Here is a 136,656-nt window from a genome sequence, read left to right on the forward strand (position 1 = left end):
TTCATAGTGTTTCTATATTTTTAATCAGCTAGAGCTTGTGTCGTTTTTGCACATCAGTTATTGTCTCCCCCTTTTCCCCAAGCACTGTATTGTCCTTTGGCCTCCTAAGTGCAATAACAAATAATCATTAAACTGTTCACCCTTAAATTTTTGTACTTTTTGCTTTTAGTACTTCCTCCCTCCTGCTAATCCTTATTGCATGAGCATCCATACTTTAGCATGTGTCACGCAACACTGCACCCATGTACAAGCCACCTGTTCATTCCACCTATATGTTGCACTTATCGATAATATTCCAGTGTCTTCACTGTCTAGGCTAGTATGATGATCCACATCAATGATAAAATCTGCAAAATGCCTATCCATTTTGGAGTTGGCTTCAACTTCATTGTATGCCTTTTTAAGTTAATTCAGGAGTGTGCGTTTGTCGAATACTTTTAGTCCTTTTCTCATATCATCCATCAACTTTACCATTCTTTTTCTGTGCCTGCCCTCCTCTCTTCCTATTTCTCCCATCTTTCCTATCACTTCTTATTGCTTTTCTTTCCCTTACAGGTGGCTTTACATCGAGTGACAAGCCAAATGGTTTCATGTAAGCCAAGAAACCATTTTCAACGCTGGGTGGTAACCATATAACCAGATCATACGTGCTCCCTACATGTCAACAAGTGGGTTGGTGGAGGGTTAGTGCTCCTCCCCGTAAAACAAATAACTCAAAGTCAAATGACCACCCCTTACGGGATTATGGCGTCTGGCAATAGATAGATAGATAGACAATTTTCTACACACCCTAGCTTCCCTTGCCTCTGGTGCTTATTAATCCTATGCTTTAAAAATTTCTTGCTCTCTGTACTCAGTATTTCAGATTCGGTGTCCTTTCCTGGAGGCTTGACCAATGGCCATGAAAGAAACTACTCCAAACTATTCTCCTCATATAGCCTATCCCTCAATCACTCGTTTTCACCACTACTGTATATGGCTCCATACACTCCTCTTCAGTACCTTATGGTCTTCCTCTTCCAATACAGGGCACTACATTAAAATCCACTCCCCCAGACTCTTTGGTACCCTATCGGTATGCATTCTTTTAATGTCCATACCATCTTACTGTACTTTCGTTTATGTCTGCTTCTATTGTCATTTCTTTCAATCCAGAGTAAAATATTGTACTTCAATTTTTTTTTTATTTAATGCTGTCCATCATTCTTAATGCTTAAAATGTTTTGTAACACACACACACACATACTGTATATACAGTAAATACTGTCAGGAGACGACCTGTAGCCGCTCTGAAGGTGTCTTCCTCGAGACGGCCTGTAGCCGCTCTGAGGGCAATCAGGAGACAGCCTGTAGCCGCTCCGAAGGTGTTCTTCTCGAGACGGCCTGTAGCCGCTCCGAAGGTGTTCTTCTCGAGACGGCCTGTAGCCGCTCAACCCTCCTGAAGGAGACGGCCTGTAGCCACTCAACCCTCCTGAAGGAGACGGCCTGTAGCCGCTCAACCCTCCTGAAGGAGACGGCCTGTAGCCACTCAACCCTCCTGAAGGAGACGGCCTGTAGCCGCTCAACCCTCCTGAAGGAGACGGCCTGTAGCCACTCAACCCTCCTGAAGGAGACGGCCTGTAGCCGCTCAACCCTCCTGAAGGAGACGACCTGTAGCCGCTCAACCCTCCTGAAGGAGACGGCCTGTAGCCGCTCAACCCTCCTGAAGGAGATGGCCTGAAGCCGCTCTGAGGGGATTCAGGAGACAGCCTGAAGCCGCTCTGAAGGGATTCAGGAGACAGCCTGTAGCCGCTCCCGCCTTCGTCAGGATGTATCAGCTGGCAGGAATTCCTCAATTAGTCACTAATATATCAGCTTGGAATCCCACAGCTGATCACCAATTTATATACATCAGCTGAGTCGCGACCTTGCAGTTCCAAGCAAAATTATAGTTGCGCCTGGTCGAAGTCACTTCCGGCTGACATACTCCACCAAAGTCTTCTCACACACTGGAGATGGTGGGAAACCAGTGTAGAATCCTGTTGAAGGAATGTAGAGGTAGCGCGTGCAGGTGAACAGAAACTGAGCAGATTAAATCTGCTCTTTATTGGCCACAGAAAGATACAACTGCGACACAGAGAGCTCAGAGTGTATGAGACAGCCCTTGCACCCCATTCGATCCCTCTATTTCGTAAATCTTTCTTCCGCCTCCCTACCATTCTCCGCAATCAAAACCAAGGCACCAGTACGCAATATATATGAGAGTCCATTAATTCACAAGGGAGCATCAAGCACCATGGTAAACAATAAGGGGCCCAAGACTGACCCCTGATGCACACCAACAAAAACTTACCACTCAAACCTCCGTTCACTTTCACTTAGGCAAGAACACCCTCGTACATTGCCATAACTATAATACTCCAACCAGCCATTCCTGGCTTCCAAACTTTCTTATTGCCCACTTCACCACCTCCCAAGGACCTCTAGCAATGGTCTTCTCCAAATGTACAAAAAAGTACAGCTCCACCTTCTTTCCCATGTATTTTCTTAGCTGTCAGACAATGAATATTGCATCCGTGGTCACTTTGCCAGACAAACCCGAACTCCTAAATCAACACTGTACCCACTTTCCCTTATTATACCTTTCAGGACTCTCTCCATTACCCTCACCTGGTACAGGTTTTATGCCTATATAATCTCCATTTTCCAGGACATGACCCTTCCCCTCATACACAATTACAACCACTCCAGGTGGTGACTGATGGTAAGATGGTGTTGACCATCATCCATTCACTTGATGTAGTGCTGTCTACTTCTTCCTCCACCTTTATCATTCTTTTTCTGTGCCTGCCTTCCTCTCTTCTTTTTTCTCCTATTTTTTCCTGTCACTTATTGCTCTTCTTTCCTTTTCAGGTGGCATTACATTGAGTGACAAGCCTAATAGTTTCCTGTAAGCCATGAAACCATTTACAGTGCTGGGTAGCAACCATATATCCAACCCATACATGCTCCCTGTGTGAACAAGTAGGTTGGTGGAGGGTTAGTGGCCTTCCCCACAAAACAACTAACTCAAAGTTACATGGCAACCCCTTACAGGATTATGGTATCTGGCTATAGATAAGTAGATAGACTTCAGCCAGTCATCTGAAAACAAATGATCAATTTATCAAATCAGTAACTAAATCCACTCCTGTGTTTCCTGGGGTCTACAAAATTTACCACTTTCACAACTGTCAACCAGCATAAATTTTTCTCTTCATGAAGAGATTGATCTTGCTTGTGAGTCTCTCAAGTGTGTGGAAGAGTTTTGTTATTAGGGAGGCATGTTATGTGCTGGAGGTGGGGCTGGAGCTAGCTCTGTGACTAGAGTGAGGAGTGGTTTGAGGAAGTTCAGGTAACTGCTGCCTCTGCCGACATTGAAAGGGCTCTCCCTCCATGCTAGGGGATCTTTGTATGTGGTATGTGTTAGTGCAATGCTGTATGGTAGTGAGACCTGGGTAGTAAAGGAACAGGATATTCGCAGGCTCTACAGAAATAATGATTGGGTGGATGTGCAGTGCGTCCTTAAATGCAAGGCCTGGGGGAGCTATGTTTATGATGGAAGAGTTAAGAGGTGGGATGGGATTGAAGTGTACTGGTGTTGTGATGAGGAGAGGTAGACTGAGCTGATGTGGGCATGATGAGAGGATGGGGGATGGCACTTGGGTACAGAAAATTAGAAGTGTTAACATTAGGGGTAGGGTTGCAAGAAGTAGACCAAAAAAGACCTGTGATGAGGGACAAGGTCATAATGTGTGACCTCAGGGATAAGGGACTGAATAGGGAGGCTGCCAGAGATCGAGCAGCATGGAAAGCCACCATTAGGTGACCAAGGCAGACACATGCAAGCACATTGCAGTCTTTATAAATGAAACACTATTTTTTTCTTGACAATGCTGCCCCAGCTACAGCTTAAAGCATAAAAACGCATGATCATGGAATGTAAGAGACCATTCCAACTGGTTGTTATTGCTCCAACCCATCTGTCTAGATGGGTAGATCCATCAAAAACAGGTAAGCAGCTGCTGCTGTTAGGATGTCCTACATGTACAGTACAGTACGTACACTGTAGGGATCTGGCGTTTCGATGTGGCAGATGGCACCTCACCAGGATAATTTCCATAACAAAGAGCAGGTTAACACTTAAAGGTTCAACTCCAAGGTGGATGCCATAGTCCTAAAGTGCACAGTACCACAACATGTAGGCTCCTCATCAGTGCCCTAACTATGGTACTGGAAAGAATTTGATAATGCTGACAATACAACAGATCTGCATTCACTGCATGTGAAAACAATGGATGAAAATATGCTTCTCATGTCACTGGCACTTTGATGTAAAATAATTCTAACTAGGCAACCAATCCATGCTGGGTGCCATCACACATTATTAACTATGTTAAATGTAGTGGAAATAATACTATCATATCATATTTGATCTTTTTAATAAATATGAAAATCCTTAAAACAATATGTAATCTAATTTTCTTAAACTATGGTCAAATCAAATAATCAAATAAAAAATCTATTGAAAAGTGGCAGTGGTCATGTTTGGAGGAAGAGCATTAAGCCATGGTCTCCTCATGGGTGATTTCTTCAGTTTTCTTTTTCAACTCATCAGCAGCCATTTTCTTCAGTTCTTCTGTGTATGGTACCTTTAGTGGGGCCTCCTGCACAAATAAAAAATACATTGTGCATCTAACAAAAATCATCTTTATCTGACTTCCCATGGACAATGGGTGGATATAATTCACAGATTAAGAAAAAAGTAGCTATCATGAGAGTACCAAACGAAATAAGTGTTGTATCCAGCCCATGTTTATTTCTAGAGACAAAAAATTATAAGTTTCTCATCATCATCATCTGGACCTCCTTTCCTACCCTAGGGCAGAGTGAGAAGTAGCAGCGTCCAGACAGCCCAAGCCTGCACAATCCAATGGGGCACTCTTCCATTCGCTCATCAATCAAGCCCCTGGAATCTTGGCTCTATTTGATGCTCCAAAAAACTTTCACCACATTCTGAAGCTTCACATAAACCTATCCGATAGAGTCAATCCGGATGATGCCTCGTTAAAAAGGGGTGCCAAATCCCTGATCATGCACTTCTCCTCACAACATTCATCCGACCAGCTCGATCTCTTGTCACCAACTTCCAAAGCCCCTCATACATTCATCCAAAATATCTCTCCACCTGCTCCTTGACCTAACTCGCCTCCTCCCTCCTTCAAATTCACTCAGTTATACCTTTTTCTCCACTCTATTGTTATCCATCCTCTCCACATGACCATACCATCTCAGTGCACTCTCTTTGATTCTGATGTCCACCGACTTCCTCACTCCACACCTGTCACGAATCGCATTATTTTGTTATCCAATCCACTCCCTGTACTCCACATACATTCCTCAGGAGTTCCATCGCCACTGCTCTTACTCTTGACTTTTCATTTTCATGCCACACCATGGTCTCACATCCATCTGTTAAAGTTGGCACTAACGCTCCTTCATGTAAGTCTCGTGCAGCTGCAACACTCAAGCCTCTGCTTCTTATCAAGGCCATCATTGCACCAGCTACTTTTCTTCGTTATGTCACTCTACTTTCCATTTCTTTTGTACCTTTTCCTCTCTTTTCTATCACTGTACCCAGGTATTTCAATTCTCTCACCAATTCCAATCTCTCTCCATTCACTGCAACATTGCATTGGGAATCACCTTCTCTCTCAATAACCATCACTTTACTCTTATCTACATTTGCTCTCAAGGCACGATGCTCACAGACACTGCTCTAAATTTTAAAACTATTGTACACTCATGATGCAACTTACCATACATAAAATTACATGGCAGAACAGTACTGGATCATTATCCTTTAAAAACTGTTAATGTTAGTTTATACAGTACAATAACAATTATCTCTTAAGTAATGAGCCCATCTGCTTCACAACATTAAACAAATCTGTTTGAGAACAACAGGAAAATCAGAAGGCCCATCTACTTCTCACCACAATGTCAAATTTACCCAATCTCTCTTATATCTTGAGTTATAACAACATACTGTACACATTATAACAATGTACTGTACATAAACTAAGACTAAAGCACACCACAAAACACACACACATGTCAATAACACCCAGCTGGAATGAGATGCTTGGTTCAAACCATATACAGGCAAGTCCCGGTTAACAAGCAATTGTTTAACGAGAATTCGCTAATACAAGGTCTTGAAATTTGCACCACTGCCTGTTTAACGAGCAGGTAATATCCTCCCAAATCCCAACTTACGAGAATCGAGACAAGGGTCGCGCCGCAGCTGTCCATTTTCTAATGCTGTTTTTTTTATTTCATGTGCATTAACCCCTTATTCTTGCTTAAAATTGTCTGTCACAGGTGTTGGTGGTCGGTGGAGATTACTTGGGTGATTGTTCAACCCCATCCCTATTTTACCTATAATTTGTGTTATTCTGCTATACACTATTAATGCTGTTTTTATATTTCAGGTAAATTACCCTCTTGTATTAACCCCTCATTCCAGCTTGAAACAATCAGCAAGTCAGTTTTGGTGGTTTGGCGGGAGGTAGCTCGGAGGCCTTGCTCCCTAATCCTATTTTTCCCATAAGCTCTTCACTTCATTTATCAAGAATTTGGCTAATGAGCAAAATCCTTGCTCCCAATTAGCTCATAAGATCGGGACCCGCCTGTAGCAGCTGTTCCTGTCTACTTCTCAGGTGAAAACACACAGCTGCATGCACGGCCTCCTGATATCCACCCTTCTGAATCCTATCTCCCTCGTAAGGACAGGGTCCACCTGGCCAGGCTGAGATGTGGACATCATCAAGCCCTCTTAACTTACCAGAAGAGACTGGATGACTCCATTGCACATGCCTGTCCAGGACGTAACACAGCACTCCTTACGATTAAGCACATTATGGAAGACTGCATTGCACACAATCACCTACGCCAATAACACAACATACATTCCTTGAGAGCTCTGTGGGAAATCCCGGTCTCGGCCACAGCCTTCCTTAGGGACTCGGGGTCGTTTAGCCAGACTGCCTAGGGAACTACTACTACTCCTCCTCAGGTGAAAGGGCTGCATTTCTACCTACTGTACAATACAGAAAGCAACAAATTAAGGCATTACTCAAGGTATCAATGTAAACAGTACTCCTACCTCCTGTTTGTCCATGCTCTCCGATTTGCCATTAACACTCTTCGTCTCCCTTGATGATGGTACTGCTTTGCCATTTTCTCCTTTTACTTTCTTTGGGTCTTCCTTTGTATCTTCCTCTGCCTTTCTCTGCTTAAGGGAGGATATCTGGCATTGAATGAGCTTGTACATTACATAAAAATATATATTCTGGTAATAGTGGGATTAAATAGTACTGCACCTCCATTCGTTATCTTTCATTACTACTAACACCATTTCTCAGTAATACATGTGGTGGTTAACAAAATCCAATAACTCGCCAATCAAGTCTTATATTCAATGATCTACCCAACACAAAAAGTAATCCACATTACAAGTTTAACTTGTATTAAACTATTACTTCAGTACTTAATCTTGCTGCAGGGCAGCTTGAGTGTGCGAAGTTGTTTTGTTATACGGAGGATATGATATATGCTGGAGCTAACTCAGTAGCAAGGGTAATGAGTGGTTGGAAATTCAGCTAGTTGTTTCCTCTCCGGACAGAGATGACTCTCCTTCTGTGCTAATGAGACTTCGTATGCAGCATGTGTTTGAAAGTGTAATGCCGTGTGGTGCTGAGACTGGGACAGTAAAGATGGACATCCACAGGCTCAAATGTAGAAATGAAACAATCATATTGATGTGTAGTAAGTCCTTGAACAACAAACCTGGAGGGTTACAATTACAAATGATGATTGACAGGAAGACTGGGACTTGAATGTATTAATGCCATGTGAAGGGGTGGACTGAAATGGTTTGGGCATGTGGAGAAGATGGAAGATAACAATTGGGTACAGAGGGGCAGAGGTGTGAATGTTGAAAGTAAACCTGCAAAAAGCAGATTGGGTGGGTGGGAGGACAGGGTAATACAGTGTGATTTCAGGGATAAGGGACTGAACAAAGAGGAAAGAAGCAGCACTGACATCTGCCATTAGGTGACCTAGGCCAATGCATTTAAGCATGTTGGAGCCTTAATAAACTAAGACAAAAATATTTTAGTTGGCAAAGACAGCGAATATCATACTGCATTTGACCATTACTTTTTCAAGATAAGGACTCTGGCAATGTTTACACATATATACGAGCATATAATGAAAAAATTTACACCCATATTCCTAAAATTAAAGACTACATAAAAAATACAATAAAACTGACTGCTTTTTAGGCATCACAGTAGCAGCACTGAATGTCATCATTCCTCCCATGTTTATTAGAGCCAAATGGCAACATCCACAAAGTATGACATTAAATAACAATACTAGGCTATTAACCCTATCAGATTTCTTGGCCGGGCACATTATGTCTGTGCTAGAGTCAGCCACTCTCACACTGACCCACATCTTCGCGGCGCAATATTTTTCTTTGATCCCCCTGTGTAAATACACTTTTCATGATAAAATGTAGGTTTTGGTGTCATTCTAAAGCTAAATAGCTGTCCTTCATCACAGTATGTTCAGGAAAGGAAAATAAAATGTCAAAATGATGAGTTGAAGTTAAGTGAAAATAAAAAATTTTATACCTTGCTGTAGAAAAATTTGAAAAAAAAAAAAAAAATAATAATAATAATAATAATAATAAAAAAATAATAAAGATATATAAATCTGGTTTAAACCATGCAAAACTACAATAAAATACCTTTACAACGATATACTGATTATGGTAATTTTTGCATTTTATTGTGCAGTACAACAAAAGGAAAGAGATGCAAAATTTTATTTTAGTCTTGGCCGCATATTTGCTTCACAATCTTTTTCTCTGATTGATCAGTGTAAATACACTTTTTATGATAGTATGCTGGTTGTTGTGTTATTTTGAAGCTGAACAGTTGTACTTTCTTGTAGTATGCTCAAAAAGGGAAAACAAAGAAGATAAAAGTCAAAGTGATGAGCTGAAATTAGGACAAATATAAATATATATATATATATATATATATAGATAGATATATACAGTACATATATACCTTGCTGTAGAAAAATATTCGCCAAGGATAAAGTGAAAAAGAAACAAAGCCATGAGTTAGACCAGCTGTCATGTACCTGCTACGCATAGAGCAACCATTCCGAGATGTTATGTTTGAGTCTCTTATGATGCGTAAATGTGATTTATTATGAATACTTTACAAAAGTTTCTTAAAATGACAATTAAAAGCGTCATCGGAATCTCTAAGGTTGGATTTGAAATGACGATCAAGACTGTCATTGGAATTTCAAAGATTAACAGCTTCATATTACCAATGTCTGAATGACCGGCACTTTACATAACAGACTCCTGAAGTACGTAACTACTAATATATATATATTTTTTTTTCATGAGGAAGAAGGAACCAAAGGCCATGAGCCTACAATAACTGTCTCCTTCAAGAGAAAAACAAAATACAAGAGAGAGCCACATTCAAGATCCGATCATTTCGAGATGCCTGGACACACTACGTTTGAAAGACCGCAGATCATATGAAGCAGGAAATACAGACAGAGGGAGACACTTCCAGAGTTGACCTGTTGCATAAATGAAGGACTGCGAGTAACGGTTAACTCTTGCATTAGAGAGCTGGACAGAAAAGGGATGAGAGTTTGCTGCTAGACAGGTGCTACGTGCCCATCATAGAGGCGGAGGAATACATGCAGACAGTTCCGAGGAGCAGTGACCATTGAAGTAGCGATAGGAAAAAGATAAAGATGCAACAGTGCGGCGAAGAGACAGAAATTGAAGGGAGTCAGTAAAAGGAGGAGAGTTAATGAGATGAAAAGCCTTTGACTCCACCCTATTGAGAAGAGCTGTATGTGGGGAACCTCCCCAAACATGAGATTGTACTCCACACAGGGGCGGATAAAACCAGTGTATAGAGTCAACAATTGCGCAGGGGTAAAGAAGGAATGGAGTCAGCTTAGCACACCTAATCTCTTAGGAGCAGATTTTACAAGAGATTTAATATGATCTTTCCCAGACAAGTCCTGAATAAATGAAAAACCAAGCATGTTCAATGACGATGCAGGATTAAGCTGAATATTAATAAAATTTCAATCATGATAACCTTATTCATACTGATTCCCTATATAAATAACTAATGACTATATTATGAAGGGAAACTCTCTTCTACCCTCCAATAAACCTTCAAAATGTTTCTTATCCAATCCACACAGCCATATAAAAATTCCATAAAAGCCCCATACCCAAAGATCTCATGATCCATGACATGGATTTATTCTGATTACTAAGGAGGGAAGGAACTCTTGAGACTAATTAGAGTCCAGTGCTTAGATGCAGTAAAGAAGAAAGGACCACTACTGATGGATGCAAACCACTACAGCTGCTTGTATGCAAATTTGATTAAAGTACAAAAAATATCTAATTAAGCAGCATGAGGACAAGAAAAGTAGCATCATTTGTAACTTGTGGCCAAATCTGGCCCCACTGCATTATTACACTAGAGCTCATGTTTAATGCTTAGCTTGCTACAAAGGATCAACTTGTATATTCTTATGATGTACCATTTTCTACAATTTCAGTTTTCATGTTGCTGAAAAAAATATTTTCAGTGTAATGACAAAGTACAGTAATCCCTTGATTATCCAACGTAACAGAGCCAACGGCATGTCCAGGTAATGGTTCTGTCCAGATAATAGACTTCTCCCCTCCCCCCCTTCGTACATACCCTAAATTTTGAAAGCCAGTGTAAAATGCCACTACAGTACATCACACACTTGTTCCTGTTGTTTCACACTACTCTATCTGGTCAAGCAGACCTATAAACCACAGCCAAGCAATCACCAATGGGTAAACTACCCAGTCAGACAGGGTGGCGCCACCGGGCTATTCCTGCCTGGCCATGTGGAATTGTTCGGGTGACCATAATTTGCAAGGATTTTGTCCAGATATTATGAAAAAAATGTATTAATAATGGTTTTTAACAGACAGATTACAGTGTCCAGGAATTGGCCTTTCAGATAACTGAAAGATTACTGTATTCCGACAATAGCTGCAGGTTTAACTTTGCATCCCTCCACCCCACCCCAGGATTAAGTACTTTCTTTGCAGGGAGAAGTGATTACACAGGATATCCCCTCAATTCAGTTGCAGGTAGGAAGGAGGGGGAATTCATTCCCCCTCGTCCTCTCCATATTCATGACTTCAGACTCAGACCATACTTCCAAGTTTCACACCCGTGTTAACGTAAGCATTAATACCATCATGAAATCCCCTTGCAAACTCTAATCTCAGTACTCTGTGATGCACTGAGGCTTTAACTGGTTACCTTGCCTTTTTTCTTCTTAAGCTACTTCACTTTCCACTTCCTTTACACAGTTCTCTTCTTACATTCATATAATGTGATACTTGTACATTCCCATTCACCAATACATCAGACACCACTCTCCAGCCAATGGCAATCACCTAACTCACACCTGCATTTACTTTCAAAACTAATGACTTACAGAACCCTGAATTGTCTGCAAACTCCATTCACTGTTAACTAGCTTCTAATCTGCCTACATCACAGCCAACAGCTCACATGCATGCATATGCAAACACTCCCCTCACTCCCACAGACTTAAGGTCTTAAAAGACATTACTACAGTATTTATCACACACTGCAGTAATGAATACTGAACTACTGATATATTTCCTGATATCTCTGACTTTAATCAGTTAATACAACTTTATTCACCTGTTCTAATCAGTTCAATTGCCTGAAAAGAAGCACCTCTTGATTAGAATTCCTTGCTTTCTCCTAGTAAGAATGTGCCACACCCCACTGCTATACGTCACCTTTCTTCAAAATTCAAACTTGAAAATTTTATAACTCGCATTACCTTTTTCCTCACAAGATGTGTAATAGGCTTGGCATCAGATGTGGAAGAGCTACAGCTGGCAGAGGGGGCATCAAAACCACTGCCTGAGGATTCTCCAAACGGACTGCTACCAGTTTTCCCAGCTATTGCTTGAGCTTTGAATGCTTCCTGGGGGAAGGGATGTGAATAATAAATAAAAACTTCAAAGATTTCCAGTCAGATATTGGAATGAAAAAGTTCCAAAGCTTGTTAATATCACAAATTATATTTCAAATTCATTCATTCATATGGCACCTCTATAAAATTTACAGCATTCTGGGTTGCATATCTTAAAAGATGAGTAGAGCCAAGGATAATTTAAAAAATAAGCTTACCATGTCGTCACACTGTCCATGGAGTTTCATGAAACAATGATACAGAATCTTTTACTAAAACAAGTTTATTGCAGCTATGATACTAATTAGGCCAGGAAAATTTACATGCTCAGACTGCCGCGGAAGTGTAAAGTTGTTTGCCTGGCGGACAAGCAACTGCATACGTATATAGTGTTGTGTGTCAAACTGCATATGTTAATTCAAGCACCTACTTTGTTGCAAACTATATATTAGCTCTTCTTTACCTTTCACAAACATTATAAGCAGCATTTTAGTAATACTTCTGCATTCCATCCTGGTTTGTTCACAGCCTCATGGGACAAACAATAACAAATATCTAAACTATCTATCTATTGCAAGACAGCTTAATCCCATATGGGGTGGCCACAAACAAACTGCCTCCATGGCGCCCTATCTCCCGTCATTTCACTGCCCTGCTCCCAGCTAATACCCCCCTCTCTCATATACCTCTCCACATCATCCCTCCATCTCATCATTGGCCTCCCCCTCCCTTTCCCCTCCTCCACCTAACTCATATACACTCTCCTCGTCAGTCTCTCACTCTCTATCCTCTCCACATGGCCAAACCACCTCAATGTATTTCTCCTAAAGCTTCCTATCACATCCACATCCACATCCACACCATAACACTTCATCACTTCCTCATTCGTCAGTCTGTCTCTCCATGTGGCTTGACATGCTCCTTTCAAATACCTCATTTCCACTGCTCTCACTCTTGACTTGTGTCCCTCCAACAATGGCCAAGCTTCACTTCCATACGTTCGAGTTGTTATCACAATATGGTCATGTAGTAATTTTTTCACTTCCATGCTCACTTCCCTGTTTATCACTGCTTTCAGGAACCAGCAACCTTTCTTCCTTGCTGTACCCTTTCAAGCACTTCACCCTCTAAACTTCCATCCTTACTCATCACATTATCCACGTACTTAACTCGCACTCACATTTTCCATTTCCTCCTCATCCAACCTCACTGTACATTCACTGACTTCACTTCTCTCGAAGATCATAACTATACTCTTCCCTACATTCACCTTCAGATTCCGTTTCTTACACACTCTTCCAAACTCATCCACCAAGCCTTGCAGCTCCCCTTCATAACAACACAGTATCATCTGCAAATAACAGTACATGGAGTTTCAAAAAAAAAAAAAAAGGCATAGACTCAAGTCAAACATTAACAAATCCTCATGCTATAGTAATTCAGGGATGGCATATTTCCACAGCATAAAGAAGGCAAATATAAAATATAACAGGGCAAGAACAATTCAGAGGTTCCTACCCCAAGCAAAAAGTGCCACCCAATTTTCCCAGTCAGAAAACCACTGCAATGTCAATCTTTAAATGAGCATTTCAAGAAATACTGTCTTCATTCATTACCATCAGAACAACTACAGTTAAAGTCCAATAATTCGGCAGCTGATTATATATTCAGCAGATCCGATATTTCGGCAGTTTTGAGAAATAGTCCCATTTATGGAAGTCTTTGATTGTTCAGCAGATGTTCCAAATCATCTCGGCAGTCCTAAGTGATATCTGTGGCTTGTAGGCCTACGTGTCATTACACTTGTATCTGTTCACTAGTTTCTATATTTTTCAGATTCAGGTATGGTACAGTACTGTAATGATAACAGCATTGTACAGTACAATACAGTAGTCACCCCCCTCCTCCCACAAAATTAGCAAGGGTTATATTCCTAGCCCCCTTGCTAGTTCTTGATGCCTTCCTGAAAATGACATTTACCTGTAATTGCGTAGCCTATGAACAACCGATACTGAAATGCATTACCCATAAATAAATGTTCCTTGCTAAATCTGTTTCCCCGTTGTTTTTAGCTGTTCAGCTGTGACAACATAATGGTGGAAGGGACTGTCCTAAGTGTTTAAACCTAATGTAACCAAGTTTAACTGTACCTAATAATCTAACCAAACCAAACCTAACCTAAAGTTGGAAAAATACAGAAAGTAAACTAGATGAATATGAATTAGTAAGGTCTTTCTGCTGAAAGTTAAACATACATTTAGCACTCATTCTTTTGTTATTTTTTGTGTGTATATGTGAAAAAGAGAGTTTTGATGCAAACAGTAATATATTCCATTAACCCCTTAATAACCCCCGGCGATGAACAACCTTTTACAGTACAATACCGATGTCAGTTACGTTGAGTTAGCGCCGGCTAACCGTGAACAATTATGGGAAGGGAACAAAGGTCATTGATATGTTTACACAACCCTAAGTTACCATCTCAAGCAGTCAGGCAGTTGCTTAATCTTAGATGTTTTCGCCCAAATGGCACGTGCACGTAACAATACAAATTTTTCCGTGAGACATAGTGAATCATAGCCTGGGTTTAGGAAGCTAAAAACACATTGTTAGGTGTGCCAGATGATTCTCTTAACATCTTTAAGAAAAATAAACTGATTCCAGAACTCAAAAAATTATTCTGGGGCCAGCCAGGGGTGCACACAAATTTCTGAACCTATGGCCACTGAGGGGTTAAGCCATTAAGCCACACATATGATTGTTTGTTTCCGGCACAATGGAAAAAATTTCATCCATCTCTGATTACATAGACAAGTTTCTTCCACTGTTCTGAAATCAATTTATTTTTCTTAAAGATGTGAAGATAATCGTCTGGCGCACCTAGCAATGTGTTTTTTGCTTCCCAAACCCAGTGTATGATTTGCTATGATTCACTGAAGAATTCATAAAGTTACAGTGCATGTGCCATCTGGGAGAAAACATCTGAGAGTAGGCAACCGCCTGACTGCTTGGGATGGTAGCGTAGGGTCATGTAAACATACTAGTGACTTTTGTTCCCTTCCCATAATTGTTCAGTTTTTATAGCTAGCGCTAACTCAATGTCACTGAGACCAGTACTGTAAAGGGTTGTTCATTGTCGGGGATTATTAAGGGGTTAATGGAATACATTACTGTTTGCATCAATACTCTCTCTTTCATATATACACACAAAAACAAACAAAACAATGAGCATTAAATGTACGTTTAACTTTCAGCAGAAAGACCTTACCAATTTAAATTCCTCCAGTTTATTTTCTGTGTTTTACTGAGTATTTTATTTTCTGTTTTGAGAGAGTACTGTATACAGTACTCTTTCCAAACACAGTTGTAATATATCAGTTGTGATGGCAGTGTTCACCAATACATATGATGTACTGAGTGGGTAGGTAATATTCCGTATCACTTCAGCCGTCTAGGAAGTGTTATCTGTGACTTGTACATCTACTGTTTCATTACCCTTGTATCCATCCATCATCCAATCCTACATTGCCCCATGAGAAGCACAGGAACCCAGGGCTAGGCAGTTGCTCCCCACATTTAATATGAGAGTGACCAGCCTCACTCATCTCTGAGTGGCATTACATAAGCAATCAACCCCAACCACCCCTTGGATATAAACATTCACCGGCGGAGGAGGAGGAGGCTGTAGCACGGGCCGAACAGGGTGGTACTCCCAAGGGGAATGGGAATGCTGGTGATAGAGAGGGCTGGAGCTCCTGTTTCACAAGCTATCTAACCATCCCCCTTTGCTGACCTTTTCAGTGTGACAGTAACATGGACAGTAGACCAGCATACTCTCCCAAACATTTCCTCTAACTATCTTATGCACTACACCACATGCTCTTTACATTTCACACAACGTATCCCACTACGTTACAGGGGTTGCCGCCAGCAAGGGCATGCGGCCAGAAAACTTTGCCACCAGCTACCTAGTGGCAGACTTCTGGGGGGAGGCGTGATGGGGGTTCCGCCGGCATAGATCATGGGTCCAGGGCGAGATGGGGCTCGAGCCTGTGCTAGAGGGTACAGGGCATTGCGGTTCCCAGGCTGCTGCTTCCACCCAATAGAGAGGGGCCCGAACGTGGGAGTAGCGCCCCAGGAGGCTACCCTATTAGTGGGTGTAAAATGGCAGTGCAGTGCCAAGGCGAGCTTGGAGGGTGTCCCTGCAGCTGTCCTGGCAGGGTGCCCTGAGGCCACTACTACAGCCACTGGTAAGCTGGTGGGCTAGGGGTCCCAGATCCATTGCCTGGACCTGGGACTGTAAAGTGAGTGGGGCCTGTGGTATGTCTGTCCCCCCTTTATTAATACTATCTATCTATCTATCTATAGCCCGACGCCCTAATCCCGCAAAGGGTGGCCGCAGACAAAACGCCTCCAAGTCACTCTGTCACCCACCATTTGACTACCCTCCCCCCAACTCACCCCCCCCCCTCCCTCATATACCTCTCAACTCCATCCCTCCACCTCATCCTCGGTCTACCTCTCCCTCTCCCTCCCTCCACCTTACCTACATACACCCTCTAGTCAGTCTTTCATTCTCCATTCTCTCCACATGTCCAAACCACCTCAGTGTATTTCTCCTAATCTTTTCAACCACATCCACATCCACCCCACAGCGTTCCTTCACTTCTTCATTCGTCAACCTGTCCCTCCACGTCACTCCACATGCTCCTCTCAAGTAACTCATTTCCACTCTCACTCTTGACTTGTTCCCCTCTTGCAAGGTCCATGCCTCGCTTCCATACGTCAGGGTAGGGATCACAATACTATCATGCAGTGACTTCTTAACTTCCATACTCACCTCCCTATTTCTTATCACTGCTTTCAGTGTACCAATGACCTTCCTTCCCTACTGTACCCTTTCACGCACTTCATCCCCCAAAGTTCCATCCTTACTCATCACACTACCCAAGTACTTGAATGCACTCACATTCTCCATATCCTCACCATCCAACCTCACTGCACACTCTGTGACTTCATTCCTCTCAAACACCATAACTTTACTTTTGTTTACATTAACTTTCAGATTCCTCCTCCTACTCACTGTCCCAAATTCATTCACCAAACCTTGCAACTCCCATTCATCTTCACTCAACAGTACTGTATCATCAGCAAACAGCAACACCGGAAGCTTCCAAATCTCACCCTCATTCATTAGAGCCACCCCCACATCCACTGCCCTACCCTTCACCTCCTTTACAACCCCATCCATGTATATATTAAACAGCCATGGAGACATCACACAACCCTGTTTCAGTCCCACACTGAGATCAAAGAACTCACTCAGCTCACCATCCACTCGCACCGTAACCCTAGCTCCCTCGTACATACTCTTCACAGCACTCAACAATTTCCCCTACATTCCATATATTCTTAATACCTTCCACATACCTTGCCTATCTATTCTGTCATAAGCTTTCTCCATGTCCATGAAGGCAGCATACACTTTCCTTCCCTTCTCTAGATACTTCCCCACTAAACACCTTAGAACAAATATCCTTTCCCCTTCTGCATTCCTTATACCATACGCACATCCCCCACGTATTCCTTCGTAACCTTGTACCGCTTCACCTACGTGACCATTTAAGCTCCCTCCCAAAACCACTACCTCATCATCCCGCATACCACCTACTACACATATTAAATCATGCCAAAATCTATTTTTCTCTGCTTCATCCAATCCTGCCTGTGGAGCATATGCCAATATAATTGCAGTTATCTTTCTACTGAACTGAATTTTCACTACCAATATCCTATTGCTTACTCTCATAACATTCATAAGATATTCCACCCATTTCCCTGCAACCATCACACCAACACCCCCATATCTGTCTGTCCCCCCCTGCCAAAACAACCTATAGAAACAGTCCTTCCCAATAATCTTTCAGGTTGATCCACTTCTGTACCAGACTTCCTGTAATGATGACAAAATACAAGAATAAGTTTCAAAGCAAGCCTGAGGACAGTAAATTGCCCAAGGGGATGAAGGTGGGTTCATGGAATGTGGGAAGTTTGAGGGGAAGAGCGGGGGAAGTCGTCGAGGCAATCAGTAGGAGGTGGGTGGATGTGGCATGTTTGCAGGAAGTCTGGTACAGAAGTGGATCAACCAGAAAGATTATTGGGAAGGACTGTTTCTATAGGTTGTTTTGGCAGGGGGGGGACAGACATATGGGGGTGTTGGTGTGATGGTTGCAGGGAAATGGGTGGAATATCTTATGAATGTTATGAGAGTAAGCAATAGGATATTGGTAGTGAAAATTCAGTTCAGTAGAAAGATAACTGCAATTATATCGGCATAAGCTCCACAGGCAGGATTGGATGACGCAGAAAAAGACAGATTTTGGCATGATTTAATACGTGTAGTAGGTGGTATGCGGGATGAAGAGGTAGTGGTTTTGGGAGGGAGCTTAAATGGTCACGTAGGTGAAGCGGTACAAGGTTACGAAGGAATACGTGGGGGATGTGCGTATGGTATAAGGAATGCAGAAGGGGAAAGGATACTCGAGTTTGGGGAGGCAACGGACATGACTGTGTGCAACACACGTTTTAGGAAGAGAGAGAGTAGGGTATGAGTCTGGGGGAAACAGAAGTCAGATAGATTATTTTCTGGTTAGGAGGGGTGATAGGAGGTTAGTGAGGGATGTTAAAGTTATAGGAAGTGAGGAGAGTGTGCAGCAGCACAAACTATTGATTTGTGATATGGTGCTTAAAGAACAAGTGATGAAAAAGAGGACTTACGTACCTAGGAGGAAAATATGGAAGCTGGAAAAACGAGTAGTAAGGGATGCCTTCTATTGTGAGATGAGGAGAGTGGTGGCTGAACAGGGAGCCGTAGACATAGGCATAAATGAATAGTACAGAGCCCTCAAGAACAATCTCTTGAGAGTTACTGACGCAATATGCGGTTGGACAAGAGGCCTACCAAGACATAAAGTAACTTGGTGGTGGGATGAGGGTGTAGAAGTTGCAGTTAAGGAGAAAAGAAGGCTTTTCCAGGAATGGAAGAAGGGTGGTAGCAAGGAGGAATACTTGGCTGCCAAGCGTAGGGCTAGAAGAGAGGTATACAGGGCGAAGTCTGAGTCACATAGACTTTACTTGATAAACTAAATCATGGGGAAAGGAAAAATATGATAGTTAAGGTGGCAAATCAGATGAAGAGGGATAATCGGGATATTATAGGTGTGCAGTGTGTGAAGAATGATGAAGGAAGGGTAGTGGTGAACAGTGAGGATATTAAAGATGCATGAAGAAACTATTATAGCCAGTTGTTGAATGAGGAGTTTGACTGGGACAGGGAAGGTTTGGAGCCACCAGATCCAGTGTTTGGCCCTTGGCCTTTGATTGATGCTGCTACTGTGAGTGAGGTAATAGGCAGGATGGAGGTGGGGAAGGCAGCAGGTGTGTCTGGGTTGACTGCCGAAATGTTGAAGGCCTCAGGAGATACAGGGGCGAGGTTAGTCACTCACCTGCTAAATATGATTATTTATGAGTGTGTTGCCCCAAATGATTGGCTGAAGAGTGTAATTGTAAATGTGTATAAAGGGAAGGGTGATGCTCTGGAAGGAGGAAATTACAGAGGTATAAAGTTTTTAGATCAGATAATGAAGGTAATGGAGAGTGTTTCAGAAAGTATGATTAGAGAAAGAGTGAATATTGATGAGATGCAGTTTGGGTTTATGCCAGGTAGGGGGACCACTGATGCCATATTCATTGTTCGACAGCTTCAGGAAAAATATATTGGTAAGAAAAGGGATCCGTATTTAGTTTTTGTTGATTTGGAAAAGGCCTTTAACAGAGTCCCTAGAGAGGTGGTGAAGTGGGCAATGAGAAAGCTTGGCTTGGAGGAGTGGCTGGTTAGGGTGGTTATGGCTATGTATGTGGGTGCTCGCACCAAGATAAGAGTGAATGGAGATTTGAGTGATGAGTTTTCCGTGAATGTTGGTGTGCATCAGGGGTCAGTTTTGAGTCCAATTTTGTTTATCATGGTAACTGAAGCCCTCTCATGTGACTTCAGAAATGGACTCCCATGGAAGATGTATGCTTATGATTTGGTGTTGATTGCAGAGAACGAAAGGGAGACGAAGGAAAGATTTAGGAAATGGAGAGATGGTAAGGGGCACAAGGACTTAAGGGTAAATGCAGATAAAACAAAAATGATGATATCTAGGGTTGGTGGCGGTACTATCAAAAACGAGGGAGAGTGGCCATGTGCAGTTTGCCACAAGGGCGTGGGAAGTAATTCCATCTTGTGTGGTGCTCGTGATAAATGGGTGCACAAGAGATGTAGTGGTATCAGAGGTAGACTGCGAGATAATGCTGATTTTATGTGTACAGCGTGTCAGAGACAGCAGGTGGAGATTGTCAGGCATGAAAGGATTGAACTTGGTGAATCTCTTGAGTGTGTGGAAGAGTTTTGTTACTTGGGAGACATGTTGTGTGCTGGAGCTAGCTCTGTGGCTAGGGTGAGGAGTGGTTGCCTCTCCTGACACTGAGAGGACTCTCCCTACGTGCTAAATGGTCTTTGTATGCAGCATGTGTTAGGAGTGTAATGCTGTATGGTAGTGGGACCTGGGCAGTAAAGGAGGAGGATAATCGCAGGCTCAGACGTACAGAAATGACAATGATTAGGTGGATGTGTAGTGCATCCCTACGTGCAAGGTCTGGGGGGGGCTGGGTTTAAGATGGAAGAGTTGAGAAGTAGGATGGGACTAGAGTGTATTGGTGTTGTCATGAGGAGAGGTAGATTGGGATGGTTTGGGCATGTGATGAGGATGGAGGATGATAATTGGGTGAGGAAGGTGAGAAGTGTTAACATTGGTGGTGAGGTTATGAGGGGTAGACCGAGAAAGACATGGGACGAGGTCATTAAGTGTGATCTCAGGGTTCAGGGACTGAACAGGGAGGCTGCAATAGATCGTGCAGCATGGAGAGCCGCCATTAGGTGACCAAGGCTGAAGCATGCAAGCATGTTGGAGACTTTAAAAACGAAAAAAACGAAACGGCTCAATCCAATTGGAGCGAAATAATTACCCACTAAACCACCAGGTGCCAAAATTTGGTTATATGGTTACCATCCAGTGTAGTAAATTGTTTCCTAGTGTACAGGAACCATTTGGCTTGTCACTCAGTGTAAAGTCACCCACAGACAGAAGGAAGAGGAAAAAATGAAGGAATGAAAGACAGAAGAGGGAGTGTAAAGTTACCCATAGGCAGGACAAGGAAAGAATGAAGGAAAGGAAGACAGAAGAGGATGGAAGGAAAGAAGGATGGAGGAGAGGAAAGGGCAGACACCCGACAGCAGCACTACATTGAGTGAGTGGATGGTTAGTGCCCCCACAAGGGTACTGTGGTACCCTTGTATATAATGTATTCACTAATTTATATAAATTTCTGATTCAGGTATAGTACTGTATTGATTACAGAATTGTACAGTATTATACAGTATACATTTCTTTCTCCAAACAAGTATGTAATATTGTAAGTGGTGATGCTACTGATCAAAAATACATATGAGGTACTGAGTGGGTAGGCTTTTTGATTATTCAGCAAATTCAATTTCTTGGCATCGGCCCAGTCCCACAGATGCCGAATAATTGGACTTTTACTGTATTAACAAATTATAAAGATTCTGTTTACAGGGAATACACAGAACTAGGATAGTATGGTACTGGTATATAAACAACATCTGCATTAGTATACAAAACCAAAAATAAAAGTTTAGCACCAGTAATCCGACTACACTCGTCAACAAATTGCATATAATAGTAATATGGTTCATTCTAACAAAGCTGCTCCATATACCTACCTTGGCAGCTCGTTGGAGTTTTTCCTTTGAATCTTTCTTCATCTGTTCCATGTCTGTTATCTTATCCTTAATTTCTGGCAAAAGTTCATTCAGCTCATCAATTTCCCCTTGCTCAGTGTAGAATGGGTCTGGCCTCTCTGCAGCTGTAAAAATATACAAGGTTATGTATAATCAATTACAATATTACAACCAGCAATTGATGAAATGCAGTTTGGGTTTATGCCAGTCAGGGGGACCACTGATGCCATATGCATTGTTTGACAGCTTCAGGAAAAAAATATTGGGATGAAAAGGGATCTGTATTTTGCTTCTGTTGATTTGGAAAAGGTCATTGACAGAGTCCCTAGAGAGGTGGTGAAGTGAGCAATGAGAAAGCTTGGGTTGGAGGAGTGGCTGGTTAGGGTGGTTATGGCCATGTATGTGGGTGCATGCACCCAGGTACAGCTACCGCAAATTGACTTAGGACCTACCCCCACAAAGTATTAAAAAACACAGAAATCATAGTATATCACAATGTTTGTTCATGAAATGGCATTCATTAATGTGAAATCATGTTTCCCTTGTTTTTCAGGACCAGTTAGATGCGTTTTGGCACAGAATTGCTTAGATCTCTAAAGTAATCTAAGGACATTTCTTTGCACCAAACATTTGTCAGTTCAGTCTTGAGGTTGTCTAGACTGGATGTCTTCTTCTCTGTCATGATTTTCTTCATCTTTGCCCAGCAGTTTTCTATTGGATTTAGATCCGGACTATTGCCAGAGCAGTCGAGGACCTCAATCCAATTATCCTGAAGCCATTTTGTCACCTTTCTTGACTTGTGACGGAGCTGAATTGTGCATGAAAAGTCGCACCCATGAATAGCACGTTTAACAAATGATCTTTCAGAATTTGAATGAACTGGCCACCATTCATCATCAAGTTCTTAGGAAGAAAGTAGAGGCCACCTCTTTCCATTTCAGCTGAGAAACACCCCCATACCATTACTAATTGTGGGTGCTTAACAGTCGACACCATGTAAGTAGGGTCATATCGACTACAGGAGGCAGGGCGACGAACCTTGGCAGAATGCACCGGGAACACTTGAAATGTGCTTTCATCAGAAAACATAACTTTTCTCTATCATCCGATGTCCAGTGCACATACTTCTTGGCAAACTGAATGCGCTGCTTCTTCATGCAGTCAGTGAGAAGCATTTTTTTGGCAGTGGCGCAGCTTGGCAAACCCAGCTCCTTCTGCAAGCAGTGTTGGATAGTTTGAATTGAGACGTCTTGTAACAGCTGGGGATGCATTCTCTTCAATTTTGCTGCTGTCAGTCGAGGATTCTTGATTACTCCCCTCTTCAGAAGCGTATCTGTACCTCTGGAAGTCGTCCTCTGCTTTCCACCGCCATGCTTGTGCATCAGGTGGCAGGCCGCGCGCTGCTGCAAGAATCTTCATGACAACTGACTTTGTGCGTCCAGTACATTCACAAATCGTGTTGATAGGGACATTATCCTGCCTCCACGCAATGATACGGACCCTTTCATCCCTTCAGCAGTACTTCCAGGCATGACAACTCGACTCTAGGAAAATTACAGGGCAAACAGTAATGCATATGAAAAAAGAGAGGTGCAAACTCAGAGCAACGGGAACATATACTGTACAGTACTCCAACTCTTGCTTCCGGGAAAGCATTGATGTGCTGAGTGTTTCACCACCTCCCGCCAACACCAGAGGAGTTGTCATTTACTTCTTGTCCAAAAAATTCACTTGGTAGAGGTGGAAACACAAAGCAAAGACAGACAACTCTCCCATAGCAATTCTGTGTGTAGGTCCTAAGTCAATTTGCGGTGGGTGTAAGAGTGAATGGAGATTTGAGTGATAAGTTTTCCATGAATGTTGGTGTGCATCAAGGGTCAGTTTTGAGTCTCATGTTGTTTATCATGGTGCTTGAAGCCCTCTCATGAGACTTCAGAAACGGATTCCCGTGGGAGATGATGTATGCTAATGATTTGGTGCCGATTGCAGAGAATGAAAGGGAGGCGGAGGAAAGATTTAGGAAGAGATGGTATGGGACACAAGGTCTTGAGGGTAAATGCAGATAAAACAAAAGTGATGATATCTAGGGTTGGTGGAGGTACAAAGAAGAGGGAGAGTGGCCATGTGCAGTTTGCCACAAGGGCATGGGAAGTAATTCCATCTTGTGCAGTGTTTGTGATAAATGGGTGCACTGGAGATGTAGTGGTATTAGAGGTAGACTGTGAGAAAATGCTGATGTTATGTGTCCAGCATGTAAGGGAGAGCAGGTGGAGATTGTCAGGCGTGAAAGGACTGAACTTGCTGGTGAGTCTCTTTAGTGTGTGGAAGAGTTTTTTTATTTGGGAGATATGTTATGTGTTGGAGGTGGGGCTGGACCTAGCTCTGTGGCTAGGATGAGAAGTGGTTGGAAGAAGTTCAGGGACCTGACAGTGCTGTTGCCTCTCCTGACATTGTGAGGGCTCTCCCTATGTGCTAAGGGGTCTTTGTGTGCATTATGTGTTAGAAGTGCGATGCTGTATGGTAGTGAGACCTGGGCAGTAAAGGAAGAGGATATTCACAGGCTCAAATGTACAGAAATGACAATGATAAGGTGGATGTGCAGTGCATCCCTGCGTGCAAGGCCTTGGGGGGCTAGGTTTACGATGGAAGAGTTGAGAGGTAGGATGGGACTGAAGTGTATTGGTGTTGTGATGAGGAGAGGTAGATTGAGATGGTCTGGGCATGTGGAGAGGATGGGGAATATCTGGGTGCAGAAGGTGAGATGTGTTAATACTGGGGGTGGGGATGCGAGGGGCAGACTGAGAAAGACGTGGGATGAGGTCATGAAGTGTGACCTCAGGGTTAAGGGAGTGAACAGGGAGGCTGCCATGGATCGTGCAGCATGGACAGCCGCCATTAGGTGACCAAGACCAACGTATGCAAGCATGTCGGAGCCTTCAAAAACGAAATGAAACAAAATGAACTCCAAAACCATGGTTGCATAGTGGGCACTGCATTCTGCTCCCACTCTGCAGTACTCGAGTATGGGTTTGAATCTATCTGTGATGGACACGAATTGGGTGCTGATATGTCCTTCATATGCTAGTATACTGTACACACACCCTGCTGGTTCTTTCCCATGACAGTATACCAACTGGCACTGACAAAAACATGCAACGCTACATGTACTTTCATATACATAACTCTCACTACAGACAAGCGAAAAGGCAAATTCTATCACCAGACCTCTGTGAGTAATGCCCAGTCCTGCAGTACGCCTTATTAAGGACGGATACAGTTACTAATCAAAAGACTGTACAGTATCAGCTTAAATTTCAGTACAGTAATACAAAATGAATCCACTAAACCTTATGTCTTAAGCTGGATGAGATTATGGTGGGAGGAAGAACAAAACAGCAAGTTGTAAGAGTTAAATGGACTTCATTTTGAAGTCTTTTGTGAAGTGAATAAAACTATCTGGTTGTTTCATTTTGTTCATAAAGGCTTCAACATGCTTGCATGCATTGGCTTTGGCTGTATTAGGAACAATATAGAAAAGCCATCAAAATCAAGGGGTTCTATTGTATATACTCAAACATTTCTTAGCATCCAATCTAAACTAACCATCTTTTGTCCTTTGATCTTCTGTCCATGACTCTTTCTCCTTCTTCCTCTCATTAAGATTCTTTATCCTCAGTTTAATGACCTTGATTGCTGCTCCAAAGCTTTCAATAGCATTGTCAAAGTCATCAGAAAAAGAATGTGCCACACCCAGCTGATAGTGAGTCTCTGCTATACATCTGTCATCTTCCTTCAAAATTTTCATCTGAAATATAAGACATTATTAGATAATCCACAGACAAAATTAGTTTCACTTTAATTTAGCCTAACACTTCCATGCCTCCATCCATCCATCATCCAATCCTATGTTGCCTCATGAGAAGCGTAGAAGCCCAGGGCTAGGCAAGTTGGTCCTGACATTTAAGATGAAAGTGACCAGCCTCACTCATCCCTGAGTGGCATTATGTGAACAATAAACCCCAACTACCCCTTGGATATAAACCTACATAGGCTCAATCTGACTGAAGCACCTTAATTACCCACTAAACCACCAGGTGCCATAATATGGTTATATGGTTACCACCCAGCATAGTAAATGGTTTCCTGGTGTACAGGAAATGATTTGGCTTTGTCACAGTGTAGTCACCCATGGGCTAAAGGAAGAGGAAAGAATGAAGGAAAAAAAAGACAGAAGAGAGAGTGTAAAGTCACTCACAGGCAGAAGGAAGAGGAAAGAATGAAGGAAAGAAAGACAGAGGAGGAAGGAAGGTAGAGAGGAAGGGCAGACACCCAAAACTGCACTACATCGAGTGAGTGGATGGAGGGCACCCCTACCTACCACTATCTTGAATGCAACGATTAACACTAATCATTGCAGATTAACACTAAATTATGGAGTCGTGAACCAAAGTTGTAAAAACCGATTAACACAAAATTATGGAGTCATGAAGTGCTATGGAAAGGATGTAGAAATGTACTGTTGCCTTTCTGCCATTATGCTGCACAAAATAGGTGTAAAAGAACAAAAGTCAGGGCCATGCTGCAGTGAATGACCTTTAATTTCAGTTGCAAGCAACTCTGACAATGTTCATGAAAATTTTCACCAGCTGTATCTTGCCAAATCTATCCACCACCAAAATCTTCCTTCCTCTCTCCCTATGCATCTATTCCTCCCTCCTTCCATACATCAATTTCTCTCCCTCCCTCCTCACATCAATTCTTCTCCCTCCCTCCCTCCACACACCTATTTTTCTCACTTTCTCCATATATCTATTTCTCTCACTCCCTCCATACATCTGTTTCTCTCTCCCCCTTCACTCATATATTTCTCCTACTCCCTCCATAATTCCCCTCCATCCATCTATTCCTCTCCCTCTCCTTCCCTCCCTCCCTTCCCCCCCCCTTCCCTCCCTCCCTCTCCCTCCATCCAACCATTTATATCACTCACTCTATCCTCTACTCATCCATCCCTTTCACGCGTTTGTAAAATACAGTGTTGAGTGTTGGGGGAGGGGGGGGGGGGATAAGAGTGTATATATGGAACATATGCATTCTGATAATGAAGTTGCATCAATTATCCTTCCTTACCTACTTTCTACTTATGCAAAGTACGATGCAAATTACAAGTAACTATCCTTCAGTCAATTGTGCCACTTAAGTGACAACAGATAAAGAATCAAGGTGCAAATATCAGCTTTTACCATATGACACTACTAATCACTTCACACTTCTAAAATGACCATACTTAAACTAATGAACCAAACCTGAATTGCAAGGCACTGTCTGAAGTCTTCAATTCCTTGAGCATAGTTCTCACTCTCCAAGCCCACCTCCCCAAGCTTGAGGTACACCTGGGCAACTTTCTTATTCATCTCAGGATTAGTTTCTGCCTGTCTAAAATAAACATAAATGAATCAATAAATATGCAGGTAATGGGTTTCTAGTACTATGTTAAAAATTTTTATTTCCCCAACCTTTCCAAATAAACCAATATTCCAAAATAACTGATTAATCACTGCATCAGGATCACAATAGTGAATGATCTTGATATAACACTTACTTTTGGAAGATAACTTTAGCCAGCTCCAACATCTCCCAAGACAGCTGTAAGTTTGATACCTCTTCCTCATCCTCTTCTGTTTTTTCTCCTGCATGAATAATTTCTCGCTTAACTTAGTGAGAAATCTAAGTATCTAAAACTACAAAAGCTCTACAATAAAATCAGTCAAAAAGTTGTTGTTGATCAACTCCAGTCTGTCTGGCCTAGCAGACCCATCACCTGCACGCAAGCAACCACCTCTGTGCAGTGAACCAATGTCCCTTTGTGACTGACAATGCCTCACCACAGCAAAGCAAAGGGAACAGTGTAGAGGTTTAGTTCCTGGAAGGATGCTGCACTTTTCCCTCCACCCAGTTAACAAGGGCACCGTAGCAGGCTCCACATCATCCAATAATTTGGTTATATTGTTACCACCAGCTTTGTATGTGGTTTCCTGGGTTACAGGAAACCATTAGGCTTATCACACAGTGTAGAGCTCTCTGAAGTGGAAAGACAACTAATAAATGTGACTGAAACAAAATGGAGAAGTAGACATAGGGGAGGACAGATACAGATAGATCGAGAAAGAAGGAAAAAGTAGGCACCCTACATCAAGTGAGTGGATGATGATGATCACCACCTACCACCAGCCAATTAGCAAATAACGAAAGGCCAAACACTCTCCTCCAATCTTTTAATGTGACATTCACCTAATGTAGACATTTTCTATCAGTGTCAACTGCTTTATTCATGACCAAATGTTTTACCTTACACACATTAGTTTAAACTAGTTTTCTGGCAATTACAGAGGGGAAGATTTCAGCAATATAGTGGGCTTCACTGCTCCAAGTGCCTGCAAGTGTACTAAAAGGACGTCAAATATCATCAGTTTTTCGGTGAAGCTAATGAGCATGCTGCTCCCAACTCTGCACCAACTCCTGCCACAACCACAGCCCTGGACACGGAATGAAGACCTGCACTGATACTAAATTTGGTGTCATCCACTGACTTAAGGCATTTGCAGATATGTGAACTACAAACCATGATTTGAAAACCATATTGGAACAAGTGGGGAGCTTAACCCGCCGCGTCCCGGAGACGTGAATTCACATCCTCACATGATGTGCACTCATATCCCGGAGACGTGAATTAACGCAGCAACATTGCAAGGTCCCTAATTTGCACAATTTTCAATTTTTGCGAGTGATTTCGCGAGTGATTTTTGGCACGTATACAAGGGACACCTTCCTCTATTCCTCTACAAGATGCCAAGCAGGGACAATGCCTTACACCGCATAACCTCTCCCTCCCCCCCTGCACGCCATTGTCTCGGCAATTCACCTGTTACCAGTGACCTGGCCAATAAAGACATTCAGGGCCAGAGTGATTCCCCAACTGATGACAATGTGGAGGACAAAGTTTACATAGCATTAGAGGAAGAAACAGTCAGAAATGATGATCAGGTAATGTGGGAAAAAAAGGTCATGAATGGTGATGAGTTAGTGAGTGAAACAATGCTTATAATGCCTATATTACTGTTTGAAAACCAATATACTCTTGTACTACATATAAATTCATACCAAGTAAATAAATAAATACTGTTTATGAGTGGATAAAATAGTTACCCTCCCATAGAACTCGTTTTCTTTGGTGCCAGCCTGTTAGAAAACCCAGTCAGGTAAGGAGGTACTCGTACCTAGATCGAGTATTTTAAACCTCAGGTGAGCGATTTCTCTATGAATTTTCGACGTTTCTCACCAAAAGCAAATGTTTGAGAAAAAAAAAAAATAAAAAAAAAAAAAAAAAAAAAAAAAAAAAAGGGGGGGGGGGGGGCAAACATGTCGGGACTGGGGCGTACCACTGCCCAGAAAACGTCGGGATGGGGTGGGTTAATGCACACCAACACCTCAACATTCATGGGGGGATATAATCCCTAAACCCTCAGGAATGTAGAATTTAAAGAACTTGTTTGCTCTCCACATCTTATTTTCATACTCATCAAACCCTAGACAGCAGTTGCAGAGTATGGGCCTTTCAATCTTATCCCCCCTTATGTGTACTGTTGAGAAATATGGATGGTGGGGTAAAGAAATAATGTCAAAATTTTGAGATGGGTTACCAGCAACAATCAGACACTTCACCAGATTGCTTCAGAAATGCGACACTAGGTTCACTTCCGTTGCCCAGTTCTGATGTGGGGTAGGCTATGAAAATGTAGCCAGTGCTTAAGTTCTTCAAATTACTCAGCTGGCATGATATTCTACAAAGAAATTACACTGTGGGAGCCTTTTGATCATACATAAGTGTCATTTTGTAAACTCAGCTTTTGTCAGTTTACTCATCTCTGTAAGCATAACAGAGACAAAACCTAGGCAATTTTACTAGAGCCATCCACAAAGCAAGATAACAGTGATTAAAATATTTTTCATTCATTAATATCTACACAAGAAAATAGATATGAAGCTGCAGATTTGGCAGCATCTTTCAATATGCTGCCCTGTCTGACGAATGACTGTTCAAAACAATACCTGGGCCTGTTGGACGTCTGGATGACCTTAGTGGCCTAATTTTAACATGACGGAATTTGTGTGAGCAGTTGCTGATTGCAAACTGGACTCTACAAAAAGCACCAAAAGCTACCCGTATATGGCTAATTTGAAGGGATGGGCAAGATTCCTTACTCCTCCTTGTACTCTGCAGTGGTTATGATGTCATAATGTGCTGCTGTTTGTTTTGATTAACATGAAGGACTCAATAACTAAGCAATCGTTAAGTACGTTATTTTCAGTGGAACAGCTTACTTCGTTAAAGCATGCTAAACCACACACATCAGAAGTCCTGAAGGTAATCTCTTTTTACTAACTGCACATGATTTATTCAAATATATGTAAACAGACAACACACTAATTCAGTCCCCAAGCTAAGATAGACTAAGATTCTCTGAAAGCCTGGTTATTCTTTTTTTACAGATACAGTATGTATAGGCATTTGACTGAATAAGAAAAAACAAAAATCTACAAAGAGCAACATTATTACTGTAACTTAATATTACATAATATTTCACAGGTCTTCAAAACCCCGCAAAAATATTTAATTGAGGCTGGGCAACGCCAGACTATCTGGTGGCATACCTCTGAAATAGGGTCTGGTGAAGTGACTAAGAACAGATGGAGTGGGTTTAAGTTGGATAAATGAAAATAATATAATGAAAGGAGATGCAATACTGTACATAGCAGATAAAACAAAATATACTGAGGTAGCAGGGATATAATGAGTGGAAAACTTTCTATGTGGGTAAATAATCATAGCATTCTTCACTTCCTAGCAAAAATGGTTAAGAACAAGAGTTATGTGCATGAACAGAGCTACTTAGAACTTCAGACACCCCTATGGAAAGCTTCCACAAGGGAAGATGGGAGTAAGTCTGAATTAACAGTCGCAGTATATAATTTACCTTCTCCTTCACCTGGACTCTCGCTTTCCTCATTATTTCCATCTTCATCCTGTGATTCACCTTCCTGGGAGTCTTCCTCGCCTTCATCACCTTCACCACCACCTTCACCTTCATCACCATCTTCATCTTCTGTACTACCCTCTTCTGCAATAAATCACATTCATTAGCCATATATCAGTACAGTACTAAACCAATGCTACTTATAATTCATCATACTGGAACTGGAGGTAAATAGATTTAATACAGCAGGTGTTGAAAAAGGTGCATTAGTGGGCTATCTAAACTTTAAACACCAATACCACATCAAAATGTAATCTACTTAATCCTCCAACTACAACAGGGTACAGGTATTTCCCACCACCATTACCACTACCACTCCTTAAAAAAAATCATCCGGACCTCCTTTCTCACTCCAGGGTGGGAAATAATAATAAATACTGTAATAATAATAATAATAATAATAATAATAATAATAATAATAATAATAAATACTGTAATAATAATAATAATAATAAATACTGTAATAATAATAATAATAAAAATAATAATAATAATAATACATGGGGAAGGAACTGATAAACATCTCAAATAAAATGTTGAAGGGCATCATTTCATTGAGATTTTAAAGACTCCAAAGATCTTACATGTGTCAGCCTTGGTCGCCTAGTGGCAGCCCTCCATGCTGCTCGACCTCTTACAACCTCCCTATTCAGTCTCGTATCCCTAAAGTTACACACAGTGACCTTGTCCCAGGTCTTTTTCAGTCTACCTCTCGCAACCTTACCCCTAATGTTAACACTTTTCACTTTCTCAACCCAAATATCATCCCCTATCCTCTCCACATGCCCAAACCATCTAAATTTACCTCTCACCATCACAACATAAATACATTCCAATCCAATCTTACCTCTTTCATCATAAACCTAGTCCCCTCAGGGACCACACTCATCGATGCACTGTACATAAACCTAATCAGTCACTTCTGTGCATTTCAGCCTGTAAATATCCTCTTCCTTTACTGCCTATACTCAGTTTTTTTTATCGAGGCGAAGATGCACTTGACAGATTGATGATTATTGGCTGAATGCAACATTACTTCATAATCTAGCATTATTAATTGACAACAAATATCTGAGGGGGAAATTTGGATTAGTAAATATTTTTTGGACATGTTGCATTCAGCCAATCATCATCAACTTGTCAAGCGCATCTTCGCCTCAATAAAAAAAACGGAGAATAGGTCTCGCTAACATACAGAATTACTCTCCTAACACACGTCACATACAAAGATCCTTTAACATGGAGGGAGAGCCCTCTCAATGTCAGGAGAAGCAACAACTCAGCTTCCTGAACTTCTTCCACCCACTTCTCATTCTAGCCATAAAGCTCTAGCTCCAGCCCCACCTCCAGCACATAACATCTCCCAAACAGCAAAACTTCCACACACTCAAGACTCACCGGCAAGATCAATCCTTTCACGTTTGACAATCTCCACATGCTCTCCCCAATACATGAAATCAGCATTATCCCATAGTCTTTCTCTAATACTACTACATCTCTTAAGCACTCACTTGTCACAAATACTGCACAAGATGGAATTACTTCCCACGCCCTTGCGGCAAACAGCTCATGGCCACTCTCCCTCTTCACTGACAATACCGCCATAAACTCTAGATACCATCATCTTTGTTTTATCTGCATTTACTCTTAAGCCCTTGTGCCCTATACAATCTCTCCACTTCCTAAATCTTGCCTCCACCTCCTTTTCATTCTCTGCAATCAACATCAAATCATCAGCATACAACTTCTCCCATGGAAGTCCATTTCTAAAGTCGTGTGAGAGGAGTTCAAGCACCATGATGAAAAACAAGGGGTTCAAGACTGACCCCAGATGAACACCAACATTCAAGGAAAACTCATCACTCAAATCTCCATCCACTCTCATCTGGGTGTGAGCACCCACATACAAAGCCACAACCACTCTAACCAGCCACCCCTTGATCCCAAGCTTTCTCACTGCCCACTTCACCACCTCCCTAGGGACCATAAAAGGACTTTCCAAATCAACAAAAACAAGGTGCAGGGACTGTAAAAGGCCTTTCCAAATCAAGAAAAACAAGGTACAGATCCCTTCTCTTTTATATATGAGCATATTCTTTCTGAAGCAGCTGAACAATGAATATGGCATCAGTGGTACCTCTGCCTGGCATAAACCCAAACTGCATCTCATCAATATTCACTCTTTCTCTAACTGTATCTTAAATAACTCTCACCATTACCATCATTATCTGGTCCAAAAGCTTTATGCCTCCATAATTCCTCTTTCTAGGACATCATCCTTCCCCTTGTACACATTCACAATCACACTCTTCACCCAATCATCTGGGACAACACACATACAATCATGCGTATCAAATCAGTAACCAACCCCCACTCCTATATCTCCTGAGGCCTTCAGCATTTCAGCAGTCAACCCAGACATACCTGCCACATTGCCCACCTGCATCCTGCCTATTGCCCTGCTCACAACAACAGCATCAATCAAAGGCCAAGGGCCAAACACTGGATCTGTTGACTCCAAACCTTCCCTGTTCCAGTCAAATTCCTCATTCAGTAACTGGTTATAATGCTCTCTCCAGGCATCTTTAATATCCCCAATGTTAACCAATACCATTCCTTCATCAGTTTTAGCACACTGCTCACCTATGATATCTCTGCTTTCCCTCTTCAACTGATTTACCACCATAAATATCATATTCTTTCTTCCCACACTATTTAGGTTATCCAGAAAAACTCTCAGACTGAGATTTTGTCCTGTACAGTTACCTCTTTTTTTCGTCCTACGTTTAGCAGCCAAGTATTCCTCTTTGTTCCTAAAAGGTCTTCTTTTCTCCTTAACTGCAGCTTCTACACTCTCATCCCACCACCAAGTTACTTTATGTCTTAGAGGGGAAGGGGGGCCTTGTCCATCCACACACTGAATAAATGACTCTCAGTATATTGTTCTTAAGGGTTCTGTACTGTTCATTAACACTTCTGTCAACAGCTCCCTGTTTAGCCACCACTCTATTCATCTCACTACAGAAAGCATCCCTTACAGCTCAGTTTTTCAACTGCTCCTTTTCATTACCTGCTCCTTAAGCACCATGCCACATACCAATAACTTGTGTTCCTGCATAAACTCCTCACTCCCTATAGCTACTATAGCTAACTTTATTATCACTCACCAACCTCCTATCAGCCCTCCTGACCAGGAAATAGTCTACCTGGCTACTACTCCCCCTATCTCCAACCTAGTCCTATCTATCTATCTATTGCCAGACGCCTTAATCTCGCAAGGGGGGACCACAAACAAATCGCCTCCATGTTGCCCTGTCTCCCTCCATTTCATTGCCCTACTCCCAGCTCACCCCCCCCTCTCTCATATACCTCTCCACTCCATCTCTCCATCTCATCCATGGCCTCACCCTCCCTCTCCCCCCCCCCAGCTCTACCTCACTCACATACACTCTTCACATTAGTCTCTCACTCTCCATCCACTCTACATGGCCAAACCACCTCAAAGTGTTTCTCCTAACGCTTCCTATCACATCCACATCCATACTGCAACACTCCTTCACTTCGTCATTTGTCAGTCTGTCTCTCCGTATGATTCCACAGGCTCCTCTTAAATAACTCATTTCCACTGCTCTCACTCTCGACCTCTGACCCTCCAACATGGTCCAAGTTTCACTTCCATACGTTGGTGTTGGTATCACAATACTGTCATGTAGTAACTTTTTCACTTCCCTGTTTCTTATCACTGTTTTCAAGGAACCAGCAACCTTTCTTCCTTATTGTACCCTTTCAAGCACTTCACCCTCTAAACTTCCATCCTTACTCATGACACTACCCAAGTACTTAAATGCACACACAATTTCCATTTCCTCCACATCCTACCTCACTGTACATTCACCGACTCCACTTCTCTTGAGGACCATAACTTTACTCTTCCCTACATTCACCTTTAGATTCTGTTTCTTACACACACTCTCAAACTCATCCACCAAAGCCTTGCATATAATATATATATATATATATACAGTATATCTATCTATCTATTGCCAGACGCCTCAATCCCATACAGGGTGGCCACAAACAAATCACCTCCACGTCGCCTTATCCCCCGCCATTTCACTGTCCTGCTCCCAACTCACACCCCCCCCTCTCATATACCTCTCCACCCCATCCCTCCATCTCATCCTCGGCCTCCCCCTCCCCCTCCACCTCACTCACACACACTCTCCTCAACAGTCTCTCACCCTCCATCCTCCCCACATGCCCAAACCACCTCAGTGTGTTCCTCCTAACGCTTCCTATCACATCCACATCCACACCACAACGCTTCTTTATATCCTCATTTGTCAGCCTGTCTCTCCATGTGACTCCACAGGCTCCTTTTAAATAACTCATTTCCACTGCTCTCACTTTTGACTCGTGCCCTTCCAACAACGACCAAGCTTCACTTCCATACGTTAGAGTTGGTTTCACAATACTGTCATGTAGTAACTTTTTCACTTCCATGCTCACTTCCCTGTTTCTTATCACTGCTTTCAAGCAACCAGCAACCTTTCTTCCTTGTTGTACCCAGTCAAGCACTTCACCCTCCAACTTCCATCCATACACATCACACTACCCAAGTACTTAAACGTACTCACATTTTCCAATTCCTCACCATCCAACCTCGCTGTGCATTCACTGACTTCACCTCTCTCAAAGACCAACACTTTACTCTTCCCTACATTCACCTTTAGATTCCATTTCTTAAACACTCTCCCAAAATCATCCACCAAGCCTTGCAGCTCCCCTTTGTCTTCACTCAACAACATAGTATCATCTGCAAACACAGTACAGGGAGTGTCCAAACACTACCCTCTCTCACCAGGGCAACTCCAACATCCACTGCCCTATCTTGTACCTCATTATCCCATCCATGTACAGATTGAACAACCATGGAGACATGACACATCCCTGTTTCAACCTAACCTTCAAAGAAAAAAAATTCACTCAGTTCACCATCCACACGCACTGCAGCCTTAGCACCATCATACATACTCTTCACAGCATTCAACAACTTCCCATCTACTCCATATATTCTTAATACTTTCCACAATCCTTGTCTATCCACCCTGTCATATGCTTTCTCCAAATCCATGAAAGCCGCATACAACTTCTTCCCCTTCTCTAGAAACTTTTCCACTAAAGATCTAAGAATGAATATCTGATCTACACAACCTCTTCCCTTCCCAAAGCCTCCCTGTTCTTCAACTAATTCCTCTGTCCTTCCCCTAACTCTGTCAATACGTATCCTACCATACACTTTTCCTTTTACACTAAGCTAACAAATGCCCCTGTGATTACCACACACTTCTTTTTCCCCTTTCCCTTTGTACATGGGAAAAATTATACCTGACTTCCAATCCTCTGGGACTCTACCTTCCTTCCAGGCCAATCTGCACATCTTCCACATCCATTCTACAACTATCTCTCCCCCATGCTTCAGCATTTCACCACACACTCCATCAATTCATGGGGCTTTCCTCAATTTGACTTTCTTCATTGCTTCCACAACTTCTATCCTACTGATTTCTTCCTGTCTTCTCACCTCCCTCCTTCTCCCAGCCACTTATACTCGCATTACTTCCATTATCTATGTTCAACAATTCCTTAAAGTGTTCTCTCCATCTGCTCACTTTTTCTCCCTTCTCCACTAGCAATCTACCATTTTTATCTTTCACTCCCCTGCTAACTTCACTGCCACCCTGTCTTACTCTCTTCACCTCTTTCCAGAACATTTTCTTACAGTCCCTCCAGTTTACACTCAAATTCCTTCCAAATTCCTCATCCACTCTCTTCTTACTCTCTCTAACTAATCTTTTCACCTCTTTCTTCCTTTTTACATATAACTCTCTCTTCCGCCTCTCAACTTCTTCCACGCCCCTATTTCTCATCCATTCATTGTATGCTTTCTTCCTTTGTGTCACAGCCTGTCTCACCTCTTCATTCCACCACACTGTTCCTTGCACCCCCCCCCTGTCTTCTCTTAACCCCACACACCACTTCACATGCTGCCCATATTTCTTCTGTGAATATCCTGCACACACCTTCCACGTTCCCCATCTGCTCCAATTCATATTTACCCAATCGTTCCTTCAGTTCTCTCTTATATTCTGCCCTTTTCTCATCCTCTTGTAACCTTTCCACTCTCCCTGCAACTACTCCTTCTCCCCGTCCTTCCCTTCTTCTATTTCTCTATCTTACTTGGATCTTGATTCTGGCCACCACCAAGTAGTGGTCAGAAAGTCCACTCCCCCAACCTCAATAAGCTCTTCATCCATTACACATCTTTGCATCCTTTCATCCACACACACATAATCAATCATTGCCTTCCTTTCATTCAGTTCACCACCCACCCTTCTCATCACTCGCCATGTATACCTGTGGATCATTTTGTGCCTGAAGAGGGCATTGGCACAAATGTCCACTAACGCACTGCCATTCTCATCTATCTCAGCAGGCACACCCCACTTACCAACTATTCCATCCATCTTCACATTCCCTACTTTACCATTCATATCACCGATCAAAAACACTCTCATTCCTTCCAAACTTTCCATGCACACTTCCACATTTGTCCAGAACTCTTCTCTCACTCTGCTTGCATATTCTTGCATTGGCACATACACGCACTACGATCACCCACATCTGTATTCCAACTTTCAATCTTGCCCACACAATCCTTGACCCAACTGATCCATACTCTCTGATGTTCTTCTTCCATCTTTTACTCACAACAATACACACTCCTTCTTTTGCCCTCTCATTCTCACCTACTCCTAGCACATATACCCCATCCATACTCCCATTCTCTCACTCTCTCTCCTCACCATTTAGTTTCAGTTACTCCACATACATCCACTTTCCCACCCTCAAGCACCTGGACAATCTCTCTCTCTTTCACCTCATCATTCGCACCCCTTACATTCCATGTTGCAATCTGTACCATGTCCATTGTCCGGTCCTTGGGCGTCATCTTTTGGTCAGTCCTTATCCGAGGCTTCCTGTTCGTCTGTTTTGTTAGCTGTTTTCCGGGGAGGGGCATTAACCCTCCGCCAACACTTTTAGTCACCTCGTACAACAAGCAGGGATACTGGGGAAGTATTCTTGAAAACCCCCCTACCCCCAGGGGGGTATATATATATCATATATATATAGATAGATAGATAAATAGATATAGATAATATAGAAATATACATATACGTATATATATTATATATATGTACAGTATATATATTCTATATGTACAGTATATATATATATATATATATATATATATATATATATATATATATATATATATATATATATATATATATATATATATATATATATATATATATATATATATATATATATATATATATATACATATATATATATATATATATATATATATATATATATATAACATATGTATATATATTTATATATGTATATATATATTACATATGTATATATATTACATATGTATATATATGTATATATATATATATATATATATATATATATATATATATATATATATATATATATATATATATATATATATACACACACACACTATATATAATCTGTCCCATATTACAAAACCAGTACTACTGCAGACTGTAGATGGAATGATAGTACTAAGGATCTATACAACTATACCAAAACCCACATGTGATATATGTAATCCCAATGCCACAATCAGTGTGGTCATCATCCTACAACATAGCCAAAATCTAACCTTACCCTTCGTTCCATTTCTTATTTCTCCCGCTTCATCTTCACTTTTAGCTCTCCCATTTTGTTCATTGGAGCTTTTCTCAACTTTTGCATCAGCACCCAGGCCTGAATCCTCTGCGGAATTTAGACTGATATCCGACATCATCACCGAAACCTCAGGAGCTTTGTTCACCATCTTATTTGTTACAGGTTTTGCAGTACCACTATCTTCAGCTAAACTTTTCTGTAGGTTCTCTCCCTCCTTGGATTCCTGACACTTTTCTACAGCAGCAGCTTTGTCCTTTACAGTTTCCATTTTCTCTTTCAAATAACAATAGTTTTCCTCTAATGCTTTCCCAACTTCAGTTGTAACAAACTCTTGGTCACTCTCTACAGTAAAGAGATCTCAGTAAGTAAAAATCCAAAGGATGACATTCATAATTCAAATGATTCTTCAGTTATTTTTTTGCAGTTCAGTATAAAACATACGAAAGATTTTACCTGTCATATCCTCAGGATCAGGAACTTGAGAATTAAAACTATCATCACCATCTGGCACTGAAAAATTTTGGAATTGAAGGGCAGTAACTTTATTTCCCTCACACATATTTAAAAAAAAAACTGCATTTTCTCTACAACAATGAAGTAGTCCCTACTCTCAATGGCAAAGGCACTTTAAAAAGCTGTTCCTTTCAGTAGGGTTTAATTTGGCTTAAATGAAAAGGTTATCATTTAAGACACTGAACTACTCAATTCATGCTACTCATTCCAATCAATTGTGATGGAGGTAATACACTCTGAGATTAAAGTACCATACACAGACAATGTTCATCAAATGTAGCAATCAAAGAGCTTCTGTTACGGGTATCAAGTACATATCCTTAAGTAAAACAAAATCATAAGCAGCTAAAGCCCCTATTTTTCTCACCTCCATCCAGAGCATTCCCCAAGACTCCATTCTCTACTCGTGCCAGTTCCAGCAGCGCTTGCCCATAATGGTAGTATGCATCCCCGCACTCAGGGGCTGTCTCCCCATACTCTTCTGCAAGGAACCGGCAAGCCTCCTGCAAGTATAACAGACAGGTTAAGAATTTCACTGAAACCAACAGTCTTTCCTGAAAGGCAGGGGTCAGCAACCTACGGCCCGCGGGCCTGACTCGGCCCATAGATCTAACCTGACTGGCCGCCAGTATGCTCCAAAATATTGCTAAAATATTCCAGTTTTTCATTTAGTAGTGGTAGGTGGGGACGCTCACCATTCACTCACTTGAGATAGTGCTGCTCAAGGGTGACTGCCCTTTCCTCACTCCCTTCCTTCCTCTTCCATCTTTCTTTCCTTCATTCTTTCCTTCTGTATACAGGTGACTCTACACTGAGTGACAAACCCACATGGTTTCCTGTACACCAGGAAACCATTTAGTATGCTGGGTGGTAACCATACAATCAAATTATGGCACCTAGTGGTTTAGTGGGTAATTATGGCATTCCAAGCAGACTGAGCCTAGGCTGGTTTACATCCAAGAGACGGTTGGGGTTTACTGCTCAGGTAATGCCATTCAGGGATGAGTGAGGCCGGTCACTCCCATCTTAAATGTCAGGACCAACTTGCCTAGACCCAGGCTCCAATGGTCCTCATGGGGCAACACAGGATTGGATGGTGAATGACTCACTTAATCAGTAAGTGAAACACCAGGAAGTTGTACTGGCTGTTAATCATAATGGCAAACACCAGTTAGAGATACAGTACTTTGATCGAAAAAGTGTGTATTCAAACAGATGGGCTCAGATTAGGAGGCTAAGACATGCTGCACCCAGTGCTCAGTGATTCAGCAATCCAAGATGTGCAAAAATTATTGCCCAATATGATAATTTGGCCTGTATAGTACGATAAACAATAACATTCATGCAGCACATTTAATCCCTCTGTGGTCAAGCCAGTGGAATTCACAGGGACCCACAGGCAGGCCCTGGCACCTTCGAAAATCGTATATCTTTTTTCTTGCCAAACTGAAGAAAAACGTCTGGTGCACCTACATGTTTAATTTTTAGCTTCTGAGCCCCATCCTGTGCTTCACAATGAAGCGAGAAAAATTTCACCAAATGACTGCTGGTAAATATTAACCCCTACACCGCGGGCTTGTTTACCAATGACTTGCGTGTGCCGCGGGGTTATTTGGGCTCCGACAGACTCTCAAAAAATATTTGCCAAAAATCAGTTATTAGGCCTAGAATAATAAAATTACTTATGCTTATGGCACATACCTTCAGCTTTCTCCTGGAATGATTGTTGAGCCTTCGTCGGTTACCGTAGGACTTGTGGAGACCTCTGAAGTAGGGTAACGAAGTCTCCACTTTACACTTCCCGACAACCCGTAATATGATTACCACAGCCAGATACAAACACTATAAACACTATTCTACAATTTTCAAGTAGTTTGGGATCCATACTCAAAAAAAAAAAAAAAAAAAAAAAAAAAAAATGTGAAAGCAATGGAAATTACGAGCGCGTCTGATCGTCACACTGGCACTAGTTCGCTCTTAGTGCTCTTCGTAGTCTGTCATTTATTATTCATAAAACCCCTCACACTTTATATTTCTATTACTATATAACACTTATATATATCTACAGTCTTTATCCATAAGTTTCCTTCAGTAGTATTAGTTTATTGTCACTGTAGGGATTCAATTTCTTTTAGTAAAATACGTAGCATTCACTTTCTCGTCCTGTATACTGGCATTGAGAGTGAATGTCACTTTCATCTTCACTCTCATAACTCATAGCATTCAGACATGCTAGAGTGAAACTTTCACTTTCATTACTCCTAGGGTATATACTCGTATTCTTATAATGCTACTCATTTACATTTCTATTTACGTTCTCTATTTTATTTACGTTATTTACATTTCAATTTTATTTACACTGTGTTGTGCACTGTCACTTGAAATAACTTATAAAACTATTTTCCATTGTTCACGTATATTTACATTCATTACTTTCACTTGCTGTTTACACATTATTTACAATTCCACTTGCACTGTTTTACTCAATAGAAAGATCGTAGTCACTCTTTTATCAATTGTCAGCCCTTTACCTCTTTCCACACGAGGTTTAGTAGGGGGTAAAGGTCACAGAGCCATTTGCATGGGGGTGAAAAAAGGCCTTGAAGTCAGCAAGAAGAAACATACGTCCCCTCACTTCGGAAGATGAGAGTAAACTGATAACGCAGGGCCAGCCAGCCTGGAGGCCTGTTTAGGGGTTATTCAGAGTTACCAATATTACTTCTTGAAACAGCTAAGTCTAGCACTGATATGATTGGCAGGAAATCTAGACAATACATTATAAATTTGGTAGTTCCAGGTGAATGTAAATATCACTTAGGCTTCTCCCTTCCCTCCTTACATGTATATTTATTACGAAAATAGATTAGAGGCCTACTTAGGAGATATATAATCAGAGCTACCAATGTTAAATCTTGAAACAGCTTTGTGTAGCACTGATATGATTGGCAGGAAATCTAGACAATACATTATAAATTAGGTAGTTCCAGGTGAATGTAAATATCACTTAGGCTTCTCCCTTCCCTCCTTACATGTATATTTATCACGAAAATAGATTATACGGCATATTTCAAGGGGAAAAAAACAGCGAAAATTAGCGAACGAGTGCACGTGAGGTGTTGTCAGGTGATAATTAGCCAATTCCAGGTGTATGGCACTCTCACTTACCTGATTTCTTTCTTGTATATATTATTTGGTATAAGAATACGACATAGGGCTTATTTCAATGGATGAAACCAGTGAAAAATTCCAGGGAAGATTTACTTAGCGTAGCATGGCCGGGCAGGCGAGAGGATAGGGTAATGGAGGGGGGGTAGGGAGGGGAGTCAAGAACGGGGAGAAATGGCTAAATTGTCAACAATGGATGGGAGTACAGATGAGATTAGGAGTGCTGACTAGTGTTGGCCATTGTCAGTACTGATAGATGATACAAGCCCCCACTTGGAAGCCCGGGTGAATTCAAAATAACACAGAATCACAAAAGCGACGCCCCGCGGTATGATCCCTTGCTCCCAAGCGTCACGAAAGTGACGCCCCGCGGTTAAGGGGTTAAGCAGAGGAATGAAAAACACCACACTAAGAAATATCCATATTTTCACCCCTCAAAAAATTTCAATGATGCTGAAGTGTTTGAAATGGCTATAGTCACGGCACACGAGTCTGAAGGTATCATTATCATACCTTGGCAACCTACCAGTCAACAGTGCATCTGATTTTGTATCATATTACATACACGAATCATACAATTATACACAAATATTATACATGAACATATTATACATGAACATATTATACACGAACCACACACATATCATATCATATACAGTACACAAAACTGGATGCACTGTTGAAGGATAGGTTGCCAAGGCACGATAATGACACCTTCAGACTCACGTGCCAGAACTATAGATATTTTTATTACGAACAAAATCAGTACATAATATTGGATGTTTCATTTATTTATTTATTTTTTTGTTTTTGTTTAGGCAAGTAACAAGTTATTTCTGTTGTCTGGGTGGTTTAGTTATATCCAAAGAGAGGTGGGAAATGACATTTTTAGACTCTAACCAGATAAGGGTCCTCCTTTGTGTGTATTAGCCAAACTGCAGCATCTTAAACTTGATACAACTCATGATTAGCACCTAGCACAAGGGAATTAGAAGAACTGTAGCATCTTAAACTTGATACAACTCATGATTAACACCTAGCACAAGGGAATTAGAGTGAAGGGAAGAGAAGGTTTTACACCCAAATATTCACCACGAGAACACTTAATACTGTATATTGTTGAAATGCTTGTAGCAAGAAAAAAAATATGTAAAATGAACATTTTCAGTAAATAATGTGTACCTATAAACAGAAGTATCTCTTCTCTATCTCTATAGCCCGACGCCCTAATCCTGGAAAGGGTGGCCACAGACAAAATGCCTCCAAGTCACTCTGTCACCCACCATTTGGCTACCCTCCCCCCAACTCACCCCCCCCTCCCTCATATACCTCTCAACTCCATCCCTCCACCTCATCCTTGGTCTACCCCTCCCTCCATCTCACCTACATAAACCCTCTCAGTCAGTCTTTCATTCTCCATTCTCTCCACATGTCCAAACCACCTCAGTGTATTTCTCCTAATCTTCTCAACCACATCCACATCCACCTCACAACGTTCCTTCACTTCCTCATTCGTCAACCTGTCCCTCCATGCTACTCCACATGCTCCTCTCAAGTAACTCATTTCCACTGCTCTCACTCTTGACTTGTTCCCCTCTTGCAAGGCCCACGCCTCGCTTCCAAACGTCAGGGTAGGGATCACAATACTATCATGCAGTGACTTCTTAACTTCCATACTCACCTCCCTATTTCTCATCACTGCTTTCAGTGAACCAACAACCTTCCTCCCCTGCTGTACCCTTTCACGCACTTCATCCTTCAAAGTTCCATCCTTACTCATCACACTATCCAAGTACTTGAATGCTCTCACATTTTCTATATCCTCACCATCCAACCTCACTGTACATTCTGTGACTTCATTCCTCTCAAATAATTATAAAAGTTTTCCTTCCTATCATAATTATAAAAGTTTTCCTTCTTTTTCATGTTTATATTGTTAATTCCTGTATGGATTTTTTTTTTCCCCCTATTGGTGGTCCAATTCTTGTGGAAAGAGAAGAGAGATGCTATTTACAGTCTGTTTCAAGATAATGGGTGCTTCCGTGTGTGTATAGGCTGAACTGGCTCGGGCATGATCCGATACTACTCGAGATTAGCATCTCAAACGAAGAAATTATTGTGAGGTGAAGGGATGGTTTTACATCCGTGTATTCACAACGAGGACACCTCATATGTAGCTGAAATTCTTACGCAAAACAATTTTTTTTTTTTTTATAACAGAACAGATGAAGGAAAAACAAATATATATACAGTACAGTATATACCATAAATATACATATATATGGCTATATATATTTGTTTAATTTTAGTTTAATTTTTAAAGACTCCAACATGCTTGCATGCGTTGGCCTTGGTCACCTAATGGCAGCTTTCCACGCTGCACGATCCATTGCAGGCTCCCTGTTGAGTCCCTTAACCCCGAGGTCACACTTAATGACCTCGTCCCATGTCTTTCTCGGTCTACTCCTCATAACTCCACCCCCAATATTAACACTTCTCACCTTCCTCACCCAATTATCATCCCCCATCCTCTCCACATGTCCAAACCATCTCAATCTACCTCTCCTCATCACAACACCAATACACTCCAGTCCCATCCTACCTCTCAACTTTTCCATCGTAAACCAAGCTCCCCCCGGACCTTGCAAGCAGGGATGCACTACACATCCACCTAATCATTGTCATTTCTATACGTCTGAGCCGGCGAATATCCTCCTCCTTTACTGCCCAGGTCTCACTACCATACAGCATTACACTCCTAACACATGCTGCATACAAAGACCCCTTAGCACATAGGAAGAGTCCTCTCAATGTCAGAAGAGGCAAGAGCTCCCTGAATTTCTTCCAACCACTTCTCACCCCAGCCACAGAGCTAGCTCCAGCCCCACCTCTGGCACACAGCATGTCTCCCAAATAACAAAACTCTTCCACACACTCAAGAGATTCACCAGCAAGTTCAATCCTTTCACGCCTGACAATCTCCACCTGCTCTCCCAGACACACCGTACACATAAAATCAGCATTATCTCGCAGTCTACCTCTGATACCACTACATCTCTTGTGCACCCATTTATCACAAACACTGCACAAGATAGAATTACTTCCCACGCCCTTGTGGCAAACTGCACATGGCCACTCTCCCTCGTCTTTGACAGTATCGCCACCAACCCTAGATATCATCACTTCTGTTTTATCTGCATTTACCCTTAAGCCCTTAGTGTCCCATACCATCTCTCCACTTCCTAAACCTTTCCTCCGCCTCCCTTTCGTTCTCTGCAATCAACACCAAATCATCAGCATACAAACATCTCCCACGGGAGTCCGTTTCTAAAGTCACGTGAGAGGGCTTCAAGTACCATGATAAACAACATGGGACTCAAAATTGACCCCTGATGCACACCAATGTTCACGGAAAACTCATCACTCAAATCTCCATTCACTCTTGCCTGGGTGCGAGCACCCACATACATAGCCATAACCACCCTAACCAGCCATTCCTCCAAGCCAAGCTTTCTCATTGCCCACTTCACCACCTCTCTAGGGACTCTGTCAAAGGCCTTTTCCAAATCAACAAAAACAAAATACAGATCCCTTCTCCTACCAATATATTTTTCCTGAAGCTGCCGAACAATGAATATGGCATCAGTGGTCCCCCTACCTGGCATAAACCCAAACTGCATCTCATCAATATTCACTCTCTCTAATCATATCTTCTAAAACTCTCTCCATTATCTGATCTAAAAGCTTTATACCCCTATAATCATCTCTTTCCAGGGCATCACCCTTCCCTTTATACACATATACAATTACACTCTTCAGCCAATCATCTGGGAAAACACACTCATAAATAATCATATTTATCAGGTCAGTGACTAACCTCACACCTATATCTCCTGAGGCCTTGAACATTTCAGCAGTCAACCCAGACACACCTGCTGCCTTCCCCACCTTCATCCTGCCTATTACCTCACTCACAGCAGCAGCATCAATCAAAGGCCAAGGGCCAAACACTGGATCTGCTGGCTCCAAACCTTCCCTGTCCCAGTCAAACTCCTCATTCAACAACTGGCTATAATAGTCTCTTCATGCATCTTTAATATCCTCACTGTTCACTACTACCCTTCCTTCATCATCATTCAACAACTGGCTATAATAGTCTCTTCATGCATCTTTAGTATCCTCACTGTTCACTACTACCCTTCCTTCATCATTCTTCACACACTGCACACCTATAATATCCCGATTATCCCTCTTCATCTGATTTGTCACCTTAACTATCATATTTTTCCTTTCCCCATGATTCAGGTTATCAAGTAAAAGTCTCTGTGACTCAGACTTCACCCTGTATACCTCTCTTCTAGCCCTACACTTGGCAGCCAAGTATTCCTCCTTGCTATATATATATATATATATATACACTGTATATATACATACATATATATATATATATATATATATATATATATATATACTGTATATATATATATATACTGTATATATATATATATATATATATATATATATATATATATATATATATATATATACTGTATATATATATAATCACACACACACACACACATTATATATATATATATATATATATATATATATATATATATATATATATATATATGAGGCCATTAGAGGGAAAACCAGGTAAGCCCCAAAAAAAGAAAACAGAAAAAAACGCTGTTAAAGTTTGTGTACTTTAAATATGACATAACTTTTCAACCAATGAAGATATTCCTATCTTGTTTTTTTTCCCATGTAGCCTAATTCATCTACTTTTCCGTAATGATACTCAGACGCTGATAATTAGTGGTATTTTAAATGAATAAATTCAATAACATCTTCTTTCTCCTCTTGTTAGACAACAATTGACGACAAAGTAGCAGTACTTTTACCCATAATATGTGTTATTGTAGGTCAGCTATAAGATACTGAGACTGATAATATGTCAGTAGGTAAGTAAGGACATGTGCCTTTATGGTGGTGTCATTAAAAAAAAGCTTGGTGGTATGCGTCAAGCCACGCAATTGGCGGGTCTTGCAGCCATCTCCTGCTGTGAGGCACTCGCCTGGTTTTCCCTCTCACTCTTAGCCTCACATACATGCGGCTTACAATAAGTGCGTGTTTTGACATGAATACTATGGTAAAATCGCCTTAACTCAAGTAGGAAAACCGGACATGATGTTGGTTTCCAAGGATGCAGTACTTGGGAGAAGAAAATACTAAGCCAAAATGGACCTAATGGTAATGTCATGGAGTGGTTGGCTATCAATAGCAGTATGGTTGTTCACAGCCCTTTAAAAATTGTAATTTTCAACCATCTTAGGGACATCTTTTTCACTTAAACTCTTGTTGTAGTGGTAGAAGAGGATTTGGGGAATAAAGTGGTATATGTAAATCCGTTTCTGGCTGGGGTGGTGCTTACCTGGTTTTCCCTCCAAGCACCTCATATATAATCCATACACCTGATTACTGGTGTCTCCATTCCTAAAAGATCTGTAACAATAGGACTTGAACAACTGTAGGCTGAAGATTAGGGGAAAACAACTTTGGGGAGGCGAGTTTCAAAGAGATGAAGTTCGGGGAATAAAAGATTTCTGATAGGCAGAAGTTCTGCAATATGGCAGTAACATTCCAGTCACGAGTGCTAACAGATGCCAGTGTAGCAGAGGGGAAGGCATGGAAAGCTGGCATAATGGATCCAACTTCATCTGAGCATCTTCCAAAAAAGCATCTGCTGATATGCGTGTGGCATGTCAGTGAGAGCAGGTGGAGACTGTCAGGTATGAAAGGACTGAACTTGCTGGCGAGTCTGAGTGTGTGGAAGTTTTGTTATTTGGGAGACATGTTATGTGCTGGAGGTGCAGCTGAAGCTAGTTCTGTGGCTAGGGTCAGAAGTGGTTGGAAGAAGTTCAAGGAGCTGCTGCCTCTCCTGACATTGCGAGGGCTCTCCCTATGTGCTGAGGGATCTTTGTATGCATGTTAGGAGTGTAATACTGTACAGTAGTGAGACCTGGGCAGTAAAGGAAGAGGATATTCGCAGGATCAAACATACAGAAATGACAATGATTAGGTGGATGTGCAGTGCATCCCTCTGTGGAAAGCCTGGGGGGGCTGGGTTTACGATGGAAGAGTTGAAAGGTAGGATGGGACAGGAGAATATTGGTGTTGTGATAAGGAGAGGTAGATTGAGGTGGTTTGGGCATGTAGAGAGGATGGGAGATGATAATTGGGTGCAGAAAGTGTGAAGCGTTAATGTTGGGGGTAGGGTTGCTCAGGGTAAACTCAGACGTGGGACGAGGTCATTAAGCGTGACCTCAGGGTTAAGGGACTGAACAGGGAGGCTGCTGCAGATTGAGCAGCTTGGAAAGCTGCCATTAGGTGACCATGCCCAAGGCATACCAGCATCTTGGAGCCTTCAAAACCAAACGAAACAAATATAATTCAAGGGAGGTATCATTCCTTCTTACCTGCAGAGGAGATAATTTATTTGTAATAGCAGGGTAAGGCATTGACCCCACCTGGCCTCGGGTAGAGGAAGGTGTCCCGCATATATGTACCAAAAATCACATGCGAAATTTGAAAAATGTGCAGTTGATGGACCTTGCAATTGCAGCGCATTTTTAAACATCAACGTGAGTCACAGCGACAAAACGTTTGGGCGCATATGTGCGTCAACAGGACGCGGTAGTGTCCTAGATGAGTTGTGAGTTAAGAGATATTACACTTTGTGTGAATGGGTGTTTAAGTGATGAACTGTGAGGTACTGAGTCATCTGCATATGAATGGATGGGATTATAGGTGACATAAGAAATCATTAATATGAATCAGGAATAGGGTTGGAGCCAGAACTGATCTTGTGGCATGGTGGCATTAAGTGAGTGGAAATTGGAATATACATCATCTACTTTTATCTTTCTGTCACTGAGATATGAGGAAATCAGAGGAACAAAAGACGTTAGTCCATAGCAAGGGAGTTTGGAGAGCAGGGAACAGTGCAATACTCTGTTAAAAGCTCTAGAAATATCAAGGGCTATGCATGAGTTTCTCCATGTTCGTCAACTGACTGATGGATGGTGTGAGTCAAGAGATTAAGTATATCGATGGTGGATCTTTTGCAGTGAAAACCATACTGTCCATCACTAATTAAGTTATTGGATTCAAGATGTTTAACTTTTTTTTTTTTTTTTTTTTTTTTTTTTTTTTTTTTTGTGCGTCCGACTCTGGGCATAGGCTTCACAGCCTGCTATCAAGGCCCAGCAGACCTCCTACATACCATGCACCTACATGTCACCACTTCGGCGCTAATACCCACCGTCCATATTGAATACATGCTAGGGCTGTCTCATACAGGACTGGTGTATTGGTATTAGCGGGGGTACTTTTACGACTTGTCAGCGGGGTTTCTGGTAGATCAGTAAAGCCTGATTTAATGTAATTCAAATCCTTAAACTGTCCCCTGCCCCAGCAGGGATTTGAACCTGGGTCCCTTGGGACTGTAGCCCACCTCTCTACCGATTGAGCCACCGCCTCCCCCTATGCATTTATACGTAATGATTTAAAATACTTAACCAAGAGAAGATGTAATAGCTACTGGTTTGTAATCAGAGGGGTCAGAGGAACTTCCTTTCTTCTGAATTGGGTGGATATTAGTTCTTTCCAAGAATTAGGAAATGAAGATGTATGCATAGTCTGAACAATCTGGCTAGAACAGAAGCGGGTTCTAGGAAGTATTTTTTCAAAACACTTGGAGGAATTCCATTTGGGCCTGGAGCTTTGTTGGTTGGTAAATTGTCTACGATGGATTTTACACATCGTCTGTATTTTAAGTGGAGCAATTTCTGGAGAGTCATGTTCTAGTACTGGGACGTTCTGGCTGACTTCCTCTAACTCAGAATTTCTATCACATCTACTGGCAAGGATAATCGCATTACCACATGGGCCATTTGTAATGTTACCACCTGAAGATTTTAGTGGGGGAATGGGTGATGACATGTTAAAGAACTGACAGCTGACCAGAATATTCTATTGTCATTAGGACTGTTTAGTAGTTTGGATGCTTGATTGTGAAGAAAGTTTGCCTTAGCGAGATTTATTGTTGCTTTTGCTTGGTTCCTAGCAATTTTAAACTGACTGAGTGATTCAGATCTTTTATATTTTAAGTATGAGTTATATGCTAATGACTTTTGGGCTGTTGCTCTAGTACAATTGCTATCAAACCATTTTGGGGAGTGTGAACTGTTGACTTGGCATGAACAATTTCATACCAGCGTGTATTAAGTCATTCATGTGGGACAGGGTAGAATTGATGTCACTAGAGAAGAAAGACTGCCATGGAATGTCAGCAAGTTAATTTCTGAATCCATCCCAGTCTGCCCTATAACAAAGTGCCATCAGGTCACCCTGACAGGTTCAGAACAGGGAGGTTTGAGAGAATTGACTAAAGAGGCTTTGATGAGATTGTGGTCGGAGGATCTGAGTGGTGACAGTACTTCTATCCTGTAAAAAATGAACAAATTCAGTACACAATATATGAGGCGTTCAGTCAAATAATGACAAACGTGCTAAATCAGTGTTTTGAGATAAATAGTGTTAAAAATTTGTTTAATTGTAACTTATGAGGCGTTTAGTCAAATAACGAAAAACGTGCCTAATTGGCGGTTTGAGATATTGTTAAAAATTTGTTTCGTTGTAACTTATTAATCAGTAGCCCAATTTCAATAAACGGTCTTAAAAAATAGAGCTGGTAAAATACTTCAAGATACATAAGAAAAATATACAAAATATTCATTCATTCATTGCCAGACGCCATTTATCCCAAACGGGGTGGCCAAGGGCTTAGAGTTAATTGTTTTACAGGGAGGGGCACTAATCCTCCACCAACCCCACTTGACACGTAGGGAGAACGTTATGCCAACAGCATCTGGTGTTCCCAGGCTGTCACCCATCCAAGTACTAACCAGACCCAACCTTGCTTTTACAGTATATATTAAGTTATAATGTTGTTCAGTTATTAACCCCATACCACAGCACCTCTAAAAAAGGGACAATCACCAACCCATGTACAGTAGTGCTGCATGTATTTAAGTGTTGTGGGTTGTGTGAGGATTAACAGTAGACTAGTACATCATTGGTCTAGTGCTTTCCGTTCATCACTAACTTCTTTCAGATCAGAACCAGTGCCTTGCTTGTCAGCTTCCACTGATCCAGTTACAGTCACCTTCTCAAGTACAGAACAAACTCTACGCTCACCTGAACTGTGAATGCTGAGGAATGATGATCGACAAACATCATAAGTCACCTTGCCATACTGAACACAATAACTAACCGTATGCAACTTGCACAATTTATGGCCTTTGACATATGGCCACTTCATAGCAACACTTTTCACATGACTTGCAATGCTGCCTAACTGTTCTGCCTGTTGTAAGCACGCACTGCCCAAAAAGCTGTAAATAGATCACTCAATTTATCACTGCCAAAGTTGTTGAAGCAATCACACTTACAAGGAGGACCAGGTTTCCTAGCTGGCACTTCCTTTTTTGTGCTATAACTCACGTATGCTTACCCAGCATTTCGTTTTTGCTTGGCAACTGCACGTTTCCATGAAGATGGATCACTTTTTCGCTTTCATGTATGTTCAGGGATCTCCTGGTCGTCATCACTATGTAAGTCACTCACGCTGCAATGTAAATCACTGTAAATCTGAGGTGAAAACAATGTAATAAACCAAAAGCACATCTGTGTGGCTTACAATGCAAACAGAACTGGGATGGGTAGGATCTGGCCACACCCACAAGCTGACACATCCACAAAACACGGCTGCTGACTGGCTGTAAGTATGATATCATGAGACCCACCTCTCATTGGCAGCCTGAAGGAGTGATAGCTGGCATGTTTGTCTTTCTTCCACTACAACTTTCCTCAGAGAGGCACAGGCCATGTGTACCACACTGCAGCGTGTTGGGACAAGAGTTTACCTTCTTATATAGGACTTTCGACCATGTCATAAAGATGAACATGCCATGAAAACACTTCCACTGGATAGAAAAATGGCGGACAAGTGTGTAGCGACCTAAAGCTCAGTTTTAGATATTTGGCACGTTCGTCACTGTACTTATAAAAATATTATAGTTATGAGTGTCTTCCCTCTTTTTCATGTCTACCTGTGCTGGGAGGGGTAGCACTCTCCTGTAACCCTAGCAGGGCTATATGATCTGAAGAGGTCTAGCTCTGGGATTATTTATTTATCTTTTTTTTTAATGTTTATAATGTCTATTCCTCCTCTCCCTTTCCAGGTCAAAAGCAAACACTGATAAGCAGTCACTGTCTGGGAAATGCACTACCTTTCTTTTCTTGACTTTCTTGCTCTCTTATTCTTACTTACACTAACACTTGAGGGGAGCAAAAAACTGACATCCACTCATGACTGATCCACAAGATGTACTGACTGTTTGAGTGGTTTAGAGGCTAGAGTAGTCTGTGTCAACATTCTCCAGACCTTTGTTCCCTTCCCAAAATTGTTCGCAGTTTTTTACAGGTTGTGCTGCATTGACGCCACCAGCCATACTCTGACAGAACGTTGTTTGACACTGGCAGCCATGGAGGGGTTAATAACTAATGATTATTTAAAAGAAATGCCTTTATTTAAGTTGGTGCAATAATTCTGCTCAAGAAATGATACATTAAAAATGCTGCCCCCTCCCCCCAACAAGACAATATTGACGCCCATCTATCAGTCCGTCAGCAAGCTTGGGTAAGCAAATGCTTCAATTTTTGCTATGTTGTCTTGTTTCCTATTTATTATTATTATTATTATTATTATTATTATTGGCATCATCATCATTATTAAAGGAGGGAGGTGTAGTCTTTAACAAGTTCAAAACATCTGGCCCATCAGCTGCGTAATAGAGCAGTTCCGGTCCCCAGTCCATCAAAGGTTGTCGACCCCTGCTTTAAGGAAACCCTAAATTGGGAAAGCCACAGTACAGGTGAAGGACTTCTAGGGGCATGAAGCTTAATTAACATCTGAACTATTTTTATTTTTAACTTTTTTAATTAAAAATAGGGAACCTAGGCTGAGAATCTGCAAAAATAAATGAATATATATATATTTTTTTCTTTTTATTCCCCCATTATATTACATGCAACTAACTACACTTTTCTCAATTTCTTCTGGTCATCAAAAAATGCCTCCTGCTCCTCCTCCTCTTCTTGCTCATTCATCAGTCACTGCTTTAGTAATAGAATTCATATTAAACTATCTCCTTTCATCCATCCTTCCATCATCCAACCCTACGTTGCCCCATGAGAAGCATAGGAGCCTGGGGCTAGGAAAGTTGGTCCTGACATATAAGATGAGAGTGACCAGCCTCACTCATCCCTGAGTGGCATTACATACGCAATAACCCCAACAACCCCTTGGATATAAACCTTCACCGGCTCAATCCGACCAGAGCGCCGTAATCACCCACTAAACCAACAGATGCCATAATTTGGTGTACAGGAAACCATTCGGCTTGTCACTCAGTGTTGAGTCACCCACAGGCAGAAGGAAGAGGAAAGAACGAAGAACAGAAAGACAAAAGAGGGAGAGTAGTCACCCGTAGGCCGAAGGACGTGGAAAGAACGAAGTAAAGAAAGACAGAAGAGGAAGGTAGGAATGGAGGGAGGAGAGGAAAGGGCAGACTCCTTTCACAATGATACAAAATACACTCACCTGTAAGGAGTTAACAGCAGAGGGAATGTCACCAACCACTAGATGTCTTTTACCTTGAGCAAAGTGATTGAGAGCTTCTGTTGCTGCATCTCTGAAAAGTTAACCGTTTTCAACAGTGTAATCTGCATATAAGAGTCCATAAAAGCACTGCTCAAATTTCACGCATTCAAGTATTGCACCACTAGGTATAAAAACAATGATGCTGTTGCACCCCGAGGCTTGTCTGAACGTGAACTCGGTGGACTGCAAGAAATCAGCCTCACCTGTTCATAGCATGATGGCTAGTGTGAACTGCCAGTTTAGATGGCTATCAGTTGAAAACATGAAAACAACTGATTTTGACACTAAAGGTACTATCACTATATACAGTGTTATTGTATAGTAATGTAATTAGCTCTCCATTTACATAATGTAAACTACTGAGAAGTGATGAATAGAGACAGACTACATGGTGATGGAGTACCACTACCTACAGCAGGTGCAACACGATAGTAGAAAAGTTGGTAAATGTGTAAAGGAAATGAAAAATAGGATGGCATTTTGGAAAAAACAAAGAGGAAGAAGTGGCTTGTGATATGAAGGCCTTCCTGTTGACATCTTAATGTGCGGGCTGCAAAAAGAAAGCACAGACCGGTGTGGCATGAGGATTTATATATGTATATGTGCGTGTGTGTGTATACACGTATACATATATATATATATATATATATATATATATATATATATATATATATATACAGTAATCCCTCCACTAGCCAACGTAATAGAGCCAAAGGTATGTCCAGAAAGTGGTCCTGTCCGGATAGTGGGCACCAGCCTCCTGGACTGGTACTTACGGACCCTAACCAGCCTAACTTTGAAAGCCACCTAAATAACTCCCTACCGGACATGCATAGCACCTATTTAAGACCCTATTCACACCAATAATGGACATAAAGCATGAAATAAATGAAAAGGAACCAAAGAATGAGGAATTAGAAGTGACTGTACCTCAGCCAGGGTACTTACATCACGTTTGTGGCTGCCTTTCTAAGGTTTTGGCAGTGGTGAAAACGCTCTTGAAGCACATACAGTAATCCAGTGTTGTGCTGCACTTAATTCTTTGCACTGTGAATTATAATTGTTTAACACTGCACATTGTTCTTAACTGAACCACTACAGTTCTAACCGCCAGTTTAAACTGCCAACTTGCACTCCACAGTTGATCCTTTGCACTCTAAGTTCAAATTTCTTAACACTGCACAACACTGTAAATTCCCAAGTGGTGTAGAGGCGAGGTATTGCTGTATATTCACTGTTTATTCACAAAAACCGAGCACGTTTGGTTTCCAGTGCGATAAGCATCTATTCATTATCGAAGTTAGGGAGTAACTGTTGATGTCAGAGAAACAGAGTTGCCAGATCGCAACAGCCACATTACCAATCTCCTCAACTTTCATTACCAAATTTAACTTTTCATCACCAAATTCGTAAAGCTAGCATTTATTCTTCACTAATTATATATACAAGTGGAAATACATGTAATCACTCTCCTTATAATTTACAGCATGTTGATTATTTTCACGCTATGTAGGGTAGCAGATTAATCAGAGAGAGCAAACAATCCACCATCTCCATCCTGTGTATCCTCATACATGTGAAAAATCCGTTTGGTAATGCATTACAGTATTCCGAGTCATTACCAAACGAATTTTTCATTACCAAATTGGCCCACATTTGGTAATGAAAAATAACAAACGGCAACCCTGACAGGGAAGGGGGGAGGGGGGAGGAAGGAAGGGGTGAAGGGACCATGGTGTAAGCAGCTGTTTGGCGCCGCGCGGCAATTTCAAATTATGGGTGGGAGAAAATTAGGATTTTGGGGGGATTTTTTTCTTTTTTTTGGCCATTTTTCGGTTCTGATGGTCCAGGCCCACAATGTCCAGTAAGTGGGGGATGTCCGGAAAGTACAGGGATTACTGTATACATGTACATATATACATATATATATACATATATGTATACACACATATATATATACATATGTATTATATACAGTATATATATACAGTAATCCCTCATTATACGATGGGGTTCCGTTCCTGAAAACCCCATCGTAAACCAATCCATCATATAGCAATCCCATTATAACATGGAGTCAATGGGGATATGTTCCCAGACGTGCCTAAACTCTCACATACACACACCTTAGCACTCACATACATGAAATATCCTTATGTTTAAACATTTAAAGTAACACATTAATAGTGAATAAAGAGAAAAAACATGAAAACTACAGTATACAGTAGTTCTTACCTTTACTGAAGCAAGCACGGGTTGTTTATGTGGTTCCTAGACAATTCGCCATGAAGTCGACAATTTGCTGTCATAATATGGACGTTCCCCGTCAGGACAATTCCCCATCATTCTATAAATATACTTATTACTGATTAACTGATACTTTAATAACTAATTTTCAGGGGGCTCTATCAAAGTCTATTTTCATTCAATAGCGTTGGCTTTGGATTTCATTTGTAAGTTGCACTTTTAGACAATATTTAACTTGTTTCTACCTTGCTGTAGTTGACTTTGAATTATGTTCTAGCATCACCCATAGCTGTTTTCATTAATTTCCATTGGTACAACAACATCCTGGGTATATTTTAAAACGACTTTGAAGAGGTACAAGTACAGTACTAAAAAACTAGTGTACTTCCTTAATAAACTGATATGAAAATAAACGACGGGGAATCATCCTGACGACGAAAAGTCCCGATGGCAAATTGTCTTGTTATTGTTGTGATGGCGAATTGTCCCGAAACATTTATATAGACGTAATATGATGATTATTCGTATAATTCCAAAGTATGTCGATCGTTCACTTAAGGTAATTAGGCATTTATATAGATGACAATGTCCCATATGTAGCATTATGATAAGATGAAGGAACGATCATAAATCAGCTGATTCAAGTTTCAATATATTATTATTTTTTCATTTAATGAACATGATTTGATGCCATATTTTACATTTGCTATATAAACAATAAACCACCTCATGTGAGGTCGGTGTGGAAGCAAATACCCGCGTTAGGCAAAGACAGACTGTGTGTGTGTGTGTGTGTGTGTACATATATACGGGGGGGAGGGGTCTGGGACAGCAAAGTGCCCCCTCCCCCACACTGCCATTAACCTCCAATGGCTGGGGCAGAACAGGTTTAATTTTCCTTCATTGTCCCAACATCCATTAGCTATTTCTGTCTGTTGTAAAACATTATATCCCCAAATTAAGGGTGGCCTTCTCTATGGTATTTCTCATTCAAATGTGTCTACGGTGATTTCAATATTCTGCAAGTAATTTCTCCACTCGTGACGTGCAACCTGCACCGCGTGATGACTGGTAAATTAGGAACTCAGATGGTGCTGCCATCTGATGATCTTCCTAGTACTGCTGGTCCCAATACTATCTGTGTGATACCTTGGGTAGTGCAGAACAAACCCTGTTTGGTGAATGCATGCAATGAGCTAAACAGGTCACACTGCATATGTTAATTACTGTACCTCCCTCTCTACAACAATCAGGGAAGTCATGAAAGCTTTAAATCTAAGGAGTCAGGAGACCTCACAGAATCATTCTAAGGGCGAAACTGAAGCAGAGCTCCCATGTATAAAGTTTACAATAGAATATTTTTCTCAAACTATAATGTAATTATCATTGACAGCTTTTAAAAGTTGCAAAAATGCATCATTTTGAAGATGTCAACTACAAAACCACCAGTTTTACATGTAAACCAAGGCAAAAAGACACCTGCCATGTCAGACTACCAGGCTGATTGGGCTCCAAGGTCAATCCATCACTAACTGTTTGCACCTACTAACTTCATTCAACCAAACCTAGCAATTAACCCTAACCTAACCTACCTAAACGATTTGGGAATGACTTGAGATTCGGGTTCAAATAGAATCATTGCCCCCTGTAGATGCCACCATCTATGTAAATAAAACCTAACTTCACATACCCAAGTACAGTAACATGTTACTAACACACAATTTGGGTTTCATGAATCAATTATACAATCTTTTGTAAGATATTTCCATAGAATCTGAATACCATATATTAATTTTCAATTCTGAAAGATCTATCTATCTATTTATTGCCAGACGCCTCAATCCCGTTTGGGGTGGCCACAAACAAATCGCCTCCAAGTCGCCCTGTCCCCCGCCATTTCACTGCCCTGCTCCCAACTCACACCCCCCTCTCTCATATACCTCTCCACCCCATCCTTCCATCTCATCCTCAGTCTCCCCCTCCCTCTTCCACCCTCCACCTCACTCACATACACTCTCTTCGTCAGTCTTTCACCCTCCATCCTCTCCACATGGCCAAACCACCTCAGTGTGTTCCTCACAACGCTCCCTATCACATCCACATCCACACCACAATAAAATTTTCATCATTTGTTAGTGGAAGCTCTTCTGCAATATGTCAGTTATGAGCAATTTATTTCCCAAACAAACTTCAATCCTGGTTCCTGTTAACAGAACCAAAGCTGTTATAGATCAAGCACTTTACTTACCTATTTGAAGTTAATAAAAAATAATACAAATCTTTTACAAGTCACAATGACCATAATTATTTGTACAAGCCACAATGACCATAATTATCTGCACAAGCCACTATGACCATAATTATTTGTACAAGCCACAATGACCATAATTACAAGCCACAATGACCATAATCATTTCTACAAGCCACAATAACCATAATTATTTCTACAAGCCATAATGATCATAATTATTTCTACGAACCGCAATGACCATAATTATTTAACAATCTCTACGTAATCCTGTATACACAAAACATGTCAACACTACACAATGCCAAACAACTAAAGTTTATGTAACAACTACAGACATTAAAGATCTGCAAAGTGAGTGTCCTCAATGGCCTGGAAGTTTTAAATAAATCTTAAAATTTAATAAACAGCAATAATAACAACTAAAATTTAAACTCTCCAACTTGTCACAAAATGACCTGTAAACAAAAGGCAAGCAAACACTACTTACATTTCCTTTTTTGTGGGCGAGGTCTTGGGGCTGGTCGTATCTGGAGGGCATTTTTTTGGAGTCTCGGTCATTGCGATAAGCTGGAAGAAGATTGTAAGTGTGTTAAATTACTGGCAGTCAGCTTACAAATCACCGGATCTCACACACCACCTCCTCTTGACAGTTTTTCCCGCGTCTTCCGCCATTACCCCTTCACGTCATTATATCCACATCAGGTTAGTGCCCTGAGTATCTCATTGGTAAATAAGAATAATAACAACAATTATTAATACTTAGAAATATATGATAGGAAAAACTAGGCCATCAAGAAACTAATAGGGGATTATTAAGTTAATCAAAGAAAACTATTGAAACTTAGGCTTAAATATTCTAGTAATTCATGCTTTAAGACTGCCATTTTTTTTCTCTCTCTCTTACTAATGAAACTAATGGCTGCTTCACTGCATTTTGAAGTTCCTAATGTCTTAGAATTTCAAGCATGTGTTCAGACCAGTTGTATTATATAATCAGAGTTCAGTGGTCTTGCCACATACTTATATCTGAGTGAATTTGAAGGAGGGAGGCGAGGTAGGCCAAGGAGAAGGTGGAGGGATATGGTGGAAGAGTGTGTGAGGAAGAGAGGTCTGGAAGTGGAAGTGGGTGACTCGGTGTCGGTGAGGCGGGGGAGGCTGACAAGAGATCGAAGTAGCCGGATGATGTTGTGAGAAGTGGATGATCATGGATTTGGCACCCCTTTTTAACGTGACAACGTCCGGATTGCCTATCGGATACGTTCGTATGAAGTTACAGAATGTGGTGAGTGTTTTTGGCGTAGCTATCAGACAGAGCCAGGATTCCGGGATTTGAGTGATGGAAGCGTGGCCCACTGGACTGGGCATTGGGCAAACTTGGAACGTCTCCTTACCCTGCCCTTGGGTGGGAAACGAGGTCCGGATAATGATGATGTATATGTTATAATATTTAGAGGAATTTGTAAGGTATATTACATACAGGAGTGAGAAGTAGCATGATAGTCATGTAGAGGTATAGCATAACGGCATTAGCCCCAGCCTAAGATGACATAGCACAGCCTTATCAGTGGGTCGTATGGGTATGGGATCGGTGAGTTCGTATGGGGAGACGTGGGTGAGTGGCCAAAATATCCACCAATACCACACCTCTCTCGACTCCGTCTCACATCTTCACTACTTTTAGTTATTCATTTATTTTTTATACATGTCCATCTTGTATACACTAGCGTTTTCCATTTACATTGGCTTGACTAGTACATCTGTTAGTGATTATGGCTAGGTAGTGTAGGACGAAGGCTATGATGCAAATATACTGTTCAAGCGAAAAATGTACAGTAGTGAGTAACGTAATGAATGTTGCTGCCTTGCTGGTAAATCTAAGAGAAGACTGAAGGACAGCAAGTATTTGTAGGCCTATGTGTAAATACACGTGTTAGTGCTTTCTCTGACTTTGGTGCCGTACAAAATTAAGCCATTCATAGAGAATGGGAAGTAACAGATTTTCATTGATTAACCATGTGGTTTGGTGAGTCAGCATCATAATTTGTAGGTTTCTATATGGCAGTTGGTGGACATTCCATTATATAGCTAGTGGTGCAGTGTGTGTGCCGCAGGTCCCCCACAAACTGCACATGGAACATGGTACAGGGTCTTCTCTAGTGCATTCTTAATAATACTGTATTTATAACCAAGTCTCCCTTTCATGAGAACAGCGACGTGAAGTCCACCTCTTTGGCCGTACGTTACTTGAATATTCTGAGATATATTTACTTAGTGCAGAGAGCTAGTACTGCCATTTGTTATGCTAACATGCTGTCTAGTAATATTGTTATGCTAGAGTCTTTCTGGTCTATTGGGGATCTTCTAAACAGGGAGGAACATCAATGCAGGATTCAACACACTGTTACGTCTCCGTCCCACACTGCCACAGGCTCCAACAACAGTAGATCAGTACCGGTATAGAAAGGCTGTTGCCCAGTGAGTTAATTTGTTCTTCCTAGAGGAAGCTTTTCAGTGTACAACAACACAGCAGCACAGGCGATGTAAATAAACACTGGCTTCTTAAGTTCTCTGTCTTTATTTTCCAACCACAGTAATTACACTTAAAGCTTACCAACTTCACTTCACTGTTTTCACAAGTACTGTACTGAAGATATACAAACTTCACTAACTGCACTGACACGTAACTACACTCAAATTGAACTAAAAACTAACTGAAACTGCTCTAGTCTCTTCCCCATCCTTATATAAGCTTCTTATATTCCAGAGTGGTCTACTACATCAACAAAGTTCTCGAGCATTCTTGAGGGAGCAACGGTTACAACCGTTACCAACTCGGAGACATCCAAAACATGCCAGAGTTTACTTACACTGCATAACACTCAAAATGCTTTAGCACACAAACTGAAATAAAAGTACATAATTTAACAAACAATCATGTAAATAAAACATTAAGGAGAAAAAGAGCACAAAAATTAAGGCATAAATTACAAAATAACTCTGCTCACATGCAGCAGGCAAACTGACAATTCTGACATGTCACGAACTACGAGAAACACTGAGAAACGTCAGGAGTACCCTAGCACAACCTAACTGGCAAATCCCATTTCTCAACAACACCTTAAAAATACAGGGAAGACACAGAAACTCCAGATGGCAGGACAAGAGATTCATTATTGTGCAAGCCTCTTTATACAACCTTACATCCAATATCATGAGATTCATATACAAGAAATGGTCAGTTTGGGGAGAAGAGGAATAGGGAGAGGAGATCTGGAGGGGACGTCCCACATATAACACTGACACCCATCACAAGGACCTCTCAAAAAGGACGGGGCCGGGTTTTATCTCTACGTCTGTAGGGGGTGTTGGAGTGTAGTGAATTATTTGAGGTAGGATCAAGAGGGAGATAGACTACAACCCTGGCTCCAAAAATGTGTGGTGACCTGATGTCTGGCTCTCTCTCTCTCTCAACCTGCTGATAGAGTAGTGTGGTATGTGCCCAGAGTGGGTCTAGCAGTGAAGTTAGAAGGGACCCAAGATGGTCGGGACAACAAGTTTATATTATTAAGCCCAGGATTTCTTTTCCAGGGGTAGGAGGGTGTTCTTTACATGTATAAGGGGATGTGTATGTGGGGGGGGGGGGACTGACCCCAGCTTCAGCGTCATCTTGGGGAAGTCTGCCGGACTCCGGGGAGTGTGTGGTCTGGAACTCCTGCATTGCCAGGCCACCTCTGGCAAACTCGTTTGTTCCGCGTCTAGCAAGCATAGTGGAACACTGGAACTCCTGCGCAGCCAAGCTGTTTCTAGCAAGCCTGTGCAGCCAAGCTGTTTCTAGCAAGCTTGGTTGTGCCGTGTCTAGCAAGCACTCTGGAACACAGGAACTCCTTCTGCATTGCCAAGCCACATCTAGCAAGCTCGGTTCTGCCGCCTCTAGCAGGCATTATGCTGACAAGCCCCCACTGTCAGTGGTACTGGGCTAGAGGGACTTTCAGACGCTGGGTGCGCCGGCTCTTTGTGTCCTTCTGGTGCAGACACTCGTATTTCAGCTACCTGGTGGTGGTTTCTGGTCACAGTTGAAGCTGGGACTGTGGTATACTTTTCTGTCTCAGCGAGAGTCCTGGGTATTTTAGTTGGTGCTGCCATCTGCTGTAGTTTTTAATTGTTACATATGACATGGTCAGTCTTATGAATCGTTGCTGATGAGGAATCACACATTTTTTGCACTTTTAGGCTTTGGATTTACCTTGGCTGATCGGTGGTATGACGTGTGTAAGTGTGGATGTCGATACCTGTGGAGTTAGTCTGGATTCCAGGGACCTGAATGATGTGTGAATGATAGTGTGCCCTTTTAACTAGCAGATACTTTTGCAAGTTCCTTCTATCACTTCTTTTCCTACCCACTGACCTCTGGCTCACCCCATCCATAGGTGTGAAAAATGAGATTTGGATGATGATTATTGCTATATGCTATACCTTCAGATGATTTACTCAGCTTGGGAGAGGATTAATAAACGATTTATCTAACCCCTCCATATTGAAAAAAGTATCCCAATGTGAGCAAAAGTGTCTGAGATAGCAAGAACAAATCACGATGTACTAAGTTTCACACATATTTTACAATCCTTCTGTTGTTTTCACCCAGTACTTGATAATACAGTACTGTACTTGCAAAACTTTACTTTTAACAAATAAGTAAATGTTGTCTGGATCTTAATGATAAGACTATAATAGTCACAGAATCATCACCATTAGGCAGAAAACAATCAGCCACAAGTAAACAGAGTTAAAGTCCCATTCAAGCAAAAGTAAATAGAGTCAAAGCTGAAACTCTGCCACTATTCAAATCTTATTACTTATCCCTGATTTTTTTCTCAACAGCTTCCAGCAACTATTTGGAAGTAATTAGCTGATTTTGGCACTTGGTTTAGCTTACAGTACTTAGACAACACCAGGTACCACAGTCATCCTCAGTATCGGAGTTACTTAGAGGAATCATGGCATTATTTTAGATAAATGTTATGTATGAGAAAGATGTAAACAATGAAAGATAAAAAGGATGATATGGAGGGAAATGAGAGAGAGGGAGAGAAAGAGAGAGGGGGGGGGGGCAGGATACTGAGGCGAGAAGAGCAGGATGGGAATGATACCGAGAGAGATGAATAGGAAAAATAGGATAATTTAATGACAAAGTATTGGTGAAGTCAGGAAGACATCCATCAACTTTATCCAGTACAAGCATTGTGTTGACATGGAGTCTGTATATAAGAAATGCATACTGTCATTGAGACAAAGTACGGGTGTAGACCTGGTAGGATGGCCAACACTGCATGAACTACTTATATCTATTTTATTTTTGCTACCTCCAGACAAATTTAATCAGTTAAGGATAGGTATTTCAAGCTGGAGGAGGTTACAGCCTTGTGAACTCCTTTATTTTGATAAATATTCTTATGGTGCACAAAATAGGATGCTGGTATCAAGCATATAATAGAACATTCAGCGTCAGGACCTGAAGTGGTGGAGCTCCCTGCATAGGCCCTCTCCCCAAAGGACCGTGGTCTCTTCTCCGTCAGAACCGTGAGTGGCAGGTCTCGTGGTCATATACCGCCCCAGTGTCGGGGACCCCCTCCTCCAGTGAACTACCAACAAACCGTCCCCGTGTTCATGTCTCCATACGCGGCACGTTCCCCCCCCCCCCCCCCCCCCCGACGATAGTGCACCCCCCGTTAATGAATCGAGCCCCTGTGAATCATGCGCTGAATGTATAGCCCCAGCCCCGGATCGAGAACCCCCCCTCCCCTCTCGGACAGTGACAGACAAGCCCGCACCATTCACATAACAGCAAGATCTCAAGGCTATATCCTCCCCCCCTTTCTCCTCCCTACCCCCGACCCGGCTCCTCAGAGAGTAACCCTCCCTATCCTCATTTAAGCCCCTCTCCCCCCTACGCCCCCCAGTGTGACATATGGTATATTCTCGGCCTGTGTGACACGTGTGTAGAAGCTAAGTTAGCTAGAGACTTCTGTATACGTCATTCGGAGATGATGTGTTAGCTAGGACCCGTCTATGTCACGCGAGTAACTAGGCTTAAGAACTGTCCCTGTGGTTATGTTGGGTTGTGTTATATGTAAATCTGTCTGTGTTAATATGCTACCTATATTGCTGATATAGTGCTTGTTAGTGAGGGAAATAGCCCAGATGTGAGACAAAGATGCTGAACTAGATGGACAGTGATTGAGATCAATATCAGCGTAAAGCATTGTGTAACTTGGACTCTGATCATAGAATGCTGTGTGTGTAAAGGTTCATTATTAATATACTAGTGTATTTGTCTACCCATGGTGTTTGTGTTTTCCCTTCCTTGCTAGTGCTGAACCGGTCAGGAATTAAGGGCCCAGAATTGCACCGTAACTGGACCCGAGAAGTCGGGACACAGAATACGCTGCATAACACATCCTATGCAGACGACATAACACTAACATGTACACAGCAAAATGCAAACAGCCGCACACATCCTCCAACCTTACCTCAACACACTACATGAATGGTTCACCACAAACAGACTCACAACAGCCCCAGTCAAATCTACAGCGACCCTTCTCACAAACTGGACAGCAGAACATAGTCACATTCCACACCTCACCATAAACAACATTCCTCTACCCCCCCCCACACACACACAACACACACACACACACACAATCCTTGGTGTAACATACAATACATCAATGTCATTTAAACACATCACGAACATAACACCACAGTATACAAACAATACGTTCAGTAATAAACTACACAAACCCTGCTTGGGTTCCTAACCTCACAGAAATGCACTACGACATCCTGCAGACAAGGCCCTTAAAATAATCACAGGCTGCACAGCTGCTACACCTACAGACCACCTACACCAAGAAACCAAAGTCTTCAAAGTCAAGGATCATCTAGACATGAGAGGCACACAGATTCTTGCCACAGCCTCCACAAACCCACACCATCCACTACACTACATGGCAGCACATCCACACACACTAAGGAACATCAAAACAACACCCAGCACACAATATCATACAAAAATACAGGTATACCTCGATATATGATACCCCTACATGCAATACCCCGTCTTAAAGATGGGAGTAGAAATGCTTAAGTGGTGTGTGGTGTGGCAAGAGCAACAACAAAGACGAACAGTACAGCATGGTGGTATGAGGAGGTTACGAGAGCAGTGGAGTAAAAGAGGAAGAAGTGGCTAGAGTGGTTACAGAACAGGGGTTCAATTGAAATACTGAGAACAAGAAGCACATAAAGAGACTAGTGAAGAGGAAAAATGAGGTAAATGATGATCTAAGAAGAAAAATGAATGAAAATTACTGAACTCTGAAAACAGGAAATTATCCTGGAAAGAGGGGCAGATGTAGAGATGTGACAGAGGAAAGAAATGTGAAAGTGTGAAGGACATAGGTGGTAGATTATTAACTTATGGGGATGAAGTAAGGACCAGATGGAAAGAATGCTTTGAAAGTATGATGAAAGGGAATAGAGAAAGCAGAGCGACTGTAAACATGGTTGGTTTTGGGAGTGTGCAGAGAAGGAATGCAGTGCCAGGAAACATGACACTTGCAGTAGTGAAGAATGCTGTGAAGCGGCAGAAAATTTGGAAAGCAGCTGGGGTTGATGAGGTGAATGCAGAGATGACTGAGTGCAATGGACAGAGTGGAATGAGGTGCTTGTTGGAGATATGTGAGAAGGCATGGATGAGTGAAACAGTGTCAGCAGAATGGGAAAAGGCTGTGACTGTACCCCTATACAAAAATAAGGGCGTGTGAAGTCAGTGCAAGAATTATCGAGGCATACATTAATATAGTGTTGAAGGGAAGGTATCTGCCTGTACAAAAATAAAGGTGAGTGAAGTGAGTGCAAGAATTATCGTGGCATACATTAACACAGTGTTGAAGGTAAGGTATCTGCCTGTACAAAAATAAAGGTGAGTGAAGTGAGTGCAAGAATTATCATGGCATACATTTACTGAGTGTTGAAAGGAAGGTATATGGAAGAGCTAATATAGAAAAAGTAAGAGAGATGTCAGAAGTCCTATTAAGTGATGAACAGGGTGGCTTTAGGAGTGACAGAGGATGTGTTGATCAAAAATTTACACTGAGACAGATAGTGGAGAAGGCATGTGACATGGACTATAAGGTGTTTATGGCACTTATGGATCCGGAAAAAGCATACGACAAAGTAGACAGAGAAGGATTGTGGAATGTTTTGCGCATGTATGGTGTAGATAGTAAGCTGCTGGGTGCTGTAAAGAGTTTTCATGATGGTAGTGAGGCATGTGTAAGGACAAAAGGGCATCTAAGAGAATGGTTCACGATCAATGTGAGCGTGCGACAAGGTTGTGTGATGTCCCCATGGTTGTTCAATATAAATATGGATGGGGTGATGAAAGAAATAAAAGCAAGAGTAATGGAGAGAGGGATGGCACTGGTAATGAATGGTGATGGATAGAATACCTCAAATTTGTTGTATGCTGATGATGCAATGCTACTTGCAAATAACGGACAAGAACTTGATAGACTAGTGGAGAGTTTTGCTGATGTCTGTGAGCATCATGCCTTGAGAGACATGTAGCATAGAGTAAAGTGATGGTTATTGAGAGAGAAAGTAACTCTCTGTATGATATTACAGTGGGAGAGACTGGAGTTGGTGAGAGAGTTCAAATACCTGGGTACAGTGTTAGAAAAGAGAGGAAAATGCAAAAGAAGTGGAAAGTAGAATGACACAAGGAAGGAAAGTACCTGGTGCTATGAGGGTCATGATAAGAAACAGAAGCTTCAGTAATGCAGTTGCACAAGGCTTACATGGAATGTTAGTGCCAACTTTAACATATGGCTGTGAGACTATGGTGTGGGATATATGAAGTGGATAGGATACAAAATAGTGTGATTCGTGAAAGATGTGGAGTGAGGAAGTCTGTGGACGCCAGAATCGAAGAGTGTAATGAGATGGTATGGTCGTGTGGAGAGAATAGATAATAATAGTGTGATGAAAAAGGTATATCTGAGTGAATTTGAAGGACGAAGGAGCTGAGGTAAGCCAAGGAGAAGTGGAGGGACTTGGTGAATGAGTGTGAGAAAGAGAAGTATGGAAGTTGCTGAGGCTAGGGGACTGACAAGAGATCGAGCTGGCTGGATGAACTTTGTGAGAAGTAGTGCATGATCAGGGACAGTATTCGGACTGACTCTATCGGAAACGTTTATATGAAGCTACAGAATGTGACGAAAGTCTTTGGCGTATCAGATAAGAGCCAGGATTCCGGTGGCTTGAATGATGTGTGAATGGAAGCATGGCCCACTGAACTGGTGAAACCTGGGCTGTCTGGACATTGCTACTCTTCACTCCTGCCCTAGGGTGGGAAAGGAGGTCCAGATGATGATGATGATGATGATGATGATGATGATGATGATGATGATGATGATGATGATGAATGATGATGATGATGACAACGGCGACGATGACTGCATGAAAAACGTGTATAAAGAAGTGCATTGTACAATACCTCTAACATAATAAATGAAAATCTTGGGAAAACAGTTGTTGTTAACCTCATTTTGTCTCACCAAGCAGACCTGTCCACCTCAAACAAGTAACTACCCCAGCAGTGAAATGATGTTCCCTTGTGGCAGACAGTACCTCACAATGATGAGGCATAGGGAAGTATGTAAAGGTTTGGTCCCCGGATCGACATCGCATTTGCATCCCTCCATCCAGTTAACAAAGACACCATAGTACATTCCACATCACCCCATTTTATGGTTACTACCCAGTGTTGTTAATGATTGTCCGAGTTGCGGGGAACTCTCAGGTTTGTCACTCAGTGTAGAGCCACCTGAAGTGGAAAGAATTCATAAAATGTGACATGATGGATGGAAGAATCAGAAACTGAGGAAGGCAGACACAGAAGAGTAATATAGGTGAAGGAAGAGGTAGGCAGCACTACATAAACTATGTGGATGATGGTTGCCACCATCTACCACTATAGGATAACAGGAGTATTTAATTATATACCAACACAGGAATTTTTCATTACCTAATATAACTGAAGAGGTGCCCAAGTCAAGAGATGCCACAGTAATAAAGGAAATAATGTAGCAACACAAATGAACTTCACAAACTTGTATCAGTAACATCATTAACAACATTGATATTTTGAATGGTAACAAATAATTGCTGTAGCATCAGATTCACCTCTATGTGAGCCTGCAGTCCACCATCCTCCTTTCAGGGGATGAGAGGGAGTTGAGGGATATTTGTACAAAAAAGCAAGAGAGTCACTTGGCTATATTGATGCCACCATGAGGACAAGTACAGGCACTGTACTATAATCTAAGTAACATTAACAATTATGGCAGTCAGTACAATGCACTCCTTCCATAATACTACCAAGGGTCTTCATCTGAAAGGAACTTGCGTTTGCGTGCAGTGTTCATGTACGGCCGCAACACAAACTCTGTATCGGCTGCACCCTCTTGATCCAGTGTTCCCATCATGATCCGGTATACTGTGGGATAAGTGCAGAGACAAACACTGTATTAGTATTGTATCATCTAGTTAAAGACATACATATAAAACTTTACTACACTGGAGTACATGAAACAAGCATTCTTTTTATACAGTATGCAATGGAAGGATTGGGTGGAAAAGTATATGACTGAAGCAGGTGTATGTTGGAGGGAGGGCAACCTGATGGCAGAGGACACAATAACATGGAGGTGATTTGTTTGTGGCCATCCCTTCCAGGATTATGGTATGTGACAATAAAAATAAAAGACACTGCCTTAATTATACAAGTGGTGGGTGGCAGGCTACCACCAACTCCTGGAGGTACTACAGTACTGTTGTTACTGTAGATCAACCCTGGTCTGTCTGGCTGAGCAGATCCATCAACCACTGGCAAGCAATCACCCCTGCAGGGCCATCCCATGCAGTGAATTGATGTTCATTTGCAGATGACAGTACCAACTCATGATAGCAAGATGCAGGGAAAAGTGTGGAGGTTTGGCTCCTGGATGAATGCTGCAATTGCACCATAGCACGTCCCACATCACCTCATTATCTGGTTATATGGTTACCACTCAGCACTGTAAATGGTTTCCTATGTTACAGGAAACCATCAGGCTTTTCATTCAGTGTAAAGCCACCTTAAGTGGAAAGAAGAGCAATAAAGAGAGATAGGAAGGAAAGGGAAAGGTAGAAACAGAGGAGGGCAGGCACAAAGACTGAATGATAAAGGTGAGGAAGAAGTAGATGGCATTACATTAACCCCTCTTCCCCGGTTCACGTTTATTTACGTGTATGTAGGGCACGTCAGTTCATGTAAATAAATGTTTTGTCACACTGTGCCATCGTTTGCATTGCTGCGTGGCCCAAGCTGGTTGAGGATGCCATCTAGACCTATGTCTTTCCTCCTCATGGGTGTGCAGGTGGGTAATGCCCCATCCACACGAGAGGCAGTACCCTGGCGGGCACTGCCCGCTGAGCGTCTATCCCTCGCTTCTTTAGCAGTATTATCAGACTGAGCAGTTCCCTGCAGGCTGTGGCCACCACCAGGCATACCTGCTTTGCTGTCTGCATGCCAGACTGGGAAGTGGTTGGTCAGTCGAAGTCAGGCAGTGGCCAGAGTAGGTGCCTGGCAGAACTGAGTGCAGTATGACAATGTAGGTTACAGTAAGAACAGTCACAGGATACTTAAAGCTAAAAGTATAGTGTTGTGTGGAACATAATTTGGTAACAATGTTTGCCCATCGGGTACTACCCGCTCTCGTAGAAAGGACTTAAGACAAAGAGTATTGTGTGTGCCCCCATTAGTTTACGTTCGTACCCCCTGCCATCAATGGCGCATCGGTTCATGTAAATAAATGTTTTATCATACTGTGCAATTGTTTCCAGAGCTGCCCAGCCCAGTCTGGTTGAGGATGCCAACTAGGCCTATGTCTTTCCTCCACATGGGTGTGTGGGTGGGTAAAACAAAGGGTATTGTGTGTGTCCCCATTGGTTTACACTCGTCTCCCCTGCCGTCACCACCACCATGCCCCTCACACACTCGCACACTAAGTCCTCCTTCCTCGACCACACGTCAGAAAAAAATGGTAGTCCATGTATTTGTCTGCTGTTTGTAGCATGCCTAACTATTCTGTAAGACTAGATCTGCAATTTTCATAAATTCATTTATGACCAAAGTACAGTATACCTGTGGGGGAGGGGGGGGGTGTTACAGACCTCGCACCAGGTACCTTGGTGGGAGGGGTTAACTGAGCAGATGAAAGTCACCACCACCTACCACCAACTACAGCCTTCTAACATCAAAAACTTCACAAACGGCATCCCCCGAGAATCTGTTTTGTCCCCTACACTCTTTAACCTATACATGCATGACATACCCACACCCCACACATACACATAGCTTCCTATGCACATGATATAACACTTACATGTTCGCACCAAAAAGCAAAGACAGCTGTACACATCATTCAACCTTACCTCAACACACTACACGAATGGTTCACCACAAACAGGCTCAAAATAGCCCCAGCCAAATCTACAGTGCCCCTTCTCACAAACTGGACAGCAGAACACAGTCACATCCCACACCTCACCATAAACAACACTCCCCTACCATCCCCCCCCAAATCCTTGGTGTAACATACATCAATGTCATTTAAACAACACATCACAAACATTAAAAATAAAATAACACCAAGACTCAATGCTTTGAGGTCATTTGCCCGTACAACATTCGGACACAACAAAGAAACCACCACCACAGTATACAAACAATACATACGTTCAGTGATGAATTATGCAAGCCCTTCCTGGGCTTCTAACCTCACCAAAACACACTAAAACACTCTACAGACCATACAGAACAAGGCCCTAAAAATAATCACAGGCTGCACAGCTACTGCACCCACAGACCACCTACATCAAGAAACCAAAGTCCTCAAAGTCAAGGATTACCTAGACATGAGAGGCACCCAGTTTCTTGCTGCAGCCTCCACAAACCCACAACATCCACTATACTACATGGCAGCACATCCACCCACACCAAGAAACACCAAAACAACACCCAGCACACGATACCATACAAAAACACTGTCATCTCTTCCCCCTCGCCCACCTCAGACCAGAAGCATATCCACACTTGGATCACTCACCGCTCCATTCAGTCACTTAAAGACAACACACGGCTGCATGCACGGCCTCCTGACATCCACCCTTCTGAATCCTATCTCCCTAATGAGGACAGGGTCCACCTGGCCAGGCCGAGATGTGGGCACCATCCAGCCCCCTTAAGCTACCAGAAGAGGCTGGATGACTCTGTCGCTGATGCCTATCCAGGATGCAACACAGCACCCCATACTATTAAGCACATTATGGAAGACTGCATTGCACACAATCACCTACGCCAACAACACAACATACACTCTTTGAGAGCTCTGTGGGAAAGCCCGGTCTCAGCCATAGCCTTCCTAAGGGACTCGGGGCTGTTCGGCCAGACTGCCTAGGGAACTACCACTACTACTACAGATGGACTTTTCAAGCTAGTGGGATTTAATATTACATAGCCTACTTCAACCCTTTCACAAAAGAGGCCTTTCCTAAACTGCATATAACTGGTAGTATTAACAGTATACAGTCATCCCTTAATATCCGCGTTTTTAACATACACAGTTTTAAATATCCGCGGGTGGATATAACATAAACGATTTTAAATATCCGCGGGTGGATATAACATAAACGATTTTAAATATCCGCAGGTGGATACAGTACCGGGGCCGGATTCACTAAAGCATTTTATCTCGCTGAATTCTGCTGACACTGTTCACTGCAAATATGACATTATCCCAGGCACAGTTCATTGCTATTTTAGTGATGGTATATTCCAGTGCATCAAATATAACACTCTTCCTTTTGGCCACTTCATTTATTAATGCCATGAATTCATCAAGGGAAAAGTTCTCCTTTGCAATCTTGGTGGCAAAGGGATTTGTTGTGTAATGCCACAAGAGTCAAAACATGGGAGAGTCATGTAAGTTAAGGCTTTAGTACGTAAGCTATACATTTGTAAATGGTTACCCTAATCCATTCTCGGCTTAAGGTATAGAAACATGCTTGTACCTAGTAGTTAATACATGTTCTTTTTATTATTATTTCTGTAGCTGTAAGATCATAAATCTCATTTATACTGTGCTAGTCCTTAAGAATATTTGTACATGTTGTACGTAGAATATTTGTATATGTTGTAGGTGAAGCGCTGCTGGAGGCATACGTGGGGTATTTGAGTGGCGTATCGTCTGCACTCATTCATTTCTCATTCATTGCCAGACGCCATGTATCCCAAACAGGGTGGCCAAGGGCTTAGAGTTAATTGTTTTACAGGGAGAGGCACTAATCCTCCACCAACCCCACTTGACACGTACTCATTTTCTATTAAATCAGATCTGATGCAATCATAGTAAAGTCATAATGTTGTCGATTAACATGCTTACAGAAGAAATAATATCGTATAGAGGGGGAAAGCCATTAAAAATTTTAGTTAGCTAGTACCCGAGGACATGACGTAATAGTTGGGTAGTGTATTCCTCCAACGAGAGGATGCTAGCGACCGCTGTTGATTCAATTTACGACTCTTTGTGTGGGATAATTAGAATAACTAAATTTTCCCTGTCAGATTGAGAGTAAAGAAAATTAATATCTGCATCCGTTCAGAATCAGAAGTTTAGAATTGTGACCCTCATATGGGGTAAAGCAAAAAGTACCCTACACGTCATCCAAGTCGCTTAGTTTCCCGCATTTTGAAAAGTAACAGAGGGGGGTATTAGCCAGCTCCTTGGTCACTCTCAGTTTTGCCCCCGTGCCACTTACAGGTGAGCTTCATTACTCTGTTTTCTTCCCTTCCCCCTTGTTCATACTGGTGTTGTGAAAGTTCAGTGATATTATGTGTGTAGTTGTGACTTAAGTTGTAGTGAGACTGACTCTCAGATTTGCCCCCGTGCCATGTACAGATGCTGTGAAAACGCCACCTCAAAAACTCCCTCTAACCGCCATATTGTAGCTGCCCTAGCAAAGTTCGTTAGGATTTACATTGTACACTCCTCATTTACACAAAACAGTGATTAGTTCTTTTGTTTATGTAATTGTTTAGTGAGTCCCCAAGGCAAACTCCCTCGCCTGAGGTGCTCGGAGAAAGCCCTATATGCCCACGAGTGTAGGATGTGAAGTTTCACTGATGTTGGGGAGGAAAGAGACCTAAAGAGTGATAACATTTGTTGGCTAACTGAGGTATATGTGCCTGTATAAAATTCGCTGTGGAGAAAATTCTATGTACTGTGAATAAATAAAATGTTAAATGATTGAAAAATCTAGAGTTCTATCAAAAAGTAAAGTTTCATTTCTTAGAGAAAAAATCAATTTAAGTTGTCATTTATTAGTAAACTGAATAGTATAGTGTAATGTGATTTAAAGAATGGAGAGATATTAGTAAATTCTGCATTTTGAAAAGTTTATTGAGTTTCACTGTCATTCCTCTCTTATATCTCTCAAATCCTGTATAACTTTTTCTCATAACCCTCGTGCCTTGGTGGGAATTGTTTTCGACCCCTGTGCTGAATCGGTTTTGGGAGTATAAAGTTCTGTTATTGCATTGTCACGCAACCCAAAGTTGTTATTGTTACGCTACCTAAAAATTCTCTTATTGTTACGCTACTCACGATCAAGCTACCAAAATTCTTTCCTATTAGTAATTATTCAGAACGGCCAATTTTCCTTGTGTGTGATATTTGATAGAGAGAAATTAATTTTGAATAATCTCGGATCCCAACCGATTCCACAGTTAGTCCAACAATATCAGGACAAGGGTCGAACGAACCCTAGGGATACAATTGTGGTGCTCATTGTAAGTCAGCCTCAAACAACAACATCCAATAAAAGGGATCGGGCATCACATAATGGTGGCAGCGGTGGGATTCTTGGCTATCTGCTGGAGTTTTACTACCAACTGGGGAACAACCAAGCCTGCATGTTGCAGTTGTGTTTACCAGCTGATACAAGGGGAAGGCTCCATGACTGGTTGGTCATACCAAAGCTTTATGTGTAAAAGCCTCCATCATTGGCTAATCGGAAATCAGCTGGTAACGGCTGAAACGCCTGATGAACCTGATGTCCCTCCTCCCATTGCCAAGGACAGGTAAAGTGAAAATTTTAACAGTTTTTATAACCTTTCTTGCCCTTATTACTGTACTGTTTGTAAAGGTGTACAGTACAGAGGAAATGGGGGTGCCGTTACTCACAGAACACTTGTTTCCTTTGTCGGCAGTGTCGATGATGTGGAGGCTGGAGGAGGGAGCTGGGACGAGTAATCAGAAAGGCCATCCAGTGGTATTCATTATTTTTAACTTTGGTAGTGGTTTTTGTATTAAATAAAGTGGTTGTAAACATGCACATAGGGTTTTTTCTTTATTTATATAAGGAAATGGGGGGTCCCGGGGTGTTTTTAAGGGGGGCAGCATATATCCACGGATTTTTAACATACGCGGGTGTCTCTGTTAGCTAACCCCCGTGGATGTTAAGGGAGCACTGTACTATAAAAAGATGTCACCAAACTAAATGGGTTGAAAAGATAATCACAAAAAGATTACATTTCATACTGAACCGTGGTCCTATCTCAGTGAGCTCGTAGTCTTTGCCCTCTTTGACTTTCTTGTATGTATGCTGCCGGAAAAGGATCCAATCATCCCAGTTGATGAAGGACACAACTCGTTGGCTGTCATCTTTTGGAACTGGGAATAAGAACTTCAAGATGTTTTGTGTCTGAAAGAAACACAATGATCAGACTCAATTTAAACCATAAGAATCTTAATAGTTCTAAGTGTTTGAACGAAAACAGAGATCAAAATAAATTCAAACATCCAAGAACCTTGAATTCTATCTATAATATACTGACTGCACACTCTGTAACTTGTGAAAAATACAACCTACTGGCAGTTGTCTTTTTCATTAACACTCTCAAGATTCTATGCCTCATTCAGCTGAATAAAATCATCTGGCACTAACTGGAATGCAACAGAAGAACTGTCCCAACCAAGAGAGGATTCATGATGACCATACTAGCATTCACTCTCAGCAGCAAAAAACTGTACAATGTAAGCTAGAAAACGAAACCTGACAAGATGAGATCATGAAAAGTTAATGAACCCTCCTCCAACACATCAGCCTTCTTTTTCCTTCTACAAAGCTTCTGTCATACCTCTTTCTCTTCCATTAAGCTCCAAACAGACTAATCATCTTGTGGGCCTTCCCTCTGTACTTTGCAACATACCAACCTCTACACTGCAGTCCTCATTAATCAGTTTTCTGGAATCATCCATCTTACTCTTGACAATGTCATTCTCTAGGCAATACAAAATTAATGTAAACCCTCTTTACAATAAACCTCCATTAATCAAATACTGGCATAAAGAACTCTGTGAACCAACATCTGGTGGCATTATATTTTCAAAATGCTGCCAGTTATCTCCTAGGGACCAAACCTGGAAAATCTTGTAAACGAGTGGGAAACACAAGGAAAAGGAACTTGATGCCATGACACAAGAATGCCCCTAATCAAAACAACATGCCCCCAAAAAAGTCCCATCCATCCATCCATCATCTAATCCTATTTTGCCCCATATAGGCAGGTAGGAACTCGGGGCTAGGCAAGTTGGCACTGACATTTAAGATGAGAGTGGGCAGCCTCACTCATCCCTGACTGGCATTACATGGGCAATAACTCACAACCACTCCTTGGATATAAACCTACACAGGCTCAATCCAACTAGAGCACCTTACTTACCCACTAAACCACCAGACACCATAATTTGGTTCTATGGTTACACCTGATGTATTAATGGTTTCCTGGTGTACGAGAAACCATTTGGCATGTCACTCAGTGTAGAGTCACCCATAGGCAGAAGAAACAGGAAAGAATGACAAAAGAGGGAGTGTAAAGTCACCCGAAGGCAGAAGGAAAAAGAAAGAATGAGGGAAAGAAAGACAGAAGAGGAAGGAAAGAGGAGAGGAAAGGACAGACACCCAAAGCAGCAACACGTCGAGTGAGTGGATGGTTAGCGCCCCCACCTACAAAAGTCCCCCCCTTAAAAAAAACAGCCATCCAGAAAACTAAGCCTGCCTCCTTAAAATCTCATTCAACAGGGTTATGAGCGGTAACATCATCAGGAACAAATTATATAACAAGGGGATATATCCATCCAACCATTCATCATCCAATCCTATGTCGCCCCATATGGAGCGTAGGAGCCCAGGGCTAGGCAAGTTGGTCCTGACATTTAAGATGAGAGTGACCAGCCTCACTCATCCCTGAATGGCATTATGAGAGCAATAAACCCCAACCACCCCTTGGATATAAACCTACACAGGCTCAATCCAACTGGAGTGCCATAATTACCCACTAAACCACCAGGTGTCAAAATTTGGTTATATAGTTACCACCCAGAATAGTAACTGGTTTCCTGGTGTCCAGGAAACCATTTGGCTTGTCACTAAGTGTACAGTTACCCACAGGCAGAAGGAAGAGGAAAGAATGAAGGAAAGACAGAAGAGGGAATGTAAAGTCACTCATAGGCAGAAGGATGAGGAAAGAATGAAAGATAGAAGACGATGGAAGGAGGACAGGAAAGGGCAGAGACCTGCAGGCAGCACTGCATTTTCATTACTGTCCATTTCTTCATGTCAGTATAAATTTTCAGATCATAACTAACCTCCCACAAACTTGTCCATCACTGTTTGTCCCTTCATATTAGTATACATTTTCAGATCATAACTCACACCTCCCACATGCCTGTTCATCACTGTTTATCTCTCCATGTAGGCATACATATCAAGATATGGAGTGAGTGGTGAAATGCTGAGGTATGGGGGTGAGATTGTAGTGGAGTGGATATGGAAGTTATATAGATTGGCTTGGGAAGAGGGAAGGGTTCCAGAGGACTGGAAATCAGGTATAATTGTTCCTTTACACAAAGGAAAAGGGGAGAGAGAAGAATGTGGTAACCATAGGGGTATTTGCCTTCTTAGTGTGACTGGAAAAATATATGGTAGAATACTCATTGATAGGGTTAGGCATATAACAGAGGAGCTAGTTGGAGAAGAACAAGGGGGATTTAGGAAAAGAAAAGGGTGTGTAGATCAGATATTTGTTCTATGATGTTTAGTGGAGAACTATCTAGAGAAGGGAAAGAATGTGTATGCTGCCTTCATGGCCTTGGAGAAACCTTATGACAAAATTGATAGACAAGGTATGTGGAAGGTATTGAGATTATGAGGCGTCTAGAGCCACAGGGGCATCCCCGCCAATACACTGGTTTTGAGTTAGGTAGGGGAGACAACAGGCTTAACTCTCTTCTCAGTGGCAGCACTGGTTGTTCAAGATTCGGCCTTCTGGACAGTGGCAGAAGGGCTCAAAGTCACGTGGTTTTGTCCATGCTGCCGGGCGAGCAAATCAGAGCAGGCAGGCATCTAAGCCACACAGCCCAAACCAATCAGCATTCTCACTCTCTGCCACTCCCCCAGAGCAGCCAATCAGCAAGCTTGTGGCTCACCCGGTGTGCCGGTGAGGCTTCCCTCCCATGTTCACTGAGGTGTATAATTATTACGTATTGGATTTTTACCCCATTTATCGTGGATTATTGGTGACAAGATGAGCTGTTGTTATTGGGGTTGAAGGGGGGTGACAAGATGAGTTCATCACATAGTTACAGTGAGGAAGTGGTGCCTATAACCTCTCGTAAACATCAGAAGTGTGTGGAGAAGTGGAAAAAGGTAGAAGGGAAGAGGAAAAGAGAGTGGTGAGGGGAGACAGTGGGAAGGGGCGTGGCACCAAGGAGGCAGAGTTGGATGTCGATCTCCTAGATGACGACCCCACCATTTAACCCCCCACTGCCCCTTCTCAATTTACTTAAGCACTACACTACTTTTTTTTTTTTTGTGTTATTATTTCAATCTATTATGGCAGAGGAAAAATAATAACTGCATTGATTTCAGTTTTAGTTGTCAAAAACGTGAAATTACAGTAATAATTATTCGTTTATTAATATTAAGTGAACTGGAATCTTCAGTTAATAAAATTTTGTACATTAATACATTCGTTGATGTTTTTTCTGCTATGTTTTTAAATCCCTACAATATGTTATTATGCCCACTTATAAGTTGGGGGTTTGGTTTACTGCACATTTTGTGGTTACAGTTATTATGTTTTTTTTTTTTTTTTTTTTTTTTTTTTTTTTTTTTTTTTTGCATGTAGAGCATAGGTGCTGATGATCATTTTGATATATAAAAGGTTTGTTTATTGCCTTCTGGTTATGATGTTGCCATACACACAACTTTAAAGCATCATAACTCAAAAGTACATTTTGGCACCAATGCCCCTTTGGTTCTACTGTAGACGCCTCATACAGTATATGGAGTGAAGGGGAAATTGTTGTGTGCTGTGAAGAGTATGTACGAAGGAGGTAGGGCTACGGTGCGAGTGGATGGGGAGCTGCGTTAGTTTTTTGCTCTCAGTGTGGGACTGAAACAGGGTTGTGTGATGTCTCCATGGCTGTTTAATATATACATGGATGGCACTGTTAAGGAGGTGCAAGGTAGGGCAGTGGATGCGGGGCTGGCTCTAATGAATGAGGGTGAGATTTGGAAGATTCCGGTGTTGTTGTTTGCTGATGATACAGTATTCTTGAGTGAAGATGAATGGGAGTTGCAAGGTTTGGCGAATGAAGTTAGGACAGTGTGTAGGAAGAGGAATCTGAAAGTTAATGTAAACAAGGGTAAAATTATGGTGTTTGAGAGGAATGAAGTCACAGAATGCACGGTGAGGTTGGATGGCGAGGATATGGAGAAAGTGAGTGCATTCAAGTACTTGGGTAGTGTGATGAGTAAGGATGGAACCTTGGGGTATGAAGTAGGTGAAAGGGTACAGCAAGGAAGGAAGGCTGTTGGTTCACTGAAAGCAGTGATGAGAAATAGGAAGGTGAGTATGGAGGTTAGGAAGTCACTGCATGATAGTATTGTGATCCCTACCCTGACGTATGGAAGCAAGGCATGGACCTTGCAAGAGGGGAACAAGTCAAGAGTGAGAGCAATGGAAATGAGCTAGTTGAGAGGAGCATGTGGAGTGACATGGAGGGACAGGTTGACAAATGAAGAAGTGAAAGAACGTTGTGGGGTGCATGTGGATGTGGCTGAGAAGATTAGAAGAAATACATTGAGGTGGTTTGGACATGTGGAGAGAATGGAGAATGAAAGACTGACTAAGAGGGTGTATGTAGGTGAGGTGGAGGGAGGGAGAGGGAGGGGAAGACTGAGGATGAGGTGGAGGGATGGAGTTGAGAGGAATATGAGGGAGGGGGGAATGAGTTGGGGGGAGGGTAGTCAAATGGTGGGTGACAGAGCGACTTGGAGGCATTTTGTCTGCGGCCACCCTTTGTGGGATTAGGGCGTCAGGCTATAGATAGATAGAAATATCAACAAAAATTTTTGGAGTGGATTATACAAAGACTAACCACAAACTAAAATCAGTTCTATTTATATAAATGATAATGAAACAAGAAAATAATGAGGTGCAATATCTGTACCTCTTAAGCTACTGTACTAACTTTACCACCCTAATTCAGAAATAATAAAATTTGGCAAAACCTTTAACACTGCTTTAATCATACAGTATCAATTCTCTTTGTTGCATTATATACCAAAATACAAACTATTCTAAGCCCCTTCAATCAGTTGATGTCTTCACTGCATTCTTACTACTTCCAGATGATTTTACATAATGAAGGAAACATCTCCCATACCTAATAGACAATGAAGGCTATATCTAATCCCTTTAGTCCCAAAAGTCAATCACAATCTGAATAAAATCATCCAGAGATAACAAAGAAATAAAAAGCCTGAAGGACTAAATATTACACTCTCACCCTCAGCCCTAATTTTGACTTGAAATTGTGGAATATGAGATGAGGATACTGCTCAGACATGGTACCGATGTTGGGAATGTCGTGTCGCATCAATACATCAGCCAAGGTGAAGTATGCTGTTGGGCCATTAGGTAGATGGCTGATCACCATGGAGTCAGGGTTGCCTCTGAGGATTGGAGTAAATCATTAAAGATTATACATATCAAAACATCATCATATATCAATTTCTCGAGAGAGAGAGAGAGAGAGAGAGAGAGAGAGAGAGCATAAAAAACAGGGCAAGAGAAAGTACAAAACAAAACCTACAGTAATTATCAACAGCACAGAGTTTCTCTCTCTCTCCACACACACATACACACACACACACAAATACAGTCTATCTATCTATCTATTGCCAGATGCCTTAATCCCATAAGGGGTGGCCACAAATAAATCGCCTCCATGTCGCTCTGTCCCCTACCATTTCATTGCCCTACTCCCAACTCACATCCCCCTCTCTCATATACCTCTCCACTCCATCCCTCCATCTCATCCTTGGCCTCTCCCTCCCTTTACCTCCCCTCCACCTCACTTGCATACACTCTCCTCATCAGTCTCTCGTTCTCCATCCTTTCCACATGGCCTAACCACCTCAGTGTGTTTCTCCTATCACACCCACATCCACATCACAACGTTCCTTCACTTCCTCATTTGTCAGTCGGTCTCTTCATGTGACCCCACATGCTCCTCTCAAGTAACTCATTTCCACTGCTCTCACTCTTGACTTCTGTCCCTCCAACAAGGTTCAAGCTTCACTTCCATACATTAGAGTTGGTATCACAAGAATTGTCATGTAGTAATTTTTACACTTCCATGCTCACTTCCCTGTTTCTTATCACTGCTTTCAAAGAACCAGCAACCTTCCTTCCTTGTCGTACCCTTTCAAGCACTTCGCCCTCTAAACTTCCATCCTTACTCATCGTACTACCCAAGTACTGAAATGCACTCACATTCTCCATTTCCTCCTCATCCAGCCTCACTGTGCATTAACTGACTTCATTTCTATCGAAGACCATAACTTTACTCTTCCCTACATTCATCTTCAGATTCTGTTTCTTACACACTCTCCCAAACTCATTCACCTTGCATTGCAGCTCCCCTATGTCTTCATACAAAGTTAGTCCTGTTTGTTATAATGCACTTCATACTAAAAATTATGAGCTTGCAGCTCCCTTTTGTCTTCATACGAAGTTAGTCCTGTTTGTTATAATGCACTTAATTCTAAAAATTATTAGCTTTCATTAATTCTGAGAAAAACAGTCAATCTCTTCATATGTGCCAAAAATGGTTTAACATATACTGCAGATGTGGCTGATCAATCAACTGACCACATGAAGATACTGTACAGTAAAGTACAGTATTATACAGTGTAAAGAACCCTCAAATACAGTATCCAACTTACATGAAGGGAAGGTTGGGTTGGATAATATTGGGTAACAAAAATACGGTATGAATGTACACACACACTCACACTTTTCTTTCCCTGTTGTGACATGCATGCAAATTCTGTACTCACTCACCCTGTCTTCTTGTGGCTTGTCCACCCATTCACTAACCTCACACTTCACCCAAAATTCTTTTAGTTCGTCTCATAATTTGGAATATCTCATTTTGACTACAAAGTGATTGGACATAAAACCTAAGCTTTTCACATGTATTTGTGGTGTTTTGTTCAAATCTAACATCCATTTCCATCACAAATACCCCCCCCCCTCCTTTTTTTAGACTACTCTCCTTACCCATTTAAATACAAGTCGTTTAAAATGAAAATTGATGCAAATGGCAAAGGTGGGGGAAGGCACTCCGACTCATATCAGTGGTGCTCATCTTTGTAACTTTGGCCTCTGAGCCTGTGGCGAGTTATTCATACACAATCCTGGAATGTTGACAGGTTTGCTCTGCCACAAAAACGGGTTTCTCACCAACAATATGGCCACTACATCATCAAAGCTACTACAGTTTCCTTTCCTAGGTCTATCTATCTATCTATTGCCAAACGCCTAAGTCCCGTACGGGGTGGCCACAAACAAATCGCCTCCACGCCGCCCTGTCCCCTGTCATTTCACTGCCCTGCTCCCAACTCACACCCCCCTCTCTCATATACCTCTCCACTCCATCCCTCCATCTCATCCTCGGCCTCCCCCTCCCTCTCCCCCCCTCCACTTTACTCACATACACTCTCCTCATCAGTCTCTCATCCTCCATCCTCTCCACATGGCCAAACCACCTCCGTGTGTTCCTCCTAACGCTTCCTATCACATCCACATCCACACCACAATGCTCCTTTATATCCTTATTTGTCAGCCTGTCTGTCCATGTGACTCCACAGGCTCCTCTTAAATAACTCATTTCCACTGCTCTCACTCTTGACTTGTGTCCTTCCAACAACGTCCAAGCTTCACTACCATATGTTAGAGTTGGTATCACAATACTGTCATGTAGTAACTTTTTCACTTCCATGCTCACTTCTACTTCTTATCACTGCTTTCAAGGAACCAGCAACCTTTCTTCCTTGTTGTACCCCTTCAAGCACTTCACCCTCCAAATTTCCATCCTTACTCATCACACTACCCAAGTACTTAAACGTACTCACATTTTCCAATTCCTCACCATCCAACCTCGCTGTACATTCACTGACTTCACCTCTCTCAAAGACCATCATTTTACTCTTCCCTACAGTCACCTTTAGATTCCGTTTCTTACACACTCTCCCAAACTCATCCACCAGGCCTTGCAGCTCCCCTTCATCTTCACTTAACAACACAGTATCATCTGCAAACAAGAGTACAGGGAGTTTTCAAACACTACCCTCTCTCACTAGGGCCACTCCAACATCCACTGCCCTACCTTGTATCTTGTTTATTACCCCATCCATGTACAGATTGAACAACCACGGAGACATGACACATCCCTGTTTCAACCCAACCTTCAAAGAGAAAAATTCACTCAGTTCACCAACTACACGCACTGCAGCCTTAGCACCATCATACATACTCTTCACAGCATTCAACAACTTCCCATCTACTCCATATATTCTTAATACTTTCCACAATCCTTGTCTATCAACTTTGTCATATGCTTTACCTAGGTGTTACCCTAAATATTCATATTACCTATGAGCTAATTACCCTAGACTCTGCAAGGACAGTTGCTTGTCTATGCTTTATTTCTTTTCCCAAAATACGATCTCAGCTACTGTCAATTTGTGACATCTGAAGGCTCATGACAAAAAAATTATTGCAGTTACTGAAAACAGTTTCTCAACAGCCCCAAATGGGTTATACTCATGTGGTTTAACAAGAACACCCATTATTCAGCAGAAAAACACCATACTGAGATGAGAATGAATGAAGAAAAGAAAGCCAGAAGAGGAAAGAAGGAAGAGAGGAAAAGGCAGACACCCAAAGCAGCATGACATCAAGTGAGTGGATGGTGAGTGCCCCCACCTACCACATAATAATAACAATAACAATAATAATAATTTCTTTCCTTCATTCTTTCCTCATCCTTCTGCCTACAGGTGACTTTACACTCCCTCTTCTGTCTTTCTTTCCTTCACTCTTTCCTCTTCCTTCTGCCTATAGGTGGCTCTACACTAAGTGACAAGCCATATGTTTTCATGTACACCAGGAAACCATTTACCATGCTGGGTGGTAACTATATAACCAAATTATGGCGCCTGCTGGTTTGGTGGGTAATTAAGGTGCTCCAATCAGATTGAGCCTGTGCAGGTTTATATCCATGGGGTGGTTGGGGTTTATTGCTCACGTAATGTCACTCAGGGATGAGTGAGGCTGGTCACTCTCATCTTAAAAGTCAGGACCAACTTGCCTAGCCCCGGGCTCCTACGCTCCTCATGGGGCGGCATAGGATTGGATGATGGATGGATAATAATAATAATAATAATAATAATAATTATAATAATAATAAAAATAACAACAGTCCATCCATCCATCCATCATCGAATCCTACATTGCCCCATAAGAAGCGTAGAAGCCTGGGGCTAGGCAAGTTGGTCCTGACATTTAAGATAAGAGTGAATAACAATAATAATAATCCATGCTAGCAATCTTCAGGAAAAAAAAAAAAAAACAGATTTAGGAAGTGGAGAGATGGTATGGGGCAAAAAGGGCTTAAGGGTAAATGCAGATAAAACAAAAGTGATGATATCTAGGGTTGGTGGCGGTACTGTCAAAGACAAGGGAGAGTGGCCATGTGCAGTTTGCCATAAGGGCGTGGGAAGTAATTCCATCTTGCGTGGTATTTGTGATAAATGGGTGAACAAGAGATGTAATGGTATCAGAGGTAGACTGCGAGATAATGTTAACTTTATGTGTACGGCGTGTCAGGGAAAGCAGGTGGAGATTGTCAGGCGTGAAAGGACTGAACTTGCCGGTGAATCTCTTGAGTGTGTGGAAGAGTTTTGTTATTTGAGAGACATGTTGTGTGCTGGAGGTGGGGCTGGAGCTAGCTCTGTGGCTGGGGTGAGAAGTGGTCGGAAGAAGTCCATGGAGCTCTTGCCTCTCACGACATTGAGAGGACTCTCCCTACATGAAAGGGGGTCTTTGTATGCAGCATGTGTTAGGAGTGTAATGCTGTATGGTAGTGAGACCTGGGCAGTAAAGGAGGAGGATATTTGCAGGCTCAGACGTACAGAAATGACAATGATTAGGTGGATATGTAGTGCGTCCCTGAATGCAAGGTCTGGGGGGGCTGGGTTTACGATGGAAGAGTTGAGAGGTAGGATGGGACTGGAGTGTATTGGTGTTGTGATGAGGAGAGGTAGATTGAGATGGTTTGGGCATGTGGAGAGGATGGGGGATGATAATTAGGCGAGGAGGGTGAGAAGTGTTAATATTGGGGGTGCGGTTATTAGGGGTAGACCAAGAAAGACAAGGGATGAGGTCATTAAGTGTGACCTCAGGGTTAAGGGACTGAACAGGGAGGCTGCAATAGATTGTGCCGCATGGAGAGCCGCCATTAAGTGACCAAGGTCGACGCATGCAAGCATGCTGGAGCCTTTAAAAACGAAACAAAACAATAAAGCAATTAAAAATTAAGACCTTCCTTGTTCAAGAGGAGGCAAACTGAGCCATATGTGGCCCATCCATTCACCATTTTTTTTCTGGAACAAGCCCTCAAGTCTCCTTCTTTAACCAATCACTCCATGTGAAGACAACAAAATTCTTGGACTCACTTTGGATATTCTCATGACTTTTCCTCAACATATAAGCAACATCAATGTAAAAGCATCTGTACATCTGATGCCCTGAAAACATTCACAGCACTTAACTTCTGAAAGCAAAAAGAATCACTGAAAACAAGTCCATAATCAATTAATCCAAACAATAATAAATTAAGCATGCCTAGCTGGGACGTCATCTTCAACAGCCACAAACATGAAAAAGCTAAAAAAAAATAAATAACAATAATAAAATAAATATATATATATATATAATAGAAAAAAAATATATATATACAGTATAAATAACTCTGGTTGATGGGGACGCTCACCATCCACTCACTCGATGTAGTGCTGCTCTCAGGTGCCTGCACTTTCCTTTCTTCCTTCTTTCCATCCTTCCTCTTCTGTCTTTCTTTCATTCTTTCTTCTTCCTTCTGTTTACGGGTGACTCTACTCTGAGTGACAGGCCAAGTGGTTTCCTTTACACAGGGAAACCATCTGCTGCGCTGAGCGGTAACCATATAACCAAATTATGGCACCTGGTGGTTTAGTGGGTAATTATGGCACTCCAATCGCATTGAGCTGGTGAAGGTTTATATCCAAGGGGTGGTTGGGGTTTATTGCTCATGTGACGCCACTCATGGATGAGTGAGGCTGGTCACTCTCATCATACGACTGACTTGCCTAGCCCCAGGCTCCTACGCTCCTCATGGAGCAACAATGGATTAGATGATGAATGAATAAAAGATGAAAAAAAATATAAATAAATACAACGTATAGTAATGTTTCTTCCATCTATATCCGATATGATGATACTGACAGGAAAGAAAAAAACTTCGATATGATGATACTGACAGAAAAATATCGTATTGATGCTGGTATGGGGGGGGGGGAGAAAAAAAAAAAAAAATGGCAATAAATCAGTTCAGTGACCTGTATCAGTTACAGCATTATGATTCATGTCCTGAAGAGCCAAGAAACAACACAAAATAGCTATGATAAAACAACAAATACAGTAATCCACTGACCTGGTTTCATGCAAAACAATAAAGTCTGTGACCATATTTGATCGACAAGCCTCCAACAGCTGCTTGTTTTCATAATTACCTCGATTCAGGCGCTGAGAGTTAGGAAATAGTAGTTTGATTTCCTGGAATAAAAAAGGAATCAGTACTTATGATATTAGAAAAAAAAAAAAAGGTGCACATGCACAGGCATGCAAACACCATTTAACATATATAATAGTGTGTTTAGCTATATAATAGTGTATAAAGAAAAAAGATAAAACATTGGCTACATCATCATCATTCCAACGTCTTTTTCTCACCTAAGGACAGAGTGAGGTAGATCAAAAAGCAAGAAAATGCCTGACGGAGGGAGAATTATCAACTGTGCGAGGTCTGTTCAGAAAGTATCCAACCTTAGGATCTGTAAAAATAAATAGTTAATCTGTTGAGCTAGGTCACCAATTCTCCTCAAAGTAGGCGCCTTCTGACTTGACACACGTAGCCCAGCAATCTTTTCACTGTCTGAAACATTTTTCAAAGTCGGTTTTCGATATCTACTGCAGGTGCTTCGTCGCATTTGTGATGATCTCTTCTCTCGGATGAATGTTGCTCAAGACATGCTGGAGTGTGCAAATCACAATCCAGGCTTTCTGAAGACTATTATCACTGGAGATGAGACTTGGGTGTATGGGTAAGACTCAGAAAGCAAAGCAGTCATCCCAGTGGAAGTATACAAAAAAAAAAAAAAAAAAAAAAAAAAAAAGCACAACAGGCCTGCACCAAGGTGAAATGCATGTTGGCAGTTTTTTTTTTTTACTACTGTGGTGTTGTGCATCATGAATATGCACCAGAATGTCAGACTATCAACAACCATTACAACCTTGACATCCATCGTCTTCGTGACACAATTCGGCAGAAGAGACCAGACCTTTGGAAAGCAGCAAGTAGGAAGCTGCACCATGACAATGTCCCTGCCCATTCCTCCCAACTGATTCACAAATTTTTGGCTATGCACAACATCCTGCAGGTCCGACGGGCTCTATACTCATCAGATATGGCTCTGTGCAACTTTTGGTTATTCCCCAAGCTCAAAACCTTGCTGAAAGGTTCCCAATTGGAGATGAGAGAAGAGATCATGACGAATGTAACGAAGCACCTGCAGGAGATACTGAAAACCGACTTTGAAAAATGTTCCAGGCAGTGGAAAGAACGTTGGGCTACTTGTGTCAAGTCAGAAGGGGCCTACTTTGAGAGGGATTTGTGTCCTAGCTCAACAGGTTAGCTACCTGAGCCTATGGTCAAATACAGGCATACCCCAGTTTAACAATGTAATTGGTTAGGTGAAACTCCATCGTTAGGCAGGGTATCGTATTTCAGGGTACTTTTAACATGTAGTGTGAAGCGTTTACCAGCCTTGGGTTTTCCCTCAAACCAAACCCACCCAAATGAGCCCAAAAGCAAGTTGAAAGCCAATCTAAATGGCCTAACCTCTGTCAAGGAAGTTAACCTAACACCTGTAAATAACTCACTAAAACCAACAAATAAATTCTGAAAATCATCACATACAAGTGTGAAAAAAATCAAGCTTAGTAAACTGTACCCCAAAATGACAATGTCCATCCCACCTATGGCTAAAACACATTAATCTAAATCTAAAAACAGTTTATAAATCAATCTAAACGCACAATTTTAGTCTAAGATATCATCAAAATCAGTAAAAAAAATGAAAATCCATTGTTAAACCGGGGTTTGGCCATCGTTAGGCAGGGTATGCTGGTATTTCTACCCCCACAGTTAAGCTGGGGTATCGCATCTAGAGGTATCGTATATTGAGGTATTACAATAAACCCTTGATATCATGAACCCTGGTATTGTGAATTTCGGACTTAATGAACAGCCAATTAGCAACTGAACTTCCCCTGGATTTTGAGAAAAAGGTCGCTAAATGCTGGGGAAGTTCACAAATCAAGCACAGTGACAACAGCATCCCTTCCTGGCATGGTAAGTGTACTTCAACAGCATCCCTTCCTGGCACAGTAAGTGTACTGTAACAGTATTACATTATACTGCATTCTTATTATAGTCTATCTATCTATCTATTGCCAGACGCTATAATCCCATATGGGATGGCCATTTGCTTTGTGTTGTTTTATGGGAAGGGATACCAACCCTCCACCAACTCACTTGCTGACATGTAGGGAGCCAACATGGTTACCAACCAACGTTGTAAATGGTTTCTTGGTTTACAGAAAACCATTTGGCTTGTCACTCAATGTAAAGCCACCTATAAAGGAAAGAAAAGCCATAAGAAGTGACAGGAAAGATGGGAGAAATGGGAAAAGAGGGAAGGCACAGAAAAAGAATGATAAAGACTAAGGAAGAAGTAGGCAGCACTACATCAAGTGAGTGGATGATGGTCGCCACCACCTATTACAGGTATTGTATTTATATGTACAACTTCATACAGCATTGTGTTTATGTGTACAACTTCATAAACCATTGAGTTCTCCATGTAAAGCTTCATAGAGTTAGTTTAAGTTATTTTTGAGCACGTAGGACTGAATGACTCCCCTTATACAGCGAACTGAGTTCAATAATCCCTCGGAAATACCAAACCCCTCGGATATAGCGAACTTTCAGATATAGCGACCCACTCCCCCCCCCCCAATTAGCTCGTTATATCAAGGGTTTACTGTACTGTACTTTCTGAACAGACATCATATGTCTAATTAACTGGGTAACATTTCAGTCAACATTCAAACACCTGGAATTCTGATTCCAATTCAGGGGAAAAAAACATCCATGCCTATTTGTTTCACAGTACTGTACCTATCATTTAAGAGTCAATCTAAAAATTGTCAAGTCACTGGGTAAATATAGGTGCCTAACCCTTATCACACACTTCTCCATACAAAATTCTTCCTATCAGTCTGAATCACTGTCACTTTCCTAGCCTCATCAAGTTACATACCTTGCTTTCACACACAAACTCATTTATCATATCTATCCATCTTCTTGGCCTACCATGCATCCTCCTATCTTCAAACTTGCTCAGATACACCCTTTATCACCATCCTATTTACATCCAAGATATCTACATCTCCATACCTCCAAAGAACACTCTCTGACTCAAGTGTTCACAGATTTCCTGACTGCTCATCATTAATTAATCACATTCCTTATCTTATCAACACTTTGCACTCTACACACATTCCTCAATAACCTTATTTTCAGATGTCTTCCACAGAATGTTAGGACATTATTTTTCAAACATTCTGGTATAAAAGAACAACTTTGGGAGTTATAATTCATTTTGTCTTGTTTATGGAGGCTCCGTGTAGTAGGTGGGGGAGCTCACCATCCACTCACTCGATGTTGTGCTGCTCTAGGTTGTTTGCCCTTTCCTCTCCTCCCTCCTTTCCTTCCTTCCTCTTCTGTCTTTCTTTACTTCATTCTTTCCTTGTTCTTCTGCCTATGGGTGACTTTACACTCCCTCTTTTGTCTTTCTTTCATTCTTTCCAGCTACTTCTGCATATAGGTGACACTGACTCTACACTGAGTGACAAGCTGAATGGTTTGCTGTACACCAAGAAACCATTTATGGGTGGCAACGGTATAACCAAATTATGGCACCTGGTGGTTTACTGGGTAAATTGCGGTGCTCCAATCAAACTGAGCCAGTGAAGGTTTATATCTAATGGGTGGTTGGGGTTATTGCTCACGTAATGACACTCAGGGATGAGTGAAACACGTCACTCTCATCTTAAATGTAGGGACCAACTTGCCTAGCCCCAAGCTCCTACGCTCCTCATGGGGCAACGTAGGATTGGATGATGGATGGATGGATATAAAGGCTCCAACAGGCTTGCACGCATCGGCTTTGGTCACCTAATGGCAGCTCTCCATGCTGATCGATCTCTGGCAGTCTCCTTATTCAGCCTCATATCCCTCAGGTTACACTCTACAACCTCATCCCAGGTCTTTTTTGGTCTGCCTCTTGCAACCCTTCCCCCTGTGTTCACACATCTCACTTTCTGCACTCAACTGTCATCCCCCATCCTCTCCACATGCCCACACTAATTCAATCTACACCTCCTCATCACACCACAAATACACTCTAGTCCCATCCTTCCTCTCAACTCTTCCAACCTAAACTAATAATGGCTAAGTACAGTAACCCCTCCAATATCCGGATCAATAGGGCCATAGGCAGGTCCGGATAGTGGTCCTGTCCGGATATTGGGCCCCAGCTTATGGACTAGTACTTACGGACCCTAACTCTGAAAAACACCTATACAACTCCCTCTGGACATGCATAGCACCTTTTTAAGACCCAAATCACACCAATAAGGGACATAAAAGACTGAAATAAATGCAAAAGAACCATAAAATGAGGTTTTAGAGGTGAGTTTATACAATATTAAACATTCTGGGTACTTACAAGTCCCTTGGTCTTGGACTGGTTTGAACCGCCAGTTTGCAGTCCACAGTTAATCCTCTGCACTCTAAATTCTAATTTCTTAACACTGCACAACACTGTAAATTCCTGTGTGTTCTAGTGGCAAGGTATTGCAGTTTATTCACTGTTTATTCACAAAAACAAGCACCTGTGGCTTGCACTGTTATGAGTATCTGCTCTCCATCGGAGTTAAGCTGTGACTGTTGATGTTGGTGGGGTAACAGAGTTGCCAGATCGCAACAGCCACATTACCAATCTCCTCAACTTTCATTGTCAAATATAACTTTTCATTACCAAATTCGTAAAGCTAGCATATATTCTTCACTAATTATATATACAAGTGGAAATACATGTAATCACTCTCCTTATAACTAACACCATGTTGATTATTTTCACACTATGTAGGGTAGCAGATTAATCAGAGAGAGCAAACAATCCACCATCTCCATCCTGTGTATCCTCATACATGTGAAAAATCCATTTGGTAATGCATTATTCTAATGCATTACCAAACGAATTTTTCATTACCAAATTGGCCCACACTTGGTAATGAAAAATACCAAATGGCAACCTGACAGGGGAGGGGGGAGGGGGAGGAAGGAAGGGGTGAAGGGACCATGGTGTAACAGCTGTTTGGCGCCAGGCGGGAATTTCAAATTATGGGAGGGAAAAAAAGTCTGATTTTTTTCAATTTTTTTGCAGTTTTTGGCCATTTTGGGAATATTGGATCCCAGGAGGATTATGTCCGGTTAGTGGGGATGTTCGGATATTGGGCGTTCGGATATTAGAGGGATTACTGTAATTATATAAACTGGGTGAAATTCAGAAATAACAAAAATATTTATGGGACAGATACATTATTACTACCAAAATATATTCATCATTCATTATTCTCTCTCTACATACTCTTCTGCACATCTAAGCAAGTATGAACACCAGGAAAACCATCCATCCATACATCATCCAATCCTACGTTGCCCCATGAGGAACGCAGGAGCCCGGGGCTAGGCAAAATGGTCCTGACATTTAAGATGAAAGTGACCACCCTCACTCATCCTTGAGTGGCATTACGTGAGCAATAAACACCAACCTTCCCTTGGATATAAACCTGCACCAGCCCAATCTGACTGGAGTGTCTTAACTGCCCCCTAAACCACCAGGCGCCACAATTTGGTTATATGGCTGCCACCCAGCGTAGTAAATGGTGGTAGTAGTAGTAGTAGTAGTTGTTCCCTAGGCAGTCTGGCCAAACAGCCTTCCTTAAGGAAGGCCATGGCCGAGACCAGGCTTTCCCACAGAGCTCTCAAGGAGTGTATGTTGTATTGTTGGCATAGGTGATTGTGTGCGATGCAGTCTTCCATAATGTGCTTAATAGTATGGGGTTCTGTGCTGAGGCGGGCGAGGGGGAAGAGATGACAGTATTTGTGTATGATATCATGTGCTGGGTGTTGTTTTGATGTTCCTTGGCGTGTGTGGGTGTGCTGCCATGTAGTGTATTGGATGTTGTGGGTTTGTGGAGGCTGCAGCGAGAATTTGGGTGCCTCTCATGTCCAGGTGATCCTTGACTTTGAGGACTTTGGTTTCTTGATGTAGGTGGTCTGTAGGTGTAGTAGCTGTGCAGCCTGTGATTATTTTTAGGGCCTTGTTCTGTATGGTCTGTAGAGCGTTGTAGTGTGTTTTAGTGAGGTTAGAAGCCCAAGCAGGGCTTGCATAATTCATCACTGAACGTATATATTGTTTCTATACTGTGGTGGTGGTTTCTTTATTGTGTCCAAATGTTGTATAGGCAAGTGACCTCAGGGCACTGAGTCTTAGTGTTATTTTATTTTTAATGTTTGTGATGTGTTGTTTAAATGATACTGATGTATTGTATATTACACCAAGGATTTTGTGTGTGTGTGTGTGTGTGTGTGTGTGTGTGTGTGTGTGTGTGTGTGTGTGTGTGTGTGTGTGTGTGTGTGTGTGTGTGTGTGTTAGGGGAGTGTTGTTTATGGTGAGGTGTGGAATGTGTTTTGCTGTCCAGTTTGTGAGAAGGGTCACTGAAGATTTGGCTGGGGCTATTTTGAGCCTGTTTGTGGTGAACCGTTCGTGTGGTGTGTTGAGGTAAGGTTGGAGGATGTGTGCAGCTGTGTTTGCGTTTCGGTGTGTACATGTGAGTGTTATATCATCTGCATAGGAAGCTATGTGTATCTGTGGTGTTTGGGGTATGGGTATGTTGTGCATGTATAAGTTAAAGAGTGTAGGGGACAAAACAGATCCTTGGGGGGTTGCCATTTGTGAAGTTTCTGATGTTCAAAGACTGATCGGCAAATATTACATGTGCACATCTGCCTGCTAAGTAGTTTGCCAGCCATCTTTTTGTGTTATTGTGCATGTTTGTGCTGAATACTTTGTTTGTGAGGTTGTGGTGGGGGATGGCATCAAAAGCTTTGCTAATGTCTAGTGTGACTAGGAGTGTTCTGTGTGGTGGCCTAACTGAATTCATGCCATCAAAAATTCTCTGTGTAAGGTCCATAAGAAGGGTGTTTGTGAGTGAAGCGGCCTGAAGCCATGTTGTGATGGGGCTAGGGGGGTGTGAGGTGTAACTAGTTGTAGTACCAGTCATTCAGTGACCTTAGATGGGGTGCAGAGGAATGTGATGGGGTGTAGGAAATGGTTTGCTTGGGTACAGGAAACCAATTGGCTTGCCACTCAGTGTAGACTCACCCATAGGCAGAAAAGAGGAAAGAGTGAAGGAAAGAAAGACAGAAGAGAAAGTGCAAAGTCACCCACTGGAAGAAGGAAGAGGAAAGAATGAAGGAAATAAAGACAGAGGAGGAAGGAAGGAAGGAAGGGGCAGTCACCTGAGAGCAGCACTACATCATGTGGGTGGATGGTGAGTGACCCCACCTACCACACAACCAGGAAAACAAAATTACATAAAAAATTCCTACCAATACCTTTCACAAGCTATAATAACCCAGACAGGCTGACTATGGCATTTCTATTATTGAATCCAGTTATGCCTGACCCCAACCAACAATTCTAGATAAAATATGTCAAAATCAAAAGACCTTGAAAATTCTATAACATCATGCAGTAGGGTGCATGAGGTTTAACAAGGGGTTCGGCAGGGAGTGAGGTAAAATAATGAAACCTCGAAGAAAGCCAAGATTGTTCTGGAGCTATCTTGACTTCCACTTGATTTCTGATTCTGACTTTTCATATGTAAACAAACATTGAGCTATGTCACCTATGTGTCTAAATTAATCCTGTGATTTTCAAAAACAGAGCAATAAAACTGATTTCACCATTTGAACAAAACCATCCCAAAAGATGAGTGTAAGTCAAATGAAAGTCATGATGCACGACATTTACATTCTTATAAAAGCAGAGCTTTAATATACTATAGAAGTGATTGCCTTAACAAATAGTTAAAAGGTTTTACGTAAAGCTCAACCTTGGCAAACTGCTTTAATTTTGATGAAGGGTCCCTGGATGTGGTGATGACAATTTTCGGGTCCTCTACACCAGCCCATCGGTACTCATCATCAATGTCAGCCAGCCCTCCTGCCTCTGCCCCCAGCTCCACTGCAAGCTTTGGCCCTGAATCATCCCAGTCACCTCCAGCCATCAATTCCAATGCATTTTCCTGAAGTTCTGTTGGTATTTCTGTTCCACCTACAAGTTAAAAACAAGCATTTTATATTAATCCACTCATGATCACATTTCTCTCTTATTTTATGCCTGCTAATACAGATATTTTCATTCATCTTAGATCAAGTTCTAGGTGGCTGCATATGATAATACTGTCACCATTAACTCTCTCATCAAGAAAATTTTAGTAATGAATTTTATTCTGGCCAATGCCAGACAACTTTATCAAACTGACAGTGAATCCTACGAGACCGAAGGTATCGAGTACATGCACAGAACTATGTACAGTAGTAATACTAATGCACAGTACATGTACAATAATTATTTTATGATGTTGAAAGAATGAGTGTAAATGTAAATGTGTATGAGGGGAAGGGTGATGCCCTGGCAAGAGGAAACTATAGAAGTATAAAGCTTTTAGATCAGACATTGAAGGTAGCTAATGAAGAGAGTTCTAGAAGGTATGATTAGAGTGAGAGTGAATATTGATGAGATGCAGTTTGGGATTATGCCAGGCAGGGGGACCACTGATGCCATGTTCATTGTTTGAAAGCTCCAGGAAACATATATAGGAAAGAAAAGAGAACTGTACTTTGTTTTTGTTGATTTGGAGAAGACCTTTGACGAAGTCCCTAGTGAGGTGGTGTGGTGGGCAATAAGAAAGCTTGAGATTGAGGAGTGGTTGGACTGGGTGGTTATGGCCATGTATGTGGGTGCCTGCACCCAGGTAAGAGTGAATGAAGATCTGAGTGACGTGTTTCCCATGAATGTTGGTGTGCATCACAGGTCAGTTTTGAGTCCCTTGTTGTTTAACATGGTACATGAAGCCCTCTCATGTGACTTCAAAAATGGACTCCTGTGGGAGATGTCCTATGCCGATGATTTGGTGTTGATTGTAGAGAATGAAAAGGAGGCAGAGGAAAGATTTAGGAAATGAAGAGATGGTATGAGGCACAAGGGTTTAGGAGTATATGCAAATAAAACAAAAGTGATGATATCTAGGGTTGGTGGCAGTTCTGTCAAAGAAGAAAGTGAGTGGCATGTGCAGTTTGCCACAAGAGCGTGAGCAGTAATTCCATCTTGTGCAGTGTTTGTGATAAGTAGGTGCATGAGAGATGCAGTGGTATTAAAGGTAGACTGTGAGATAATGCTGATTTTATGTGTGTGGCATGTCAAGGAGAGCAGGTGGAGGTTGTCAGGCATGAAAGAATTGATCCCACTGGTGAGTTCTTAAGTGTGTAGAATACAGTAGTTTTGTTATTTGGGAGACATGTTATGTGCTGGAGGTCGGGCTGGAGCTAGCTCTGAGGCTAGGGTGAGAAGTGGTTTGAAGAAGTTTAGGGAGCTGTTGCCTCTCCTGACACTGAGTGGGCTCTCCCTACATGCTAAGGGATCTTTGTATGCAGCATGTGTTCGAAGTGTAATACTGTATGGTAGTGAGACCTGGGCAGTAAAGGAAGAGGATATTTGCAAGCTCAAGCATACAGAAATGACAATGATTAGGTGGATGTGCAATGCGTCCCTGTATGCAAAGCCTCGGGGGGCTGGGTTTACAATGGAAGAGTTGAGAGGCAGGATGGGACTGGAGTGTACTGGATTTATGATGAGGTGAAGTAGATTGAGGTGGTCTGGGCATGTGGAGAGGATGAGGGACGATAATTGGGTGCAGAAAGTGAGAAGCGTTCATATTGGGGGTGGGGTTGCGAAGGGTACCGAAAAAGACGTGGGACGAGGTCATTAAGTGTGACCTCAGGGTTAAGGGACTGAACAGGGAGGCTGCCACAGATCGAGCAGCATGGACAGCTGCCCTAAGGTGACCAAGGCTAATGCATGCAAGTGTGTTGGAGCCTTCAAAAACAATACGAAACTCCAGCCTCAGAATATTACAAACTACATATGAATTAAATGTAATATTAGCTGAATGTTTTCAAGAGAACCCTAGTGGCATATCACTTTCTAGTACTGTACTGGCAGAGACATGTACACTGCTTCCATCCTCTAACAGCATCAGTTATTAAACACATGACATTTTAGCTCAGGTTTATTATACTACATTCAGTCTGTGCAATGCCTTAATGCTCAAGCTTATTCGTACAGTAAATTTTTTTATTTATTTATTTTTTTTTTATGCGAGGAAGAAGGAACCAAAGGCCATGAGCCCGCAGTTACAGTTCCCTCCAAGAGAAAAACAAAATACAATAGAGAGTCAAATTCAAGATCCGATCATTTTGAGATGCCTGGACACACTGCATTTGAAAGACTGGAGATCATAGGCAGCAGGAAATACAGACAGAGGGAGACAGTTCCAGAGCTGACCTGTTGCATAAATGAAAGACTGGGAGTAACGGTTAACTCTTGCAATAGAGAGTTGGACAGAAAAGGGATGAGAGTTTGCTGCCAGACGGGTGCTACGCGCCCGTCGTAGAGGTGGAGGAATGCAAGCAGACAGTTCAGAGGAGCAGTGACCATTAAAGTAGCGATAGAAAAGAGATAAAGATGCAACAGTGCAGCGAAGAGACAGAGGTTGAAAGGAGTCAGTAAGAGGAAGAGAGTTAATGAGACGAAAAGCCTTTGACTCCACTCTATTGAGAAGAGCTGTATGTGGGAAGCCTCCCCACACATGAGAGTTGTGCTCCACACAGGGGCGGATAAAACCCCTGTATAGAGTCAACAATTGTGCAGAGGTAAAGAAAGAGCGGAGTCGGCTTGGCACACCCAATCTCTTGGAAGCAGATTTTACAAGAGATGTAATATGACCTTTCCAAGATAAGTCCCGAGTAAATGAAACCCCAAGCATGTTCAAGGATGATGCAGGATTAAGCTGAATATTATTAAACATTAGTGGGTATACCTGTGGAAGATTTTGTCGGGTTGATAGGTGTAAGAACTGAGTCTTAGATGCATTAAAAACAACCAGATTATTTTTACCCCAGTCAGAGATACGAGCCAAGTCATACATTAGGTGTGCCATAGCCTCATCCCTTGTTTGTTGAAGTAACTGTTGAGATGGGCGTTGCGGGAACCAAATGGAAAGGTGAAGAGTGGAGTCATCAGAGTATGAGTGGATAGGGTTAGATGTACAGCTTAGAAGATCATTGATGAATAAAAGGAAGAGAGTTGGTGATAGGACAGAGCCTGAGGAACACCACTGTTGATAGATCTAGGAGAAGAACGATGGCCGTCTACAACAGCGGCTATAGAACGACCAGAAAGGAAGCTAGCGATGAAGGCACAGATAGAAGGATAGAAACCGTAGGAGGGCAGTTTGGAAATTAAAGATTTATGCCAGACTCGATCGAAAGCCTTTGAGATGTCAAGTGCAATGGCAAAGCTTTCGCCAAAGTCCCGAAAGGAGGATGACCAGGAGTCTGAAAGGTAGGTGAGAAGATCGCCAGTGGAGCGTCCCTGACGGAACCCGTACTGACGATTGGAAAGAAGGTTGTAATAGGAAAGATGCTTTAAAATTTTTCTATTGAGAATTGACTCGAAAACTTTTGAAATACAGGACGTTAAAGCAACTGGATGATAGTTGGAGGGTTGGGAGTGGTCACCCTTCTTTGGGACTGGCTGAATGAGAGCAAACTTCCAGCAAGAAGGAAAGGTACAAGTTGACAGACAAAGGCGAAAGAGTTTGCATAGGCAGGGTGTAAGCACAGAAGCACAGTTCTTGAAAACAACAGGAGGGACCACATCAGGCCCATATGCCTTGTTAGTACTGAGGCCAGTAATGGCAGAAAATACATCAACTGAAGAAATTTTAATGTCAGCCATGAGGAAGTCAGAGGGGGGAAGAGATGGAGGAACAGCACCGGAATCGTCTAAGGTGGAATTGGAGGAGAAAGTCTGTGCGAAGAGATCTGCTTTATCAGTAGAAGAAATAGCTACAGAACCATCAGAGTAGAAAAGAGGAGGGAAGGATGATGAGGTAAAGTTGTTAGAAAGATTTTTGGCAAGGTGCCAGAAGGAGCGGGAAGAATTCGAGTTGGAGAGTTGAGAGCATTTAGCACTGTAAACACCTGCAGACTCACTTACCTTGAAGAGCAACTTTGACCTTGTCCTTCCTCTGCTGGGTGGCTAAATGTCGCTCCTGAATACTCTTACGATACAGATATTCTCGGCGCAATCTGGCCTGCTTTCTTAGGCTGAACCCACTCTGAATAAAAAGAGAACAATTACTGGTAAGTAAAATTGCCATCCTCAGCTGTATATTCACAGCCTAGTTCTCCATATTCAAGGCTTTTGATTTTTACATAGCGCAAGGATGCTGAAGTACAAGGACGTTTGTGGAAACATAAAACAGAGATGCTCTCTCAGACTATGCTCACAAGAATTAGGCCATTTCTGGTGATCAGCTATAGTGGGGGGAATGGGACAGTGGAAGGACCGTGACCCCATTTACCACTCCTGCTATCACACCATCACTCTCCATTTGTAACTCATCAGTCAGAAATAACCCAGTACTTTAGTGTGTGGGCTATGACAATGCATGTGTTTCATGTTTCCACAACCATATATTAGCCTACGGTAGACACAAAAAGTACATGACTGTTAAGTACAGTGCTCAGTACCTGCTACATACTGTACAGTATTAAACACTAACAACTTCAATCAAAGGCACACCTACTGACATCACTAAGCAAAAAGCTGCAGTGCAGCATGATATAGTTCAAGTTACACCACATCAAATAAGAGCTTATCATTATCATGACTCTTTTTCCTCACTTAATATGAGTTTCACCATATTATATGATATAATATATTCTACTCATGCCCAAGTCAACAGGTCATCATCATCATCATCTATGTTTAGCATCCTTCTCTTCCCAGTGCTGGGGTTGGAAGTGATACGAGTCGTCTCCATCTATCTCTGTCCTCCCCGCCTTTTTCTCTTATATTCAAACGTCTCACATCTTCCATAACCATTTGCCTCCAAGTTCTCTTCGGTCTTCTCACTGGTCTCCTTCCTTCTACTTCCAGCTTCATAGCCCTTCTTAAATGTTATCTTGCTCTCTTCTGCACACATGACTGAACCATCTCATATCTCATTCTCCGAATCCTATCCTCTATGTTCTCCACTCCATATTTTCTTCTCACCTCCTCATTTGACACTCTGCCTCTCCACTTAACTCTTGCCATAGCTATACCTCAGCATCCTTTGATCATAAGTCAACAGGAACCTCTCCAAACTTGCTGTCAGTGCCCATGTCTCTGCAGCATACAGCAGTACAGGTCTGATGCAGGCACAGTAGATCCTTGGACGGTGAACCAGCGGTATCCCCTGGTTCACTAACAGGCTGGTCAACAGGTTTTTTTTTTTCTACTACAAACTTGGCCAAATTTCCTATATAGTGAACAACAGCTTAAATGGCCAAAATTTTCATTGGTATACTGAAAAGAAAACTTTTTGTCTTACATCATAAAATATAATGGAAATCTGGGGGTCATGCCATTGGCATCCCCCTAGAATTAGGCATGGATATAAGTTTAAGCACCATAAATGCTCAAGGAGCATGGCAACAGCCTACTCAAGCTCCAAAGGAAAACTACTAATACAAACATGTGAAAATACAGTACAGTAATCCCTTGATTATCCAACATAATAGAGCCAAAGGGAGTTCGGGTATGGGCTCCGTCCAGATAATGGACTTCTCCCCTGGCCACCCTATGTACATACCCTAACTTTGAAAGCCTTGTTGCCAAATATCGCAACAGCGACAGTGAAAGTGAGCGATAAAAATGAAGTGCGAGCGGCTGACAGGAACGAGAATAAAGTGACAGGCGTAAGGCAGAATAAAAGTGCGCCGCAGTGGTCTTTATCATTCCTGCTTCACATTACTGGCAGTGAGAGTGAATTTTATTGCCGTAATAGTGACATGCGAGCCTATGGGAAGTACTATTCATCATTCATTCATTCATTGCCAGACGCCATGTATCCCAAATGGGGTGGCCAACGGCCATGCCACGTTGAGTACACCGCTTCCCGTCCGATCAGCGAAGTTAAGCAACGTTGGAAGTACCATGATTGAAAATAATGTAGTATATGTGTTTTTAGCTGTGAAAATGGAAATGTTTGTTGAGCGACGGGAAGACCGTCGCCGCGCTGCATGTCAGCCGTACGCTCCATTGATTTTAGCCTTATTTTCAATGCTTATTGTACAAATATGGATTCCAAACTACCTGTACGTTGTAGTATAAAGTTTACTGTGACAGAATGAGGCTGTGGTAGAGGGGAAACCGGGTTGCTGGAGGTGTGAAAGTGAAGGTTTTGTTACCTAACTTTGCAAGTCTCCATAAGTCCTTGGGTAGTCCATGAAGGCTCAACACCTGTCTCTGGAGAAAGCTGAATGTAAGTACTATCTGCCATACCAAGTATAATGTTCTAGGGTTAATCTCTGATTTTTGGCTAATATTTTCCTACAGGTACTCAGACCGCGATCAAACCCCGCCACACGGGGGGGGTCGGCTGTCCATGGCCGCGTTTTAGGGGTTAATAAAGCGTGTTGATTTTTTTTACCGATTTTGATGACATTTTAGACTAAACGTGTTCAGGTTGATTAATAAATCATTTCTAGACTTTGATTAATGTGTTTTAGGCTTTTATCCACTGGCGGGGTGAATATTGTCCTTTTGGGGTACAGTTGACTAAGCTTGATTTTTCCCAGACTTATATCAGATGATTTTCAGATTTTATTTGTTGGTTTTAGTGAGTTATTTAAAGGTGTTAGACTTAGGTTAGTTTCTTTAACAGCTGTTAGGCCATTTAGATTGGCTTTAAACTTGTTTTGGGGCTCATCTGGGTGGGTTTAGGACTTGGTTGGGGGGGGGAACCTAAGACTCAAAAATGCATCCCTATACAGTGTTTTACATGTTAAATCTACTCCAAGATATGATACCCCACTTAACGATGGGCCTTTACTTAACCTTCTGCATTGTTATACCGGGGTATACCTGTATGTAGCCTACTTATCATCTCTTTTGAAAAAAAAAAAAAAAAAATCTATACAATACTGTATGTGGAACACAAGAGAAAATAGTAAAGGTGAACTACAATAACCGTAACTGGAAAGTAATCAGAGACTAACCAAAGGGCTGCCATTGCAAAGGCAATAGCTCGGTTTTATTTTACAAGTACACAACATGGAACCCAGTACAATAAGGGTCATAGAGAGTCTATTTATTGCCAGACGCCATAATCCCGTAAGGGGTGGCCACTTGACTTTGAGTTATTTGTTTTACGGGGAGGGGCACTAACCCTCCACCAACCCACTTGTTGACACGTAGGAAGCACGTATGGTTTGGTTATATGGTTACCACCCAGTGTTGTAAATGGTTTCTTGGCTTACAGAAAACCATTTGGCTTGTCACTCAATGTAAAGCCACCCATAAAGGAAAGAAAAGCAATAAGAAGTGACAGGAAAGATGGGAGAAATAGGAAGAGAGGAGGGCAGGCACAGAAAAAGAATGATAAAGGCTAAGGAAGAAGCAGGCAGCACTACACCAAGTCAAAGGCTTTTCGCCTCATTAACTCTCCTCCTCTTACTGACTTCCTTCAACCTTTGTCTCTTCGCCGCACTGTTGCATCTTTATCTCTTTTCTATCGCTACTTCAATGGTCACTGCTCCTCTGAACTGTCTGCATGCATTCCTCCACCCCTACGACTGGCGCGTAGCACCCGTCTAGCAGCAAACTCTCATCCCTTTTCTGTCCAACTCTCTAATGCAAGAGTTAACCGTTACTCCCAGTCCTTCATTTATGCAACAGGTCAACTCTGGAACTGTCTCCCTCTGTCTGTATTTCCTACTTCCTATGATCTCCAGTTTTTCAAACGCAGTGTGTCCAGGCATCTGGAAATGATCGGATCTTGAATTTGGCTCTCTCTTATACAGTATTTTGTTTTTCTCTTGGAAGGAATAGTTTTGTAGGCTCATTGCCTTTGGTTCCTTCTTCCTCACATTAAAAAAAAAAAAAAAAAAAAAAAAAAAAGTGAGTGGATGATGGTTGCCACCACCTACCTCCAAGAGAGGTAGGCCATAAAAAAAGATAACTTTCTGGTTCTATTAACGTTTCAACCCCTAACAGAATTCATTATTTTTCTGTTTGCCAATAGACAGCTCCCTCAATGACAAGAACTTTGAATACCAACACTTACCACTGCAACTCAGTAATAATGACTATATAGTTTTTTTATTTTCTGAATTTCAGTCAGAAGCTAGTCTTGTTGCGGCCGGATCTGGTGAGTTATGAGGGCGTGCATATGTTGGTTTCCACCACATTTTACCGGCCTTGAGCAGTGGCCAATAAGCAACCTGATGTCAAAGGCGGTCATTTTGCATGAGTCATGGACTATGGCCAATAAGCGACCTCCTTACAATTTCCTTTGTTTTAGGGCAATCATTTCAAACCTAATTTCCCTAAATAGGAAAGGGAGGCCCTTCATATGCGATATGAATTTGAATTTAGTCTAGCTATGGTGTCCGTCCAGTGCAGATGTCCAAGTTGTGACTATGGGTTTTATGAATTCATTGTGAATTAAGATTAGTTCAGTTAATACAGCATGGCCTTATACAAGGTTTGGTTTGATTGGTTAGGTTAGGTTAGATTAATGAAAAAAAAAAAAAAGAAAAAAAAAAGACAGTTATTTCAGTTAATACAGAACAGCCTTACATAAAGGCTAGGTTTGATTAGTTGGGTTAGATTAGCTTAATGATAAAAACACAGTTAATCAAATATATAATTCTTTTTAACATATTTTAGTGATTTCTGTACGATTCTTATTGCTGAATATATTGCAGAATGCCTGTTTTGCGAAGGCTGAAGTAGGGAAAGGGAGGGATAATAGTCGAACAAGTAATTTGCGTTAAAATCGATACCGGTAATAAAAATCCTACTGAAAACACTAATCTCAGCATTGTTCTGAAAAATAAAATTAAAGGGGAGTTGAGAGCTTAAACAATAATTTTACCTTTTTTCTTTAAATATGATACCATTCACAAATGCATAATAACCAAGATATTAATACCTAAAAACCTACTCCTATTCGCTTAAGCATATGTGTGTTTGTATATCTGTTTACAGCTGACTTTCTAGGCATGTGCTCCTTCCCACCTGTTTTTGGTTTCAGCCAATTGGAGGGAATTTGATTATATTAGCCAATGAAATTGAATCGCGCTCCTATGGAGGCCAATGCAAGGGGATTCAAAATCAGTTTGAAAATGGCTACCGCTGAGGATGCATGTATCACTTTTTCTTTTCTGCGCCGTTAGGTTAGTGTAACTTCTTGGGCAACAACTTTTTCTGCATGTTTTGGATGATTTTACCTCCAATTTTGTCGGATTTGCTACATTCGTGTGGTGGGGGAAATGGGCACAAGTACCTCCGACAAAACTGTCAGAATAATTTAAAAAACATAAAAAAAAAAATTGTTGTCCAATAATAGGGGCGTACTGTGTACTTGTAAAATTTTACCATAATTCCACATCTATATCTAACGTTACCTACTGATTACACAAACTAATTTCCCTGTACTCTCTGGGTGGCTGTTGATGCGCTAATAACCGAACCCTTGCTGTTACTTTCACAAATGCGTAAAAGAAGGAATATTACCATTTTGAAGTTAATCAACACCGCCCAAGCACGTGTCACACCTCCTCTCGAATGTTTACGTTCCGGGAATCTCACGGCAATTCGTCAGCTCGGCTTCGGCTTCGCCCAGGGACCAACTTCGCCATCACAACAAAAACAAGACATTTTCCCGTCTGGACGATTCCCCGTCACACGAGTATTTAGTGAATATAGTAGTCTTAAGTTATATGAGTTATAAGCGTGACGTTGGCTTATTGTTTTTATAATAAATGTGAAATGTATTAAGTTTATGGCTTTAGTGGAAAAAATACAAAATATATAGTGCGATGAGAATCAGGTGGTGAAGTGGCTCTCATCGAAATGTTAATAACATTAACGTATTTCTGACGAATCTGAAATTCATGTTGATGTTTATGAATTTAGTCAAGGGTCTGTAATGGCAGAAAGGCCATGAAGGTAACCAACACACGAAGCGCGACGTCTGGTGGTGGTGATGGTGGTGACGGCGGTGATGTATCCATGGCAACAGCCGTAGTAGATATCAGGGAGAGAACAGATTAAGGCAACGAATGGGGGAAAGGAGGGAGGGATGGAGGAAAGTTACGACAGCCTGGATGAAGGAAAGTTGCAAGATCCTGGATGAAGGAAAGTTACGAGAACCTGGGTAATGGAAAGTTATGAGAACCTGGATGATGGAAAGTTACGAGAGCCTGGATGATGGAAAGTTATAACAGCCTGGATGGAAGAAAGTTACGAGAGCCTGGATGAAGGAAAGTTACGAGAGCCTGGATGAAGGAAAGTTATGAGAGACTGGCTGATGGAAAGTTACGAGACCCTGGATGAAGGAAAGTTACGAAATGATGGATGGAGGAAAGATAAGAATGGGGGAATGATGGAAAGTTTAGAATGGCGGGAGGATGGAAAGCTGAAAATACGTCCTCAAGCTACCAAGATGACCCAAGGAGATGTAACAAAAGAAAGAAGAAAATGGAAGAAAAGTGAAAATACTTCGTAGAGGGGTGGGAATGAGGAGGAGGATGTGACTAGGGGCGTAGGTAAGATTTGCCTGAATATGGGGTAACTGAAGGAGAACACTATATGGGGATAAATGTCACAACAATAAGTGACTACTGCACAGGTACTGTACATTCTTTTGTTGTGGTCAGTTGAGCCTGAAGGTTTTTAAAATGCTCGGGAGGCCACCTACCATATAGTCCCCGCCCCAGCTACTACCACAGAAAATCCTCGCTAAACAGACGAGAGGCAGCCTTCCTCGCAAGAGGGGCACAGAAGACGTGCACACGCCACCACTAGCTGCCATTCTCGCCCCGAGCCGCAGCCCATCTGCAGTCCCAGCCCGAACCCCAAGTACTGCGAACGGCAAGAGATCTTCAGTCCAGTACTGGCTCGACGCTGTACTGACGAGAAGGCTCGATGTTTCTCTGACTTCGGCTTGGCTCAATGCAAACCAATGACGTTGGCTTGATGCGACATCCATCCTGAACCGGCTCGACGCAGTTCAGCCAGGAAGAAGCCACGACGTCCCTACTTACCTACTGAACTGGCTCGATGTGGTTCCGCTAAGAAGCTACGACGTCCCTCCTCGTCATCTGAACTGGCTCAACATGGTTCAGCTCCGGAGAAGCCACGACGTCCCTACCCAGCATCTCGGCCCAACGCAGTTCAGCCCCAAAAGCCACGATGTATCCCTGACTTGGACCGACTGCTACAGGACAACCCGATCCCCGGAGTGACCTCTTTCCCCGGGCCCCCACTTCCACGCCCCCTCAGTCCCCTGCCCCCTATAACTGGAAAAGTGATCCTGGCGACACCACTGTATAACCTTGCCGTCCCGACTTTCTCGGGTTCCTTCTAACCTCTTTATGTGCCCACTTTGGGAACAATACACACTAACGTCTGTCCCCCAAGTCCATAGGGAGAGCTAGATATCGGGTGCCTCACTTTTGGAACTAGAGCCGTAGTCTCACCCCGTCCTGATCTATACTTTTAACAACACCCAAGAGTATAGACGTAAACTCACCTCCCAGGTCTCCCCTTTTTTTTTTTCCGGTGTATAGACATTGTGGCGATCTCCCTAGTGCACTTGAAGGAAAGTTCCCTTCAGGCCCTCAGATTGTGACCTCATATCCCAAGTTGACGTACATTTCCCTCACATTGCTTTTATGTCTCAGGCTGAACGTGCCAAAGTTGTAACTAGAGTGTAAGGATAACAATAAACCTATGTTATCGGCACGCTAAGTTTGTGTGCTCACCTTGTACTATTAGAGTGTATCATAAATGTGTTTCTTCCTGTTTAGAAGAACCAATAGAAACCAAGTTTACGCCAGCATAACAGTTTTCATGGGGGATATCCCAACCCCCAAAGTTTGGTGGGGGTATTTATTAACTGTGATCATGTTTTTGTACTTTCAATTAATAAAATTCATATCAATTAACGCTTTTCACTCTGGTTCTTATCATTGACCTGCATGTTTTTAGTATTGTCAAACACTCCCAACATCTCACTGCACTCCTGGGGGGCAAAGTTATATTGCTTTTATCTAGGTGCTGTTTTGATCTCAGCAATGTACTTTAAACTGGGGTTCTGTTTGATTATGCTGCACTGCTGTGATAACATTTTCCCCGTCTACAACTCCTTGGACGTGAACCTACTCCTTCAGATTGAATTCTTCGCTAACTAGAAACTACAACCCTAAGAGTCCTGTAAATTGCTGGGTCTTGAAATAAACCCTCCATTTACTGCCTGAGATGCTGGATCCAGGTATATTTCCCTTGCACAGTGCGGGCAAGTCACCTCCTCTGCATTCTCCAAGAACCGCATCTCTCCGCCCTTTGGCTTCTTCCTGAGGCATATGCAATATCATTGTAAGTCTTTTCTATCAGGTGACCTGTGTTTGATTATGCTGCACTACTAAGATAACCTTTTCCCTGTCTACAGCTCCTTGGACGTGAATCTCCTCCTTTAGATGTAATTCTTTGCTAACTAGAAACTACAACCCTGAGAGTTCAGTGAACTGCTGGGTCTTAAAATACCCTCCATTTGCCCTGAGGTGCTGGATCCAGGCATATTTTTTCTGCAGAGTACGGGCAAGTCGTATCCTCGGTAAATTTTCGGAATACACCCAGCTAACGGACACTGAAATTAATATGCTCATTGTTGAATTTAAACAATTCTAAGCGTTTTCTCTTATATAAGCAGAGGGCATGGTGGCTCAGAGGTAGAGCTTCGAGCTCGTGGCCGGGGGGTCGTGAGTTCAAGCCTCGCCCGGGACTGCCGTGTCGGGAGTGGTAGCGCGCTCCAGTAACCTAGCGAGGCTATATGGCCTTAGTTGCCTAGCTCGGGAATTAAATCTTATATAAGCATTCGTCGCAGATGTTTTTTGTACACAAAAAAAGGATGGGGGGGGGGAGTCTCCAGCTAATCTCCATCTTTCATTGTATCCAACCTAACCTGACCTAATTTAATCTAACTTAAACCTAACCTATTTTAATCCAGTCTGGACATAGATTCAATAACAGCTGAGGGAGCTACAAGCTGAAAAACCCCACTCCCATTCCTTATCTACTTAGTAGCCTACTTAAGAGTGCATTTGCGACGGATATACACGTAGAAGAAAAATTGATTGAAATTACATAAACTGAATGACGTACACATAAATTTCACTCTATGTTAGTTGGGTGTATTTCCGAAATACTGTAATGTCGTATCTGCGCATTCCAAGCATCGCATCCCTCCGCCCTTTGACTTCCTCCTGACTTGTATGCAACATCACTTTAAGTCTTTTCTGTCAGGATTCTTACTGCCTCTAGATGATCTTGATAATTTTGGTGAATTCTGTAATCACGAAATTAGAATCAGACTCCAGTAACCCTTCCATAGTCTTACCCCAAGCTTAGTAAAGTTGGCCGACGGTAGCAAGAGTACAATTAAGAATACATCATTGAACTGAAAGGATCAACTTCTTCACTCTGATTATATATTTCAAATTTTACTCTTGCCATCTGTATGCTTTATGCTCACACGGGGTGGATATGGGTAGAGGGAGGTGGGAGAAGCGATCCAACTTCCTTTAGCACGAAAACTAAGCGATGGGTGTCTCCATATACTCGTATCCCTAAGGTTGTGATAACATCAGGCAGCTGGTAATCCCTTTGACATTAAGGCACTGGAGATTATGATGATAAAACAGTATTCTCCTCAGTAAGATAAAGAATAAAAAGTCCAAAGCATATCTTCAGGTTGAAGAAGTCAATGGGGACTGTTTATGGCACAACTTCAGCCTAACGAGTCTCTCCTAATCTGAATACACTTGTTCGGCAATAACCCTTAAAAAAAAAAAAAAAAAAAAAAAAAAAACGCAAATGAACATATACTTTCTAAGGTACAGACAAGAATATCATCCCAGGGTCTGACGAATACATAACGGAAAAACTGAAACTATAGTAGTGATAGAGTTTTCATTGTACTCGTATTTTAACATTTGTAAATTTTCTTCACACTGAACTTGGAAGATAACTGTACTTGTTTCTTGCACCGTACAACAATGCCTTAAAGCAACATTACTTCTTCCTTAAGGCCGCTTTCACACGAGGCCACTGGTGGCCGCAATTAGTTGCCTCCCGTAGTTTTCAATGGAACCTTTCATACGAGGCCACTGTGGTTGCACGGCCGGCAACTAGCTCCCGGCGGTGGCTCGCTCGCGCCACTAGTGCCCGCTACTGGCGGTGGCTCCCACTCGCTGTAAAGCATTGTTTCAAATCGGGGCTTTCATACGGCGCCACCAGTCGCCGCCAGCAAGGCAAGGAGAAGGAGCTCTTCCTGTGACGCCATTCTTTCAACTGAGAACCGTGCCAAGAGTGGCGGCCACCGGTGGCCTCGTGTAAATGCAGCCTAAGAAAGCAGTGTCAAAATCCAACAGGCGGTTTATCTATTTTACTTTTTTGACAGGACGATGGTATCTGAAAATATAAGAGACTGCTAATGGAACAACCAAAACGAAGGAATAAACTGAAAATGTGTGCGCATTACATTGGCATCGCACAACCGAGCTTGGCCATCCTACATAACTCGGTTACAATATGGAATACTTTAATGCGCTGGAATTCTGACCTCTGGGAAAGAATAGTTTCGTTTTTAAAGGCTTTAACATGCTTGCATGCGTCGGTCTTGGTCACCTAATGACGGCTCTCCGTGCTGCTCGATCTCTGGCAGCCTCCCTATGCAGTCCCTTATTCCTGTCACAATGACCTCGTCCCAGGTCTTTTTCGGTCTACCTCTCGCAACCCTACCCCTAACGTTAACTTCTCATTTTCTGCACCCAATTATCATCCCCCATCCTCTCCATATGCCCAAACCATCTCAGTTTACCTCTCTTCATCACATCGTCCCATCATACCTCTCAACTCTTCCATCGTAAACCTAGCCCCCCCTCCCACAGGCCTCGCACTCAAGGACACTGCAGATCCACCTAATCGGGGATTTCTGTACGTCTGAGCCTGCCAATATCCTCTTCCTTTACTGCCCAGATCTCACTACCATACAGCATTACGAAGTACATTCCTAATACTGCCGCATACAAAGATCCCTCAGCACAGAGGCAGAGCTCTCTCAACGTCAGGAGAGGCAACAGCTCCCTGAATTTCTAACCACTCCTCACTCTAGCCACAGAGTGCAATCCCGTCTCCCAAACATCAAAACTCTCCACATTCTCAAGAGACTCACCAGCAAGATCAATCCTTTCACGCCTGACAGTCTCCACATGCAGAATAATGAAGAATTAATATCCAGCCATAATATGGTTATATGGCACTGTAGAAGTAGAGTGAAAATACAGATAATACTGGGGAAATATTCTCTCCTCCCTTTCCAATGGGGAACCCATTGGAAGGAGGGAGTGCTGGGTGAAGAACTGTGCCACTGTAACTTCTCCATAATGACGATCTTTATATACTTTGCTCTTGCATACTCAATTGAGTGCCCTAGTCCACGTTCTTTCCTCACACAACCTATAGCCTCCTGAAGAGGGACAGTACTGTATAGTAACCGATTCAGAAGTACGGGCAGCTTCTTGACATTAGTTCTCGCGGTCTTTCTATCAGTGCAAGAAGATCGTACGGCTGTATTAAAACACTGAGCATGCATCTAGAAAGAACACTCTCCCTTGCACTAAGGAAGGTCAGACTAGTTTTGTTACATGACTGTTCCGATTACCATATACATATCAAAATTCAGCATTCACGATATTTCGGGTATCATTACCTTAAGAGACAGCAATTTTTCCTGAACAGCAGGTATAATATATTAAGATGATAAGTCACCGGCTCACTGGTACTAATCGAACGATTTGGGTTTGTTTATGACACCCGTCAAACTGTCATCCGCGATATCAGTAAAATAATCACATCAATATGCGATTCCAGATGGGAACACTCTCTCACACTGCGATGGTGTCTTTATGTTTCACAGTTATGCCATGAAACGAGCTTAAACAGCTTAGGCGAGATTAAACAATCATCAATAACCTCTCCTGGGGATGGGAGGGAAAGAATACTTCTTCAACATACCTGCTTGTCGTACGAGGCGACTTATAAAAGAGATCTTTTTGTCTCGTCTTTCTCTTCTCAGTGTTTGTCTGTCTGTCCTCTTCTTTCTTACCTCTCTTCTTGATATTTTCGTGTTTCTTACAACCGTTATTTCCCTCCACTCTTACAATGCCATATAGCCATATTATGGCTTGGTGCTAATTCTTCATTATTCCTTCTTTCCTTTCCGCAATGTCTTGTTCTCAGTATATCAGTACGTCTTCACTGCCTCCTACACATAGTCCAGGGTGACACTGCTTGCATCACTGGTCATTTTAACAGGATGGTCATGACAGCACCAAAGACAAAATTTACGAAAAAGCGTGATTATCATATCATTCTAGTGCTAATTTCACATAATCATATCAATGTTTATCTGATAAAACACCGCCGGAGTATGGTACTTTGATGGCAAATAGTACGACTGAAGCATGGATAAATTAACCAGCCAACAGTACTACTGTAGTAACAAGCCTAAAGAAGGTTTTAATCGTTAGGAACGATGCATGCATTTCACTTGATTGACTTTCAAACGTGCTAGTAGCCCTCAGTTGCAGATCAATACGACGAGCATCAAAAAATGTCAGGTCCAGCAATAAGTTACAGTACCTATAGAATGTGATGCCCAATAAACATCAGTGATGCAATGAGATTAAGCGGCATAACGATGATTATGGTGGAAGGGCACAGTGAAGCCAATGAACTTCTGTTCATGAAGCTCAACTCACATTCACATGCTCATATATATATATATATATATATATATATATATATATATATATATATATATATATATATATATATATATATATATTCATCATCTAATCCAGTTGTTGCGCCATGAGGAACGTAGGAGCCCGGGGTTAGGCAAGTCGGTCGACATTTGTGATGAGTGACCAGTCTCTCTCATCCCGAGTGGCATTACGTGAGCAATAAAGCCCATACCACCTATCTGATATAAACCTGCACCGACTGGAACATCTTAATTGCCCACTAAACCACCAGGTGCCATAAATTGGTTATATGGTTATAACCAAGTGTGGTAAATGGTTTCCTGGTGTACAGGAAACAGTTTGGCTTGTCACTCAGTGTAGAGTCGCCGGTAGACAGAAGGAAGAGGAAAGAAGGAAGGAAAGAAAGAAGCGGAAGGATGGCAGAAGGAAAGAAGTGGAAGGATGGCAGAAGGAAAGAAGAGGAAAGGGCAGGCACCCGAGAGCAGCACTACATTAACCCTTCGTGAGCTGATGGGGTCCCTGTGGACCTCAACATGTTTTGAAAATTATGCCATTAAGCCATTTCTTATTTTTTCAACCTGACTGTCCCTGACTTTTATTGTAGATGGTTGTTGTATATGCACATAATTTTTGAGCAAAAAAGCTTGTAGCATTTAGGAGTGACAGTGTAAAAAATGTGTGTGGGGTCCACTGGGACCCCACTTCGCCTTCCGTGTGACTAATTTTTGTTTTCTGATTTTTCAGATTTTTGACATCTAAAGACAATGTCAATTCCAAAATCAAAGTTTTATAACAGAAATTTGTTGGCAGATAATGACCAACCCGATATTTTTGAAGACAATGATTCAGACAGTGATTTATCTGACGGTGATGAGTATGTTTGTGATGACTGTCTACCATAACCATTTTGCTGCATAACATTGTACAAATCTCTTTTCTTTGTATTTGTGAAAACAAGTATTATAATTTAGTTGTTTTCCCATTATAAAAGTAAGTTTTCTTTATATCTGCATGATACTGAAAACCAAAATTTTTGTATCTAATTTGAAACTAATTAGGATAGCTTTATTTTATGATGAGATGGAGGGATGGGGTGGAGAGGTATATGAGAAAGGGGTGTGTGAGTTGGGAGCAGGGCAGTGAAATGGCGGGGGACAGGGCGACTTGGAGGCGATTTGTTTGTGGCCACCCCAAACGGGATTGAGGCGTCTGGCAATAGATAGATAGTTACCATACTTTATACCAGAGCTTGTAATTATGTAAAGAACCTATTCAATAAGTACTGACAATCAAACATTCAAATAAGTGTAGTTTGAGTGCAACCAGACTGAAACTTTAATAAATTTCTGATCAATGTAAATAATTTTCTAAAAAATTCAATATAAAATAAAAAACAAAACAAAAGGGACACTGGTGGGTTGGCTCCACGTTTTTTTTTTTTTTTTTAATAACAGAACGGAGGAAGAAAAAACAAATGGGAAAAAAAAGAAAATCCATACACCAGATTACTGGTGTCCTCTGTTCATAAAATATCTGTAACAGTTAGACTTGAACAGTTGTAGGTTGAAATTTGGAGGAAAACAACTCTGGGGAAGCGAGTTCCAGAGAGATGCAGTTCAGGGAATGAAAGAATTCTGATAGGCAGAAGTTCTGCAATATGGTTGAGTGACATTCCAGTCATGAGCGCTACCAGATGCCTGTGTAGCACGAGGGAAGGCATGGAGAGGTGGCACCATGGACGCAACTTCGTCTGAGCATTTGCCAAAAAAATATCTGTAAAATAATGCAAGGGAGGCAACATTCCTTCTTACTTGCAGGGGAGGTAGATTATATGTAATGGCAGGGTTGTTAATGATTCTAACAGCTTTATTCTGAATTTTGTCTAGTTGTCTTAATGCAACCTCTCCACAACCATTCCACATGGGTGAGCAATATTCAAGCTGAGAGAGCACATGACTCTTATAAATTATAGCTAACTGCTCATCGGCGAAGAAGTTACGGACTCTGTACAATAATCCAAGTTTCTTTGAGGCAGTTTTTGCAAGTGATCTGACATGAGAGGTCCAGCTGAGGGCACTGTTAAGTGAGACACCAAGAATTTCAATATTTTTGGAGATGGGAATATTAGCAGCACTGAAGGTAATGTACGAATCTGGTAATATCTGTCTATTAGTAAACTGTATATATTTAGTTTTACTAGCATTAAAAGAGACAAGGTTGTTTTGTCCCCATTCACTGATTGTAGATAGATCTTGATTTATGGAGATGGCTGTACTGAGTTGAGAGGTAGAGATATTAGACTTTGTAAATGGATGTCTGAGTGTGAATGAACTATGTAGTGTTGAGTCATCTGCATATGAGTGAATGGGATTGTGAGTGACAGATAAGAGATCATTAATATGAACCAGAAATAGGGTTGGCGCCAGAACTGATCCCTGCGGCACGCCGGCGTTAATCGAGTGGAAATTCGAATATATATCATCTACTTTTACTCTTATTTTCCTGTCACTAAGATAAGAAGAAATCAAAGGAACAAAAAACGTTAGTCCATAGCAAGGGAGTTTGGACAGCAGGGAACGGTGCCATACTCTGTCGAAAGCTTTAGAGATATCAAAAGCTACTGCATGAGTTTCTCCAAAAAGATCAATTGACTGATGTCCTGGGCAACATATCCACAAAGTTTATATGATGTAGCCTTATGCATACGGCAGAAATCCACCAACAACTATTGGGGTCCAGTCGGACCCCGTCAGCCTCCTGTGTAATTTTGCAAGGCTCAGCTCACGAAGGGTTAAGTGAGTGGACGGTGAGCGCCCTCACCTACATGCTCATATTAAAGTGTTGAAAACAAACTGAGAACTTGCCTGACTTTTCTGTTGTCTTGTTAAGCTACCTGCCAGAATTTTCATATCACAGACAGTTTAAGGTGATTTCCCTTTGTTTTAAGTAAACACTTGTTTAACTGTATGAAGACATTACAGACAGCTTCCTCCATATTTTAATTACAATACTATGATCAGCTATCAATACCCAGGGAAAGAGTTGCACAATACAAAACGTTAAAACTTTAACAGCCACGCCCTAGGTCAATTCACTTCATTATCTCCAACTCTTATTAAGTCTCCTTCAATCCCTCTTCCTTTAACCAGCTCCTATTACAGCTCAGTATTGTTGTATGGGATGGAAAACAGATTTATTGTAACACAAAAGGTACAGCAGAGACGAAGGGGTGGGTAAGGCAAAGATGGGTAACCTAAGGGATTATAGACAAGCCAGAGGAGTCTTTAGGCCTTGAAATGTAATCTACTACACAGGCTGTCACGTCTGATTAAAACTGTCTGCAACAACACAGATTCACTAAGCATAATAAACAAACTGAAAGGACGATCACAGTTCACTTATCAAAGTAGTCTGCAAGAATGGGAGGGGCTGAATTCTACACTGTCTGGAAGGGCATTCCAAGATGAACCTTTACAGTCCCCGCACATCCTGAAGGCCTCTGACAAAGTTACAGTCAATCCAATGGAGAAATACTGTGGTGAAGTATAATCAGGTAAAAGATGGTTGGAAGTATGGTCGGGCAAATGTGAATATCCCTTCTTAATATAATGACTGAAATTTATACAAGCACCGGAGATAAACGTTTCAAGCAATTTTATGGGCAAGGCTTAAAAGAATTTAAAAATTTCTAAACACAGCTGAAATTAAATCTGTTATAAAATTCATTCATCTACATACCGCCAATCTCTTAATCAATTCCGTGACAAAATAATTGCCTGGACAGTAAGTCAGTCAATTTCACAAGACGACCAATAGACAAAGATGGTTGGAAGTATGGTCTGGTAAATGTGAATACTCCTTTTTAATATAATGACTGATATTTATACAAGCACTGTAGATAAACGTTTCAAGCAATTTTATTGGCAAGAATTAAAAGAATTTAAAACTTCCTAAACACAGCTGAAATTAAATCTGTTGATTATAAAATTCATTCATCCACATACCGCCCATCTCAGAATCAATTCCGTGACAAAATAATTGGCTGACAGTCAGTCAGTCAATTTCACAAGACGACCAATAGACAAAGATACTGAAAAATGTACACTACATTAATGAAAACAACGACCTGCCATGTTACAAAGCAACTTAAAAATGAAATATGACAAAACAATTGCCTGTACACGATGTCAGTCAATTTCACAAGACGACCAATGGAAACAGATGCTGAAAAATGCACAATACAATAATGTAAACAACGACCTACTATGTTATAAAGCCACTTAAAGGTGAACTAAGACAAAATAACTGCCTGTACTGTCTGTCAGTCAAGTTCACGAGACGACCAATGGACACATATACCGAAAAATGTACACTACATTAATGCAAACAACCACCTACCATCTTACAAAGCAACTTAAAAAGCGAACTAAGAGTAGCAGTAACGCCACAGGCTAGGGAACATGAAATTATCCTAACAACGTTTCCATAAGCAAAGAACATTTTAAAAGACGTATTCCCAGTAACATACATGTGGCACGTTGAAAATTTTCTGTATAGTGTTACTGGATCACTACATGACAATGTTTATCCTTCTTTACTTCTTGAAAGATGACACCAGGTCAACCACGGTGTTGTGCAGACTGTCCAGCTGAAAATACATAAAAAATACATTAGCGCCTGCCAATACAGCAGTATGCATGACATTCATAACACTGTACTATTTTTATATCACCATCAGTCCAGTTCAATTCACCATGGAATGGTAGGTGAGGGCGCTCACCATCCACTCACTTGATGTAGTGTTCGTTTAGGAGTCTGCCTTTTCCTCTCTTCCTTCCTCTTGTCTTTCTTTCCTTCATTCTTTTCTTCCTGCCTATGGGTGACTTTAGACTCTCTCTTCTGTCTTTCTTTCCTTTGCTCTTTCCTCTTCCTTCTGTCTCTGGGTTACTCTACACTGAGTGACAGGACAATTGGTTTCCTGTACATCAGGAAACATTTACTACAATGGGTGGTAGCCGTGTAGCGTGGGTTGCCAGCGCCCGGGGCAAGGAAAGTATTACGCCCCTTAACACGTGGCCCGTTAGCACTCCCTGAGTCCCTTCCACCAGTCCAGTAATTGAACTTCTTACCCCCCAGGCACATGTATTTTAAGAAAATACTTCATTGCATAACCATTTCTTCACTTTCGTAAATGTTTAAACCATTAAAAAATCACACACACACACACACACACAGATATATATATATATATATATATATATATATATATATATAATATATATATATATATATATATATATATATATATAGCATAATTGAAACAGAAGAACGAAGAATAAGAAATTACAACCACGTCAGGAAAGCAATTATCACAGAAAAAATAAATTAAAACTAACCTGTCAACACGCCAAAACAACAAATTCACCAAACGATCGAACTCATCGAGACACGCAAACACTGGCTATAGCCAGGGTTGCCACTGGGGAAAGTAGAAAAATACAAGATGGCTCACCTATAATCTCCAAGATCGTATGGAAAAAAAAAAAAAACAAGATTTACGTAACAAGTTTTATATGTACATATAAATACAGGTACAGCTCCTTCAACTCATCTTTTAGGTAATGTACAGCAGAGGAATTAGTTGGAGAAAAATAGGAGGCTTTAGGAAGGGAAGAGGTTGTGTAGATCAGATATTCATTCTTAGATCTTTAGTGGAAAAGGTGTCTAGAGAAGGGAAAGAAGTTGTATGCGGCCTTCATGTAATTGGAGAAAGCATATGACAAGGTGGATAGACAAGGATTGTGGAAAGTATTAAGAATATATGGAGTAGATGGGAAGTTGTTGAATGCTGTGAAGAGTATGTATGACGGTGCTAAGGCTGCAGTGCGTGTGGATAGTGGATAGTGAGCTGAGTGAGTTTTTCTATTTGAAGGTTGGACTGAAACAGGGATGTGTCATGTCTCCATGGTTGTTTAATCTGTATATGGATGGGGTTATAAAAGAGATACAAGGTAGGGCAGTGGATGTTGGAGTGGCCCTAATGAGAGAGGGCAGTGTTTGGAAACTCCCTGTACTGTTGTTTGCAGATGATACTGTGTTGTTAAGTGAAGATGAAAGGAAGCTGCAAGGCTTGGTGGATGAGTTTGAGAGAGTGTGTAAGAAACGGAATTTAAAGGTGAATGTAGGGAAAAGTAAAGTTATGGTCTTTGAGAGAGGTGAAGTCAGTGAATGTACAGTGAGGATGGATGATTAGGAAATGGAAAATGTGAGTACGTTTAAGTACTTGGGGAGTGTGATGAGTAAGGATGGAAGTTTGGAGGGCGACGTGCTTGAAAGGGTACAACAAGGAAGAAAGGTTGCTGGTTCCTTGAAAGCAGTGATAAGAAACAGGGAAATAAGCATGGGAGTGAAAAAGTTATTACATGACAGTTTTGTGATACCAACTCTGACGTATGGAAGTGAAGTTTGGGCGCTGTTGGAGGGACACAAATCAAGAGTGAGAGCAGTGGAAATGAGTTATTTGAGAGGGGCTTGTGGAGTCACATGGAGAGACAGACTGACATATGAGGATGTGAAGGAGCGTTGTGGTGTGGATGTGATAGGAGGCATTAAGAGAAACACACTGAGGTTGTTTGGCCATGTCGAGAGGATGGAGAGTGAGAGACTGACGAAGAGAATGTATGTGAGTGAGGTGGAGGGGGAGGCCAAGGATGAGATGGAGGGATGGAGTGGAGAGGTATATGAGAGAAGGGGGTGTGAACTGGGAGCAGGGCAGTGAAATGGTGGGGGACAGGGTGAGGTGAAGGCGATTTGTTTGTGGCCACCCCGTATAAAGGATTAAGGCGTCTGGCAATATAGACAGATAGATATATAGAATTATTGTACATAAACCTCTGTTTTCCTCTCTGCCACTGGCAACTTCGGTCTCGTCGGCAGGATACGTGTTGCCTGCTGTGTGCTGCAACACATATCTCCATAACACTGGCCAATATTGTCATTTTTCATGTCAGTGATGAGTTGTTTTGATGGTATCCATTCAAAGCATTGTACTTCTTGTCAAGCGATGGCTTATTTTGCAAACAACCGATTGACAGCTGTGTGGGTGAACAATCTGTTTGTGGCGATGGTTTTTAGCATAGTCATTTGTGAGAACAATCTCTCAACGAGAAATCACGCTATTAACAAGCATTATGTAATTCACTGATAAGGAGGGGGCACGGTGGCTCAGTGGTAGAGCATCAAGCTTGTAATCAGGGGATTGCGAGTTCGAGCCTCGCCCGGGACTGCAGTGCCGGGAGTGGTAGCGCGTTCCTGTAACCTAGCGGGGGTATATGATCCAATACAGAGTCTAGGTCGGGGAATGCCATTTCACCGATAAGGATTACATGAGGAGAGTGTGGCTGTAATTGGCGAGAAAAATAATGTAAATGTTACGTGGCAACGTTTATTTGCCCAGTCATGCTGAAAAACTGTGTAGAATGTTCAAATACTGGAAGATTTTCTATATGAGGGATAGGGTGCGCTATTTTTTATTATCACTTTATTTTTATTTTTCAATTTGCGCCCCTAAGAATTTTGCGCCCGGGGCAACCGCCCCTGTGACCCCCCCCCCACGCTACGCCACTGATGGGTGGTAACCATATAACCAAATTATGGCACCTGGTGGTTTAGTGGGTAATTAAGGCACTCCAATCGGACTGAGCCTGTGTAGGTTTATATCCAAGGGGTGGTTGGGGTTTATTGCCCACGAAATGCCACTCTGGGATGAGTGAGACTGGTCACTCATCTTAAATGTCAGGACCAACTTGTGTAGCCCAGGGCTCCTACGCTCCTCATGAGGCAGCATAGGATTGGATGGTGGATAGATGGTAAGGACACCCTGAACATGGCTCTTTGATTTCTGGAGATATGAAGCAGAGGGTAAAGGAAGTATGAGGAAAATTCCCCCCCCCCTCCTTTACTAGAAATATGAAACAACTTGCAACACAAATGAAAGGCGACGGCACTGCCATATCCCTACGTTACAACAAAAAGGGGATATTCCTACTTCTCGTCTCTTTCCTTTTAACCGTTTTAAGAAAAAAAAAAGTTGGGAATAACTGAAAATCTTTCTACCTTTCTCACAGGCAATCTACTATTACCAAAGTGATAAAACAGGCATATGAAGAGATTAATGTCACCAACAATCATACAATACACGTAAATCAATTTCTTAGCAAACCAGTCATTCTGCTGTGATTTGTATACGATTCACAGAGCAAAAAATTTTGAATTCTTCTTAGAGGTACGTTCCCATTGTGCCGTGTAATTAGAAAAATCACCTGTTGATGGAAGCATATATTCATCTCCACGGCATTCTTGAGCAATTGCTGGATGCGGGCCATAGCCGCATTCTCTTCCTCGTGCAGTTCACTCCACTGGGTCCCACAGCTCCGCCCTGTTGCGTCTAATTCTTTCATCAGCTGATCGTCGCAGCCTGCAACACAAATGCAAAATATCTAAGAACCTGCAACCCATACAATAGGGTATTTAATGTAAACACTGATGACTGTTCCGAATGAAAATACTCAAAATGGTGAGCGGAGAATTTTTCCAATACGTCTAACCGACAAGTTTTAGTCACTGGCAATTCTTTTTATACTCTTTATTTCCTCATCTATTTTTATATAAAATCATGCAATACATTGCTCTGAATATCTCCACTTGTGTGTGTGTGTGTGTGTGTGTGTGTGTGTGTGTGTGTGAACAGCAACTCTGCATGAAAGAAAACAGCTACGATAGCCGCGGCAGCTCACTCTCCCAGATGATGACGGGGTTTACTGCAGTGTTTTGTGTGGCTTCGCGTGGCGATGTGGCCTCCAGCACCCGGCCAGATAACTCCTCCTCGTTCTGGTGATGCTTCTTTACCTGCGGCTCCGGTGGCAATTGTGCCATGGCTTCCATATCCTGGAATTTCATGCTGAACCTGTCACAATATAAAAACAGGCGTATGTATTTGGATCTTTTCCCTAAACCTATCACAACCTAATCCGAGCTATATTAAAGGTAACTGCTGATTGAAACCTTCACAATAATTTGTACTAATTTGCAAAATGTTTCTTGTAACTTATCCAGCTGGAAACGGAAACCTAAACGTAATTTCTTAAGCACACACACACACCTTAATATTCAAGGAATCCTTACGCCAAGGTAAACTACCTGATATTTGGAAGAAAGCATTGTTCCCCTATTCAAGAAAGCGAACAGACAAAATCCACTCAACTACCGACCAGTATCACTGGCCAGTGTTGTAAGTAAGATACTAGAAAAGCTGATAAGAAGTCTGGGTAAACCATCTAGAAGAACACAATATGATAAGAGAAAGGCATATTGGTTTTAGAAAGGGAAAATCATGTGTTACTAATCTGTTAAGCTATTATGATAGAGTTACAGAATCATTACAGAAAAGAGACAGATGGGCGGACATTATCTATTTAGATTTCAAGAAAACATTTGACAGAGTACCGCACCTAAGACTTTTATGGAAACTGTACCATCAGGGAGGTATCCAAGGCAATCTGTACTGTTGGATGCAGGATATTCTCAGAAAACGGGAATGAAAACAGTATTAAGGGGAAATTACTCATCATAGACGGAAGTGACTTGCGGAGTTCCACATGGCTCAGTGCTAGCACCAATTACGTTTGTAGTAAATGTAAATGACATAATAACAATGGAAATGGAAGCTACCTCTAAATATACTTGCGGATGATGCAAAAATACAAAGGCAAATTACTGACATTCTTGTAAAGAGCTGCAAGAGGAATTAAATAAGTTTCACGAATGTAGCAATAGATGGCAAATGGAACTGAATGTGGACACGTGTCACATAATTAATTTTGGTAAAAGTGAGCAAAGACCAGATTGGGATTATAAGTTAGGAAGATCAACTCTACACATACCGGAAAGGGAGAAGGACCTAGAAGTGATTATCAATAACATTCTCCAGCTGACCACATTAGTGAGAAGGTACGTAGCATGTATACATTGCTTGCTCATAAGAGAACAGTATAAATGAAGAGATGCTGAGAAAGATAACAACATTCATCAGACCAACCCTGGAGCACGAGTATGCATCAGTAGTCTGGAACCCTCATCTCAAAAAAACAGATAGATATGATTGAAAAAGTACAAAGGGCAGCTACAAGATGGGTACCAAGCTTAAGGGTTCTAAGCTACGAAAAAAGTCTAGAAAAACTGAATTTATTAACACTACAGGAGAGAATGAAAAGAGGAGACATGATTATGCTGTATAAGTGCATCTCAGAGAAAGAGAAAATAGACATACCTGTAAATAAATATATAACCTATGGGGAAGCATCAGCAAGAGGACAATGCAAAAAACTACATAAAAAGGGAGGCGATAAAGACATAAGGAAATTCAGTTTCCCAAATAGGGCAATGAATCAGTGGAATGCACTACCGAATGAAACAGTGTGTGGCAAAACTATTTACAAATTAAAGGATATGTATGATAAAAATGGTTTAATACACGGTACAGTTGGAGCCAGACTCATTCCTGTAAAGATACAATTAGGTAAGGTAAGGTAAGCACACACACACATACACACACACTACCATAAAATAGTTCTTACCTTACAATTAGGTAAGAATACACCGGTAGTAAAAAAGTTGAAAACATAAGTTATATCCAATACTGTAATCATGTGCAGACTGAGTCGTCCATGATGATTATCGCTTTTTTTTTTTTTTTTAATGACAAATACCTACTTTCAAAAGCACACTTTCAACTTTTTACAGGGATTCTTTGCTCATAATATCTACGTATAAATTAAGTTACGATGTTTGGTTCGATTCGGTTAGGTTAGGTTTGCTTATTTTAACTTAGGCCGATGTGCAATAACAGACAGAGTTAGGAGTTGAAGACGTCTCATCTTTCTTATTTACTATTCAAAACGAACTATTTGGAAAGGAATCGTCGTAAAAAGGACTATTTTAATCACATAAAAAAAAAAGTCAAATTTTCATCCTTACCCGTAGGTTTGGCTGGGTCAACCTGCAGTTTCATGCACACTGAGACCCTGATGATTCTCTTTTTGTGGTTAGTTTGTTTTCCAGTACTGAACAGATTCAAACTTAGTTCAACAAATATCTGGGTTTCTATTATTATTATTTTTTTCCTGGACTGCTTCCACTAGGGAATTATCGGCGTGAAAACTGTTTGGGTACCGGTACATTAAAAACAAAAGTACTGGAAGCAAATCAATAGAGGATGAAGTGGGCCAAATAAAACGGTTTGCCTATTCATTCTATTCGCAGGCGATTTTATACAGCTTTGAAGGCTGAATCTGATGGAATTTGATGGCTTAAATAAACCCTTCATTATGGTCTTACCAAAGCTGAATAAAACCGTCTGGATGGCAGGTGTATTAAAAAAAAAAAAAGTCATCATGGTGGGGTTGATAGGATTTTCGTTCAAGCTAAGTTAGCTAGTGGTTCGACAGGTTTGACATGACTAGTAAATAAAAACCACGGTACGCGTCGACTTACTCGTGGGTTCGACTGCCTGCGACTCCTGGTGCTTGTGGAGGCGGCATGGATGTTTTAATTTGATCCATTCTTTCTGTTTCACTTGGACGCTGGGAAACCCGTAACTATACACAGAATGGATGCGAAATCTTGCCCCGGATCCGAGCGCCACACTCACTCCCAGTCCACCTCAACAGCTCCCGCCTCAGTTGACAACAAACGATCCGAAATCCACAGATTTTTTTTTTAATACATTTTTTTTCTTGCCTATCTGTGGGTAGTAAAAAACACTATAATACAAACACTAACATTTTTTTCACGTATAATTCAATTAATTCAAAGGCCATTGGTGACATTAAACCACATCTCTAAGAAGCGAAAAGCTGATAAATTTAACAAAACTAATTTAAAACATAATAATATGATGGTTACTATTATCGCATACGTAAGTACATATTAATTACGAATTACATACATAATTACGAATACTATGAGTAAACCGAATTCTCTAAATATTCATTGTTGGGAAACCTACAGAGTACTTAAACAACAAAAGACGGGGGTGGATGTGGGGTGGATAGTGCTACACACCTTCTTCAGCAAGTAAAATGATACACAGTCAGTGGTGAACACAAAATAACAAAAGAGGGTGGTGGATTTTGCCAAATTCCTCCCTAAAAAAAAAAAAAAAAAAAAAAAAATAGTTTTAATACAATCACTGGGCATAAAATCATGTCCTATAATAATGGGGTGCTTTCAAAGCTAGTATTCCGCCAGATGGCTCCACTGTTGCAGTAAACACATTCCCCGCACTGTTTAAAAAGCATATTTTTCTTTGTTAAATATCTATACTGTTGTGTGAAAATGTGGATCATGGTAATGTCATATGCCGAAATATAAATAATACAAATAGAACACGTACATATAACGTATCGTGAAGTGTTTATATTTATCATAAACGGAAATTAAAATATCACTGATGGCATGTGATGGCAACCCGTCCTTCCAGTGACCCTATATTATTTAATTTCTGCTACATTTAGTGCAAATTTGGTTCTTAATGCATTGTCTGTTCAGACTGTAAAGTACGCCTAGTGGGTATCTAGACTCATCCAGTTTCTATGTGGGCAGAAATTTAATGTTGAGTAAATACTGGCATTCAACATTTTGCTCGCTTCCTTCACGCATGCGCACCACAAGACAGTCCCGTGTTTAAGTTTTTTCACGAGGGATGTCAAGTTTCCAGGAAAAATTTTATTTTGATGGCGTGTAATGTCACGGATTCACTCAGAGCAGAAACAAGCTAAATTCATAACATTCGTCATTGGTTCATAAGTGACTATGTACAAGGCAGTGTGTTTCACTGAGCGATATCTTTGTGTGATTGTCATTTTCACATCTTGCCTCTCTAGCTGTTAACTAAGCTACGCCGATTTCTCATGTCCCTGTACCCGACGTTGGTTGCATTACTGTCGTAAATGGACACACCCACAAACACATATAGTTCAGTAATGTGAGTTCCTGACTGTTGAGCTGAGAGAGAGAGAGAGAGAGAGAGAGAGAGAGAGAGAGAGACCTTCCCCTGCAGCTTCCTTGCACCATGAGTGAGTCATATTCATATGTATCATTGTAGCTTTTTGTAAATAAAGTGTTACAGTGAAGTTTTGTCTTTTTCTGTTGAGAACTAGTGGTTATTTTAATTTTTACATTTCACCAAGTGCCTACCAAATAAATACCTTAAGGTCATCTTATCATCAATATCTCACACACATTGCCCCCACTTGGCAAGTCCCTAATGGTATGGTCATGTGAGAACTGTCTCCAGGCCACCTGTCCACACACATGTTTGTAAGATCTTCCACTGACTGAGTCAGTAGCTTGTGCACATACCAGTCCTCTTGACCTGGATGCAATCTCAACTGGGGGTAGACATTTAAGAGGATGCAGTAGTATTTACTCGTCATGTGTTCTCACGTTTGCATATATATATATATATTATATATATATATATATATATATATATATTTATATATATATATATATACATTATATATACATATTATATATATATATATATATATATATATATATATATATATATATATATACATTATATATATATATACATTATATATATATATTATATATATATATATATATATATATATATATAAAAGCGTGAATACTGAACTTGACTCCGTGTGAATCTTGTGGATCACTTGGAGGCGATGTCTTGGCTTGTATACCTTCCACAGTCGTCTGTCCTCGGTGAGACCGGGCAAAGAATGACGCGTAAACGATCTTGGTTTTGGGACGGTTCCTCAGACCGGATGATTTATGATGGTGAATGCCAGTATTTACTCAACATTAAATTTCTGCCCACATAGAGACTGGATGAGTCAAGATACCCACTAGGCGTACTTTACACTCTGAACAAACTATGTATTAAGAATCTAACTTGCACTAAATGTAGCAGAAATTAAATAATATAGGACCACTGAAATGGCGGATTGCCATCACATGCCATCAGTGATATTTTAATTTCAGTTTATGATAAATATAAACAATTCAAGATACGTTATATATACGTGTTCTATTTGTATTATTTATATTACGGCATATGACATTACCATGATTCACAATTTTACACAGTGTAAATATTTAACAAATAAAATTATGCTTTTTAAACAGCGCGGGAATGTGTTTACTGCTACAGTGGAGCCATCTGATGGAATACTAGGCTTTTCAGAAGCACCCCATTACGTAGTGATTCATGTTGTTTTCTTATGAACCCAAGTTCTTAAGGAAAATCATTTTAGCACTACATACAAGTGACTGACATGATTTTCAAACAGAAGTTATTGGAGGGAACAAACAAAATATAAGTGTTTACGATATTAATGAAATTCGCCTAAACGTCCTCGACAGTGTTTAGGCTACTGCCGATCCCGCTGACTGGTGATGTCAGTCAACCAACAAACTCAAATATGTGCAATTAAAAACCCGTAAATAGCACTGGATGCCTAAGTGGTGAGTCGTTAAAACCTAAATGGGGTCTTCGCCCCCACACCTTCCAGTGATTACAACCTACCTTACAGCGTGCAAACTAAAATGTGCATTAGGTAAAATTTGCACGTAAACAGTGAGTGATTTAAATAGGCCTAACTGAGTTATAATACTTAACAGTAAATATCTTAGCAGGGTTCTGTCTATACATAGCCTGACGCCATAATCCCACAAGGGGTGGCCATTTGTCTTTGAACTGTTTTATGGGGAGGGGCACTAACCCTCCGCCAACTCACTTGCTGACATGTAGGGAACACAGAAGGGTTTGTTGTGGGTTACCACCCAGCGCTGTAAACGGCTTCCTGGCTTACAGGAAACCGTTAGGCTTGTCACTCAATGTAAGGCCACCTGAAAAGGAAAGAGGAGTAATAAATAATGACAGAAAAGATGAAAAAAAAAAAAAAAAGGACGAAAGGAGGGCAGGCAAAGAAAATGAATGGTAAATGTGAAGGAAGTAGGTAGCCCTGCATCAAGTGAGTGGACGATGGCCGCCTCCACCTACCACAGAACTTAATATATACCTTTTCTTTATGATAATATTTAATGTATCATTGCGACCAGTAATAAAGTTTCTTTATAGAAACATCCTTTTTTTTTTTTTTTTTTTTTTTTTTTAATACAGCATAGTGTCCCTTGGAACGCCCAACCACCTCCACAAAGGATCCAGCATAGTGCCCCCGTAAACTCCCAGACACCCCCACAAGGACCCCACGAAGGAGCAGCAGCGGCGCACCGAGAGTTGGCGCGAGAACAACAGAAGTAGCCCGGGCCGTACGCCCGTATGACTCGGAGCCCTCCCGCCGTCACCATAGCAGGAATCCTGCACTACCTTCTGGGCGAGTTTCCACCAACCCATCTCGGGGTGGAGCTGTCTATCCAGCTCCTACCAGCGCCCCTAAGGAGTTGGCTTGTAGCCACTCCTGCCTTCTTCAGGGGTAAGCCAGTAGCCTCTCCGAAGGTGTCTTCCCTCTTGGGACGGCCAGTAGCCACCTGCCCCTCGCTAAGGAATCGGCCAGTAGCCGACCTGAGGGTAACAAGAAGACGGCCTGTAGTCACTCCCGCCTTCGTCAGGTGTCCTTCCGGAGACGACCTGTAGTTGCTCCACACCCCCTCCTGAAGGAGTTGGCCTGTAGCCGCTCCCACCTTCGTCAGACGGCCGGTAGCCACTCCAAAGGCATTGCCCCTGAGTCGGCCTGTAGCCGCTCCACACCCTTCCTGCAGAAGTCGGCCTGTAGCCACTCCCTCCTTCGTCAGACGGCTGGTAGCCGCTCCGAAGGCGTTGCCCCTGAGTCGGCCTGTAGCCGCTCCTCGTTCCTGCTGAAGGAGTCGGTCTGCAGCCGCTCCCGCCTTCGTCAGACGGCCGGTAGCCGCTCCGAAGGTGTTGTCCTCGAGTTGGCCTGTAGCCGCTCCACACCCCTCCTGCAGGAGTTGGCCTGTAGCTGCTCCCGCCTTTGTCAGATGGCCGGTAGCCGCTCCGAAGGTGTCCCTGGGTTCGTTGGTAGCCATTCGCCTTCTCAGGCCACGGCCAGTAGCCAGGCCTCAGCGCCTTGTGGTCGTGCCCTTGGGAAGCCACGGCCAGTAGCCTGGCCCCACGGCTGGAAGCAGCAGAGAGCCAGCGTGAGACGAGCTTCCTGACCCCCGATGCAGAGGACGTAGAGGAGTACTGGAGAGGCCCTATAGCCTCCCCCGGTCTCTGTTCCCTAAGACTGGCCCTGGAGAAGACCCACCTGACGGACCCTGATGCAGACCGGTGTTGCAGCCCCCCCCTGACGGCCCCCCCTAGCTCCGGGGGCCGCAGCCCTCGGTAACCCCAAGCCCTCACCAGAACGCCCGGGCAGGACCTCTCTATGCCCCGACAGCGGAGGACCTCTACCTCCGGCAGGAACCTGAACGAGAGATTCAGGCAATTGTTCGGCCCCAGTCCTGAGGGCCACACTCCTGTCTCAAGCCCGGAAAGTGCGGGCCCCTTCGTCACCTGTAGCCCCGGACGAGAGAAGATGCCCCTGCGCGTGATCCCGTGTCCTCTCGACACGGCCTCCCCTGGCGGTGCCCCTGCCCCGGCAGAGCTGTACCTGGCGTGTCTCCCCGCCGCACCCACCATCCAGTGACCCATGAGACAGTGACTGCGCCCCTAGTATAGTATAACAGTGGCGAGGCGATAAAGTGCATTCGTAGTACCAGACCAAGTGTTTAAGTGAAACTGGAATAATAATGGCCTAATATACGACAGGGCGGAACAGTGAATAACCCATGCAGAATCAAAGTGATAGTGAATAAGACCCATGTGCAATACCCTTCATAGTATAGTAAGAGAAACACCCAAGCCGTGGAATTTGTATTAATAATTAACCAAAAGTCCCTTGCTCTCAGAAAATAGTAAAGTGAACACGCTATCGATAAACTCCGCCTCATACTACCATAATCACAATTAGACCCCAGTGCCTTACACCCTCCCCTAGTGAGCCTCATCTCTAACTCCTCCAAGCGACGGAGACCTTGGACTGTACTAATTCTGCATACTCCGCCTCGAGTGTTATTTTAAGTGCATTCTCCCATAGTATCCTGTGAGATACTGATTATTTAGATATAAGTGTTTGTGATTAACCAAATATTGTGTTGTAACATCTGCTGTTGTCTCTTGTCTGACTGAGTAATACACGTGTAAAGATTACTGCCTGGAGTTTTTATGTCCTGCCTCTCTCTTATTTGTTCTAAGCTCCGGTCTCGAAAGAGGACCCCGCTACACGTTAGGTGTTTTAGGAACGGGAAGTCGAGCCTCAAACACCTAGCATTACATTTTTCTTTTGTGATCTACGAAGCTTAAGTCTGTGAACATATAGCCTACTACTGTATTGTCAAATAAGTAGAATTCAATACAATATAAATTTGTATCGTGAGTCAAGCATAACGGTTATCATTCTAGCAGATACTGTTGTACCAAATATCAACTGCTTAATCTGATTTATTTTTTGCCATAGTACAGAACGTTCACTGGGTCTCACTGCTGTATAGTATACATTGTGTGCCCATTAGCCAATCTAAGATTCATTTACTATTCAGGTTCCATAGGTTCCCCTAGGTTTTGTTCGCAGGTAAAGCTACAGTAAGTAATGTCAGGTTAGAATTTGATCCAGTTGGTCTAGTGGCAATTTGCGTTAGTTAGGTCTAATGGCAGTTTGCGTTAGTTTGGTCTAAAGGCAGTCTGTGTTAGGTCTAGTGGCAGTTTGTGTTAGTTAGGTCTAATGGCATTCTGTGTTAGGTCAAAATTTGATCTGGTTAGGTTAGCACCAGCAGTAGTTTAGATTAGTCAACTAGGCTGATTTAGTTTGGTTAGGTTAAGTTACGTGGTAGACTAGACGTATGATGAATGAGTGCTTTAGTCAATGCTGTCATTAGGACTGCATTAAACTTAAGAAGGTATAAAACACTGCCACACTTTTGTAGCAAGAGATTTACGTAACACCCCAAACACGCCGGTATTTACTGTATTTCAATAGGTGGTAGGTTGTAGCAACCATCATCCACTCACTTGATGTAGTGCTGCCTATTTCTTCCATAGATATAAATAAGCCCAGGTGCCTTATCGTCCATTCTTCAGTACAGCGGCGATGCGTCTGTGCGGCCGCCATCTTGGAGCGGTCATGCATGTACTGGTAGCACTTGCTTTAGAGTGAATTCAGACCATGCAAATGAATGTTGTTGTTGTTGTTGTTGTCGTGGTGGTGGTGATGATGGTGGTCATTGCTGTGGTGGTGGTGGTGATGGTGGATATTGTTGTGATGATGGTGGTTATTGTTGTGATGGTGATGGTAGTGGTGGTGATGGTGGTGGCTGTTGTTGTTGTGGTGGTGAGGTGGTTGTTGTTGTTGCTGTTGTGGTGGTGAGGTGGTTGTTGCTGTTGCTGCTGTGGTGGTGGTGGTTGTGGTGGTTGTGGTGGTGGTGGTTGTTGTGGTGATGGTTGTTGTTGTGGTGGTGGTAGTGGTGGTGGTGGTAGTGTATGCCCGGACTGAAACCTAACGAATTAATCACTGGTCTGGCCGGGATGTGGACTCAGGCCCTCGTACTCCAAACGCGTGCACGTTACCACTGAGCCAAAGAGAGGATCCCCGCTTTGCCTTTAAACAACCAGGGCTTTTATACACCCCATTACATTACTTTTTTCTCCCCTTGGTGCTTAATTTGGTGAGTTTCGAACGCATGGTAGCGTAGCACTGGAAGTCACCATTGGAGAAGCTGTGGACCACACCGAACAGCTCATTCTCGGGATGTAAGGACTAGGATGCTGTCACTCAACCAAAAACATCATTGCTCTCCAAGCCTCGCCTCTCATCCGAGCACTGCCACCAATGTATGACCGGAATGAAACCTAACATATTAATCACTGGTCCGGCTGGGATTTGAACTCATGCCCTCGCGCTTTAAACGCGCGCACGTTACCAGAGCCAAAAAGAGGATCCTCGCTTTGCCTCTGAACAACGCCGGCTTTTACAGATCCTATTACAGCAGTTATAGTTGTTGTAGCTGTTGTGGTGCTGATGGTGTTTGTTGTTGTGGTGGTGGTGGTGGTTGTTGTTGTGGTGGTGATGGTGGTTGTTGTTGTGGTGGTGATGGTGGTTGTTGTTGTGGTGGTGGTGGTGGTGGTTGTTGTGGTGGTGGTGATGGTGGTTGTTGTTGCTGTGGTGATGGTGGTTGTTGTTGTTGTGGTGGTGGTGATGGTGGTTATTGTTGTTGTGGTGGTGATGGTGGTTGTTGTTGTGGTGGCTGTTACTGTGATGGTGGTGGCTGCTGTGGTGGTGGCTGTTGTGGCTGTTGCTGTGGTGGTGGTGGTACTTGTTGCGGTGGTGGTTTTGGTTGTTGTGGTGGTGGTGGCGGTTATTGTGGTGGTGGTGGTTCTTGTGGTGACGGTGGTAGTAGTTGTTGTTGTTGTTGTTGTGGTTGTGACTGTGGTGGTTGTTGTGCTTGTGGTGGTGGTTGTTGTGCTTGTGGTGGTGGTTGTTGTGATGGTAGTGGTTGTTGTGATGGTGGTTGCTGTTGTTTTGATGATGGGGGTTGTGGTGATGGTGGTTGTTGTTGTGGTGATTGTTGTTGCTGTTGTTGTTGTGGTGGTGGTGGTTGTGGTGGTGGTGGTTGTGGTGGTGATGATGGTGGATGTGGAAGCGGCGTGGTTGTGGTGGTGGCGGTGAAGATGGTTGATGTTGTTGTGGTGGTGGTCGTTGTAGTCGTTATGGTTGTTGTGGTTGTGGTTGTCATTGTGGTTGTGGCTGTTGTCATTGTGGTCGTGGTGGTGGTTGCTACGGGGTGGTGGTGGTAGTTGCTGTGGTGGTGGTGGTGGTTGTGGTGGTGGTGGTTGTTGTGGTGGTGGTGGTGGTGGTTGTTGTGGTGGTGGTGGTGGTGGTGGTGGTTGTTGTTGTGGTGGTGGTGGCTGCTGTTGTGGTGGTGGTGGCTGTTGTGGTGGTGGTGGTTGTGGTTCCTGGTTCATTTGAAATGTGAACTCGGTGGACTACAGACTCAAGTTTCCCTTCTGCAACCCACCATCCTCATTTCCGGGGATAGGGAAGTAGCTAAGGGACGCATGCATAACCAAACAGTTGAGTCGCTCGTGCTATCGGTGCCACCATAGATATATTCCGAAACTTCCTACACCCAAAAGCAGCACAGTGTTATGGCATTTCTACAGTAGGAAAATAATAGTCAGCCTTGCCCATCGTCAGGAACACAACATCGTCTGCCTTGACCTTTCCGAGATGGCGGCCGCGCAGACGCATCGAAAGTAGTGTCATGTGGCGTCTAGGCTTATTTATATCTATGACTTCTTCCTTCACCAATATACACTGTATATATTTTTCTCTGTCTGCTCTCCTCTCTTCCAATTTCTTCCATCTTCACTGTCACATTTTATTACTCTTCTTTCCTTCCAGGTGGCTTTACACTGAGTGACAAGCCTAAAGGTTTCCTATAAACCAAGATACCATTTCCAACGCTGGGTAATAACCATATAACCAATCTATACGTTCCCTACGTGTCAACAAGTGGGTGGGGGTTAATGTTCTGCGAGAGGATGATGATGGATACCAACACCATAGCAGTTCAAGAGACTGATATGGAGTATTGTGGCACTATGATGTGCCAAAAAGAAAAAAAAAAAAAGGAAAAACAAGATGTGATGCAACCTCTGGCTGTTTCGACGTAATTTAAAATTTGAAATACTTAAGTTCTTGTCCTTGTATTGCTTGTTTTTCACCTGCTAGATACATGGATGCATCTTCAGCAATTCTATAAAATGTAGACTGTTGCCCCTCGACACACAGTACCTGTACTTTCTTCTGCCATTGTGTTTTACTGGGAGATATAACAGAGCAGTAATAATACAACCCCTCTCAACAGACACAACTACTGCGAGGGCACTGCCGCCTTGCGGCAATGCCCCTCGGACAAATTTGTCAGAAGCAAGTGACACAGACCCTCCATGGCACGAAAATCCGAGTTGAGCAACATGATTTGCAACAGAGTGCGCACCATGACCCCTAATCTGGATGAGGTTTAAATCACCAACAAATGAACACTGATGATGGAATAAAGATCCAGTTCCGTCTACACAGTGACTTATTTAATCTCAGACGTCTTCAAGCACAATCAAAGACTGAAATGGCTCATTTCCTAGAGCTACAATATGCTGTCTGTCGTTGCACATACCCCAGAATCTCTGTAGCAGAGTCTTAACATCGTCTCCAACAGATACCATGGAATGAGGCTCCGGATAAATAATCAATAAAATAGAAATAATATCTCAGAGAAACAACCCAGCAGAGCCTCTTACGTTTCAGATAAATGGCAAAAATATAAAACAAGTGGAGAATTCTACCTACCTTTGCAGTGTGGTCACAGATAAAGATAACACTGATGCATAACTCCTTGCACGAACCAGCCACGCCTCAGCCTCTTTTAGATGTCTCAAATCCAGTCCTTAAAAATACCAACCTGAGAATCGAGACGAAGGTATCGGTATATACAGACGTATGTCTCTTCACCCTCTCTGAATCATGGACTATCTACCAGTGTCACATCAAACAGCTTGAGTAGTTTCACATCTGATGCTTACAGCGTATCCTTGGAGGATAGTCTAGAGTTCCTCAGTGACAATTCTCCAGTGGACGAAGTCAACAAGCACAGAAACCATGCTGGCTAAAAAGCAGCTAAGATGGGTTGGACACGTGCTCCGCCTGTCTGAGCAACGCCTCCCCTCCAGGTTCCGTATGGCTAACTCCCTGCAGCATGCCACAACCCAGGGGTACAGAAGAAAAGATATGAAGGTCATATAAGGACAACTCTGAAGAACTGCAACATCATGCCAAAAGATCATGAAACCATTGCACTGGACAGAGAACAACTGCGAGTCCTCAGCAATGAAGGAACCATTCATCTTGAAGAGGCTCAGAACTTGGCCAGAGAAGAGCGTGGACAACGGAGGCACAACAAAAGAGAGTTCTTCCAGCAAATCTGAACTTGGCATGCCGAGAGTGTGGAAAAGTTTGCGGATCCAAGATTGGTCTGGACAGTCACACATGTTGGCACCAAAGAGTGAAAAACACACTATCCTTGGGTAGAGTAGTCATTATCTTCTGTAGCAGAAGGGCAGCTCTAAGTGTGTGTGTGTGTGTGTGTGTGTGTGTGTGTGTGTGTGTGTGTGTGTGTGTGTGTGTGTGTGTGTGTGTGTGTGTGTGTGTGTGTGTGTACTGTAATGCCATCATGGAGGGTAGACTGATCATTTACCCGTAGGCTGCTGGTCTACGGTATCCTAGCCTAGGGCCCATCCTGGGGAAGGGGGGAAAACATACTTCCCCAGTATCCCTGCTTGTCGTACGAGGCGACTAAAAGGGGCCTTTTTGTCTCCCATCTTTTTGTCCTTACTGTCCTCTTCTCTTCTGTCCTACCTCTCTTCTTGATATTTCCGTGTTTCTGCCGGCCTTCACTTTGCCTCCTATCAGGTTAGAATCTAAAGATGAATATAGGGAAGAGTAAAGTTATTGTCTTTGACAGAAGTGAAGTCTGAATATACAGTGAGGCTGGATGAGGAAAAAATGGAAAATGTGAGTGTGTTTAAGTACTTGGGTAGTGTGATGAGTAAGGATGGAAGTTTAGAGGGTGAAGTGCTTGAAAGGGTACAATGGGGAAGAAAGGCTGCTGGTTGTTTGAAAGCAGTGATAAGGAACAGGGAAGTGAGCATGGAAGTCAAAAAGTCACTGCATGACAGCATTGTGATACCAACTCTAACGTATGGAAGCAAAGCTTGGGCCTTGTTGGAAGGACACAAGTCAAGATGAGTTATCAGTGAGGAACATGTGGAGTTACATGACAGACAGACTGACAAATGAGGAAGTGAAGGAGTGCTGTGTGCATGTGGATGTGAGAGAAAGCGTTAGGAGAAATACACTTAGGTGATTTGGCCATGTGGAGAGGATAGAGAGCGAGAGACTACCAAGGACAATGTATGTGAGTGAGGTGGAAGGGGGAAGAGGGAAGGGAAGGCCGAGGATGAGATGGAGGCAAGGAGTGGAGAGGTATATGAGAAAGGAGGGTGTGAGCTATGAGCATGGTAATGAAGTGGCACTGGGTGTTTGTGGCCACCCCTTACGGGATTGAGGTGTCTGGCAACAGATAGATAGATCAGGTTAGACATTTAGTTTCATAATACAAATAGTTTAAGGACATACTGCTGGCGTTCCATATCCCTCACCCAGTCTAAAATCCTTCCTTTAGTTCCTAATTATCCTCTGCCATGTCCTTCTGAAACAGAATTATCGTCACCGCAATTATTACCACCAACCACGATCATTACAACTATTAACCACAGCAATTACCATCACCACCACCACCACCAACTACCACAATGACCACCACCACCACCACCACCAACTACTACCATTACCACCACCAACAACAACTACCGCCACCACAAACTACCACCATTACCATCACCACCACCAACTACCACCATTACCATCACCACCACCAACTACCACCATTACAATCACCACCATCAACTACCACCATCACCACTACCACTAACTATTACCAATATCACCACCAAACCAACTACCACCATTACCACCACCAACAACTATCACAAAGACCACCACCACCACCACCAACTATCACACTACCACCACCAACAACAACAACTACTGCCACCACCACTACAAACTACCACCATTACCATCACCCCCACCAACTACCACCATCACCACTACCACCAGCTATTACCATTACCACCACCACCACCAACTACCACTATTACCACCGCCACCAATGACTACCACTATTACCACCACTACCAACTACCACTATTACCACCACCACCAACTACCACCATTACCATCACCACCACCACCAACTATTATTATTACCACCACCAAACCAACTACCACCACTACCACCACCAACAACAACAACAACTACCACCATTACCACCAACACCACCACCAACTTCCACTATTACCACCACCACCAAATACCACCACTGCCATCACCACCAACTACCACCATTACCACCACCAACTACCACCATTACCACCACCACTAAATACCACCACTGCCATCACCACCAACTACCTACAGTACATTACCCTAACTCCTCCATCACTTCTGAATGGATTGGTAAGTAATGGAATGGGTAAGTTTCTTTTATATTCAAACACACACTCAAGTCTTTCAAATGCATTGTGTCCAGGCAACTCGAAAAGAAAGGATCTTGAATTTGGCTGTCTGTTATATTGTTTTTGTTTTTTCTAGGAGGGAGCAATTTGTGGGCTCCTGGCCATTGGTTCTTTCTTCCCTACATAAAACACACACACACACACACACACACACACACACACACACACACACACACACGTTAGCGCGCGCAATATTAGATAATCCCGCTGGCGCCAGACGATTTTTTT

The 136,656-nt window shown here is 42.1% G+C and overlaps 2 protein-coding genes across 6 annotated transcripts; both read right to left on the reverse strand.

The window, feature by feature from the left end:
• Positions 1-4,481: 4,481 nt before the first annotated feature.
• On the reverse strand, positions 4,482-59,528 carry Nasp (Nuclear autoantigenic sperm protein). Of its 5 annotated transcripts, none has more exons than XM_080271648.1 (11): positions 59,344-59,528; positions 54,299-54,389; positions 39,770-39,905; positions 31,039-31,179; positions 27,606-27,693; positions 27,310-27,439; positions 25,610-25,811; positions 21,989-22,131; positions 12,010-12,156; positions 7,187-7,330; positions 4,482-4,685 (listed from the first exon to the last, which is right to left on the reverse strand). In XM_080271648.1, the coding sequence occupies exons 1-11, from the start codon at positions 59,412-59,414 to the stop codon at positions 4,581-4,583; spliced, it is 1,398 nt and encodes a 465-aa protein (XP_080127774.1). In that variant the 5' UTR covers positions 59,415-59,528; the 3' UTR covers positions 4,482-4,580. The 5 variants fall into 5 exon arrangements, with proteins under 5 accessions (XP_080127774.1, XP_080127776.1, XP_080127775.1 ...); XM_080271650.1 differs by having other exon boundaries at positions 7,187-7,312; positions 31,039-31,182; XM_080271649.1 differs by having other exon boundaries at positions 7,187-7,315; positions 31,039-31,182.
• A 9,635-nt stretch (positions 59,529-69,163) lies between these two features.
• On the reverse strand, positions 69,164-104,850 carry LOC145398919 (U3 small nucleolar ribonucleoprotein IMP4). The gene is made up of 7 exons (XM_080271652.1): positions 104,805-104,850; positions 99,234-99,354; positions 95,005-95,225; positions 87,128-87,249; positions 80,876-81,041; positions 75,551-75,722; positions 69,164-69,414 (listed from the first exon to the last, which is right to left on the reverse strand). Exons 1-7 carry the CDS (start codon positions 104,805-104,807, stop codon positions 69,293-69,295), a joined length of 927 nt encoding a protein of 308 aa, XP_080127778.1. The 5' UTR covers positions 104,808-104,850; the 3' UTR covers positions 69,164-69,292.
• Between the last annotated feature and the right edge of the window lie 31,806 nt (positions 104,851-136,656).

Source organism: Coenobita brevimanus, chromosome 47 (assembly GCF_032717465.1).
Source record: "Coenobita brevimanus isolate Jiangsu-jjx chromosome 47, ASM3271746v2, whole genome shotgun sequence".
In the NCBI taxonomy this organism is placed as follows: Eukaryota; Metazoa; Arthropoda; class Malacostraca; order Decapoda; family Coenobitidae; genus Coenobita; species Coenobita brevimanus.

Excerpts from the sequence above, each read along its gene's own strand:
- Nasp (XM_080271647.1), bottom strand. The coding sequence starts at position 59,414 with ATGACCGAGACTCCAAAAAAATGCCCTCCAGATACGACCAGCCCCAAG. Across the intron at positions 22,132-25,609 it reads AGATCAAAGGACAAAAGATG|CTGCAGAGAGGCCAGACCCA; the intron begins GTTAGTTTAGAT and ends ATATTTTTACAG. Across the intron at positions 4,686-7,186 it reads AGAGCATGGACAAACAGGAG|GAGGCCCCACTAAAGGTACC; the intron begins GTAGGAGTACTG and ends TTATTTGTGCAG.
- LOC145398919 (XM_080271652.1), bottom strand. Across the intron at positions 75,723-80,875 it reads AGTCAAAATTAGGGCTGAGG|ACACAAAACATCTTGAAGTT; the intron begins GTGAGAGTGTAA and ends TGTTTCTTTCAG. Across the intron at positions 69,415-75,550 it reads ACCACGGTTCAGTATGAAAT|TATACCGGATCATGATGGGA; the intron begins GTAATCTTTTTG and ends CTTATCCCACAG.